The following is a 144179-nucleotide window of genomic DNA, read 5'->3' as shown; positions in this document are numbered from 1 at the left end:
CCTTTAATTTAATAATCTGGTAACACAGTTTTAAATCAATGGGATGGAATGTCTTTATTTAGCTATACATAATTTAAACAAAAATTAAAAAACAAACTTTGTTTCAAAAACCAAATTGAAGCTTCTGAGTTACAGCAACTTTTCATCTCCATCATTTATAAAACCAAATAATTTAAAAGCCAGGAAATGACTAGTTAAGAACATCAAAAATCTTACACTTGCTACATAAAAAGTTATTCTTATCGAGTATAAAAGTAGTGTATATTTCTTCACAACACAACAGCCTTAACTCTCACCCAAAATGAGTACTATTCTTTCATCCGTAATCTCAAAATATAAACACAAAACTAGTTTGTGTTGTTATATCAATATGTTCTAATTAATACTTAGAGTATGCATCAAACATAGGAAGGCTATTGTTATTGCAGTCTGATGAGTGCATAACAGTCAAATATCCTTCCTAAAACGGGAGTCTCCCAGATTCTCACGTCCTACATTTGTGTTGTGAATGTTCCAAAATCTCTCAACAAGCTACATTTATCGTAAGACGGGGCATGGAAAGAACAGCAGATGATTATATGTCAAAGTATTACAGGGAAGATAATGATGTATCACACTTATCCAGCCTTTGCCTAACCTTTCTTTGTTTCTTTTAACTTTCTTGTAAAGAACTGTAGGTGGATGCTTAAATATTTCTAAAGTGACTAAAATGTATTTTTAAAATAAAACAAATAATTCACCACTACCATATTTTGCTTTCTTTGCAGCTTGTTGTCAGTTTGCATTACAAAAAATGCTGATGTTCTAAATTAGCCTTGTATCATTACTCCTTTGTCCTACCCTATTGGTAACTGATGGATTCATTGTAATTCTGAATATTAAATGCAAAGAGATTTTTATGCAACATTAAGGTTGCATAATGAAATATCAGCCACTCAAGAAATGGAAAATTAAAATTCCAGAAACATTAACTTGGTTGCAGAGCACATTTTGAGCTGCAGGCTATATATTTTGCAACAAATAATAGACTGTGGTACACATTTAAAAAGAGGAATAAAAACTACTAAGTATCATATGTGCAACATCACCAAGTTAGAATTGCTGTTTGCGTGTCCTCATTTTCTTGGTAATTTTCACTGTTAAACCTTAAAGTTCATTAATCCAGATTTCAACTTTTCCAAAATTTGGAGAGAGGGGAGTGTTTTCAGTTCTGGGATTTCAGTTCTGGGCCATCCGCAATTTCAATCTGTTAGTATTATTTGTAGTAGGAGTACAGTGGAAGGCTAAGAATTATCTAAAGGAACTAGCACATGAAATTGCAAGCCCATTAACAAGGATTTTTAATGAATCTGTAAACTCAGGGGCTGTACCATATGACTGGAGAATTGCTAACATAGTTCCTATTTTTAAGAAAGGGAAAGTGATCCGGGTAACTACAGGCCTGTTAGTTTGATCTCAGTAGTATGCAAAGTCTTGGAAAAATTTTTGAAAGAGAAAATAGTTAAGGACATCGAGGTCAATGGTAATTGGGATAAAATACAATATGGCTTTACAAAATATGGATCATGCCAGACCTACCTGGTCTCCTTTTTTAAGAAGATAACAGATTTTTTTTTTAGACAAAGGGAATGCAGTAGATCTAATTTATCTAGATTTCTGTAAGGCATTTGATATGGCTCCAAATGGGGAATTATTAGTTAAATTTGGAAAAGATAGGGATTAATATGACCATTGAAAGGTGGATAAAGAACAGGTTAAAGGGGAGACTACAATGGGTCATACTGAATGGTGAACTGTCAAGCTGGAGAGAGGTTACTAGTGGAGTTCCTCAGGCATCGGTCTTGGGACCAATCTTATTTAATGTTTTTATTACTGACCTTGGCACAAAAAGTGGAAACGTGCTAATAAAGTTTGCGGATGACACAAAGTTGGGAGGCATTGCCAATACAGAGAAGGATCGGGATATCATACAGGAAGATCTGGATGACCTTGTAAACTGGAGTAATAGAAATAGGATGAAATTTAGTAGTGGAAAGTGCAAGGTCATGCATTTAGGGACTAATAAGTATTTCTGCTATAAGCTGGGGATGCATCAGTTGGAAGTGACAGAGGAGGAGAAGGGCCTGGGTGTATTGGTTGATCACAAGATGACTATGAGCCGCCAATGTGATGTGGCCATGAAAAAAGCTAATGCAGTCCTTGGATGCATCAGACAAAGTATTTCCAGTAGCGATAGGGAAGTGTTAGTACCGTTATACAAGGTGCTGGTGAAACTTCATCTGGAATACTATGTGCAGTTCTGGTCCCCCATGTTTAAGAAAGATGAATTCAAACTGGAACAGGTGCAGAGAAGGGCTTCTAGGATGATTAATGCAATAAAAAACTTGCCTTATGAGAGGAGACTCAAAGAGCTTGGCTTGTTTAGCCTAACCAAAAGAACGTTGAGGGGAGATATGATTGCTTTCTATAAATACATCAGAGGTATAAATACCCAGGAGGGAGAGGAATTACTTAAGTTCAGCGCCAATGTGGACACAAGAACTAATGGATATAAATTGGCCATCAGGAAGTTTAGACTTGAAATTATAGGAAGATTTCTAACCATCAGAGGAGTGAAGTTCTGGAATAGCCTTCTAAGGAGACCAGTGGGGGCAAAAAACCTAGCTGGCTTCAAAACTGAGCTTGATAAATGTATGGAGGGGATGGTATGATGGGACAGCCTAGTTTGGCAATTGACTGATCTTTGATTACTGGTGGTAGATATGTCAATGGCCTGTGAAGGGATGTTAGATGGGGTGGGTTCTGAGTTATTACAGAGAATTCTTTCTTGGGTGTCTGGCTGGTGATTCTTGCCCACATGATTAGGGTTTAACTGATCATCATATTTGGGGTCGGGAGGGAATTTTCTCCCAAGTCAGATTGGCAAAGGCTCTAGGAGTTTTTCGCCTTCCTCTGTAGTGTGGGGCACAGCTCACTTGCTGGTGGATTCTCTATACCTTAAAGTCTTTAAACCATGATTTGAGGACTTTAATAACTCAGTGATAGGTGTGAGGTTTATTACAGGAGTGGATGGGCGAGGTTCTGTGGCATGCATTGTGCATGAGGTCAGACTAGATGATCACATTGGTCCCTTCTGACCTTAGAGTCTATCCCAAAGCTATTTAAAATTGTAAAGAATAGTATTTACGAAACTACCAGTTATGAAGAATGTGTAACTTAAAACTGAGTTCTCATCAGTTTTAGGCCCTTGCATCAGGATCCACTAGTATCAACCTCTGTGCCCATGCGGGGTCCTATTGACTTTAGTGGAAAACCTTATGGGGCACAAGTTTGACCTACCAAGTCTCAGTTCAGAATTGGGTCTGGGATCCACAAAGGGACTTAGGCATTGCAATGCTGAGTATCACAGCACCTAACTTTTAGGTGCCTTGAAAAAAAAACAACCAACCAGGAATAACACTGTGTGGAATTAGGCAGCATCTGAGCACACCTACTGGATCAAGCTTCACAAGAAACTTGGGCAGAGGAGCACCTGAATTGCTCTGGGGCTTAGGCAGGAAATAGGCACCCAGATGCATAGAATGAGGCAAGCTTAGTTCCAGAAACATATGCACCTAGCAAACTTTTACCCTTAAAACTTAGGCAGAGTGAGTTTAGGCACCTACAGGATTAGGCGGCAGCAAAGCAGGGTTTTGTGGATCACACTGGTACCTAAAAACAGGATTTAGGCTCCTAAATACCTTTATAATTTGTGGTGCCCCAAGTCATTCACAAGTCAAACATCAGATGATTTGCTCACTTTTTCATACTTCATGCAGATGCATTTTCCTCTCTGACTTTCACTAGCAATCTAGGCCCTCTGGCATGTAGGTTTCTCACAAAAGCCTAATGCCTGGTCTATACTGCTGGCAAAATTTGGCGGATGTCGACAAAAGTTGTGCAAGCTACACAGAGTCGCTTGCATAACTCCCGTCGACTTCATAACTTCTGTTTAGTGTGCTGTCTCCACTGCACTGCACCGACGGGAAATGCGTAGCCATTGATGCAGCGCTAAGCTATTTGGGGAGGTGGTTTTATTAGATCGACTTCCAGATCAATTGAGCGTGTCTTCACTGCCGCTCAATCAAACCGGAAAAATCAATCTGATGGCAGTGAATTTGCCGCCGTCAGTGTAGACATAGCCTGAATTTTACTGAGTACAGGGCGGCTGCTGCTGTCACAGTTTCTGAAGGAAATGCTCATTTGACTCCTGTTAGTTTGTGGGATCATGTTGTGGGACTGAGATCTGAAGAGAAAAAGAAATCTCTCTCTCTCCTTCCTTGTTGCAGTCAGCATTCTTTCCTTATCTCTGAAATCAGAGATAGCTGCAGTAATTTTGATTCCTGCCTTGTTTGACACAGTCTCTTTTCTGAATGGGATCTTGTAGCTGCTCAAATAACTGAGATCATCCTGAACATCCAGAAGAAATAAGTTATTCAAGAAAGGTGATTAAATCAAAATCTTCCTTAGCTGAGGGGATGATTTGGGCTTGCAGATCCTTTTCCACCAGCTCGTTTTCTCCAAATATATTGCTATGTTTTGTGATAGTCACTCTGAAACCAGCACCTTTGCTTATTATTTTTCACTTGTTTGGGTGGGGTGCTCGCTATCTGTCTGATGCAGCCATTCACAGGAGGCATGGGAGCACAGGGCCTACAGCCGGGGCAGAGGCCTTGGACCTCCATATGGATGTCTATATCTCCAGCAGGTCCTCAGCACATACAATACAGTAATAAAGCAGGACCTTACTAAACTAAATTTTAAAACCCAACTTTTAAAATACCATGTGGACTTGGTGCCTCACATCTACATACTTACAGTCAATTTCCCAATGATTTTTGTGGTTGCCATTGTTACAGAAATGATTTTTTTTAAAACCCAATTTATGCAGCACAATGATAACAGGCAGTGCAGTGAAACGTTGCTAGGTGATGCAGAGGTGCTACGGACCAACCATATAGCCTGCAGACTTCTTTTTTTTTTAAAGACAAAAACTTCCAACAACTAAGGGCTTGTCTACACGCTAACTGGCACCAAAAATCACTACAACACTTCTTGGATGCACACCTTTTGTTTTGGTGCAAGTCGGCATGTGGACACTTATATTTCGGATTAAAAGTGTTTTATTTTGATAGTTTAAGTCGGTAAGGAATCTGCATAAGAAAACTACAGTAAGACATTTTTATCTAAGATGCAGCTGGTATCAGATGGAGAAGAAACATATTAGCTTTATCTGCATAAAGAAATTGGCCATATTCTGAAACTATTGTTAAGAACTGATTTTGAAAAATCATATTAAAAAAGCAGTAAGTTAGTTACTGCAGCTCTTATGTAAGCAGAGAGTATCGTTTTGGTTTCTTGTGGCAGTGTGCCCTAATGGCACAGGATATCTTAAAGTCTTCTTTAAGACAATCCATACCTTCAAGTCAGTGGCACAGCTATGGGCACCTGCATGGCCCCACAGTATGCCAACATTTTTATGGCTGATCTAGAACAGCGCTTCCTCGAAACTCGTCCCCAAGCACCTTTTCTTGACCTACGCTACATTGATGACATTTTCATCATCTGGACCCACGGGAAAGAGTCTCTCGAAGAATTCCACCAGGATTTCAATAATTTCTACCCTACCATCAACCTCAGCCTGGACCAGTCCACACAAGGAATCCATTTCCTGGACACTACAATACAAATAAAGGGATGGTCACATTGATACCACCCTATACTGAAAACGAACTGACCGCAATACATACCTTCATGCCTCCAGCTTCCACCCTGGACACATTACTCGATCCATTGTCTACAGCCAAGCCCTAAAATACAACTGGATTTGCTCCGATCCCTCAGACAGAGACAAACACCTACAGGATCTCCATAAAACATTCTTAAAACTACAATACCCACCTGGAGAAGTGAAGAAACAAATTGACAGAGCCAGATGGGTACCCAGAAGTCACCTGCTACAGGACAGACCCAATGAAGAAAACAGAACACCACTGGCCATCACCTGCAGCCCCCAGCTAAAATCTCTCCAACACATCATTAAGGATCTACAACCTATCCTAGCAGATGATCCCTCACCGACTCAAGCCGTGGGAAGCAGGCCTATCCTTGCTTACAAACAGCCCTCCAACCTGAAGCAAATACTCACCAGCAACTGTACACCATACAACATGAGCACTAACCTAGGAACCTATCCCTGCAACAAACCCCGTTGCCAACTCTGCCCACACATCGACTCTAGTGACACCATCACAGGTCCTAACCACATCAGCCACACCATAGGGAGCTCATTCACCTGCACATCTACTAATGTAATATATATCATCATGTGCCAGCAATGCCTCTCTGCCATGTACATTGGCCAAACCGGACTGTCACTATGCAAAAGAATAAATGGACACAAATCAGACATAAAAAATGGTAACATCCATAAGCCAGTAGGAGAGCACTTCAATCTCCCAGGACACTCTGTAGCTGACTTGAAAATTGCCATACTTCAAGAAAAAAACTTCTAAAACAGACTTCAGCGAGAAACTGCAGAGCTGGAACTCATATGCAAACTTGACACAACCAGACTGGGTCTGAATAGGGACTTGGAATGGTTCTCTCATTACAAGAAGTAATTGTCACTGTTCACACATTCTCACCTAATCAGCGGTTGTGAATAGGCCTCATCTACTCTAACTGCACTTGCCCTCCCATTGTTGTTTCCTACCCTTGGATGTATATATATATACCTCCCATCTGTGATTTCCATTTCATGCATCTGACGAAGTGGGTTGCAGCCCACGAAAGCTTCTGCCTGCAGGAATTTGTTAGTCTTTAAGGTGCTACAGGACTCTCGTTGTTTTTGCTGTATACAGACTAACATGGCTACCCCTCTGGAACTTAGTCTTCTGCAAGACTAGTTCTTGCAAATGATTTGAGAAAAAGAGCAGTTTCCCTGTGCAAACAGAGTCTAATGTCAATGGCCCAAGCTGCATGAGAAGCATTGCTGAATATGCATGACTCATGCTTTTGCCAGCATACCAACCGCAATACCTAATTTATTGCTTTCTAGACACTCTGGACACCTCAGGCATTAAGGACCAATTCTGCAAGCTGCTGATCACCTCCTGCAATGTGCTGAGCATCCTCAAGTACCAATGGGCAGTTGCAGCTTGCAGCTGTACAAAATAAATGTTATCCTGTTACCACAGTAGATAGTGACCTGGAAGGAGCCATTGTGACCTAGTGTGTGAATAATTCATAAGAGGGGGTCTCTCTTAATGAATGGCTTCAATGGAATCTTATTTTAGTGGACAGAGATTTACTGTTACTAAAAAGTAAACGGATTCTGTTCCTCAAGAAGTGACTGTTGATGTTTTGTCCTTCAAGCTCCCCCATGTTCATTACAACTTTTAAACACATTTTGTCTGACTCATCTCATGCTCCTATTAGTCTTTTCATTCCAAGCTGAGCAATTTGCATACTGTGAGTTAGCTAAATGGAGGCAAAGAAAAAGGGCATGCATTAGCCAGTGCTGATGTACAGCATGGATTTATTATGAAGCAACATCAGATATATTTCATTTACATTAAAACTTAACGGGAACTAACAAGGTCCAGTGGATAGGCCACTGGACTGGGAGGCAGGAAACTTGTGTTCCAGCCCTAGCTCTGCCAAGGACCTGCTGTGTGACCTTAGGCACTTCCATTTCCCTATTCCTTAGTTTCTCTTCCTTTAAAATAGCGATGGTGATACTTACTCTCTTTTGCAGAGCACTTTAAGATCTATGGTTGAAAAGTGCTATAGAAGTACTAGATATTAATGTTAAAAGTCATAATGTGGAGCAGAATTTGCCCTTCTATTTTACAAACTATAAAACCAGTTTAGAATAAAACAGACTTAACTAACTATAATACTAAGTTCTGTCCTTTCGTCTTTTGTTCCTTCACAATTTCAGAGCTAGAGATCATCATTCAGGAAGTAACACACATATTTACAAGTCCAAGGAGCACTGAGGGTTCAGTCTATGTGGATCTCCAAAAAGGAGCATTTTACATCCCTGCATAGGTCCAAATGACAACATGAAGTACAGGGCAGTGGAGAGTCAAGCCCACACTCTTAAAAAGAAAGCTGAGCTTCTCCTTTATGTTTCTGGGTCCCCCTGCCTAATTACCATGGCATTCATCTGTGTATGAAAGTGATGGGTGAGGAGTTTATCACAGCCACAGGCTTTGTGGGCCCCAAAGGCTGGCTTTGGTAAATATTTCTAAATGAGCTCTGCCAGAGCTTATTTTTATCTTTAGAGCTCAAAGATATTATGAGGATAATCTTTGTGGGGTTGGAATGCACCGGATTGCATCTGGTGGCAGGTATTTGCAAACAAATTACTCCAGGATTGATACCTCTGGAATCCCTGAAAGGTCTTTACACATTCCTCTTCACATGACACAAACTGAGCATGTATCACACTAAACACTACACACAGTATATTTTTCCAGAGCTAAGTAGCAACATATCCAACGAAGTCTATTTAACATTAATTTGGTGACCAAATTGTGCAGTTGTAATAATCTTCAGTTCTGAATGCCTGTTAGGTTGACACTGGGGAGCTCTACTTCTGTTTTGTAGCTCCAGCCCTGTGAGAAAGTCCAAAGAGCAAGACAGAGATGAAAAATTTTCTTGTAAGCTATCTTTATTTCCTTCTTCCAGAATGTAAACTGATGGGATGAGCCCTTTTGCTCACAGCCTCTTCATGCGTGTCTTTGCTTTGTGATGTCCCATAATGGCCCATTTAGTTTTGATAGCCTTCTTAATGAGCAGCAGATTCCTGCTGACAGTTTCAGGCAAACATTTTTTACAGTTACAAAGCAAAAACTTAAATATTACCTTATAAACATGTGATAAAGATATTATAAGTGAAATTAATGCATGCAGCATCTTACAAGCATTTCATAAAGTATAAACACTAAACACAATGTTGTAAGTGCAATACCCATTTTAACCATACTAACACACAGATGAAATAGACTGGTTTCCAGCAATGAATTTGTTAGTGCTTGGCTGGGGCCTACAGCCTTGGCAAGAGCTGGCATCTGGTGGTTTACCACCTCACAACCAACTTCAGAGTTTCTCAGAGACATTTCTCTGCAGTGTCCAGGCTTCTCACTGAACACTCGCAGAGGTTAAGTTTCCTGTTCCCTTAAAGAGACAGAACCTAGTAGTTTATTACCTTAACTCAATGGTCCCCAAACTGTGGGCATGCCCCCCTAGGAAGGTGCAGAAGAACATTTGGGGGGTGTGGTGGGGCCAAGGCCAGCCCCTACTGGGGGCAGAGAGGGAGCTCCATCCAGCCCTGCTCTGCTCTGGCCCCCCCTCCCACCACACTCCCTTATCCACCTTACCCTGCCCTTATTCCTTCTTAAACCCCATCCCCAGTTCTGCCCCCAGCTCTGCCTTTAGCTCACATTTCTCTGCTAAATCAATTGTTCAGTAATAGTGTGCAGGCAGATTCCATTAATGGTAAGGGGGGGGAGAGGGCACGACCAGAAAAGTTTGGGCACCACTGGGGTTAACAAACACTCTATTTTAACCAAACGCTGAATTGGTTTATCATAAAAGTAAAACAAGGTCCATTAAACAAAAAGTCATAGGTTTAGGTGATACCAAGCATAAGGAATAAAGACAGAAAGGTTACAAAAAAAAGTGAAAAATAGGCTTTTAAGACTAAAACCTGGATTGAACAAATAGTGTCTCTTGTTCAAAGAAGTGTTTCTCATTGTCTTTTCCAGCATGGCTGACCATGACCAGACGCTGGCTAAGACCTTTCACAGATCTCAAGTGCTTGGTTCCTTTGTCTCCTGGGTTAAAGAATGTCAAAGTTCATTTATCCTGCTTCAAGAGGGAGGAAGGTTTTCTGGGGTTGCAGTCTCCATCCCCTGTCAAGATTGTTAAGTAGTCATCTTTCCCCACTTGCTCTTCTGATGGCTTTGTTCACCTTGCATGTAAATGTGCTTTTCTTTGTCTTTGGTCACACCTTGGTTAGTTTACATCAAAGAGACATTCTGACAGGCAAAATGCCATTCCTTTGTTTGGAACGGTTGTGGCTTAGGCACTGCTTGCCAGATACATTTTAAGAACATATTTCCTGCACATATCTATAAAGTCCTTTGTGGATTTACCATACATACATTACTCAAGAATATTAATGGTCAGTGAGTTATTAATTTTCCAATGACATATTACATGCCAACTTTGGGGTAAACATGACAACTGTGTGTTACGTGTAGTGAGTATGTCAAGCCTAACAAGAGTTGCTGACACAGTAGTGAACCACCAATAGGCTTTTGTGTCACAGTCTCCCACTCCAGTTGACAACCTTAATTCTGCCCCCTTAGATTGGAGTTCTGTCCCATGAAATTGTATTATACCTGCTCACACTCCAATTGTCCTTCATTGTGTTAGGTAGAGCTATAGTGAATGGTGGAGAATTAGTTGCAGCAATTTGCCCGAGCTAACACTGCCAGATGAGGTGTATTTACACCTCAAGGAGTCAGGGATCCCTCATTTCTATACTGATATTATGTAGGTTATCACAGTAGAGGAGCACAATCATCTGTCTATTCTTGCCATGAGGCTTTCTAGCATTCTGGTAGCATACATGACAATGTTCCACAAGGCTCACTCAGGGATAGATGAAGGAAGTGTCCTAGAGAAAATCCTGAGGGCAAGGGTGAAGGGGTAGTAATATAGTAGGGGGTAGTTCGTGTCAAGTAGGTGAAGTGGTCGATGGTAGGTGAGGTGCTCACTAAGCCTGACTTAAACATGACAGTTGTTTTTAATGAAGAGAAGGAGTAATGTAGCAGAAACAGTTACACATTGTCCTATAAAACTTGGAAGTTCAGATACAGGGGCTGCCTTTCTTCCCGATAATCAACAGTGTTGTCCAGAATTCCAAATCCCCTGCACCTCAGCTCCAATCATCTTCCCCTCCTACCTCACATCTGATGACCCTATAGTCCCCTCAATGCTTTAGTCAGCTCAGTCCCCTCCCCCAGTCTTACTATCCCTCCCAATTCAGCTCAACACCCACCCACTGCACCTGCCCTCCAGCCTGAAATCCACTCCCTCCACCCCTCATAAATCAGCTCCACCTCCAGATCCAGCCTCCTACATTACCGTACCCCTTTCAGCTTAGTTCCTTCTCCACACTATCCCATTCCCACTCAATAACCACCCCCACATCCTCCAGCTGCTCTGAACCCCTCCTACAATCACTTCCTCCCATTGTCTCCCAGCCCATCTCTCTCTAATTTTCCCTACACATTCACTTCCCCTTGGCAGCTGTAAAACAGAGCCTCCCCTATGGATTGGGAGAGCCTTTCTTGATACCCCACCACTTACCTTGGATTAGGGGGAGCAGTGGCCTTCCCAAAGACAGAAGATGGTGTGGGCCAGTCTGGCACCCTTAAAAGCCATGGGAGCAAATAGGGGATGACCCACAGGGTCTCCCCAGAAGACTCCAAGATGGAGTCCCATGGAGGGTACCTGGGAGAATGGAGATGAGAAGTGGGACAGAGATAGGCAAGGGGTGGGGTTTTTGAGCTGGAGTGGGGGTGAAATAAGTGATCACAGCTGGGTTAAGGGGGAGGGTCATATCTGAGGTCAAGGATTCTGAGGTGGGGTTTGAGGCACAAGGTGAAGTTTGAGCTGGCATAGGGCTGGGGGAGACAAGTGACATTACAATTGGAGCAATGGAGTTTTGAACTGGCATGGAGGAGGACAAAAGGAGACAGAGCTGAGGGGGCGGCAGTGTGAAGGAGTGGGAGGACTATAACAGCAGCTCCTGCTTCTGCAGAGGCTCTTGTGCCCCTCTCCCTGACCTTGGGGGCATTGGAGGGGGCAGGGATAAAGAGGCAGCTGGATCAGCTTGTGGAACACAGGCAGGAACTCCTCTGCTGCAGCCACTCCCATCACAGTGTTGACATTCCTATGGGCTGCAGGAGCTTGCCACAACCACAGGAGGATCAACACAGCCAAGAATGACTCCAGCTGGAGAGATCATTCCTGTGCTCCATAAGCTGCCCTGGCATCCCTCTAGCCATCCCAGGCTCAGGCAGAGGGGTGATAGGAACTGGGTCAGCCAAAAGGAAGGGGAGAGCCAGGCAACAGGAAGAATCCAGGGAAGGAAGAAAGAGCCCAGAGCTAGAGAATAAGAAGGAGGGTGCAGGAGCAGAGGCTGAAGCACTTCTACCCCTTTCCGGGCTCAGACTCTGACTGTGGATTCTCCCTTACCTCCTTCTTAGCTCTTGCGTTTTGATGCTTGTTCTCGGCAACAGGCTATATAGCTTTATTTCAGGGTGGCTCCACTGATGTCAATTTCACATGGATACTTCCCCTAGCATATTCCACAGACATGTGCAAAAATTATTAGAACATTTTTACTAACAAGGCTTTTTGGGGAGTGCGGTATCCCATGTAAGATTTTGACCAAATGACCCAAAATTTGCATGACTAAACCTTCTCCAGAACTCTATGAGGCACAGCAATTTTCAACTCAACCTGCATATGCATGTGGATTTTACAGCACTTATAAAAGTCATCTGTTAAATAGTAAAGCTAATCTCAACCTTAACTATAGCAGTGCTACTATCCTGCTATAATTACAGTTCAGACCTAAGTGTAAGCAGGTTTCCCCTCCTGCCCTGAAAACTCTGGCTAAGGTGATGATTAAACAGCACATATACTCCACTAGGGTACCTTCACCAGCCATCTTTATTAACTATTTCGTGCCTTATGTTTCATGCACATTTCAATGTAGCAGTAGATAAAAGGGGCCTTCTTCTTAATCCTTGGCTCAGCCTTTTATATTGCTTGCTTCTTTTTCAGTGCTATCCAAATTGTGAGCTAATTACTTCATTAGCTCATCAGAATCCCTGCAAGTGAAAGTGATTCCCCACTAAACTCCCAAATCCAATCAGACTATCTAATTCCTTCATACTCTAACTACACCCAGAGTTACTGTTGTCTCCATCTTACCTTTGACTCATACCAGATATTGTAGGAGTTGTATTGAACTCATACATGTTAGATGCTGTCTTATTTTTTTATATGACAGTAGTGTCTAGATTCTCCATTTGAAACCAGAGCCCTCTTGAACTAGGCACCATACATACACAGAATTAGAGACAGTCCCTGTCTCAAAGAGCTTGCAACTTCAATAGTGGACAGAGAAATAGCAGACTCACTGGATTGTACCCTACCCACAAGACCACACTACTACCCTAATAACGGGTGGTATATGCACTGACCCCAGACTCTTAGAATATCGAGATTAGCTAAGGATGAAATAGTCATCTCAAACCTCAATATTCATGTCCTCATCTGTTTAAGCCAAACTTTTAACAAAACTTTCACATTCTGTGTGTGTGTTGGCCAGATTCTGCCATATTTACTCATGCTGAGTACCACCTTACTTTACAAATAGTCCCATTGAGTTAATGGGTTCTTATGGAATAAGGTATTACTCAACGTGAATAAAGGTGGCAGAATCTGGCCATCTATCATTTGTTCAAGTATTCAGGATCAGCGAGCCGTGGGTGGATCTGTGAATTCACTCATAAGCATGGTTGACAGTTTTACTGCCATCACCGGAGAAATAGGCTTAAAAGACTGCACCATTAAATAAATAGCACAGTAAGGGAATTGTTAGCCTCCTGCTGTCTAGCACTTCATCCAAGGAACAACTCCAGCAACAGCTGCTCTTTCTTCAGGACAATCAACATTATCCTCCTCTAATTTTGCAGAGATAATTGCATACAAGAAGCTAACTCAGGGCCATATGCTACCACTGACTTTTAAGCAGAATTCCCCATTGATTTCAACAGGGACTTAAAGTGAAAAGGTGTAATGATATGATCCTGACTTTCCATAACATAGATTCATAGATATTGAAGGTATAATTGATCATTACAGAATCGTAGAACTATAGGGTTGGAAGAAACCTAGAGAGCTCATCTAGTTCTGCCTCCTGCATTGAAGCAGGACTAAATATACCTAACAGGATGGTCTAACTTGTGTCACAGATCCACAGAATCAGTGCTAAGCCCCAGCTTTAAAACAGTATCTTGGAAGAACCCCTTTAGCGTGCCCAAGGGATCTCATTCTTCCTTCAGGGTAGGCAATGCAGCCTGACCGCCTCTGAGACTGAGCTTCTGGGCTCTCAGCACTTGTTTTACACTGAGAGCTCTGCCCTGCAAGTCCACACTGAGATAGATTCCTGGTCAGAGTCTTGTTCGCTCTTCAGGTACTAATGCACCATAGGAATTATCTGCAGTAACACCCAGCAGCATTTTCAAAACAAAGCAGAGTTTATTAGAAAACTGGAACACAGCACTGGAAGTCCTTAGGCTAGCACAGAGAAATGAAGGTTAAATCATAATCCATTTGGCCAAGCCAGAACAGTCTTCCAGTCAAACTGTAGCAGGTCCCTTCTTTGGCTCTGTCTCTCTCTGACTCCTTAGTCAGTCCCAGGTGGACATGGTGAACAATTGATCACAGCCTCCTTTTTAATAGCCCTTAAAGTATTTTAAGACTGTTCTCAGGTCCTCCCTCAGTCTTCTTCTCTCAACCCTAAACATGCCCAGTTTTTTTAACCTTGCCTCATAGGTCAGGTTTTGTAAACCTTTTATCATTTTTGTTGCTCTCTTCTGGAGGCTGTCCACATACTAACCCAAGATGTGTGCCTAAAACTGGACTCTAGCTCAGGTCTTCACCAGATCCAAGTAGAGCAAGAAAATTACCTCCCATGTCTTACATAGGATACCCCTGGTAATACATCTCAGAATGAGATTTGCCTTTTTTGCAACAACATCATATTGATGGCTCATATTCAATTTATGATCCACCGTAACCCCAGATCTTTTTCTGCAGTACTGCTGCTTACCCAGTTATTCCCTATTTTGTAGTTGTGCATTTGATTTTGCCTTCCTGCATGTAGTACTTTGCATTTGTCTTTATTGAATTTTATCTTGTTGATTTCAGACCAATTCTCCAATTTGTCAAAGTGGTTTGGAATTATAATCCTGTCCTCCAAAGTGCTAGCCTCCTCTCCCAGCTTGGTGTCATCTGCAAATTTTACAAGCATACTCTCCACTCTGTTATCCAAGCTATTAATGAAAGTGAAAATCAGACCCAGGACTGACATGTGTGGGACCTCACTAGATATACGGTCCCAGTCTGATCCCATTGATAATTGCTCTTTGAATATAGTTTTTCAACCAGTTGCGCACCCATCTTGTACTAGTTTCATCTAGACCACATTTTCCTAGTTTGGTTGTGAGAATGGCATATGGGACTGTGTCAAAAGTGTTATTAAAAATCAAGATCTATCACATCTGCTGCTTGCCCCTGCTTCTATCTATTAAGCCAGTAACCCTGTCAAAGAAAGAAATTACAATAATTTGGCACGATTTGTTCTTGAAAAATCCATACTGCTATTTCTTATTACCTATTATTGTTTAGGTGCTTAATAATTGTTTAATAATTTGCTCCAGTATCTTTTCAGGTATCATAGTTAGGCTGACTAGTATATAATTCCCTAGGTCCTCTTTGTTCTCCTTTTTAAAGCTGCAGGACCTGATGATGTCTTTCCAGAATTTGTTAAAAACCTTGGAGCCAAGGGACAGAAATGGCTGGCAGTGCCATTCTTCAATATCCATTCCTCTGGGCTTGTCCCAAGGATCTGGAATGAGGCTATAGCCATCACCATTGCCAAGCTTGGGAAGCCAGCCAGTAATACTCACTGTACTGGGCTGAATCATGCCTCTACATGCTGTACAGGCTTATGGAGAGAATATTACTGGCAGGGATTATACTACTCTAGAAGCAATGTTATCGAATTAAAAAGTAAGTTTTCAGCCAGGCTGCAGCTTCACTGACCAAACATTAGCTTTGGCAACACACATTGAGATGGGATTCAGTAAAAACTAAAACTGGGGTGGCTTTCTTAGCTTTATCTGCTGCCTACAATATCGTATAGAGGAACAGCTTCCTTCTGAAAGCTAGAAAAATTATCCCATGTAATGCAACAATAACATTCTTCCAAGAAGTACTGACCAGCCGTAGGTTTTGTGTTTTCCTTAGTGACCAGGTCAGTAGGCCACACACTCTGAATGATGGCCTATCACAGGGATCGGTCCTATCAACATTCCTGTTTAATAGATTTAAAAATTGTATTAAAGATAAGGTTTTTTTAAAAAATGGTCTGGTACAGAGTTTAAACGGAAAAGTTCCTGGACATCCAGGCATAATGTACAGATTATCAGCGGGTACAGAGTTTGGTTGGGACTCAGGGAGTACAATGAAAGGACAATCTGTGGTATCCTGGATGGGGGGTAATAGGTTTGATGGTTAACAGTACACGCAATCAGTAATTCGGGAACACCACTTATTGCAGGGGTTACATAGGATGCGGTTAATGGGGAGTAGGTATATCCATAATAGTGGATTGTCCCTCATTGAGTCAGTTATGTGGTGTAGATAGTCCTTTAATCTATAAATTCCTCATGGTGGCGCTCTGGCTTACTCATCCCAGTACTGTCTGTGCCCAGTGATGTGCTCGATGTAAATGTCTCTCAACCACCGGATGGTGTCGGACACCATGAGGCACCACATCAACTGGGCGTAGCGCCGACCGACATCGCAGGCCTGCAGCACACACTCATTGCGGGGATCCCAAACGCCCAGGGCTCCAACGCTCAGAGTGTGGGTCTGAACCTCATAGCCCTTTGCTCTCAGGGTGTCGGCCAGGGGGTGTACTTCTCCTTACGAGCTCGGGCTGCGTGAAAGGCCGGGGTCCTGTTTTCTAATAGGACCGTGACATCCACCATCCCTTCCCTGAACCTTCAACCTTCAGCAACCTTCCAGCAACCTTCCCTGAACATCATCACAGACCGTTGTTTATGCTGATGACATTGTTCTGAGACTACACAGGCATGGAATTTACCTACCATGGGACAAATCATAACTAAGAATCTTAAAATAATGGAAAAATATTTCTTATACTGGTGGCTAAAACCAAACCCAATTAAGCCTGTCTTGTTAGCATTTCACCTAAGCAATCAAAAGTCTAGGGCAGAGCTGAATGTGTATTTCTGTGGCCAGCAGATAATACACAATCCAAACCTGAAATATCTTGGTGTGACATTAGACTGAAGCCACAGATGTGACCAGTACTGAAAAATATTCACAACAAAATAACGTTGCATATAAATCTCATCCAGAAATTGGCAGGAATGACCTGCAGAGCTGGTACAGAAACTCTACAGATCTCCTCATTGGCTCTTGTCTACTCTGCAGCAAACTACTGCTCCCTCATCTGGATACCATATCTCCCACACATCACTTGTCGATTCTCAATTTAAAACTGGCATGTGAATTATGTGTACACTAAAATCAATGCCACAACCATGGCTTCCTGTACTGGCACATATCCAATCACCTCAAATTCTTCATAGTATGAGAATTTTTTGGGAGTTCCATCACATTAGAAGAAACATATATTGGAAGATCCTTGATGACCTAATTAATATACTGAGAGTCCAGCTCAAATCCAGAAAACCATTTTGGCTTCCAGAACAAAAACTCAAGGACTCAGGATATCTTAACCCCCGAAGATGGTCAACAAGGTGGAAGGCTGCCAGAATCCCAAATAAACACCTCATCAAGGACTCAACTCAACAACCCAGTGACTTTTCACTCCCACATAAAATACAGTCCACTCTGAATCGCATCCAAGCCTCAGATGGCCGATGTGCCTACTTTCTCCATAAATTGGGCCTATTTGTGACTGTGGAAACTGACTTCAAGCTATGGAACACTTCATCAATCATTGTGCTGGACAATCATATCTCTGCCATCCACTCTGCATCACCTGAAGCAATCAATTGGATTGCCAACCTAGGCTTGGACATCAAATGTTGCTCTTTTTAAAACCATGTGAAACAAGAAGCTAGGTACTATGCTTACCCTTCTCCAGTCCCTACCTCACCCATCCTCTTTGAGTCTCAAAGGAAATTCCTAATGATCCTAAGATTGCTTGAGCTAGTTCCTTAAGTATCCTAGGGTGAATTATGTCAGCCAATTTGAATACATCTAAGTATATCTACATATTTTTAACCTGTTCTTTCCCTCTTCTGGCTTGTGTTCCTTTCCCCTTGTTGTTAATATTAATAGTGTTTAGCATCCAGTCACAATTAACCTTTCAAAGGAAGACTAATGTCTACTTTGCTTCAAACACCTTAGCCTTGTTGGTATGATCAGATATTAGCTCTTCTTCCCTGCTAAATAGTGGATCTACATTTTTCTTCCTCTTTCTCTTGTTCCCAGTGTATTTATAAAACCTCTTCTTATTGCCTTTTATGTCCCTGGCTAGGTGTAATGTATTTTGTGCCTTAGCCTTCCTGATTTTGGCCCTACATGCTTATGCTGTTCTTTTGTACTCAACAATTTGTCCATGTTTCCACTTTTGTAGGTTTCCTTTTTAATCTTTAGGTCATTAGCTCCTGATGCAGCCATATTGGTCTATTGCTATTCTTCCTATCTTTCCTTCTCATCAGGATAATTTCCTGTTGGGGTGGGAAGAGCTTATATATTGTCTCTTTGAGAAACTGACAACTATCGCACACTCCTTTTTCTCTTAGATTTTCTTCCCATGGGACCTTATTTACTATTTCTCAGGGTTTGTTAAAGTCTGCTTTTTTGATGTCCATTGTCCTTGTTCTTCTGCTCTCCTGCCTGCCTTAGAATCACAAAAATCTATCATTTCATGATCACTTTCACCCAAGTTGTCTTCCACCTTCAGATTTGCAACCAATTCCTTCCTGTTAGTCAGAATCAACTCTAAAATGGCTGTCCCCCAGTTATTTCCTCCACCTTCTGAAACAAAAAGTTGTCCCCATTACATTCCAAGAACTTAGTGGACATCTTCTGATTTGCCATATTATTTTCCCAACAGAAGTTCTGATATTTGAAGTCCCCCATTACTATTGGGTCTTATGTTTTGGATAGTTCTCTTATTTGTTCTAGAAATTCCTCAACCACCTCCTCTTCTTGATTTGGTGCTCTGTTGTATTCCCTACCATGACATCACCCCTGTTTTTTCTTTCTCCTTCCCACCCCCATTTATCACCACCCAGAGATTTGCAATTCATCTGCCTCTCACCTCCTCCTAGACCTCAGAACAAGTGTATACTTTCTTGATGTACAATGCACCTCCTCCTTCCTTTTTTCCTGTCTGTGCTTCCTGAACAAGTTATACTTCTCTGTACCAATTATCCCATTGTGAGGCTTATCTTACCAAATCTCTATGATGTCAATTAAGTCATAATTTTGCTTGTGTACTATTTGTATGATCATGTATAGTCTGACTTCCTGCACAATACAAGCCAGAGAATTTCTCCAAGTGGTTTCTGCATTAAGCCCGCAATTTTTGTTTGAATTATAGATTATATAAAAGCCTGGTCCTGCAGTCCTTGATCCAACAAAACTCCCCTCCAGTTCCACTGGAATTATGGAAGTTGAATCCTTCCCCTCATTCCCAATACCCACCCTCCTGGGCGTATTCCACAAGAGTGAAAATGGTCCAGAATGTAATGAGCTATGGAGGAGTGCCAGGAACCCTGGAACACCTACACTCTGCCAATGCACGACATTAAATGCAGCACACTGTGGACACAGCTCTGAAGAGATTTATATCAGTGCAACAACAACAGTCTGAACATACATAATTGGTGTCAGATACATCTGTTTAACTATCCTGATGCATGTTATCCCAGTGGAAATTTCATGTGAAGACCAGCCTCTAGGAACTTGTCTAGATAAGAGTTTTGCTTCTGTGCTCATTCTAGTTAGTTAACATGTTTGCAAATGTGAGTCTACACGTTTGTAGTTTACCCTCGGGCTCTGTCTAGGGTTATGTGGAACCAAGGACTACAAACCCCATGCTAGGGCATGATCAGAGATTGTGGCTCCTATTCCAACCCACAGAATGGAGTAATAGCTGCCCTACACTTCTGTTAGAGGGTAGATTCTGTCCCCCAACTCCCATGTAGTTGACTTACATAACACCCCTTTACTCTAGCACTGTGTGTCTGTGTGGAGGTGAATGTGTTGAATTTCACCTTTAATCTTTCCTAAAGTCACAAGATATCTTAAGTCCTTGCCTGCATGATATCTAATGCTTTTATCATCACTAAACCCCAGTTGGCCTGCAATTTCAACTTTATTAATCCTAATTGGCTGCTTTAGTAAAAGGATTAAGTCCAGAATTGGCTTTTAGCTATTACTTGTTAAAAACACCTGTGACAAACAATCAATTACTGTTGCTCTAGAAACATGGCCCTGGAGATCTAGAGACTACAAGGACTACTGTATCTAATTTTCTTTTATTGTGCTTAAAATTTAGGAAGAATTTAATAAATTAAGTCTGAATTCACAGTTCAAACAGGATTATCTGATATAATCTCCCTGTGTGGAGCAATATCAGGTATTAACAAAAACATCATGCAGTATTAACTTTACCCTGAATATGGAGGGATGTGCAACCAAGATATAGTTTCAGAACATGTCTGCCTTCCACTGCAGCTGAGAGGGTAGAATGTGTGATATGATAATAATATTAATGTTAATATTTAATGCATAGATTCCAAGGCCAGAATGGACCCTTATGATCATCTAGCTGACCTCCTGCATAACAGGCCATAGAGAATTTCACCAAATGATTCCTGCTTCAAGCCCATGACTTCTTTATGAGCTTGAGTAGATCTTTTAGAAAGATATCCTTTCTTGATTTAAGTTCTTTGAATAATGGAGAGTCCAGCACATTCCTAGGTAAGTTGTTCCAGTAATGAATTACACTCACTGTTAAAAAATTTGTACCTTATTTCTAGTCTGCATTTGTCTAGCTTCAGCTTTTAAGGCTTTGAATCTTGTTATGCCTTTGCTAATATCCAACGTTTTCCCCATATAGACACTTATACACCATGGTCAAGTCACTTCAGAGCTTTCTCTTTGTTAAGCAGAAATAGTTGTGCTTCTGTAGTTTCTCATTGTAAGGCAGGTTTTCCAAACCTCAAAATATTCTTGTAGCTCTTTTCGGAACCCTTTCCAATTGTCAACATCCTTTTAAGAGTGTTGAGACCAGAACCGGCACACTGTTCCAATGATGGTTTCCCTAGTTCTGAACACCACCTCTCTACTTCTACTTGATATTCCCCTGTTATACTTCCAAGGATTGCATTTGTTCTTTTAGCCACTGCATGGCACTGTGAGTTCATGTTCAGCTGATCATCCACCATCATTTCTTAAGTCTTTTACTGAATCATTGCTTTCCAAAATACAGTCCCATATCTTGTAGGTGTGATCTATATTCTTGGTCCCTTGATGTACGATCTTGCATCTGGCTGCATTAAAACATGTTCAAATCAGCCCATCTTACCATGCAATCTGGATCATTCCATATAACCAATCTATCTTTATTAAGTTGTCAGCTAATCAGATAGTGGTTATCCATAAAGTCAGTGTAACTACAAATATGATTTTTTTTCGGTAAATAACCAGAGTATGCAGCAGTTTGTAAACATATTTTAGAAGTGTTTTAAAATAAATGTTTGATTAAGTGGTATTTCATAGCAACTTATAGCATATAGCAGTTATACATTCATATAGAATCTATAGACTATTTTAAATAAATGTATGAAAGGCAAGAAATAATTATTCAGTGTAATTCCATTCAGAGAACTTTCAGGCTGGGTCTGTTCTACCATTTTCAGCTGTGTTTGTCAATAGGTATAAGATATAGCTGTCCCAAGCACCAGACAACTGGTGTTGAATTCAGTTGTCTCTGATGTGGACTTGGTCAAGCCAGTTCAACATCTGTTTTATCAAGTCATAGTTAACCTCTCATTGCCAAAAGCAGTTGGAAAGTGTAATGCAGATACAGCCTCAGCTGAGATGAGATACAATTAACCTTAGGAGAACCATAGACTGAACCTATTCTTGTCTGGATTATAAGAACATTAAAATATGATTGTGCACTGTGCCTCTCAGCTGCAGTCAAGCAAGATGTGGAGCAAAGGTGGCTATAAACTTTCTCAGTGACCCACAGACTTTAGAACCGCCATTTGGATTAAACTCTCTTAAAGAAAGGCTAACCATGGTGCCGGTCTCCACCAGCGCAGTGGCAGTGTGGATGGGGATCCCTGATATAATAACCCAAGGGTGAAAATACTCCTCCCACTTGCTATTGCATAGTGCATAAGTCACTGTTTAGATGGTATTCCACAAAACAGAGGCCAAGATGGCTGAAAGATGCTTACTTGTGCAAATCATGCTATCCACCCACACAGCTGCATGGGCTTTTCACAATGACTAGATTCTTTGACTTGTTGACCTCATTCTGATTCTATTGCCAGCACATCTCAGAGGAGGCCATCTTGCAGATGTGATGCCAATTGGTCTGAGCCCAACATTTAGGCTCTGGGATGCATCTGAGGAGAGGAGGAGATCCAGGATCAGTGGAACTCAGACATTTTCAATATTTTAATATCTGATCCAACGACTGAGTCAACAGGTTGAGTCAAAATATCACTGAGCTCAGCAAGCAGTGTTGTGAGAAAATAAAGGGATTCAAGGTCCTACACAGGGGCATGCACAGGGTGGGGGGAAGCAGGGCACGGGGCTCCTCAATAATCATCAGGAGCACAGACATCCTCCAGCCCCAGGGCCATGGGGAGAGAAAGCAAGCTCCCGCCATGGCTGGGGCGGGGGCAGGGAGGCACAGAATATATCCCTCCAAAAGGAGTCAAATTTAAATTCCAGCGCACTCGCCTGGTGCTACATAATAAGGCCTAGAACTATCATAGTCGATACAGTTTAGGACTACCCCTTTTGCAGTGAGCTGGTTCAAATTACTGGGACTTATCGCCTCCACTCAGACTGAGGTGCTTCTGGACAGCATTGAGGATGCAGCACATTGGGAAGCAACAAGGAAGGGGCAAAGGTGACCAGGTCCATGAACCAGGAAGAGCAAGGTGACAAGGACCTGAACTGGGACAAGCCACACACGTTGCCAGGATCTTATAATCTGCTGAGGAAAACCAGGATCCAGAGATGGTGAATGAGCAGCATGGCAGGAGGAAGAAGAGAAATGGAAGACTGAAAGGCTCCTAATAGCAGGCATGTGGCTTTTCATCATAATGTTTCAATGGGAATTAGGTTTGCTCAGAGCAGTTCTAGCGGACATGGAGGGTATAGCTCTGATGGTCACTGGTAGCCTGTCTACACTAGCATTCATGCCTGTGCTACCATTGCTGGAACTGTGCTGGTGGTAGCAACACTGGATTTTTTTTTTAAAGTCTAGTTTAGGCACAACCTGTGTGGCTCATTAATGTGATGTGTTCTTGCCTACATCTTCAGTCTGGGAGAGGGGCTGCTGCATTTTGGGCCAACTGCAAATTTTATGTGTCTCCACTATCAGCCAGCAGCAGAGTGCATTGCAGCAGTCCAGACTGAAATTACGAGAGACATGGATCACCGTGGACAGGTTTTCATTTCAATCGAATGGACACATTCCTGTATTTCAGTATGTGACACTGGGTGGAAAATGAATGACCAGTGATAATACTATTGATATCAATATTGCAAAATTACAATAATTTGTCTAAGATATGCCATGTCAGGTATCCAAAGAAAGGCTATAATTCACTAAGATTGATAAGCACATTTATATGTATGCATTAGTGTTGTATTGAGTTCTAAATATGTATGATACAGCTGTATCCAAACACTTGTGCTGTGTTTCTGGGTGACACCCCAGACAGGATGGCAGCAGCACTAAGCCTGCTTAATGGCCTATCAAGGGAACTCAAAGGGAGAATCATAGAATCATAGGGCTGGAAGGGACCTCGAGAGGTCATCTAGTCCAGTCTCCTGCACTCATGGCAGGACTAAGTAATATCTAGACCATCCCTGACAGGTGTTTGTCTAACCCACTCTTAAAAATCTCCAATGATGGAGATTCTACAACCTCCTTAGGCAATTTATTCCAGTGATTTATTCCAGGTAGTGAGAGAACTCAGGAGCTACACTTTATGAGTCACCAGGGCATGTAAGAACATATGTAGGGACAGGGACTTTTCTATGCCATGTGCTGTGTCACTGTGTTTGGGACAAGCCACATGACAAAGGGACATAAATGGGAGCTGCACTATCCCCCATATTGTCTTCATTCCTGCTTCTTACCTCTGGATCAACTAATCTGCAACTGAAGCTGTGAAAGAAAGGACTGAGACCGATTCAGATACTGGATGTACACTAGAGGGACTGCACAAGCCTACAAATGCCACAATTCTACTGAGAATCTGACATATATGAACTTTACAGTCATTTGTATGTATCTAATGTGACCATTTAATATTTCTCTTATCGTTTGTTTCTTTCCTTTTATAATAAACCTTTAGTTTAGTTAGTAAAGGATTGGCTGGCAGCGTGGTACTTTGGGTAAGATTCAAATTTACATTGATCTGGCAATGTGGCTGATCTTTTGGGGTCAGTCTGCCCTGACCTTGGCATTTTCAAGTGGGCTACCCTAGGCACGGTCGGGTCATACAGTATATAAAAATAAAGTTGCTGTTGAGAAAGTGACTCATAAGCAAGACAGAAAAAGAGTATGACTGGTAATAGGTTTACAGGACTGATCATGATAAGCAGTTTGGGTTAGTGCCCTGAGAAATAACAAGCATTGACATTTTATTGTTGTTTTGCCCCTTTTCTAACATTCATAAAGCAAACATGTCTGTTTTTATGGCTATTCAGTATTAACATGCCTGAATTATTCTTTTTCTTGCTTGGCTTTTTTATAAACGTGAAATGCATTTGATCCAATTAGTATTACCAAAAATATATATATTTTACAATTAAAGGAAAGTGACTCAGCAAGAATGTGCAAACAACCATTCCTTGGCTTTTGCCGCTTCTAAAAAAATATTTAAAGATAAGTATTAATAAAGCATTAATTATACTTGCCAGAGGCAACAGCTGTCATAGTTGTGCTCTATGAGGTGGAAAATCTTCTTGTACCAATTGCTCTTTAACAGCTTCTCCATTCTCTTTGGAAAGGGTGAAACAGCAGCTGAAATGGACACATGTTCTCCCCTCTATCTTGCATTTCATGCTTATTATAAAAAATGTTTGTTCAAGTCACAATATCAGCCTTTACTAACCGTGCATGTTTTCACCTGAAAATATTCAATTCCCCATTATGTGTGAAGACACATGAAAAATGACAATTTAGCTATATTGTCTGCAAATCCTGTCTGTGCCAGTGGTGGTTGGCAAACAAACAATTAAGGTGTTTTCCTCAAATCCTTTGGAATGAGAGATTAAAGGCTTTTTATCAGTCTAAAAGAGATTTACATGGCAACACCCTGCCCCAAGCAAAAGCTCTCCGGCTCATTTTTCCGAAGTTTCAGCTTGTGGGGAAGTAAATTTCTGACTCCTCCCTTGGTTTAGGTGGGCAAAAACATCCTTTTCTCTGAGCCCTCTGGAGGAACTCCTCTGAAGGAAAACACAAAACAAAACAACCCCCTTCTCCCCCCACCAGGAATGTGATTCAAACCCATGTCTCCAGGGGAGACTACTCCAGCATCGTGATTTGGCCGCAACACAGCTTTTGGGTGGTTAATCCGTCCCTTCACATACTGTACTGGTGGGAGCCTTGGACAGCAGTACCTCAGCTCCCCTCCATTCCCCACAAAGTGCAGCAACATAGGCCAAGAAGACAGCTGCTCTAGCTAGCTCCTTCAGCAATCTGCTCTTCATCAAGGAACACATCACACAGAGAACCAAGCAAGAAAGCTGTCATGCACACTGGTGCTCTCCCCCTTTCCTCCAATAGGAAGAGGAGAAATATTGCTCATGTCAGACGTGGGATTTAAGCCCCCCTCGCCAGGGAAGGCTGCAACCTAAACACTGCCTTTTAGCCTGTGCAGTCCCCCTGACCAACATGGTAGCAGCTGCTGCTATTGCAGTGATTCCCCAGAAGTTGAAGAAGGCAGCAGTCACGCTGAGGACAAGCCCTACTCTCGCTTCCACAGTTTAGAGCTTGTTATCTCGTGAAAATATTTTGTGGGGAGGTGGGAGTCTGTTTTACTACGTGAACATGCCGTGGTGTATCCAGCATGTCTTTGCTATAGCAAAATCCTGCCACTAGATCACCCAGAGGAGGCATGCAAACATCCAGAGGGTTTATCCAAGGAGACAGCAGCTGCAACCTCATGAAGATCACTTGCGACATCCTCTAAAGGACAGCCAGAAATACTCAGAGTGTTCCTAGCCATGACAACACCACCTTTCTCTGAGCAATGGCTCTTGGAAAAGCCTCTCCCCATCCCCTGGATGGTATCCAGAAGGTGAGCAGGTATAGGATTCACCGGTACGTGCTGGACTAAACCCCACAATTCCCAGTTGCCACAAATGCCCATCACTGCTGGGCAGGTATCCAGGGTGGACACTATTGATTGATTATTGATTATTTCAATCTGTTTGGAAGCGAGGGTTTTATCTTTCATTGTTACACAGGCCAATCACAGAATCATAGGACTGGAAGGGACCTTGCAAGGTCATCTAATCCAGTCCCCTGCACTTATCGCAGGACCAAGTATTATCTAGAGTGGTGGTTCTCAACCTATTTACCATTGTGGGCCGCATATGCAGCTCTCTATATGTTATGTGGGCCGCATCCACACAATATATATACTACCTGTATGGCCCTGAAGATGTCACATGGAGCACAGCTTTGTGCTGATTGGGCTGCAAGCCACCCATGTGCCATGGATTGAGAACCACTGATCTAGACCATCCCTGACAGGAATTTGTCTAACCTGCTCTTAAAAGTCTCCAATGATGGAGATTCCACAATCTCCCTAGTCAATTATTCCAGTGCTTAATTACCTTGAGAATGAGGACGTTTTTCATAACATCCAACCTAAACCGCCCTTGCTGCAATTTAAGCCCATTGCCTCTTGTCCTATCCTCAGAGGTTAAGGAGAATAATTTTTCTCCCTCCTCCTTGTAACTACTTTTATGTACTTGAAAAGTTATAATTTTCCACCTCAGTCTTCTCTTCTCCAGACTAAACAAACCCAATTTTTTTCAATCTTCCCTCATAGGTTATGTTTTCTACATCTTTAATCATTTTTGTTACTCTTCACTGGACTTTCTCCAATTTGTCCACATCTTTCCTGAAATGTGGTGCCCAGAACTGGATAATACTCCAATTAAGACCTAATCATGCTGGAATAGAGCAGAAGAATTACTTCTCGAGTCTTGCTTTCAACACTCCTGCTAATACATCCCAGAATGACGTTGACTTTTTTTGCAACAGGGTTACACTGTTGACTCATATTTAGCTTTTGATCCACTATAACCCTAGATCCCTTTCTGCAGTACTCTTTCCTAGGGAATCGTTTCCCATTTTGTATGTGTGCAACTGATTGTTCCTTCCTAAGTGGAGTACTTTGCCTTTGAAATTTTTTGTCCTTATTGAAGTATAAGTACTTCTATAAGTACTTTGTCCTTATTGAATTTCATCCTATTTACTTCAGACCATTTCTCCAGTTTGTCTAGATCATTTTAATGCTATCCTCCAATGCACTTGCATCCCCTCCCAGCGTGGTATCATCTGCAAACTTTATAAGTGTAGTCTCTATGCCATTATCTAAATCATTGATGAAGATATTGAATAGAAACAGACCCAGAACTGATCCCTGCGGGACCCCACTCGATATGCACTTCCAACTTGACTGTGAATCACTGATAACTACTCTCTGGGAATGGTTTTCCAACCGTTATACACCCATCTTATCGTAGCTCCATCTAGGTTGTATTTCCCTATAGTTTGTTTATGAGAAGGTCATGCTAGACTGTACCAAAAGCCTTAAAGTCAAGATATACCACATCTACCGCTTCCCCCTATCCACAAGGCTTGTTGCCCTGTCAAAGAAAGCCATGAGATTGGTTTGACATGATTTGTTCCTGTTCCTGACAAATCCATGCTGACTGTTGCTTATCACTTTACTATCTTTTACATGGTTGTAAATTGATTGATATATATGCCAATTCACACCTAATCAGCACGCCTACATCCTATTCACAGATGCAGAACTGGGTCCCAACACGTATACCTGAAATAAGGAGATTTGGGGGTCTCCAGCTTCTCCTGGGAATAATCAGAAAGCAAAAGTTTCCCATCATTGGTCCATGAACCCAGTGCTACTCTACTCCATTGTTTTTACACAGTGATGGACAGGGACGGGTTCTTCTTCCTCTGCTACTGTCAAAACAAAGGCTACAAGCAGCCATTTATGTAGCTTTGACAAGCTATACACAGGATCAGACCTCTCACAGCACCTCCTGGAGAGATTCATAGACGTGTACGCCCACAGGCAGAACGTAAGTCTAGATGCCTCTCTGATGAGGTTCACAGGACATTGTGTAGGATTTCTACAGTATACAGTTATGTTATGGGACTGACTTTTATAAATGCTGTGAGAGCCACACTGGTTATTTGTACAACTTTCCAGTACATGCTGCACAGAGAGCCACTGTCTGATTCCCAGTGACTTAGCAAAATCTGGTGACATTTGGCTGGGAGCGTGTTAGTTCCCCTTCACATATCTGGCAATCACATATATGTGTAACAGAGTCAGCTACCTCCTAAGCAGCCCTTGTGGCCGGGCCCATCTCTGTAGAACCCGGTCTTTGTTTCCCCTCTTCATTGGGTTGTGAAGAACTCATTCAGTCCATATCATTTTAAAATATTCCCCTTCTGGACTGGGATCCAGTTTCTTTTTAGTCCATACACACATTAATACTTCATGATTGCTCTATCCAGCTGGCCACTAGTTCCACAGTTCAGACAGTCTCTCTCCTGGGGTCAGGAGTCCCCAATAGTTTCCCATTTAAACCCCTCATTTTCTCTCTCTCTCTCTCTCTCTCTCTCTCTCTCTCTCAGGCTTCTCTCTTATTAAAGGTCTGATTGGTGGGTCAGGTAGGAGCAATGGAAAGCTGAAGCAGGAGAGACCAGGTGACAAGGAGGGGGTTAAATTAAAAAAAAACAAAAGACACACAGAGTATGGAAACGGAGAGAAAAACTCTCAGATAGGTTCGGTTTGGGATACGGGGGGTCAGCGAGACAGTGATGATTCTAGGGGTTTGCTTAAACAATAAACTTTTTATTCTATAATAAACAATTCTACTTCTATAATAAACAGCTCCACAGCAAGCAATTGCACAGCAAACAGTGATAGCAAAGGGCAGGAGAACTCCGTGCGCGAAAGGACAAAATGTGCCACCCAAGACTTTTGCGTTCGTGATCTTGTTGCCGTAAAACAGTAAGGGGTCGGGATCGTTCGTATGAGGGACTTTACCCTGCCGTATCTAATCACCGGTTAGAGCGAGTGCGCAATAAACACAAGTGATCAGGGTTTCTTCGAAAATAAAACAGGTGACAATTTATTGGTGTCAAACAAGCAAAACCACACTTAGATATACAACTGTGGGGATAAACCCCAGAACCCAAAACCAGGCAACACAACCCTTGGAAACCTTCCCCCAAGTTCATGTACAGCTCACGATTGGATCTTCTCCCAGACCACTGGGTGTTGTTTAGCGATCTGGTCTGCGTCTGCTTCTCCTCCTGGTCCGTAGCTCATCTGCTTCAGCCCCAGGTCCGCAGTCGGCTGCTTCTCTTCCTGGTCTGCAGGCTGTTTTTGCTCTCTAACTGCCAGTTCTCCACTATCAAAGGCACCCTCCCCACACTGCCACTGGAATGGGCAGCAAGCCTTTAGGGCAGTGTTTCTTAACCTGGGGGTTTAGAGGGGTCGCAAGTGCAGATCTGGTATTGGGGGTGGCAAGAAAGGCAATTGCCTGGAGCCACAGGGGCGCCATGAAACTAAGTTACATGCCTCAGCCCCATGGGGGTGGGACTCAGGCTTCAGGGGTACAGTAGTTTGGAAAGGTTAAGAACCACTGCTCTAGGGGCTGAGTGTCCTTATATCAGTTGTGGCCCTTCCAGTCCTGGGCCAATCAGGTGCAAGGATTTTTCCCGCTCTGGATGTTGCACACGGTACTAAATCTCTGCACCCGGCACTACATCTTTGTGCACACTGCACTACAGCTTTTGCACGCCACCCTTCTGGATGGTGCACACGGCACTAATCTGCCAGTGTTCCTGCCTTTTCTGGCTGTCACTGGGCAGATTAGCCCAGTTGGCAACACACCAGCTATTTCTGGTGTCTGTCTCCTATCAGACTCCATGTTGTTTCAAAATGGAGTCAGACCTAGGGGAACTATGAAAACTATACACAAGTACATATTATGCAAGACATTCCTCCCCCAACAATCTCTCCGGATCAACGCATGGCTGCCAGCGTGTGACACTAGGGTGCCCGGTTTTGGAGTTCCCTGAAGGAGTTACAAGACAAACACAACAGAGAACAGTTAATCCATACTCACAAACACTATGTACAAATATACCACGTTGGCCAAATTCAGTTGCCGTTTGCTTTATATCCTGCAGACAGGAGAGAGCCGCTTACAAGTGATCAGTTTGCAGCGAAGCGGGCTGGGGAAGATGCGTCATCCTGCTGAACCGACACGACCAGGACATACGCGGGGTGCCGGGTAGATACAATTCCTCTCTGCTACCTGAGTTTGAACTTTTATAGTTTCCCGCGGTCAGCAGAGGCTAAGGCCCATCAGTTGCTATTTGCTGCATGACCTTTTAAGGTCATGGCTTGGCGTTTAGCCAACCAGGTGCTCATGATTTTCCCGGGCAGGTACTGACCAGCCAACCAGGTGATCACAATTTTCCCAGGCAGTTGCTGACCATGCACCAGCAGGTCAGGTCGCTTCATCCCCTTATAAGGTGGCAGGTACGTGTGGGTCGTGCAGTTCATGCTGCTGAGTCAACCCTCCCTAGGATGCTTCTTTATCCGCTTGGGGGGGGGCGGGGGCAGTGCACGTGGCGCTGCAGATGCCATGATGCAATAGGTAGGCACAATGGAAAGCTGAAGCAGGAGAGACCAGGTGACACGGAGGGGATTAAATTAAAAAAAAACCAAAAGACACACAGAGGAAGAGGGATCAGACAGGAAGAGAAAGTGTGGGACAAGAGACAGCAAGGTCACAGAAACTGAGTTAGGGGCTCTGTCCCATTAGAAGAGGTCACCCAGAAAGTAACAGCGTCATGGGGCAAGGACCTCCCTGCTTTCCTGAGCCCAAATGGCCACCCACTCTGGATAACCTCATGGACTCTGAGCCCAACCTAGAGAATGCCCTGGAGTAATGAGGAAACTGAGGCAGGGACATGTAGTGTTTATTGTTTTGTATGATCTGTACTCTCCTGTCTGTTACATGATTAAGTATGAGACAATAAAGGTGTCAGTCTGTACAATGTGTGTTGACTGCTTTACAACTACTGAGTGCTCCTGAGAGAGTTAAACTGTAAACCAGAAGCTTCACACCTTTGGGGTGGAGTTCTGGGTCGGGGTGTGTTTACATAACTGGGGTTTCTCAAGGATTAGTGCTGGTCCCGGGGCCTAAGGCAGGTGGACTACAAAGGGGTAGCATCAGTCAGTGCCTAGGAAACATGCCAGAGAGGCTAATGGAGGAAACCAGTGCTGCAGGCTGCTGAAGCGCTACAAGGTTCACACACCCCAGGGGATCCAAAGCACAGAAGCTTGGATTCTCTTCACAGTGGTGGGCAGGAAGGGGCACCTGTTAGGATCAGTAACAAATGGATAAATATTTCTTGAGTACTCCACCTCTTAGGAGATTTTTTTGAATGTGGAGTGGGAACCTGTAGTATAATCCAGAGAGGAAAGGAGTCCCTCACTACTTGGTTCAGCCATCTTGAGGTGAAGGTGAGACTGCTGCCCACAAAGCTGGGTCATTCTGACACTGAAGTAAGCTGACAAGCAGCCCATATATGTTTCCTCACCCCTGTAAATGATATAGGCAGCCTGGAAGTACCAGTCAGAGGAAGTCAGAGTAAATTTCTAAAGTGTGTTTATGTCTACACAGCAGTTAAATACCGATGGCTGGCCTGGGTCAGCTGACTCACGTTTGCACGGTCCCTGAACTCAGGCATCTACACAACAGTTTTACAGTCCTGCAGCCAGAGCCCCATGAGCCAGAGTCAACTGATCCATACCAAACTTGAGTATTTAATTGCTGTGTAGACATACTCATAATGTTGAGACACACACTTCAGAAATTTACTGCAGGCGTCCTAGTTCTAAATCCCTCAGTGAGAGAGCAAAGACTCCACGTCTGACTCTAGCCCCTTGTTATTAATAATTTAATTTTCTTAAAACTAAGCTTTTGTTAGGAGTTTTGTTTTTTAACTGCACTGCAACTTCTTTGTGACATTTTGCTTTAAAGCTATCTTCTAGTCAAATCTACTTTCCAATTCTCTAGAAATGTGCTGCAACCATCCTCTTTGTTATAGGTATTTAACTTACTGAATGCTGTCAAAGCTCTTAATTGTTCTTTCTCCTGTAGTACCCAGATACAAAGCAAACTGTGTCATTTGTATTAGAATACCTACTAGGCAATACAGACTGGTACTGTACTATGGTCTTTATGTGGCTGTGAGGAGTCTTCCCTTCAGGCCCAATTCAGCAAGGTACTTAAGCAGAAATAACCTCACTGAAGTTATGACATCCCTTGTTGGGTCAGCTATGGAGACCGAAAGCAGGACCTCTGGATCTGAAAGCATTAGCCTCTAGTGCTTGACCAAAAGGACCAGGTTTGCTAGCTCCATGGCAATAGCAGACATATACGCTCTATACATGGTCTAGGAGAGAAATCTAACTGCTCCCACAAATTGTAAATTACAAACACAAACAGTCCAATTGAACTAGTGACTTTTCTGTATCAGTTCCATACTTCATGTACTCAGGCTTTTAACTTTAGAGGGTGTTGGGTGGGGAGGGGGAGGGGGAGGAAGCTGGGCAGGGGTTGAGGATGGCACAGAGTGAGGAGGAAGGCTAGGGACCTGCGGAAAGGAGAAAGCAGGGGGTGATAAGGAGGGCAGAAATCACTGTCCATGTAGCTCAGCAACCTGTGTTGGTCTTCTCCTCTGCTCTATGGCTCCACCAGAGGAACAACTATGTTGCTCAGTTCCTGTGCAGCTTTCCATGAAGTCTTGCATGGAGGCGAGCTGTCTCTCACTTCCAGCACAGGGGATGGTGCCAGGCTTTGAGACTCCCCAGGACTAAGGTGTGCTGACACAGCAGGGGTTCCCACTGGCACCAAGTAGTGGTATTGGAACCCTCAAATTTGTACAGAGTAACAGGGAACAGCATTCCTCACAACGTGCAGAACTCAGGGGCTACACGTAAATTAGTCCCTCACAGTGACTCATAAGCTTATAAGTGCAGGTAGGGCAGGCATAACTGCAAAGTAAGCTTGGTATAAAACAGAAAAGATACTCAATTCACTGAAAGCTGTTTAAAAACATTCTGCTTCTTACGGCTTGTAGAACAGATGCACTTCCTCACTCACCTTGACATGACACTGATCCGGAAACTTTATAAAATATGTGAGCCCTCACAGCTTGGCAAGCTTCCTTGCTCCACCAAAGGTTAACTGCTTTTCAAGATTTTGCAAAAGATCTTCTTGAACAATCATGATCTTATTTTGTAGCATCCCTCAAACATTCCCCCCCCCTCCTTCCCCCAAGCTAGCTGCAATATTATTATTTTGAAAAGCAAATCTGAGAAATTTGATAATCAGTGCACAACGTTTGGTATTTGAGGCTGGCTTAGGAGCCAGGAACCTACATGCTTTCTCTAAAAGAAATTTAAAAATCGCCCACCCAGCTAAGTACTGCTGAAAGGAGCCAGCAAACAAATTCCAGAGTTGCCTGTTTTCTGCTCCTTCAGATACTCCTATAATTCTCAAATTATTGCAGTGAGATCTTGCCTTAAGGTCTGCCACTTTAGATTTAAAAGACAAGTCTCGGAAGCTTTTCTACACACGGACAGAGAGCCTTTGTACCTGATCTTCCATCCCCCTTCTGCCCCAACTCACCCATCCTTTCAGCACTTCTAGAAAGAGTTAATTGAGGTAACAATCACTTGTCTTTTGGCCTTGATATCTACTGTGTCTGCAGCAACTCTCCCAGATAAATTCATGGAGCATAGGTCCACCAACAGCTATTAGCCAGGATGGTCAGGGATGCAACCCTATGCCCGGGGAGTCCCTAAGCCTCTGACTGCCAGATGCCGGGACTGGACAACAGGAGATGGATCAATTGGATGATTGCCCTATTCTGTTCATTCTCTTTGAAGCATCCGGCACTGGCCACTGTCAGAAGACAGGATACTGGGCTAGATGGACCATTGATCTGACTCAGTATGGCCATTCTTATGTTCAACAGGCTCATCATAGGCACAGTGCCCCCAGCAGCAACCATCTTGTTTTGGGGGTAGGGAGCCTCCATTCTCTTGTTTGTCAGCTATCTGTACAGCTCCCAGTAAACAAATCTTTGCTGACATTCCAGCGATTTTGGAGTACCTGGTCCTTTACTGCAGGGGTTAGTCAGGGGCTGGGTTGCAGAAAGAAAAGGACATTATCATTACTCTAGAGCTCAAGGGATCTGCACCTGCATGCTGCACTGTGCCCCCTACCATCCCCACTGAAGGACTTATTAAACATCTGCTGGGTTTGATGGGGGAACCCAGGCCCACCCACTCTCTGGGTTACAGGCCAGGGACGCTGTGTATAAGGTGGCTGGTTCCCATTGCTCCCAACTCCCCACTGTTTCCCTGGCCTGTTACCTACCATGCTCCTCTTGCATGTCATTCCTTAGTTCACATCTTGTGTTTCTCTCCTCCAGAGGGTCTCATTTCCTGGACAACTTCTCACTGGTCCATGGCTGACAGCCCCTATTCTCAGTGGCTCCTCAGCTTTTCTGTCACTCCCCAGGCTGTATTTCAAATCACCCTTATGATTTCCCTCTCTAAGGGATGAGTTCCCCACCGCCCTTCCTTCCTTCCTTCCTTCAGGCAGGAGTCACCCAGCTCTCCTCCTGGAAGCTGAACTGGTAACCTGAGCCAGCTGTAACACTTTAGTCACCTTCCCCTTCAGCTGGCCCCCTTTCCCCAACTAGCCCTAGAGGACTCAGCAAGATCCCAGCCTTCTACCACTACTACCTACCTAGTAGCATATATACTGTTTCCCTTCCTAAAGCTCATACTAGTTGGCTGGGGGAGAGAGGGGAAGCTTGCCCCACCCACTCTGCGTGGCGCCTGGTCCCGAGCCCTTAAAGGGACAGTAATAGGATTCCTCCCAAACACTTATTCAGATGACCATTTCCTCTCTCCCAATATCATCTTGGTCTTTGCATGTCAGACCTCCCAAAATCATAAAGGGGCCGTGCCACTTGACAGGGTGGGCTGACGCCTAAGCATTATTACCCTTAAGGAGGCAGATCATCCCATCACAAGCTCCCAAAGAGAAATCCTTGCAGGGTCCAATCCCAATTGTATCTGCTGAATTAGTCATCGTTGGTACTATAACTATGGTTGTATCCCCAAGTCCGGGTCTGAGAGCAGGCAAATTGCAGAATTCCACCCCAGAAGAAGTAAATGCCCAACGCCTGACACCTGTGTGTGTTTAGGGGTAACTACTCCCAACTGGAGACCACAAGAAGGGACACCAGGGACAGCCTACCCAGGAGCTGTGTCAGAAGCACCCCCAAAAGGGACATGGCGCCCTCGCTCATCTTACCTGCCAAATGAGACAGCTAGCCACAGAAGTGAGTACACACTGCACTCTCTTGCAGGATGGCATTGGCACAAGGGGTGCAAAGTAGCTTAAAGAAGTACTGAATCTCTCTACCTTCTTGGTGGAATGGGGGTCAAATCACCCCATACTCAGGTCAGCGCTTTCATGACAGTACTGTGGAGCTATAAAAATAACTGGTCTCTCAGTATATAAATGTGACATTCCCCAGTATGCCTATGGGCTAACTTTTGTGGCAAAACCATTGTATATTGTCATCTGCAAATTAAAACCAATTTTCAACTACTGTTTTAATCAAGTGAATGGGGAAAATTTGAATATGACAAAATTAAATACATTTTGGGGGAGAGACAATTGGTGGGTTCAGCTAAAATGCAAATATTTCAGCATTAACACTAATGAATATTGTTTAAATGTTCTATGTATGATGTAATTGATCATACGTTAAACATAACCTTTCCTTGTATTGCAGTATCTTCATAAAATGTTTGGCAGACACATTTTAAAGTACAAGCCTGTGCTGCAAAATTAGCTAGGTGAAAATTTCTGTTCACTTAAAAAAAAGTGTGAATGTGTTCCCCATTTAAGACAGTTGTAAGAGACTGCTAACGGGCCAAGCCTAAAACAAAGCCTAATAGAGTCTGCTTAGAAACTAGAACCCTCAGATGGGCAGAGGGTATGAATGAGTATTGTGACTAGGGGTCGGAGAAAGAACACAGAAAACTGAAAAAGACAGAGAGGAAGAGGCAGCCTGAAGGAGCAGTTGAAAGCACAGTGGCTGACTCTGGAAGAAACCTGGGAAGAAGTTTCTGGGTCAGGGTGAAAAGAGTGTTCTTGATGCTGTGAGCGAATGAAGCTGTTTCCTGCTGTGTTCAGAGACAGAGGACTTTGTACAGTCTTTGTAAATAAACAAAACTGTATCAAAGAAATACTTAACTACCACCAATTTCTACTCCCAACTGGAACACCTACACGACTAACCACTTCGGGCAACAATTACATGCTGTGTCTTGCCCAGTCAGATTCATCCCCTATGATCAGAATAGAATAAATGTTTCCAAGAAATAAAATCAGGAAATGCCAATATATTGTCAGAACAGTGTTTTTCTAGTCTGTATGGGAATGGATTTATGTACATTGTAATACAGGTGTGTCAGAGGCATGGAAAACACCCAACATGCACTTTATCTCTTAGTGGTAGACTAAAGTATAAGTAGGCAAATTAACTGGATAGGCAAAATGGGGAGAGGTTAGCAGGAGTTGTAGGGGCCATGCAGTGAGCTGGCATACAATAATGGTCAGGTTCTCTGAATGAAAATGAGGGTAGGATTGTCCTGAGGGAATGGAATCTCCTGCTTGGCCATAGGCTGAGAATTTGCAGTTACTGGAAACAGCTAAATGACATTTGACTCCTAGATTCAGAACACTGAGACCCTATCTACACTTACCTCCAAGATTCGGCGGCAGTCAACGGGAGTTACGCAAGCTAAGCAAAAAACATGCGTAACGCCCGTCGACTTCTCTGCTCCTCTTCTGCACACCGTCTTCACTGCACTGTGCCAACGGGAACCGCATTCCCGTCGATGCAGCGCTACGCCACTTGTGAAGGTTGTTGTAGTACGTCGATTTCTGGATCAACTGAGCGGGTCTTCCCTGACCGCTCAGTCGAGCCAGAGAAATTGATTTGATGCCATCGTCAGTGTAGCCGTAGCCTGAATTAAAAAAAATCTGTTTTTAATTCGTCGGTAAAAATTTTCAAAAGCACTACCGAAAGCTGGTAGAGCAAAAGGAGTCAAAACAAAGGGAGAAGGTTGTTTGGTTTCAAATCTTTATGGTTGTTTAGGGATAGTCTGCAACTATAATATGTACACATGCCACCTCTAAAGGCTTGGGGGTGGGTGGGTTGTGGTACTCAGATGCTCCTTAGTGTTTTTTGCTCACAGAGCCCTTGTTAAGGGTATACAAACCCCACACTGGGCCCAAATGACTTAAAAGTCAATAATGAGCCCTGATAGCCCTGCCCTCTGGGCCTGCCGAGCATGCTCCAACTGGAGGCATGTGTTAAAAGGTGTTCAGAAGCCTGGAGAAGGGGTGTGAGACAGGTTGCAGGAGAAAAGAATCCTTCTTTGGCAAGCCATACAACAGGTCGAGCCTGAGAGGGGATTACAGAGTGGGTAAGGCCCACAGGCAGGGCCTTCTCAAACCACCATTCCCTTTGACAACCAGGGCCCTGCTCATTCGGACTTTTCGTGAAGCTGTTGAGCTCACGGACTACAGGGACCATTCCCCAAACTGAAGGAGCACATAGGAAATAGCCCCGGGCAGTGGACTTAGACTCCCCAGGGAAAAATCTGCTAGTGTTACATCCCACAGGGCTCTGGGCTGAGACCTGGTGGAAAGGGAGGGCCCAGGTTCCTTTACCCCCTGGGAAAAGGCCCAGATGAAAGGGGAGGCACAAACACGCTTGACCTGGGGTCAGGAACCAGGCATCACTACCACCCTCTGAGAGAGGGGCAGAGAGTGGAGGTCAGGTGTGCTAGCCACTAGGCAACCCTACCCTCTGAGCACCCTATCACACCGTGGAATGTTTTTTTCCATCATCAAAATGAAAGATGGAAAAGACTTACTAGGGCATGCTGTCCTTCCCTGCCAGGGTGGGACTGTTCCTTAGAGGACATTCCTCCACACAGCATAGGAGGTTGGTGGCCTTGAAGGGATGGTCAGGCGACAGCCACCCACTGCTGAACATGCCAGAGGTGGGCAGCCACTCCTTGTCCTTTCCATTGTTATTACTAGCAGCCATTATTTGCAGTTAGTTTGAAGTTTGGGTGTGGGTGTAAGGAAGTAGATAGTGGTGTCCCTGCCCTCACACTTCCCAAATATCACTGGTGAGGGAGGAGACAATAGAGACAAATTCACTCCCCAGGCCCTGGCCCCTTTTCGCTGTTCCATGATCAAGTCCATTAAGGACAGGAAGCTGCCAGTCAACTTTAAACACACTGAGGCGTGCCCTTCATTCAGCAAGTCATTGCTTGACAAGAATAGCCTTGCCAAGGATTGCCCACTGCTTAAACTTCCATTCTTGGGGAAGGTTATGGAAACGCCAACTCCAGCAGAATCTCACTCCTTCTCTTTTCTTCTACATAAGTTCCCGTCCGCAGATTTTCAGACCTGGACATGGCTGTGGCAGCGGCAGGAGTCCAGCTGGTATTGTTGGCTAATACTCTTGAGGCAATGGACAAAGATCTGTCTATCTACCTAGAACATTTTCCATGGGATGTGGTGGCATAACTAAGGTGACAAATTGCAATGAAATTAAAAATATGTGAAATTTAGGCTTACTATCATGCTGGGATGAAAAGAAGTCACTAGTGGTGGAATCTAAGAGTATGACATAGTCTCCCCATGGAAGCTCTGAGACATTTTAAGCTGACTAGACAGAGCCTGAGAAAATATACTCAAGGGAATAATCCTGCGCTGGCAGGAAGGGGTAGTTTAGATGAGCTAATATGCCTTTTCTATCTCTAACTTCTTTGTGTCATTCACAAAATATTATACGGGATCCCACCAATAGTGAACCTAGTTCATAAAGGTAATCACCTCTTAAATAACCCAACTGAAAGGATTTAAAATAATTTAACAAAAGCAAAAATAAATTTGTGGAACTCGTACGACATTTGCCACCATTGCATTGATCACTCTGCTTGTGTGTTCGCCATCCCATTCCCCCACCCTGTATCTATCTTGTTTATTTAGATTGTAAACTCTTTGGGATAGGGACTGTCTCTCATATGTCTGTAGAATGTCTGTCACAATGGGACCCAATTCTCAGCTGGCCTTGTGCACTATCATAGTAAACATGATAAATAATAATATCAAAACAATGGGAGACTGTCATGAAAAAGAAACTCAGAGCAAACAGGAAATTGTGTATGTCACTCCCACCATGGTTCCTATAAAAAGCAGTTATGGACTGACATAGTTCAGTGTTTTACATAAACTTTATTGTGCTGTGTATAAAATTGCATACAATCAATCCAAAGGCAAATTTCAGAGGCACGTAATGTGTTTAGTCTGTGGGGGTCTGACCTTTTTCTTCCCCAGCTACTGGGATAATTACTGTGATCTATGTTATGCTTATGTTATGTTAGGTAACTAACAATGTCAGGGTCTTTTGGGAATTGTGTTCCTACTGGAACTGGTGAAGCCTTTGGAAAAATTCCTTACTACCTTCTGAAATTAGCAGGAGACACACTGGGCTTCTGTGGAAATTCAACAACGTTCCTGTGTCACTTCAGAAGATGGAGAATATCTGATAATTTTCTCCTCAGGCAAAATGAACTACTGGTATCAGAGAACATCTTCATTCACTAGAAGATTTCTTATGTGTTTTTTATTTTTTGTCCTACTTTCAGCACTTCCGGTCATTGTAAGAATAGCAATAGAGGGTGCTCCGGTGGACGGCTCTTACATGTCTGAAGACAATCTAGACTGGCAAGACAAAACTCCTGAGGTAGCTGTGAATTCTTTAATGAAATACAACATAATGATTCCTGATGGTGAAATATTAGTAGTCTGGCAGTAGAAATGTTATTGCTTAAAGAGGTACACAGACATTGTGCCTGATTTTCTACTCTCATACACCAGTGTTAAACCAATGTCAATGGAGTTACATAAGGTATGTTCGGGTTTTCCTGGACACAGCCTTTTTGAGCTTCTTTTCTCTGTGTGGGTGGATTTTTCAGATAACAGGCAATGTCTGGGGTTTTTGCAGAGCAGACAAGCTGCAGCTCAGAAGGAGCCCTGATTGGTCCCTCCCCTGCATCTGGGGCTGACTGCTCCATTCCCCTGCAAACCACAGCTGCCAAATCTCACCAGATGAGGCCCCAGCTCCCAGCCCTGCAGAGGGAGTTCTGCAGGGAGGTGCTGATTGATGGCTGTTGCTGTGTCCTGGGCTTACACCAGCTGCCACCATGACAGAAAACGACACTGCCCCCCACTTCCAGTGAGTACCCCCACCACAGGTACCCCCTCCAGCATCTCTTCCCTCTGGTTCCCTCCCCCTCCAGCAGTGTCCTCTTTTTGGGAACCTGAAATGTGGTAACTCTAAATTATATCAGTTTTTCATTGATGTAGTTCCATTGACAATCATGCTCACTGTTTGACAGGGCTCCCTTTGCACATTCAGCTACCTCAGTATCTCCAGATAAAGTTATCCATGGTACCTACTGTAGTTAAACACAAGAATGTTTGTTCTGAATTACATTATTGCTCATTTAAACCCACAATTCCATTTTACACAAGTTTTTTACAGTTTAAAATTAGGCAGTGTAAAAAACCACTAAAAACAAAGGAGTCTTCATTTTCAGACTTTAAAAAATAAAAGGAATCAGGGCTTTCCTTGATTTTGGATAGTCCGTAAAAATCCTGAGATAGTACCTGAAAGACAGTAAATGAGAGTAAAACTGTATGTATGCCAGAAAACTGCATTTATTGCGTTAATCCTAATCTTTCTTCATTCTGAGATCTCCCCAAAATGCCTCACTCTGTAACCATTTTCAGTAACTCAACAAGAGAGTTCTTTTAAAAGATTTACACCAAAGTAACATTAAATGTAAAAACTTATTATAATGTTAAAGTTGTGACTTAAATCTGAATTCATGCAGTATCTTCTGTAGCTTTAAGGGCCAAATCCCACTCTTATTCACACCAGTGTAAATCCAAAGTAAATTCCTAGAATTTGATTCACATTTACACTACAGCCCCTTTACACTGCTCTGCAGTCAAAAGGGGCTTTTAACATGGATGAAGATGTAATGTAGCTTACAGCCAATTTAAGTCGCTTTACATTGCCAGAGCTATGTAAAGGGGGTTAGTGTAAATGACAATCAGGCCCATTGACTTTTTTTGAGTTACAGTTTACTACTGTCCTTATTTCGCCCCAAAATGTCCAGGTATGGATCATGAATGGTAGCTAAGAACTGCTCCTGGACTAACACACTCTCCTTGACTGCTGCCTCATGGAAGTTCTGGAGGCTTGCAGGAATGCTCAGCAATAGAAGCTGTTACCTTTGCTGATAGAACACTTTCTTTCATGACAGTGTTGGCTATATAATCCACATTAATGGAGTCTGATTTTCAGAGGATGGATGGTGAACGCTTTCCAAAAATCAGGCCCCATTAAGGTTCTTCAAAAATCAAGGTACCCAAAACCACAAGTCACTTTTTAAAATGTAGGCTCTAGAAAATGGAATGAGGGACTCAACAGAAAACTCACTGGCTAAACACCACCACATCATGCTTTTTTCTGATGTCCCCACATTAAATGATCTTTACATGGAATAATGAGGCATTTCTGTTTCAATATACAGCATAATATAACAGAATTTCAACTTTATCTTAAATTCCACCCCCATCTCTGGGATTATGCAAGTGTAGGCAAACATGAAGCAATCTTGGTTTTGATACCTGTGATGGTGATAAGCACGTGGCCCAATGAAGCACAGAGTAAAAAGTGCAAATGAAAAGGCTGGTAAGGACCAGGTTGCTATGGCATAGCCAAGCCATTCCACTATCTCACCAAAGAAATTAGCTCCAGATACATATGTGAACAGTCCCCCTGCATTCAAAAAAAGTCACAAGTGTGTATAAGAAGAGTGAAAACTAATTACCTTCATTTCAAGTCAACAACAAAACATAGCAAAGTGTGGGACTATAAACCACACTTTTCACATTTAGAAAGCTTGATTTTCCTTCCACTGAACCCATTTAAATCAACAGAAGCCAACAGAATTATACCACAGTAAAACTGGAATAAGTGAGATGAGCAATAAATCCAGAGACTTCAAACCACTTTACAAACATTAATTCTCACAGCTAGAGACAGGCCTGAAACAATTCCAAAGATCAAACTTGGTGGAATAGGGCCTGTGTTATGAAGGTGGTCAGACTAAATGATTGAACGGTCCCTTCTGGCCTTAAATATCTATGAATCTATGAACTTTGGGGAGCTCAAATTCTAGATCTATATTTTGGAGCTACAGTCCATTGCTACTCACCAAACCCATGTTAGGGGGAGTTACTAACTGAGGCAGAAAGAAGTTACCACGAGCAACAAGCCAACAGAGGAAGTCAGAGTCAAGATCAGAATTAGAACCAGAAAGCTCCTAGATCCCCCATCCTGAGTTCAGACCACTTTTCTCGCAAGGACAAGATACTCCCACATCACTGCTATGGTATCATTGTCAAACCTGCTCATTAATCTCTCTCCAAAGGGGACAGAAGACTGGAGCAGGAGAGGAGCTGATGAGCAGGTTTGGCAATGGCCAAAAATATAGATCCAGAATATTGGTCAGGGCAATGTTTACACATGACAGTCCATAGATGCATCAGGGGAACATGCCACAGACAGGGAAGCATGACACAGAACTCTTCAGCTCTTTCTCCCTGTGGTAGGGCATTTTGACAGCCCACTCAGGAAGGAGTTAAAAGAGCCTCTGGGCACAATCAGCACCTGTGAGGCTTGAGCGCTGCTCAGTGCAGGGTGGCACTCTGAAAGAGCAGGAGTGCAACTCAGAGCATCCTGGGCTCTGGAAGCAGGGGCTGCTGACCAAGGAAATAGCTTGAGAATTTTGGCTGCAGAGGGCCTCTCAGAAAGGGAGAATGTCAGTGCTTTTATATTTTCTTTCTTTTCCTCTTCGGCTTCCTGAAGGCTTAGGATACTGCTTTTTGTGGGCTGTGGAAGCATACTGGCTTTTTGTTTGGACTACTTTAAATCCCTCTGCAATGGGGCTGATGCCTTGGACAGCACAGCTGGAGGGCTGAGCCCTGAGACAGAAGCAGCAGACCCCGCTCCTCAAGGTGTAGTGAGAGAGGTACAGCAGTGGAGAATGTGGGCATTCGCTTCCCAACCCTGATATAAGGGTACATTAGAGGGAGATTGGAAGCCTATGCATATGCGAGACAAAGAATCCAAGCAGTACGGATCCAGAGCAATGGTTCAAGTGGCTGACAGAGCACCCGCTACCGCAGTCCACCCAGAAACAGGAGTTCCAGCAGCAACTCTGGCAATCGGCCACTCAACAACAGTTACTGACAACCCAGCAACAGTAGCTGCTGTGCGAGATGGTGACCCAGCTGAAAGACCTGCAACAAAACCTGCTACAACAGCTACTGTTGGGGCTGCAGGTAGCCAGGACAGCAAGGGATCCAGAGGCCAGTGATGTGAGACTGGGGCCAGTTCTCCCATCAGTACCTGTGAAGTTGACTGAGATGGGGCCTGAAGGTGACCCTGAGTCTTTCTTGACTGCTTTTGAGCAGGAGGCTGTGACCTCCCAATGGCCTCCAGAGCCTGGGACCCCACATGGGGGGGAAAAGAGTATACTTTACCGGGGCCCAGAGGCCCTGGGAGGCCCAGCCCAGGCTGCAACCCCCATTACCATGAGGAAAAAATGTTCATGGCTCATGAGATTGTATGTATGGGATGAAGGATTGTGGCATGTGTGTGGGAGGGGGCCCATGTTACAAGTTTGTACTGAGCCCAAAAAGTTATGCTTGGGCCCTGTCCAGAGCACTTGACCCTTGTGCTCGCCCCTGCCCGACTGACACAGCCTGCTGAAGGCTTGATCCTGTGGCTGCTTGGGATTACACATGGGTTAAATCCTCCATTTTGGACTTTATATCAGCAAAGAGACGCACCACCAGCACCACTTCTGTATGCAAACATGTCCACAAGGAGTACAGCCGCAGGTGGTGGCCCGAAAACGGAAGGACCACTGCCAGTAGTGGTTAGGGTCAGAGGAGAGGACAGGAACCTGAGCGGTCAAGTTAGTACTTGTCGAGCAGTTCACGCAAATACTCCTCACTGGGGTCTGGGAGTGGGTACTGAGGCATCAGCAAGGTCATTAACAGAGGTGGTGCAGTTGATGGAAAATGTTGTGGCTGCTGTGGAAACCCCAGAGACATGTGGAAGGGGGCAGCCTGGGGCTTAGAAGCTGACCCAGCCTGATGTGAAGCCTGGTCAGGAGAGGCTTGTCTTTAGTCTCTCGGCAGTTAGGACAGCCACCCTGACTGTGAGTCACTGTGACAGGCCAGGAAGGGCCCAGACAAAAATCTAACCAGGACAGTTGATTCCCAGCCCCGCTAATGAGGGCGGTTATTATGGACTTTAATGCCAGACACCTACAACAGGCAGGGTCATCGTTGAACAAGAGGATGGGCTCAGACCACAACGTGGTGATCTTTTTCTCATGTGGGCAACTGGGACACATCTGAAGAGAATGCCTCCTGATGGAGTGCGAGCATGTCCAGATGTGGATAACAGAAAGCGGAGCAAGGAAGAAAGGGATTGCCAAAATAACAGTCCTCAGATGGATTAATAGGACAAAAGTGCAAGGTCTGCTGGACTCCATGTAGCCTGCTGGCTGCGGTAGCAGGGGCCGCAGTGTGATAATCTTCCTCCAGTGCATTCACGGAGATGTGAAGGCCTTCCCCAGCAGATGACTATGGTTAAATGGGGGTCAGCATTTGTGGATATCCTCCTGGTACCTCCTTCCTCAACATTGGCTGACCCTGTCATTATTGGTCAGAACTGGTGGTATTTTGGGGAAATTATCCACAAGGTAGGAAAACCAGAGACTGTGGCCACTGGCCCAGTCCTGGTGCCTGGGGCAAATCCTGTCCAGGTTAGAAGAATCAGAGAACCCTGCTGAGGGCAGTTCAAGATCTATGGGTCCCCCATCCAGCTTGCAGACAGGAGAGGAAACCTGCTAATCAGTGAGGTGCAGACATTATTGGTATGTCCCATTCCTTGGACAAAGAGCCAAGTGGGGCACTGCGCCTTGGACTGGCTGGCTACTCTAGGTGCCTAGTAACAATTTCACCTCATTACAGCCCCTCTGATGGACCTGATAAAAGATGGGAATCCAAAGAAGATCCACTGGGACGATTGTGAGAAAGTCTTTCACATCTTGAAAGACTGGCTGTGCCATGGGCCTGTCCTCTTCAACCCCGATTTTTCAAAAGAGTTTGTTTTACAGACAGATGCCTCTGATGCAAGCCTTGAGGCGATATCTTCACAAGAGGTGGATGGCAAGGAGCAGCCAGTCTTATCTAAGCTGAAAGCTGTTCCTCAAGGAGAAGGCCTACCCCATGAGTGAAAAGGAAGCACTGGCAGGTAAATGAGCCATAGGAGCCCTTAGGTACTATTTCCTGGGCAATACTTTCTCCCTTGTTACAGATCACACCCCGCTCCAGTGAATAAATACGATGAAGGAAACAAACTCACATATTATGCTATGGTTAAGGCCCTACTTGAATTGCAGGATGATTGGCAAAGAATTGCAGCTAAGTTGTGGACAAGCCATGGAAAATTGCAGAAAAGTAATAACTGACCTTATTATTTGTGGTAGTAAAGTCCATTATTACTTTTCTGTGATTTTCCGCTGTCGGCCGCCTGGTGGTCCCACTCTCAGCCCCAGGGCAGCTGGGGCTCCCACTGTCAGCCACACACTTGGCGGGACTCCCACTGTCAAAATTGTAGTGGAAGCCTAATACTGCAGAATCTGCAATTTCTGCATTATCGCAAGTTAAGTAGGACCTTAACTATGGTACTTGTCTCTCCAACCCTATAATTTTAGAGTACAACATTGTGCAGGAAAAAGAAACACAGCAATGCTGACTTCTTTTTGTGGGATGTGGGAGAGTCAGGCTTGGATGATGGGATCCTGGGCTTCATCTTGAGGAGGAAGGTATGTGGTGGGACAGATCTCCCACCCCAATCATGAAGGAGTTAAAGTGCTCATCTGGGCACAATCAGACTTGACACAGTGTACCTTGTGAGACTTGTCAAGCCTGGAAATGGGCAAGTCCTTAAAAGGGAGGATCCCTGCTTAGTGCAGGGCAGAAATCTGAAAGACCAGGACTGCAACTCAGAATTCATGGCCCCCAGAAGCAAAGTTTACTGACCAAGGCTTGAGAGTTTTGGCAGCCCACGCTCAGAAAGGAGAAGAACCGGTACATTTCTCTTTGGCTTCCTGAGGGTCTAGGACACTGCTTTTTATGGGCTGTGGAAGCATAGTGACTTTTTGTTTGTACTACTTTAACTCCCCTGCAAGGAGGCAGATGCTCTGAACTCCAAGACAGGAGCAGTGCGTGCCCTCTCCCCAAGGGGGCGCTAGATAGTATAGCTTGCGCCACTTCCTATCCCGCATCTAGGCACCTCCCTACACCTCCATAACCCTCAAAGCCTCAGCAGTGCAATGTTCACATAGCAAGTGTTTTTCAGAGCTCAGAGGGTAGGAGTGGCCTGCTGAACTCTGTCCCTCTCATCTGCAAAATTCAAGAGAAAGATTACCATGCCTCTGCAATTAATTCATGCTGTAGGAGGAAGCATCTGGGCCATGTATCCAGGAGAAACTAATGACTCCAAATTACTTTAAGAGCTTTGTTTTGATGTATATTTTACTTTTGCCAAGACCCGCCTCCCACTATTTATCCAACTGTGCTACTCTTTTTTGGGTGGGGAGAAGGGGGCATAAGGGGAATGTACCTTGTGGAATCTTGTAAGTGAGGTCTCCAGGTTTCCTTAGCTGGCGTAGCAGGATATCGCTGTGAATATTGATTCCCATGCCAAACAAAAACAACAGAACACCTACAGAATGAAAATGAGAAATTAAGTGGCACAATAGCTCCTGGTCTGTCTAATTATAGAATCATAGACCATGTCTACACCACCACTTAGGTGTGCAAAACTTACATTGTGCAAGGGTGTGAAAAAAACACCCCCTCAGGTGACATAAGTGGCAGTGTGGACAGTGCTTCTCCCACCAACATGGCTAGTGCTGCTCGTTGAGGTGGTTTTATTATGTTGAGGGGAGAGCTCTCTCCTGTCGGCATAGAGCAGCTACACAAGCAATCTTACAGCAGCACAGCTGCATCGGTACAGCAATGTCTCTGTAAACTCGCTAGTGTAGACATGGCCATAGAAATGTAGGGCTGGACGGAACCTCAAGGGGTCATCAAGTCTAGCCCTCTGTACTGAGCCTGGACTAAGTGTCAGGTCAGCCAGGCAACAGCCATGGTTGGAGCAGGAACAGGTACAGCCTGGGGTAGGCTGGAGTAGGAGCAGTCTGGCAGAAGTGCCATGCAGCTCGAAGTATCCCCAATAAGCTAGTGACACTGAGCAGATTGGAGTGGCTACTTTCATTGGGAGCCTATATACCTGCCTTCGGGTCACCTGGTTAAAGTCTTGCTTGTGGACTGGCTGGAGCCTTAGTACTCACAGGGTATTACTTCAGATGACTCATCAGGCTCAGAATACTCATCTCACTAAGTAAACCTAGGCCATCCCTGACAGGTGTTTTTCCAACCTTTTTAGAAATCCTTCAATGTTGGAGATTCCACATCCTCCCTTGGAAGCCCACTGCTGGTCGTAAATACCCTTAGAAAGTTTTTCCTACTATGTAATCTAAATCTCCCTTGCTGCAGAATAAGCCCATTACTTCTTGTCCCTCCTTCAGTTGATGTGGAGAACAATTGATCACCACCTTCTTTAAAACAGCCCTTACCATATTTGAACTCTTTTATCAAGTCCTCCCTTAGTCTTCTTTTCTGAAGATTAAACATGCCTTGTTTCTAAACATTCCCTCAGAGGTTATCTAAACCTTTTAACATTTTTGTTCTCTAGCAGAAGTCTCACAAGTGCCAAGCAGAGTGGGACAATTACATCCCATGTCTTACATAGGACATTCCCTGTTAATACACCACAGAATATTAGCCTTTTTCACGGCTGCATCACATTCAATTTGTGCTCTTCTATAAGCCCCAGATTCTCTTCTGCAGTACTACTACCTACCCAGTTATTCCCCATTTTGTAGTTGTGCATTTGATTTTTCCTTTCTAAATGCATTACTTTGCACTTATCTTTATTAAAATTCATCTTATCAATTTCAGACCAATTTATCCAATATGTCAAGGTCATTTTGAATTCTAATCTTGTCCTCCAAGTGCTTACAACCCCTCCCAGCTTGGTGCCATCTGCAAATTTTATAAGCACACTTTTCACTGACATTAAATAGTACCAGACTCAGGACTGACCCCCTGTAGGGCTTCACTAGATACGCCCTCCTAATTTGACAGTCAGCTATTGATAATTACTCTTTGCATATGGTTTTTCAGCCATTTGTATGCCCAATTTACAGTGATTTCATCTACACCACGCTTCCCTAATTTGCTTGTCAGAATGTCATGTGGAACTGTGTCCAAAGCTTTACTAAAATCAAGATATATCACATCTTCCCCCTATCCAATAGGCCAGTAACCCTGTCAAAGAAGGAAATTAGGTAGGTTTGGCATGATTTGTTCTTGACAAATCCATGCTGGTTATTCTTTATAACCCTATTATCTTCTAGGTGCTCACAAATTGTTTAATAATTTGTTCCAGTATCTTTCCAAGTATCGAAGTTAGGCTAACTAGTCAATAATTCCCTAGGTCCTCTTTGTTTCCCTTTTAAGATAGGTATTATGTTTACCCTGCTTCAGTCCTCTGGGATCTTGCCTTGCTCCATGAGTTCTCAAAGATAATTGCTAAGGGTTCTCAGATTGCATCAGCTACTTCCTTAAGTAACTTAGGGTGAATTTCATCAGCTCCTGCAGACATGAGTGGTCCCAACAGATGCTGCTCACAAAGTTTCAGGAAGCTTCCAGTGCAGGTGCCTTGATTGCTATACATGGGGTCATGCAAAAATTGATTCCAGGGCTAAAGAATAAATAGCACTGGGACCAGTGGGGGAGAAGGTAGTAAAACTTTCCCTGTGAACACTGCATTGAAAAGCGCTAACCATGTATGTTTAAAAATCATAACCCAACAGTGCTCTCAAACTAATCTATGTCTGTTACCACTTTAATGTTTGCAGTGTTGTTAGAGCCATGTTGGTCCCAGGATATTAGAGAGACAAGGCGAATCTTTTATTAGACCAACTTTTGTTGGTGAAAGAGACAAGCTTTTAACCTAAACAGAGCTCTTCTTCAAGTAGCTCAAAAGCTTGTCTCTCTCGCCAACAGAAGTTGGTCCAATAAAAGATATTACATCACCCACTGTGACAGAATATTTACACCCTACATTGTAATATGTAATTACATATTACATAATTATTACTAATGTAATAATCTTGGTACAAAATATGCTTTATGAGATATCATTTGAAAACTAATAACTCACTGGTCAATAATATCATGATGAAACGTGTGTAGTAAAATTATGAATTTTTATGATTCAATGATTGTTGTGAATTGTCTGGGTAACTCCATTTAAGGTAGCATACTGTTGTATATAGATCCCTTTAAAAGGGCAACAGACCTAATATATCTGGACTGTCCAGGAGAGGGACATGTTTTCTGGGGGAAGTCTGTGACTGGGAGTGTGTTGTTGGGGTCATCCTGCAAATAGTAACCAAAGCTGCTGGAAGCCAGTGTGGCTAGTACGTTGCTGACAGGCTGCAGGGGGTCAGGGTGGCTGGACCAGGGCTGTGGCTATACACAGGCACTTAGGTGCAACCTGCATGCTGTCTGGCTGTTTGTAAGGAGCCCAGGTAGGAGCTAAAGCAGCAAAGCATTATAAGGCAAACCAGGTCGCAGGGCAGGGGTGACACTGCCCCACACTGGTCTGGACTGTGTGTCACACCCTGCTTGTGTGTCTACCATTTTAATGCTAATTTTATAGTTGCCATTATTGTGACTAATATTAAACAACTCTGTTCAAGAATATTGGGGGAATTTACTGGGAGGAAAAATAGTGCAACTTAAGAATGGAAGGCCAAATTCAACCCTGATGTAACTCTACTGATTATCAAATTTATACAAGAGATTATTTTAGTGCCCAATATTCTTAACTTTGAATTCCCTGGATTTGTCAGTTTAATTCAAAGTTGTGCAATACAATACTTTTAAAAAAAATACATATATATATATATTTTGGACCCAATTCCCCTCTCACACCTTTGTAAATCAGGAATAATACCAATGAAATTTTACTTGGGTAGAGAGCAGAATGAGACCCAGGAAGTATAAGAAGTGTTGATACAATAGAGCTTATCAGCTCTTCCACATACATCAGACTCTCTTATATCAACACATCTATTACACTTTTAAAGTATTTATTATTAATGCAGTAGTAGTGACAGTTTCATTAGAGTCAATGTGCATTTAGCTTTTCTTAAAAACATATGGCAATAACTTTTTAAACTGATAATTGTAGCTTTCGAGAATTCCAGTCTCTTATTATTAAATATTTATATTTTGGTTTGAGTCCCATCATGCTAGGGGCTGCACAAACAGAGATTTGTATAGCACAAGCTCCCTATCCTGAAGAGCTTACACTATAAAACTAGTTATCCTCAAAGGCAGGTGGAAGAGTGGAGGGATACAATCAACACGTTTGTTACTTGTGTCCATGTCAATTTGCTTTTATACAACAAGTTTAGCAATTGCTTACATAAATAATACTTCCTTTCCCCACCTGCCCTTCAGCCTTGCCAATACACCTTGGTGAATGCCTTATAGGCATTGTGGCAGAGGTGGGCTTGGAGAAGGGATGACTAGCTGTAATATTTCCCAACCTTTTTGGCTCAAGGGCCACAGATATCATTTTTACAACCCTGAAGGGCCACTAGTCTTCACCAGCAGCCCTGAGGATGCTGCCTCCCTGCTCGCTGATCCTGTCTCCCTGCCTGCAGCAGGGAAACCACACACATCCTGTGTGCTCCACCTGGGTCCCTAGGCAGTGGATCCCTTCTGCAGTCAGGGGAAGGGGAGATCAGTGCTCCCCTCCCTCTGGGTCCAGCAGAGACCCCAGCGCCTGTGGGTCCAGGCAAAGCGCTTTGCCATGCTCCCTGATACAGCCAGGGGGAGGGGAATGCTGATCTCCTGTCCCCTTGGCTGCAGCAAGGAGCCTGCACAGGTCTTTTAGCCCCACAGCAATGTGCTCTGCCTGGGTCCTTAGACAATGGCTCACTTCTGCAGCCAGCGGGAGGGGAGTGGTGGGCCACTTTGAAAGCCCTCGCAGGCCACATTTGGCTCACGGGTTGGGTACCATTAATTTAACAAACATGGGTCAAAGCCAGAACCTCAAAACTAGTTTCCTCCCCCTACTCCTCTGCCACACACACTCTTTTGGGGGAGGAGGGAACTGAGGTGATGGAGAGGTCACATTCAAGGACCCTGATCCAAACTAGTCACTATTATTTTAGTCCCAGTGCAGAACCAAACCCCCAGAGGATAATATCTGGCGCCACATCAGATGGGGCCAGAAATATCATAAGACAACCTGGGTTTTGTGATATTTCCTTCAAACCAGGAAGAAGCATGCCCTTCACTTCCTAGTGATGCCCTTGCATATGTCCCTAAGCAGACCGTCATACTGATTCTTTCCACCTTTGGGTGACCCTAGCCGCTCTCCCCCTCTCAGTGTCCGAGCAGATTGGGGGTGAACAGGAGTGACCAAAACCTCTCATTCTGTGTCCACAAAGTCAGGACACAGAAAAAGCTGTCCAAAGCTACCCCTTTCCAGACAAGGTGGAGAGGGGAGGGGCAGCCCCCCAACAGCCATGAGAAGGGGAGAGAACTCTCCTATTGCTCCCAACAGCCCAGAGTGAAGTGCATAAACTGAGCCCTCACATCCTTCTTATCTGGCAGAAGGGAGTGGGAGAGGGCAGAGCCCTCAGCAGCTCAAAATACCTAAAGTCCCAACCTCTCCAGGCAGCAGATGTTTCTGTTTTCACCCAACTAGTCAAATCCCTGATCAACTGCTGCTATATGCCACTGCTAGCATTCTGCAATAGAGCCTTATCTTGTGTGTGCATCAGAAGCAAGCATTGTTGCAGCCCATGAAAATACTTGGGGAAACATTTACTAATGTTTGCATTGACTGAAACATTGGCTGTGTTGTTCATTTTGGACCTGATTCTGATTGCAATGGGATTTGAGGGCATTTGGCACCTCACAGGAATCACTCAGCACACTGAGTCCACAATGAATAACAGGGTATTAATTCAGTACAAATGTTTAGATCTGAATGTCTTCCCATGCACTGCCGGCTGTTACAGAATCCAACAGCGCGTGTGAGAGTGCAGTGTGAATACAACACTGAAGTAGGACTCAGGAGACCTCAGTTCTCTTCCTAACGTAACCAGGCTATATATTTGTCGCTTGAGTCAGGGGGTGTCTCATGAAGTGAGCTCAGCTAATCTCAATAATAAGGTCTCTTCATGACCTAAATGCAAAGTGTGGTCAACAATAGGCTTTGACCTAGCCTGACTTCTTAGATTATGGTAGAAGGAAGATCGATTGATCCTTTCTTCCATCCTCTCTCCCTACCATGGTGGCTTCTCCCAGAAACTGCCATTTGATTTGATAGAAACAGCCATCCCTTTTTATTTGGTCTGCAGGGCCCCGATTGGCTGCTGCCTGCTTCATCCCATCTAGCTGCTAGAGGACCAAGTCTTACTGGTTCCATCAGCAGCTGTCCCAGGAAAGCCTTTCTCGGCAATTCCAGTGGTCCAAAACTCACTGCCCTTCTCTTGTTAAAGGGCCACTTCCTAGGAACAAGGCAACATGATCTCCAGCAACAGACAGCTAATACCTGTTACACCCTGTCACAACGCTGTAGCAGTTTAAGTCCAAAAAGAGGACAAGGCGCAACAGGGAAGCAGAATGGATTTGTTTGAAGTCTCTGTGCCGGGAACAGAACTAGGGACTCAGCTGGAAGTACCAAGAAACATTCAGAAGGGTGTTGTAGTTACTGAGATTGCTCAATAGGTTTCTTGAAGCCATAAGGAATGCTTCCATTATGGGCAAACTGTTCTGTATATCCCACACATCGTGAGCCTGAGAGCTGAGCCAATCAGAGCTCCAGGCGGAAATTCTACAATTATAGGAGCTACTCAGAACCCTAGGCTGAAGATGACCCAGGGTGGTTATGTCTGCATAGCTGCCAAATTTTATTCCATGCATGTCATTTTATGAAAATTCTGAGCTAATATTCTAAAGTTAAAAGTAAAGAAGTAAAATCCTTAGAGATGGCATGGGTACTACTAAAAAAAAAAAGTCTCAGAAGACATGTGTACAGCTAAACAAAAAGGGAACCAAGAAGGCAATGAGTTAACCACATGGCTAAATGGCAAGATTTGAGACACTATTCAAGCCAAACAGGAATCCTTCAAAATCTGGAAATCTGACTCTAGTGAAGCCAATAAACAGGGGTATAAAGTACAGCAGACATTAAGTTGGAGGGAAATTAGAAGGGTCAAAATGGATTTTGAAGAGCTAATAGCTGAAGGTGTGAAAACAAACAATACAAAATTCTTCATATACATCAGTAGTATGAACCCCATGAAAAAATCTGTGCATTACCAGAAGTTAAAGGGAGAAGTTAAGGTTGAAAAGGACATTGCTGATAAGCTAAATGATTTCTTTGCATCAGTCTTCAACAGCGAAAACATTGACCACAGACCTGCTCTTTTCTGGTAATAAATATGAGATGCTGCTAAAGAGTTAGACATCAAAAGAGGAGGTGCTGGAGCAAACAGAAAATTTAAAAAGCAATAAGTCACCAAGCCCATATGGTGTACACCTAAGAGTTCTGAAGGAGCTCAGATATGAAACGGTTGAGCTGCTAACAAAAGCATTCCATCTCTCATTATAAACAGACACTGTCCACAGGACTGGACCATAGCAAATGGTGTGCCTATATTTTAAAAAGGCTTTAGGGATGACAAGGGGAATTATAGACCATTAGCCTTACATCTACACCTGGCAAATTGGTTGAAGTGATCATTAAAAGCAGAATAACAGCACACCTGGAGATCATGACATGATAGCATCTAGCTAGCATAGTTTCTACAAAGGAAAATCATGACTCACTAAACTCTTAGTATTCTTTGAATACAAACTGAAGCAGTGAATAAAAGACAACTACCTGACAATGTATTTAAGTTTCCAAAGGCTTTGGACAAGATCCCGCAGAAGAGACTACTTAAAAAGCCAAGTCATGGGATAAGAGGCAAGCATTATCATGGATCAAACACTAGCTAGAAAACAAATCAAAGAGTAATATTAAATGGTCATTTTTCATCATGGCTAAAATCTAACAAGGTTCTGTATTAAGTCCTGTGTTGGTTAATACTTTTGTTAGTGATTTGATTTGATAGTGATTAGGTAACAGAGTCTGCATATGACAAAAATTATTTACATTAGTCAGGACCAGAGAGTACAGTGAGGAACTCCAAAGAGATCTGACCAACCTAGGTGAATGAGCAACATGATGGCAGAGGAAATTCAATGATAATAAATGCAAAATAATGCACATTGCAGGGAAAAAATTAAATTATTCATACACCGTACAGGGTTCTAAATTAACGCCATCAACTCAGGACAGGGACCTGGGCATCACTGTTGTCAGTTCAGTGAAGACCTCTGCTCAATGTGCAGCTGCGGTCAAAAAGCAAACAAAATGTTAAGGTGTATAAAGAATGGGATGGTGAATGATATGGAGAACATTATAATGCCATTATATAAATCAATGATTTGGCATCATCTGGAATGCTGTGTGCAGAAATGGTCACCCCATCTCAAAAAGGATATTGCTGAACTAAAAGGGGCTCAGAAAAGGGCAAAGAGATTATTAAGAGCCTGCAAAAACTCCTGTATCAAGAAACATTTAAGATTGGGATTGTTTGTGGGTGAGAGGATTTAGGGTCTGACAGGGCTGTGCATCTGAGAGGGTTAGCTGGAGGGTAGGGAGGACTATCTGTCTGTCTGTGAGAAGCTGGGGAAGCCTGGCACCAGAACTGGTGCCTTCTCCATGGAGTCTGCTGCCTGCTCCTCCTCTCGCAGCTTCTTCCCCGGCTATAGTCCAGCAGGAGCAACAGAGCATGTGGCAGATTATGTACCACATAAACCCCTGCTGGCTGCTGGATACAATTACAGACATTACTGTCGTTCATCTGAATAAACCACATCTGAGCGGGCCTGCAGGAACATGTACAGGGCTGCCAAATGCATGAGTGTCATGTGAGATACATTATAGTTGGCAAGTCTATGTTGGCTGTCAGGGCTGGATGTCTCTAACATCTTGGCAACAAACAGAATCTTCCTGTCTGACACACAATTTTAGGAGAGACAATCCTCTATTAATGGAGTGCTAGAAAAATCCACTTCTGTTTGGCTGACAAGCTGAAAGTATTTGATTCTGGACTGAGAGCCTCTGCAGCTTCATTCCAGGTCCAATGAATCCAGGTGACATGTGCTACTATTTAGACCACACTATACAGGCTGAGAAAATAATCTCTGAAGATGATCAGGAGCAAAACAGTACTGTTTATTTGTTTGTGCCAAAATAGAGTGTAGATGTTGTGCTAAAACCTTGCATTTTTAATAGCAGCAAGTTTGTGAAAGTCTGTATGGAAGGACACACATAGATTTACTAGCCAATAGGTTTTGTTTACAAGTTATTTAATATTTTAAATACTGTTTACACTGTTTTTCTTTGTTTGCATTAAATAGAAATATTTGTTTATCCCACAGACTGTGGGGTACTCTCTTTCTCTGAAGGTGACTGGAAGTTGTTACTCACACCAAAATTTACGGTTTTTACTTTGTGTAATGCCTTCTGAAAAGACAGAACTCTAGCCTTGCTTTAGAAAAGAGTTAAGCTGAGGTGCAAGAAAGGGGAGTGTAGTAATAATCGTATATAATTCACCCCACCTCGCCCTATGCTGGCTCTGCTGCTGACTTGTGGTGTGATCCCAGGTAAGTCTCTTCACCTCTCTGCCTCCCCTCCCTGCCCTGTCTATTTAGACTGAAAGCAGGAGCAATCTCTTACTAGGTTTGCTCAGACTGTCTAGCACAGTGGGACTCTGGCTTCATTTGAAGCTTCCAGGCACTAGTGCGATTCAAATAATAAGTCATGAGATCTTTCTGCAGAACATAGATCCCCAGCATGTTGCAGAATATATAGGACTCTAGTTATAAGTAAGGCATTTTATGTAAGGCAAGGTTCCCCAACCATTACCATTCCATTTATCATCATTTCTGTATTCACATTTTTAAAAATCTTCCTTTGAGCTCAGGACAACATGGGTAACATCAGCTGGCTTCCCCTACTCAATAATTCACTCTCAGTGAATTTCCGGCGCCAAATTCAGCCTGCACGCTATGTCACTGAAGTCAAACCTGCTTATATCAGGACAAAATTTGCTCTTTAGTTTTCGCATGTGCCTCATGTGAGGAAGGAGATAGGTCTCTGAGGCCTTGTTTACGCAGAGTATTTGCCCTGACTCCAGCCATCCATGATCAGCCTTCAGTGTAGCTGCACGAGTGCAAGCCCCTCATGTGGGCAAGGAAAGCCACAATTTGCACCAGCGGAGCTTGTGGCTTTGGCTCGTCTGCAGCAGTGCAGCTCCAGTGGTGAATGGCCACCGATTGCTGGAATTAGAGTGAATTCCCCATGTAGACAAGGCCTGAGAAGCTCATTTGGAATTTGCAACTCCTTAGACCTGATCTGATCTGAGTCTGTGTTTGAACCGCTAACAGCTGGTGCTTCCAAAGGTGGCTGCCCGGCAAAAAGCTAATCTATGTAACTCCTTTATTTTCATTGTAAAAATTATTCTCTTTAGGCTTTACATCTGGGCCAGAAAGGCAGGTTTTGTGCTGATCTCCATCACCTCTGATTTGACTCACAGGCTCAGTGAAGGTTAGAACACAATGCAAAATGCTTACAAACTGCTTGGAGAGTAGATACTGGAAATCCTGTGTCTGCAATTACCTGATGTAAATCTGAAGTCAGTGAACCAATCTTTTGGGTATTCAGCGCAGTAAATCATGTAGTACCCTTGAAGGAAACCATTATAGATACAGAATAACATGCCAAAGAAAAGTATCTGCAGTGGGAAAGGTCTGCTTCTCGTGAAGAATGAGTAAATAAACGTCCTAAGGTAGATAAAAAACACAGTCAAACCAGAAGTAAACACCATGTATCAACACATTATACATAAATAAATCTTGGTAAAATTCTTGGTTTAAAAAACCCAAACATTTTCAGCTTATGTGGGCTGACACTACCCAAACATAATTCTTTAACTAATTTTTTTTTAACTATGTCTTTATTTAGGAAGTTTATAACAGGTTTACAGATCCTAGCCATGTAAATATCGGTGACAATACAATGATCATTACAACAGTGAGCTTTTGTTTAGAGAAACTTTATACAATGATATTATCAATGGCTCTCTTTATTTAAAAGGGTGCTACCAATTTGCAGTCTGAACATCTTTACACTTACCCATGACATCTACTAACAGTTTCTGTTAGGGAGAAACTCTGTCTCAAGAGCTGACGCTAATCAGAGAGCAAGGCAGAGACAAATTTCCCTGTTGTTCACATAGCTCTTTCTACCCAGAACCTTGTAAAACTAAAAAACTACCAAAAACATGTCTTCCAAGACTAAAAACTTGCTCATAAACTATGAAAAATTACATGGGAGATTGTAACAGCAGCACCTGCCACAGTAGTATTATCTTCCAGTAGAAAGGACCAGCTTATGATAGTTATATACCCTCATTATTACCCATCTGGTTAGCTCAGTCCACAACATTGCAACCTCTGAGGTCTGATCTAGGCATATCTACAAAGTCTTCCTCAAAAGCTAAGCATCTATATATATATATATATATATACAGTACTGCAAAGTGCTGCTAAAAAAGAAAGCACCCCAAGACCACTTCTCAAGGTCTTATACCTACAACAGAAAGGTTTCTTTTGAACACCCACAGAAACATCTGCATGTGAAATCAGTTTATTCCAGTCATTGGTCCGGGCTTCAAGACTGCCCTAAAAATGTAGTGTCTGTGCCTTGACATAATTCTTGTGCAGACTATTTATTTGTGGGGAGAAATCTTTGTGCTAGAATATAAATAATATTTACAGCCTTGGAAAGATTCCTGGTCTCATTGGGTTTTTTGCAACATTCATGTAATTAAAACCTTTCACTCATGCCTTAAAGACTGATTTGTTTACTAAGGACAATTTACTTGTGCTGTTATGAATTACTGTGAACCTCTACATCTGTGAAGAGAAAAATTTGTTCTCTGTGTATTCACTTGTGTCCTCTCTCATTTGTTTATTTTTTTCTTTAAGCTATGTATTGTATATGGGAGTTGGGGTGATTAATGCCACTTTACCATTTGTTTTAAAACTTTACTGAGGGATTAGGTTAACTAATTCACTCTGTTAAGCCACACACTCACAAACCACTGGTTACAATTTTATGGGCTATAACACACTTTTATTTGCTTTTATGGAAGTTACCAAAATTAATCAGTGTTTTTAAGAGCCTGTCTTCACTGCACCATTATAACAAAAATGACCACAATAGGGTTTTCCCAAATGTTTAAGACATATATATTTGTAATCAAATAGAAGAAAGTAACAGGATTTCCACTGTTATTGAATTTATACAGAGGAGAAAGCTAATATTATCGAGGGATCCAATCCTTCCATTGTTAAAGATGAAGCTAGCTAGAAATAAGACCAATTTTCAGCTAACCCATCACCCCTTCAACTTCACTAGAAATAAATCATTCCAGTCAGGATTTATCTGGAATGTTTGTAGCATATCACATGTGGAGATTAAGATATGAGAAATGGACAAGTCACTAAAATGTATAGAGACTTTTATGGTCACTTTTCAAAGATATTGCTAACAATTTCTTGATTTGTCATATCTGCAAAATAGATTCTTGGAAAAGCTTCAAACTTCATTTCTCAAAGAGTCCCTAATACAGAAAATAGAGGTATGTATAAGAATCAGAGAGGATTTCGAAAGTTGTGATAATAAGTACTCAAAACTAAAGACATAACCACTTTTTTAAAACCACACATATAATATACGTCTTTTAAACTGTATTATACAGCTCTTTGGGACTGAGAGCACCTTTGTGTTATGTGTTTGTACAGTGCTTTATACAAAGGAACCCTTAGGTACTACCACAGTGCAATACACTTCTAAATATACTTGTGTATCTTTTTTTAAGTATATTTAATGCAGATTTCAGTTTGATATATTACATGCATCAGTTTGCTGCAGGGTTTGTAAAGAGCATGTTAGGACACGCACATTTTGCAAAGTGTGCAAGGCTTAGATGCAGATGGCCATGACTGGGGTGGGGAGGAGGACCCTAAATGCCTGGCAGGGAACAACACTGAGGTGGATCCAATCTGAAAGAAGTGGGAGAAGGAAAAAACTTTGGAACAAGGGATCCATTATGGGGAACAGGAGGAAGGAAGCCATACAGTGAGGTGGGAGGTTGTTGGGGATGAAATTGGGTCCACATTTTTCCATCATTTGCAAATTCTGCTGGAGCCCGACTTGGCCTGCAAGATCTTCAGGAACTATCGTCACTGAGCAATGCTTAAACACTAAAAGCTAGAATGTGCCTTCCGGCATAATGCCACCTAAACCTGAGCAAGAGGCAGTGTGAAGGGACACCGCCCTCCAGGAAGAATCAGGAGACACCCAACTGTGGCACAATGCTTTTCATGGCTTCACTGTTGACTTGTGTGCTCACTGGAGTTTGTGCACGCTTTGAAAACCTAGCCCTAAATGCTTTTCCACAGTCACATAAAAAGTCTTTTACAGAGCCATAAATAGTACCCAGTGTTCATCTCAATCAATCCAATGTCTTAACCACAAGAATATCCTTTCTACCCACCTCTCCGGCCAGCATACTTTTTGGGAAACAAAAACCATTTAATATTTCAGTTGTTTTTTGACAAAGCACAGTAGAGCAAACCTCACAATAACATAAACTTTACTCCACAGTCTGCGTTCAAATCAGAGCATGGGTACAGCACAGATATAATGGAAACTGAACGAATCAGTCAGGTAACAATGTCTAAACGGAAATAATTTGAACACAGTACACAGCCAACTCTCACAATTTGATTACAAATCTCATTATATTTGATGTTCTTCTTGAAGCCCCTGATCCTCACATAAGCTCTTGGCTCCAGAATGCCCGCTTTCATTTATTTGTTTAGCAGTAGCATTACGAAGAGCCCCAGTCACAAACCAGGACCCCATTGTGCTAGGCATTGTACAAACAATAAAAAAAATAGAGTTTCTAGTCTTCCTGGTTGTGGAAAAAACATTGAAAACATGAATCACGTGAACTCTAAAAGCTCAGGAACCAGAAGGCAGATAAAAGAAATCAACTTTAAAACAAAACCTCGTGAATTTTAAGCACTCTCATTATTTTGGGGACTTGATTTATGGTTTGTAAATGCTTGCGGTTGGCAATACTGAGTAAATACAACTGTGCCAATCTAGTGTAATCAAACACTGTGTAAGCAGTAGGATAAATAACTATTCGACTGGAAACTCAAACGGTTTATGACTTTGCAGTGAGGCAGAGTGGCCTCTCACTGAGCCTGACAGGGATGGAACACTACACTCCCCTTGGTGGCTGAAGCCAAGATGGCCCCAACCCCCATGCCGGAAGCAGAGGGGGCAAGACAGGCAGTACAAGGGCCGGGCCCTTCAGCTCAATGAGGCTGGAGCCAGGGAAGGAGGCAGACATCTCTAGCCCGCTGCAGGACTCCGGCCCCAATGCTAAGCCACATAGCGCTCTGCCCACAGAGGAGGCTGAGTGCGAAGAGGAGCTGCAGGGACTGCCATCTACCCCGAGGAGACTGAGGATGTGTGGCTAACAGAGCCACGGCAACTGAGGGCAGTAGAAAACAGCCCAGGGTGGCCAGATATTAGTTTGGTTGTGCTGTTGCAAAATAAGTCAGCATATTTCAGTGGGATCCCTGCTGGCCCAGTGGCAGAACCACCAGCAACTGTTAGGTCCCTGGGCTGGGACCCGGTGGAGTCAGGTGGGCCTGGATCTCCCTATGCCCCTGCTGTCAATCTCACCCCTGAGGTGGCAGCCTATTCACCTCTAGACTGGATGGCCTGTGCCATGTTTGTGGTCTGCTAGGCTAGGCTAAAGACTGCTCCTTGCTCTGCCCTGTCCAGAGGGCCAGAGCTGTAGACTGTGTTGGATGTCTGCCACAGCCAGGAGGTGAGTCCAAAAGGCTGCCTCTTCCTTGGCCCCACCCAGAGGGCCAGGGTCTATAGCCTACTAATTAACGGTGGTTTTGCTGCCTCACGCAGAAAGGCAGAGTAGCCTCCCTCCAAGCCTGACAGGGAGGGACCACTACTGACTATTAGAGGCCTCAGTCCTCCAGCGGGATCAGCAGGAGCAACAGAAACTTCATTTAAGTGTTTATATTTATTTGAGCTAATCTTAAGTCTCAGGGCCTTTTTGGCAATATTTTTTAAAAAATGGAAAACATGTGAGCCAAAAAGAGGTCAACAATATGCCAACATACAGAGAAAAACTCTGTAAGCATGGCATCAATAGCCGCTTAGAATGAATTATTCTAAAAGAAGGATGCCACCATGCCAATATTACAGTCCTCCATACTGCCAAGTTAACAACTTACAGTGCAGAGAAGGAAACAGCATATGCAGTGAGGAAAACAACTTGGCAGTCCATCAAAGGCAAAATAAATCAGTCCCCAGACCAAGAGACCAGGGATCCTGCCAGAACAACAATGACCTGATGGACTGCTAGAGGCAGAACAAATCTGTTTGCAGTACAAAAGACCTGGAAAACCACTGAAAGAGAAACTTGCTGTTTCCCACTAAAAGGATTCCATGTAAACTGCCTTAGAATACTTAGTTCCTTAGAAAATGATTGGGCAGAAGTCTAGGTGGCTCTGCAGATTGGTGACGGGATACAGAATATTTAACCTTTAGGTTATCAGACACAAGTCAGTAGTAACTTTAAGTTGTTACAGACTGTATAGGTGCCCTCTGTGAAATAAATTAGTCATCTAGTTCCTAGTGGACAGGTTGAAATAATACTACTTCCCTACCTCACAAGGCTGCTGGCAGGATAAATAAATTAAAGATTGCGAGGAGCTCAGATACAATCGTATTGTGTTCCATATAAGAGTCTAAGATAGATAGGTGTCCACAACATACAAGTCATTGTAACTGACACTATACACAGCTATATCATACCTCAGCACACAAAACAGTTCATGACAGGAGGTGAAGAGGAATCCTGTATTCAGCTGAAATTTAAGGGGAATTTAGATAGGCAGAATATAATAGTCAAACTGGAGGTTTTCCAGGATGCCCAAGACCTATGTGAAGTGAATTGTGATTGCAGGCCAGTTCCTAGCAGATGGATTGAAGGCATAAATTGTACAAAACCAAAATGCTGGTATGATGTACCACCGAGTACTGGCTCAGTTCAACCCTTGGGTATCCACACTACAAAAAGCACCACTATTTAATGGCACCCTTGGAGACAGTCTCAACAGAGGTGCCCAGGACATAGAAAATGGACATAGAAAATGATACTCGCACCCCAGGTCTCTAAAGTGCTCCTCCCATTAAGGATTGGGGGCACATTGAATGGTGAGGAATGAGAAGTATGATGTAAACTTTTACTGGTGCTACCTACGTTGTACCTGCTCTGTGATTAAATAGAAGAATTACAATTTCAGGGCCATCCCTAGCACTTCTCATATGCACTAACAATTTAAAAAAAAAAAAGAATGAATGAATTAAATGACATCCCTGTAACCCAGGGACCTCTTTGTGCCAACGGGCAGACATGCCAGGGTACATAGGATTATAGGGATCCCCTGTGTCTAGTATCTGCATACTAGTCTGACAAAGTTGTCAGAGACAAGTTGGGTCAGGTAAAGGGAGATTACTTACTGTAACGGATGGTTCTTCGAGAGGTGTGGTCCCTATCTGGATTTCCATATGTAGGTGCACATGTGCGCCATTTGGCGGAGCCGAAACTGTTTGAAGTAGTCTCCGTTGACCCATGTGCCATGTGTTGTCCACATGGTGCGTCCAAGGTCTTGTACGGCTGCGCGAGTTGATGCCCCCTCAGTTCCCTTTTACCAATAGGCTTTGAGCCCGTAGCAGAGGGCTTGGGGGGCGGGAATGGAATCCAGATAGGGACTTCTCCTCGAAGAACCATCAGTTACAGTAAGTAAGCTCCCTTTCTTCTGTGAGTGCAGGTCCCTATGTGGATTCTATACGTGAGTAGCATAGAGAGCAGTATTCAGTTTGGAGGTGGGAGTGAGGTGTCAGGAGGTTTAAGAGTTTGTAGGACTGCACGGCTGACTGCCGCATCTTCAGTGGCCAACTGGGATATGCCATAATGAGTGGCGAATGTGTGGATGGAGCACCACGATGTTGCCTTACAGATGTCCTGCTATGGGATGTCTGCGAGCAGTGCCAATGATATGGCCTGAGCTCTGGTAGAGTGTGCCGAAATGCCACATGGTGGAGGGAATTGTGAAAGAGCATAGTCCTCCATGATGCAGTGGGCAATCCATTTGGAGATGCATTGGGACGAGAGGGTGCGGCCTCTGCAGTGGTCTGCTATAGTGAGAAAGAGTCTGGGCGATGTTTGGAAAGCATGCATGCATTCAAGGTAAAAGGCTAGTGTGTGGTGGACATCAAGGGAATGTAGGGTACGTGCCCTGGCCGAGGTGTGTGGTTTCGGGTAAAAGGTTGGGAGATGGATGACCTGATTGAGATGGAACAGTGAGGCTACCGTAGGGAGAAGCTTGCAGTGGAGCCATAGGGAGACTTTATCCTTATGAAACACCGTGAAGGATGGTTCTGCCATCATGGCTGCTAGTTTGCTGAACATTCAGGTGGAGGTGATGGTCACTAAGAAGATTACTTTCCTGGTTAGGTGGGTGTGTGAGCAAGTGACAAGAAGCTAAAAGGGTGGCTTGATAAGGGCTGAGAGGATGAGGCTGAGATCCCATGTAGGGATAGGTCTTTTAACCACGGGAAAGGTTTTAAGGAGATTGCAAAAGAATCAAGCTCTGGTTGGATGGCTGAAGAGAAAGAAACCCTCCAGAGGTGGGAGGAATGCACAGATGGCTATCAGAGGAGTGGGTGAGGCCTGAAAGGTGAAGGTTGAACCAATAGTCGATGATGGTTGATATGGACACTATGTCTGTGGAGTGGTGGTTGTGTGATGCCCATTCCACAAAGCATCACAATTTGGCTTGATAGCATGCCCTGGTCATGGGGTGTAGGCTTTGGATAAGTACGTCCCATACTGGCATAGAGCACACACTGTCTATTTGCGAGCTCAATCCAAATACCAGGCCATGAGGTGAAGAGGGTCCAAGTTGGCGTGGTGGATTTGGCCCTGTTGTTGCGTGAGGAGGTTCAGGAGGAGGGGAAGGCAGATTGGTGAGCAGACTGACAGGTGAAGGAGAACTGTGAACCAGTATTGACAGGTCCAGAAGAGGGCTATGAGTATGAGAGCTGCCTGGTCTCGCCTCACTTTGCAGAGTATTTGTGGGAGAAGCGGACGGGGAAGGAAGACGTATCATAGCGAAGGAGGACAGCATCCCCTTGCGAGTCTTGTTTTAGGACCCCTCTGGAGAAGAAGAGGGAAAGTTTGTGGTTGGCGGGTGTCGCAAAGAGATCCCATTGCGGTATGCCCCACTGATGGAATATGGTGTGGAGAGTGGGATCGTGCAATTTCCACTCATGGTTGCAGTGGAAGGAGTGGCTGAGGGTGTCTGCCAGATTGTTGTCTGTTCCCGGTAGACGTGTTGCGTGGAGTATGACACAGTGCCATAGGCACCAGTGCCACAGCCATAATGCTTCTTGACAGAGGATGGATGATCTGGCACCATCCTGTTTATATATACGACTGCCATCATGTTGTCTGAGAGAATTTGTACGTGTCTGGACTGAACAAAGGGAAGAAGCACTTGACAGGCACTCTGGACCCCACGTAGTTCCAAGATGCTGATGTGCATCCATGCGTCTCTGGGGGACCAGAGGCCTTGCACCATATGGCCCTGTATGTGGGCACCTCAGCCTACGAGGGAAGCATCCATGGTGAGATTGGTGTGGGGAGTAAGGGGGTTGAAGGGAATGATTGCCATGACCTTGGCCGGGTTGCACACCCAAAAGAGGTAACTGAGTACTGGAGGAGGAAGGAGGACCCATTTGTTGAGGCGGTCCTTTTGTGGGTCATACACCAAGTGAAGTCAAAGTTGAAGGCATCTCATATGAGGGTATACGTGTGATGTGACAGAAGTGCATGCTGCCACGTGACGCAGGAGTGATAGGCAATGACAGAGGCGTGTGTGAGGGCATCGTCGTGGCCATGTAATCAAGGAGATGAATGTGGTAAAACAGTCCTTTAGAAGGAATGCCCTTCCTGCAAGTATACTCCTATAAAGGTGAGATTTTTGGTTGGTAAAAGAGTGGACTTTGCCTTGTTGATGCACATTCCCAGACTGGTTAGGAGTTCCCACAGTATGTGGTTAGTGATGAGATGGTGGTCACGGGATGATGCCTCTAAGAGCCAGTAGTCCAGGTAAGAAAAAATGGAGTGGTCCAAGTGTCTCACATATACTGCCATCACAGCGGAGACCTTTGTGAACACTCGAGGGGCAGTGGCAATCCCAAAGGGGAATATACATGGAATTGATAATAGGAGTGTCCCACCATGAAGTGAACAAATTTGTGGTGGGCGAGGCGGATATCCACATGGAAGTATGCATTCTTCATCTTAGGAGCCGCGAACTATGATCCAGGGGGAAGGAAAGGAATTATTTGGGGAAAGATAGTCATTTGAAAGCAAAATTTGAGGATGAATCGGTTTAGCGCCCACAGATCCAAGATGGAGCAAAGATCTCCTTTTTTCGACATGAGAAAATAGGGAGAGTAAAAACCATGGCACTGATAATGACGTGGGACCAATTCTATAGTTCCTTTCTTGAAGAGGATGAGTGCTTCCCCTTGTAGGAGGTCCAGTTTTGCTGAGTTGGCCTGAAGAGGGTGGCGAGAGGGAAAAGTGTGGAATTCTATCAGATAGCCCTTATGTATGATGTCCAACACCCATCGATTGATGGTAATCTTGCCCGAATTGTGAGCAAAGCGAGCAAGACAGCCCCTGAAAACGACTGGGGAAACTGGAGGAGTGGTAGGAGAAGTTTCGTGGGTCTCTATATAGAAATCAAAAGGGATACTTTGAGAGTCGTTGTTGGGAGGTAGACACCGTAGAGGTGGATGTGGCAGAGAATCTTGGCTGTTGAGACCGCTGACGTCAGCACGGCTGGCCCTGTTAGCGTGGCAGGTAGGATTGATAGGTGGGCTGGGTGGGGTATCATAGGCGGAAGGATGGTCTCTTCCGGTATGGGTGGGGTTTTGTACGGTTCAGAATGGATGTCCCTTTACAGTCTGAGCAAAATGCTAATCAATAGATTGTGAGTCCTGCAGGACAAAAAAAAAAAAAAAAACCCACCCAAAAAACAGCAGGAGTAACCTGTTTCCAAGTACAGACAATGAGCTTTTGAAACTGGGGTTCAGAGGGATCCCCAGCTATCCTTCTCCGAGGAAGTAAACTGACAGTGGGTTTGCTTAATGAAAAACAGATCTCATCCATGCTTGGTTGAAAACCCTGGGAAGAGCTTTGGGTGAGATAAACTTCTTTAGACAGGAGGAAAACTTTTTCGTTAAATTTGGGCCATAGAAAGCTTTTGTTTTTCTTTTCTATGTAACCCTTTGTTTCCCATATTTCTGTTTCCTACCATATGAGTCCCTATACTTTGTTAAATGAACTTATATTTGTTTTCTCTGTAAACAAATCTAAGTGCTGTGTGTCAAGTGAAGCTGTGCTCTGAAGTGTAACTAGTAAGTTGCGGTGTTTTATTCCTTTGGGAACAGCGAGACTGGTGTTTCTGTGAATGTCCAGTGGAGTGGGCTGGACACTACAGAAGATACTTTGAGGACTCAGGGGTTGGAATGTGCCTATCGCTAACCAGTAAAGAGAGAGAGAAAGGCCTGGGTAGGTCTGGAGGGAAATGTTTGTGTTGCCCGTGGCCAGTGGCATCAGGGAGTTGATCCCAGGCAGGCACAAACAAGGCCCATTCATTATAAGGGCAGGTAGTAGTGCGGTGCTTCACAACCCCGGATACCCGCAGGGAATATCACAGTCCCTTACCTATTTCCACTGATTCTAACCCAGTTGATTTTATCTTCGTTAGCCAACATGTTGATGTGGGAGGTGGGGGAGGATCCAAGGTGGACTCCTTTGATACTATGTTGAACTCTGACACAAGGGGTTTTCTTAAATCCTAGCGCCCTAGTAAATCCTGCGATTTGTGTGGCCATGGTCAGAGCACGTGGAGTGAAAGGGTGTGCATAGATGGACTGAAAAATCTCTAGTAGTGGAGCATGGGAATCAGGAATTCCATATACAGAACTCTCCAACTTCCTAGTGCAGACTTTTATTTTTCTCACTGCAACAGGCCATCTTTAGATAGGCCAGTCCCTTTCTTATCAAAGAAAAGTACAACAGCATTTTACAGAGATGGCCCAACGCACTCCAGTTTACAGTAGTGACATGGCAGCCCTTGGGGCTAGTACTGTGGAAGACGGTCATTTTTGTAAAGCAGGGGCATGAGTCAGCATCAATGACTGTTAAAGGTTTGAGTGGCACAGGACACCATGGATGTATTCTGCTAGATAAGGCCCTAAGCAAACTGATATAGGACTGTTCCCTAACCAAGGAATGGATGTCTCCATCCACTTATATGACCAGAAAGGATCAAAGACCATGTGTGTGTGTGTGTGGGGGGGGGGAGAATGGCATTTATCTATAGTACTTATATGGCCCCCCTTATCATAGTATCTGAATGTCTCATAATCTTTATATATTTTCCCCTACTATTATTCGGTGAAGTAGGGAAGCAGTATTATCCCCCTTTTATAAATGGGGAACTGTGGCATGGACGGACTAAATAACATGCCCATGTTCACAAATAAAGTCTGGTGGAGCAGGGAATTGAATCCAGGACTCCTGAATGCCAGGCTAGTGCCCTAACCACCAGATCATCCTTCCAGGGACAGGGCTAGTTCTAAGCACAGGTGAAGGTGGCTACACATGGTGCCTCCTGCCTGTGGAATAACCTTAGTGGGCAGATTTCTTAGGCTGGGATGGTGGCAAAGCAAGCTGCAGTGTTTTGTAATCAGGAAGAATGAAAGAGCAAGAGCAGTAGGAGTCTCCTGGGGGGAAGGATAAGCAGCGGAAGCCCCCTAGTTTAGGAGAGAAGTGTGGTGACTGAAGAAGCTGTTGCCTCTGCATATGAGAATCTCACATTTGCAAGACTGCCATGAGGATCATGGAAGATGGGAAACGGCAGCAGCTCTGCAGCATACTCCAGCCCTTCTCCTAGCTTAACAGAAGACCCTCCACGTCTAAACCAAACAATGGAGTTCCATAAGCATTCAGATAGTGGCATGGGGCCAAGAAAGTCATTTCAGGGACTGGGCAGACCATCTGCTCTACACACCTCGCTTCCTTTGGAAGGGGAATCAAATCCATCGTCAACTGCAGCACAAGTTAATGCTGGTCAGAGCATTGAGACACGCAAAGCAGCTGTGCTTCTAAGTTTGAAGGGACCTCTCAATCAATATGGATGGACTTCAGTTTCATTGCTGAGATTGGAGCTCCTCAATACAGCCAAATCCAAATATTCAAAAATCATGAGACTTTTAAAAATAATAAAATTGGGGTTATTTTTATTTGCCTTCTGGCTTTGTTCCCCGTTTCATGCTTTTCTCTACAAGCATGAGGGCTAGAAATTCACTGTTTAAAAAAAACAAAAGCTGAGATTTCCATGCAATCACATGATTCCAGCAGCTGGGGCTTTAAGGGAAAAACAAACAAACTACCCCATCAGATATTGCAAGGCACTCAATAAATCCACAAAAGTTGTCAACACACTGCTTTTGGACTAATTTCCACAGATCTCCGTCTTAAGTAGCCCTGTGCCCTTGCTCTGGATTGCAAGGCCCACATTATCAAAATGGAATAGTATCATAGACTCATAGAGTTGGAAGGGATCTCAGGAGGTCATCTAGTCCAACCCCCTGCTCAAAGCAGGACTAACTGCAGCTAAATAATCCTAGCAAGGGTTTTGTCAAGCCTCAGCTTAAAAACCTCTAAAGATGGATATTCCACCACCTCTCTAGGTAACCCATTCCAGTGCTTCACCACCCTCCTACTGAAAAACTTTTTCCTAATGTCCAACCTAGATCTCCCGCACTGCAATTTGAGACCATTGCTCCTTGTTCTGTCATCTGCCACCACTGAGAACAGACTAGCTCCATCCTCCCTGGAACCCCCTTTCAGGTAGTTAAGGGCTGCTATCAAATCTCCCCTCATTCTTCTCTTCTGCAGACTAAACAAGCCTAGTTCCCTCAGCCTCTCCTCATAAGTCCTGTGCTCCAGCACCCTAATCATTTTTGTTGCCCTCCACTGGACTCTCTCCAACTTGTCTTTTTGTAGTGGGGGGCCCAAAACTGGACACAATACTCCAAATGCGACCTCACCAATGCCAAAGAGAGGGGAATAATCACTTTCTGCGATCTGCTGGCAATGCTCCTACTAATGCAGCCCAATATGCTATTAGCCTTCTTGGCAACTAGGACACACTGCTGACTCATATCCAGCTTCTTATCCACTGTAACCCCCAGGTCCTTTTCTGCAGAACTGCTGCCTAGCTCATCGGTCCCCAGTTTGTAGCTGTGTATGGGATTCTTCCATCCAAAGTGCAGGACTCTGCACTTGTCCTTGTTGAACCTCATCAGATTTCTTTTGGCCCAATCCTCCAGTTTGTTTAGGTCCTTCTGTATTCTATCTCTACCTTCCAGGGTATCTACCACTCCCCCTAGCTTAGTGTCATCTGCAAACTTGCTGAGGGTGCAATCTACCCCATCCTTTAGATCATTAATGAAGTTGTTCAACAAAACCGGCCCCAGCACCGACCCCTGGGGCACTCCGCTTGTGACCGGCTGCCAGCTAGACATGGAGCCATTGATCACTACTCGTTGAGCCCTATGCTCTAGCCAGTTCTCTATCCATTTTATAGTCCATTCATCCAACCCATATGTCTTTAACTTGCTGATAAGAATACTGTGAGAGACCATATCAAAAGCTTTGCTCAAGTCAAGGTATATCACATCCACCGCTTTCCCCACATTCACAGAGCCGGTCACCTCTTCATAGAAAGCAATCAGGTTGGTCACGCATGACTTTCCCTTGGTGAATCCATGTTGACTGTTCCTGATCATCTTCCTCTCTTCCAAGTGCCTTAAAATGGATTCCTTGAGGACCTGCTCTATGATTTTTCCAGGGATTGAGGTGAGGCTGACCGGTCTGTAGTTCCCTGGATCCTCTTTCCTCCCTTTCTTGAAGATGGGCACTATATTTGCTTTTTTCCAGTCCTCAGGGACCTCCCCAGTTGCCACAAGCTTTCAAAGATAATAGCCAATGGCTCTGAAATCACATCAGCCAACTCCCTCAGCACCCTCGGGGGCGTAGTACAGTGGAGACACTGCTCAAACAACTTCATGGTGTGTTACAAGCAACTTTTCCTGTTCAGCAGGTTAACTTTTATGGGAAGGGAAATCTGGGCTTTAACACTTATTTGTTCCCAGTATTCTCTATTATTGACTTTGGGCTTTCTGTTCCACTCATTGCTGTAGTATATGAGCACTACTATAATGATAGATTACAACCCCCTTAAGGAAGCCATTGTGATCAAAAGTAAGTTGCGATATAAAAATATATGCAGTCTTAAAGCTGTAAGTTTAGCTTGAATTTTATCTAGCCTATCCAACAATGAATAAATTGACTACAAGCAGCCATATGTCATTGTGTTAATTCCTTTATGAACCACAGTGATGAAAGCCAAGTTTCCAGCAATTTTGACAGAGAGTAAGGATGCAAAGGAAGTGCTGAATATTTCCAAAAATAACAGTGAAAGCTCAGAAGTATTGAAAAGATTGATCAGGCAATAGCATACAAATCACCATCTTTAATATCCAGTGAAAGGTGGTACTCTTTGTGTGTTGCCAATTACTTTTTTTAAAAATCCTCCACCCCTCAGGAATGTGGTGTTGGAAATGTGACTGGGAAGATCTACACTGGTAAACTGACCTGCCCAAATTAGGGGAATACATGCCACACAATCTGGGAAAAAGCCCAACTGTGTAGAACAAACAGATGTTTAATTTTAGAAAAGTGCAAAAAGTTTATTACAAAGGGGACTTGCACAACACATAGGGTAGCTACATTGACTTAAATCTCCTAATATACAAATGGAGTTTTAGCATCTCTAACCTTTTGCAACACATGTGAACAGAGGTTTCCCCTCCCCAGATTCCCTGTTACCTCCAGAATGCAATGCAGTTCCTCTAGCCCCAGAATTAAGCAACGGTGCAACTAGAACACTTTCTGAATTCATTGCTGTAGAACTGGGGGCACCCAGATTGCATACCCCTTGCAAGAGACTTACCAGGAGTCCTTCTAAGGAATGGAGGGAGCAAGCAGGCCTATAGTACATAACAGTATTATAACTTACTCCTTATACTGTTCCCAGGCAATGGAGGTCAGCCAGGTTGTCCTTGTACTCTGCTCCCAGGTTCTATCTGAACTGAGCCAAAGGCAGGTCCTGCTCTGTGCAAGTGGTGAAATCCTGGCTCTATTGACTTGCAAAACTCCCATTGATTTCAAGTATCTTACCTAAGGAGTTACTTCCCTCAGGAGGTCTGCTGGATCCCTGTGAAGTAAGGTTGTGAAGGGTGACACTAACTAGCAAGGTTGCATAAGTTGAACAACAGAATCTGCCCTTAGCATCTTTTATAGGTTTAGAGGGATATGAATTCAAATCCATGTTGTGATTTTATTAAGATTCCTATATTGCATGGTCAAATTCATCCTGGTATAATTCCACAAGGCCAAATTCTGCTCTCTCTACATCTGAACAACCCAATTAAGACTTTGCTTCAGTTTAACAGCAAAATTTTGCCTTATGGAGTTATATGAGGGATGAATTTGACCTAACCTGTTTTCCTTTATGTGTGGTATGGACGACTAACCTGTCATCACTTAATTATCTTTATCAGCCCAAGGTAACTTGAAATTTATTTAGTCAGCAGCAACAGCTTTCCCTTTTGAAGTAGTGAACAATAAATCATGTGTCTTGCTTTTCATCTCTTATTTTCCAACAAAATAGATTTTAAGGAGAAAATTGTTAAAAGCCAATCAGTTTTCATAAATAATTTAGTCCAGTTCACCTAAAGAGTACATATGCTGCCAATCAATTCTAGAACAATTAAGTGTCAAATGCATGATGAAGTGGGTTGCAGCCCACGAAAGCTTATGCCCGCAGAAATTTGTTAGTCTTTAAGGTGCTACAGGACTCTCGTTGTTTTTGCAGCATACAGAGTAACGCAGCTACCCCTCTGGAACAGTTGTATAGTAATTGCTGGTGAGGGGGAGAAGCTTGTGTATGCTGTTCAGATCTTTAACTGCAAGCAATTTACGCACTACATAAGCTCTATAGGAAGGTTTGGGGCACAATCTGGTGGTGTCTGCTCATGGGATGACAAGTTAACATTTCCAAGGTATGATTTAAAAAACACCCCACACACCCCTGGATTGCATGCCATCCTGCATTTCTCTTTTAATGCACATCCGCACCACTGGAACTGTGTAAACTTATCAAGTGCCTGTAGTAACTTGATGTTTTAGGCCCAATCTTGCAAACTTCTATGGAAGTAGGATAGAAATTTGGCAGGAACAGGTCCTTTATTATTTTGTTGGATCCATAGCTTGATCAGTTATTCCTAACACTAAGTTTGAATCAACTCTCCTTTCATAATTACATGTAAATCCTTTCTCTTCCAGCACTGCTCAAAATGCGTTTGCACAAGCCTGTTGTCACTGTAACTTGACGCATGGGAAGGAAAACAATACCGAAGAACTTATAAGGCAGTTATATAAAACATCGGTACACCTGGAATCCTCTTGCCATTGTCTAAAAAGACTGAAAGACATAGAAGGGGTTCAGAAATGGGTGACAAAATGAGCATAGGCCTAGAGAGACTTCCATATGAAAAAAGACTGAAAATGCTGAGACAGTTTAATTTAGAAAGGAGACTATTAAGAAGGGGCATAATGAAGGCATTGAAAATAAATGGCAGTGAGAAAATATTTGGTACTACTATTCCCCTGCTTTCTTGTAACACAACAAGGGAATGTTCATTGAAACTGAAGGCTGCAAGCTTAATACAAAGAAAAAACAACATTTTTGGCACAATATACACCTAGTCCATGGAACGCATTTCTACGAGATATCATTGAAACCACGAGTTTAGCATTATTGAAAAAATGGATTAGATGGTTCATTATGGAGGCAACAATGTTATTGGAGAAATTTTTTTTCCTATAAACGTTACAATGGGTTTGTTTAAATCAATAGTGGATTGGATCTGTTCTTGCAATATAATCTCTGCATATCTTATGTGATCTTGCCAAGTGGGTCCTCTATGCTAACAGCTATGGGCAAATCTCCCTTCCTCATTTCCCCCATCAGGCAGGTAACTTGCACCAACACACACATTAGCTAGTTCACTAGCTTTCAAATTTTCAACCATTACCAATTTCCAGGTTGGATTCTGTTTTAAAGAGATACCAAGCATTTTCACCAGTATGTTAGAAACAAAGTTGTGATGTCCTTTCACTACCAACCTCTGCTTCCACATGAAATCAGATGTACCTGAGTCCACTAAGAGACTACAAGACATATCCAAAGTGTCTAGAGGTGAGAGTTTGCCTGCTGCCCCTTGTATTCCCAAGAGATCAACTGCACAGCTGTTCTGCTCTGTAGATCTAGCTACCCAATTTTCCCTCTGAACCTGAGACACAGACTGTTCAATTTATTAAAAAAGTCATCATGGAGACATACATGCTCCAACAACACTGTCTCCCCAATATGCTGGCCAAGCACAGCCACTTAGTTACAGGGTTGTTGAAACTTTCCAATAATTTTCATTCCATAAGAAACCTTCTCCAAGTTATCCACACTGTATCCTTTTAAAGCAAGGCCATACACATTTGAAAAACTCTGGCACTTAGAAACTGAACCAAGTCTCTCAACATATAAACTGTTGCTTGCTACAGGCAGTGATTCATCCTGAGCTAATTCAATCAATTCACTTCCCCAGAATCCACACCCTTCTGTAACAGTAAACTGCTTGCAAAAGCTACCATAATAAGGTTTTATTCCTTCAGGAGCATTTTTAAGCAATAATGCCTTTTCCATAGAATTCTGTCCTTTCCCTCCTCTGTTAGGAGTTGCGCTAAGAAAACATCTTCCTGAGCTACAACAGTCTGTTTCTGGGTTTCAGTTAAGTCCAGAACGAATTCTGTGAGACAATTGACACATTTTCAATCAGCATATGCAGAGAGGCACATTCTGTCTGCTCCTCAGACAGAAGATTGGAGACAAACTCTCCGTCAGCAGATAAATTTCTATTCTTGACATTCACACAGTTTGAGATTTCTTCCCCCTTGTCCCAGCCCAAATGGCTGATCACAGGCAAACATTTGGAGATTGGGGTAGCTCCCTCCATGGGCAAATTATCATCCCTAACAAACACAGGCTTAGGACCACTTCCTTCCTGGGTTTTAGCTGAGTCCAGAACCACCTCTGGTACAACTGACAAATCCTCAATCAGCATAAATTTAGAGGTACTTTCTGTCTGCTCCACAGGCAAAACACTGGAGACAAACTCTCCCTCAGCAGATAAACTGCTTTTCTCTACAGACAAGCTGCTATTTTCCACAATCCCAAGGCTAGAGACACTCTTTTCCTTGTCACAGTATACCTGGCTAAACACAGAAAACTCTTTAGAGTCATGCACACACACACCCTTCACTAATTTCCCTGTGTATTACAGGTAACAGTGAAGCTTCACATTCATACTTTCTCTGGGACTGGGTTATGACATTAACCTGTTTACATATATTTACCATATCACTATTAAACCTACCAAAATTGTTATAAATTGGACAGATTCTCTCCCAATCTTTGCTGTTGAGAAGAGCTGGACTCCCAGGCAATGGCAGACTCTTTTTCGCTTTCAGGGTCTGGAATTGGATTCTGACCGCTTCCATCTGCCTCTGATGAGCCCTTTCCTCAGCAGCCATCCATCTCCCATCAGCTTCTTTTTCCAGATGGGCCAGAGCTTCCTTCGCTTGCATTCAAAGCTTTGACATTTCTCTCTCATGCTGAAGATGCTGGCTATCTTTTGGGCTTGCCGTCTGATTGTTTCCTATGGATCGTGGAGCACTCATTGTGACTAACTTGGACCTTTAACCCGCTCAGTAACAAATTTTAATTTTGGAATCGCGGGGGAATTCTGATCCAAACACCAAACGTTCTGGTTCTGTAGATCCTGCCAACTATGCCACTATGACCCGTCTGTGCCCAGGGTAGCCCATCTGAAAATGCCAAGATCAGCACAGGTTGCAAAAAGGAGAGCAGATTATTCCAAACTGGTGGCTAATACTGCAGTTAGATTCCCCAGCCAGTTACAAACAGTGCATCTGATTCTCCACACTGGTATCAAGAAGCTAAAACAAAAAAATTACACAGCCCCCCTTCATTACATTTCAGTCTCTGGCTCCCAGTCAGCAACTAGGTTCAGTAAAGAGATAAGTTATTTAAAACTCTAGTGTCTTTACCAAAATGTTCTCCTGACCCAAAAGGGTCAGCCACATTACCAGATCAATATACATTTAGATCTTACCCAAAATACCACACTGCCAGTCAATCCTTTAGTAACTAAAACAAAAAGTTTATTATAAAAGGAAAGAAACAAATGAGAAGACATATTAAATGGTCAAAGCAATCAGATACATACAAGAAACATTAAAGTCCATATATATCAGTTTCTCAGCAGAATAGGTGAGTTTGCAGTCTTGTACAATTCCTCTGCTGTACATCCAGTACCTGGATGGGTCTCAGTCCTTCTTTCACAGCTTCAGTTGCAGATGATTTGATCCAGAGGTAGGAAGCAGGAATGAATGAACTAAGACAAGATGGGGATGGTGCAGCTGCCTTTTATGTCCCTTAGCTATGTGGCTTGCCCCAAACACAGTCATGCAGCACATGGCATGGAAAAGCCTCAGAATCCCCTGTCCCTAGGCATGTTCTTACATGCCCTAGTGACTCATAAGGTGTAGCCCATGAGTTCTCTCACTACCTTTGTATTCTCTTGATGGGTCATGAAGCAGGCTTAGTGCTGCTGCCATCCTGTCTGGGGCTGTCACCCAGAAATACAGCATAAATTGAACTACAAACATGCCATACATATTTAGAACTTATAATAAAAATTGACACATACATATAAATGTGCTGATCAATCTTAGCAAATTATAACCTTTTCAACGGTACCTGATATGGCATAACTTGTACAGATTATTATAATTTTGCAATATTGATATCGATAACATTATAAATGGCCACCCCTAATCCAGACAGTGTCACACTCCCACTGGAATCAATATGGTTCTGTGCAGCCCATGCACACTACACATTGCAGGATTGGATCTTAAAATTCTACAATGGGAATATCATTGACACGCTTCCAAGGAGTACCCAGGATTGTGGAGCACCTTGTTACCACCTGCCTTAGTGTGAGGAAGCTGTGTCTGTCCCTGCTTCCTTATTCCACCAGCTATAGGCAACATAAGGACTCCCCTCTCAGCCTTTGCAGGTTCCACTCTCCCTCTGCAGGCTAATAATAGATACACCCCATCCCCTGGGGCCTCTGAGAGTCCCCCTGGAATGTCCAGCCCCTTTTCCACTGGACATTTGCAGTTGTTACAAATTCACTGCTCCCAAAGAAATAGTAACCCCCCAGGTTCCCAGTTACACCTCTGATCACTGCTCCACTTAACACACAGCTCTTAGATATGTTTGTAGTAAAAATAAGCAAAAATGTAATTAACAAAGAGGATAGATTCGAACAATAACAAGTAGAAGTATTGGTAACAAATTGTTACATATAAATAAAAACCTAACATGCACTCTAAAACCTAGATTTACTTAACTAGTTATTGTCATGTCTTATAGGACAAAACTCCCCAAAATCCTTCCACCATATTACAGCAGGCTTGGCTATGATCTTCTGTACATGAGACAAGTCACGCTTCAGCTTGCCTCTTCAATGGAAAGGATTCATGGTGTCCCCCTGCACCTTCAGTTATACCCCCATTCCATTCTCTGAACTGGTAAACAATACACCCTCTGTTGTTTTTTCCTGAATGCTCCTTTCTGGTCAATTTCACAATTTCCTGATTAGCATTTGGCTCAGTCTACACATAGGCCTCCCTTGTGAAATAGACAATACACACAAGCAGCCAGAGAAAGATAAGCATCACTTCCCACCTGCTGGACAGAAGCATTTTTATCACCTTCTAGTGATCTGCCTTAGCTCACATACCTTAAGGATGTCATTGTCACTACTGACCCATAAGTCCTTAAACAGTATCTGAATGTACATTTTGCAATGATTGCAGTGGGCCACTGGCTCTCGGTAGAGACCTCACATGCTACCCTTTAGTGAATTATGTATATACCTGACCCAGAGGAGTCCAATAAAACTCTAAGCACCCTCTGTGCCCTCTGCCAGTCGTCACCAAGATGCCCCTGGGTCACAATCATGCTTCTTTTGTCTGGAAGACCAACGCCCCCTTTCATATTTGCTACCTCCTCCTCTTTTGTGAGTACAATATATCTTGCACTTGCAGGAGAACGGACTCCCTGTCTTTGCTATCTTTAACTTTGTGATACTTGATTACTGGAGCGCATTACAGGTGACACTGGCAACACCACCCATTTTTAAGGTTGTCTGATACTTCCCATAAAACAGCCCCATCTTCAGTTGCTTAAAACTTTGCCAAACTTTAACCATTGAAAAATTTCAGCCAAATTGGTTCAGCTGCTTCCAAGACCATGGCTAGGGAAAAATATGTTTTGCCTGTGCTAAAAGATTCTTTTGACCTTTTCTCGGGAAGCTCTAGGGCCCCCGTGTGTTTGGAGCAGGGACTCCGAATTTGGCAAGGATGCAGCCTCTATGACAGGCATGTGACTTTTAGTGTTCTTATGAAAATCCACCCAAAGTTGGTCAACTTATAAGCCTTGGGGAGTGTGGGGGACAACACATCACAGGGCACACATGCTCAGTAGAGATTTGCTAGAGCTTTGGAGCTAAGATTCCATCCATACTGAGCATGTGGCAGCCCAGGGCTAAGCAGGACTTTTCCTGCAGTTGCATGTCTGCGATGCTGTGGGCTGGGTCAGTGTTGGGCAGAGGAACTGAGAGCAGGGAAACTGTGCCTCTATTGCTTTCAGTGTCACCCTGCTGATGGGCCCAGGAAACATGGAAGAGGAAGCAGCCAGATTCAAATGCGTAAGGGACAAGAACTGGACCTGGGACAAAGAGCAGCTTGATACATAGAGCCAGGGAGGGCGGGGGGGCAAAGAGTCTGAGACAAGGATCTGTGGAAAAGGAGGACAAACACTGAGAATGGACAAAGAGCCCAAGGAGGGAGACTTGGACTGGAAGCCAGTGAGGATGGGGAACATGCACAGAGCTGACTAGAGGACAGCGTCGTGAAGAGAAATAAAATGAGGACCCTGGAGGCGAGCACTGGGAATAGGCAAGAAGACTCTTTGGAACAGAGAGTCCAGAGGGATGGCACTAGGACTTGTTGGGCCAGCAAACTGAGATGAGATACCTGAGGAGTGGAGACTAGGACTGGCTAGGTGAGAAGATTGGAAGAACCAGGGTTGGGGAAGACAGAACGGACAGAGACAGGTTAGAGGGGATGAAGCAGACAGGGTCAAACTTGAAAGGAATGGGCAGAGGAGTCTGTGCCCACAGCGCACACTCCCCTTCAGACCCTGGATTGGATCCCAAGATTTGAATCTCATCGTTCCTCTGCTGTCAGCAAATACCTGTGGAAAAAAGTATAAGGACCATGTAATTAAAGACTATAATACATATTTTTATTATTTGTGTAGATCTGCACTCACTATAGGCACAGTCCCTTGTGGGTGGATGTGGCATAGAAACTCTTTCCTATCTGGTGGCCCCTGTTGATGGTTGCTTCAGTCCAGCAGTGGGTCTGCCTCCTCTCGTGACTCAAGTTGCCTCCAATTGGATCACATTTTAGTTCCAACCCTTCTGGGTAACAAAGTCCAACAAATAAGAGTCCCATGTTCTTACAAAAGGTCTTCAGCCCCAACTCTGGGCCCTGTGGTCCTCATCACGTCTCTTGGGTTTTCAGTTGTCCTTATCCCATTCTCCAAGGCCTCACAACACCTTCCCTGGTAGTCAGTAGGGGAACCAAAGCCTTCTCATTACAATGGATTACACAGCTCAGGGACCCTATAACCAGCAGCCAGTGTCTGCTCTGTCAGACTGCTTGATACTGCCTCCAAGGCCTGCTTCCTACTGTAGCTTTTCTACAGGCCTTCTCTCCACAACCTCTCTAGGACTTCTTTCAGAGCTAGGGCTCATAGGGATGTCCCATGGAATCCCTCAACAAAAATCCCCAAAAAGTAAAAACTTAAACTTCTGCCCTCCTCAGGCTTCCTCCTTGCCCTTCAGCAGCCTGTTTCTCACCAATCCCCCCACTCTCTACTACCACAAGAGTCACTGCAGAGTTCTTCACTCTCTCCCTGCAGCCCCTCAAACTTCAGTCCAGTCTCCCTTAGGTAATACTATCATTCCCTCTGGGACTTCACTACCGCCAGGTTCCTCCTGGCTCAGAACAAACCACCTCTACTCCAGGCTGTCTCCTAGTTCAAAACCCTGATTCTAGCTCCATGTCTGCCTCACATGCTTCTCTCTGCCTTTAGCCCAGGAAAAGAGAGCCCAACTACCACGTGTGTTGCTCATTCTGGGGGCATAGCCCATGGTGCTTTCGCTGCAGTAAGCTGAGCCGATCTATGATTTTTTCTCAGTGAATTGTGGAAGAACTTTTCTGTCCTTCTGGCACAAAGGGTGGGGGGGGGGGAGGAGAAGAGGGAACTGTGGGATGACATTAGAGGACTATCAGTATTCAAATGGTTTAGCCTGCATGCTCACCACAAAATGGAGGGGGAGGAAGGTTACCAGTCCATGTGAAAGCCTCATTCAGGCTTTAACCTATACTCCAGGATGGTCTAGCAAGCCTGGGTTGAAAGCGCCACTAAACTCGAGTCAGAGGTTTTTGTATGTGGGATGGGAAAGGAGTTAGAGGCCTTTACCCAAGAGCCCAAATGATTTCTGCAGTGAAGACAATACCACTGATACCACAATGTTTCATGCCTGCTCTTGCTACCTCCTATTTGCTGTATCTAAAATACAGCCATGCAGGTAAACTATTACGAGACCATTGCTTTATGTAAGTAGCAGTACATCAAAGGCATAGTCAGCTGGTAAACTCAAGTGTATATTTCAACAATATATCCCACGCTATTCTTCTCCAAAAATAACCGCTTGATATTTATGGAGACAGATCACTTTGTTCCTATTGCTAAAAACGTGTCTGCCAAAAACATGAAAAATGTGTCTCAGTAACTTAGTGAGACACAGTGCTATGAACTTCAAAAAACTAGTTGCTCCACTGGAGCAGAGAGTTCAAAGAATTCACGGGGGATCAAAGTGAGAACAGCACAAAAGGGCTCACCTCTACATTAAAAATTACTTTTGATAAGTGACCCACATGAGGCCATGTAATTACCCATGGAGAACAAGACATTAAACTTCCCTGCCCAAATTCAAATCTTAGTCAGATTGTACCCATGTTGATTTATGCTGTACCTTACAAGTATTGAGAAAGCCCTTGGAGGGAGTGGGTTGAAGTGGAACTCTGCTTGACGGAGGATCTGATGGTCCTTAAAATCCTCTAATTATGCTTCTTCCACTTTGTCCTACTTCCCCTCTCCCTTACTTGGTCTCCTTCATCCCTAACCTCCCACTCTTGCTCCTTTTCCTTTGCCCCCGTTTCTTTGCCTCTTACTCTTCTTAGTTCTTCTTACCTCATGGTTCTTCCCATCTTAACATTAGTCTCTCTTCCCTCCCTAGTAGATCATTGCATTTTGAACCTCTTCTCCTCTGCAAAGCAGAGCAGTGCCTCTGCAAAGATTCAAGTCCCTGTTGCGATGTATGGGGCGGGGGGGGCTGCCTTCAGCTTCAGCAGCTGCAGCACTCCTCCCTGCTACCGCCCTCTTTTCAGCAGTGGAGTGCAAACTCAGGAGCCACAATCAGCAATCTTTGTGGTCATAATTTCAGAGCTGGGAATAGAATGTACTGGTCCACAGTTCTATGTTTTAACAATAAAGGAATCCTTCCACCAGTAATATCAGCTACACTGGTTTAAGTCTGGAGTGACTCCATTTGGAGTCACAGGTGCAACTCCAGATTTAATGCATTATAGCTGAGGTCAAAATGTGGTCTAGTGCAATTAGGCCAGGGGTGAATTTTACCCAAATAATCCACCTTGCAGATATAATTTCTCTTTTTTTAATCAACTGTGCCACTTCTGCCTGAACTCAGCAAAAATATGTCCAGCCCCATGAAGATCTTGGGAATTTGTTCTGCTGTAAAATTAATTTGTTTAGAAGACTAATACATTTTAAAACAGCATAATTTTGAGTTTTGATGATACAAGTTTAAATACACAAAATATTGCAACTCTAGCCTCATGATTTGTAAATGAACCCTCAGCCCAATCCTGGGCAAAAGTGCTGAGTTCTTGGGATCTCTACTGCCATAGAAACACCTGCAAATCCTTGAGAGGAGCTGAAAGCATTTCTTCCTCAAGCTGGTGTCAGCAGTGATAATCTCCACATTTTGCACATAGACTTGCACATAATCCTGATTTGAGCGGCCTGGATCAACTCTGGGTCTGGACAATAGAATATGCTTTTTCCTCACTGGAACAAATTTCCTACTATGACAACTGAGGTCTAGCCACCCGAAGAGAAGAATAGAAGATTTATATCCCAAAAATGAGCAGCTGAACCAACTGCTTTTATAGTGTATAACTGTACTATAAAAATGTATTGAGTAAGGTCTTTTCTGAAAGCTTGTAATGTTCTGAACTTGATCGTCATGATGATGTGGGGAAACAGACTGGTTATGAATCTATGCATTTCTGTATATAGAAAACTGTTCTTACAACCTATACTACAACTTCAGCTACACCTCATAGCAGGGAGGGGCACCTTCCAAGCCAGATATTTACACAAAATCAGCTCCAAGTAACCCTCCATTGTCCAGCCCAGGAAAAGACAATGATGGAGCATTAGAGTTAATGGAAAGACATTGAGACATCCCAGCTATCAAGTCAAGAGGGAATTTTCCCCATTCTGAATAACCACAAGCTACCATATCAGAGTGGTGTGGGGTGACCTTTTAAAAAGTCAGCTGGAAACCGACATTTTCATCCAGAAACTCAGGGACAATCTCTCAGAAGGTAGCTGTCAGTGGGAAATGCTGGATTCTTCCCACCCCCTCACCCCACTAGGCAGAAGATATGGTGGGAAACTGTTCAAAGGCAATAGGTAACTTGTGTTCGAAAAGGGACTTTACCTAATATGGAAGTATAAAGCCTGAGATTGTGTCTTTGTTTATTTTCTGTGTAACTGGTATATGTTTGCTCTCCTTCACTATTTCATCTTTGAATCTGTTTTTTTTTCTTTTAAATAAACTCTTTGTTTATTTTGATTCGAAGAAGGTATCATTTGCAAACCTTGTGAAGAAGTATGTGGATCAAAGTGAACTGATAACTGGGGCCGAGGGGCTGATTTCATGCCTTGGGGGGTGATGAAACAAAGGGGAACAGTCCGAGTGCCTGGTACTTAAGATCTTGAGGGTAATGGATTTGGGGACTAGAAGAGCTATTGGTGTAACCCTGCAAAAACTAAACTAGGGTATCTGGAAGCCAGAGTGAGAACTTGTGCTTTCCAGGGAATTGAATCATAGCTGCACAGAATAAAGGCCTCCAGGGTTATAGAGCAAGTGGTGACAGGACCTCTTACTGGTCTGGGTGATCCCCAAATTGCCACTTTGGTGTAGTCATTGCAGATGTTGCACCACAATATCAGTGAACTGAGGTTCATGCTCCATATCCTTGCCGAACAGACCCTAACTAATTCAAAAGTGAGGGAGCAAAGTACCAGCTTACGGTTTGTTATTATTATTCCTTTTTATTTTGGGTAAAGGAAATAGAACCGAGGAAAGTATAAGCTGAATAAAGCAGCAGAAAAGGCAGGCTGAGCACAGAAAAGTATGCTAAGTTCACCAAGCACCTGTTAGAAGAACTGTGTGCACAGCGAGGTCTGTCAGCAGCTGATCAGAAGAAATCAGAGCTGTTGGCCTTGCTGCACTCATATGTTATGGGGAAGGATGGGGCTCCTGCTCCAAACTGGGCAGCTATCAGGGGTCTCTTTTTCTCCTACAGGGAGACCAAGAGATGGTTCCCCAGACAAACTGGCAGCGGTTGCAATAATGAGGGAGGCCCAAAGCTGTGGAGTCTGGAGTGGGAAAAGTTGCTTGTGGAGGACAGACGGATGGAACTGAGGCCTGGTGTCAGAGTGAGGAGGCAGAGCTGGAGCAACAGAAGCTGGTTGACTGGGCAAGCTTGAATGGAAGGCAGAGATGAATGGAAGACGAGGGTCAAATCATGCCCATGGGACTAGGAGGAAGGAAATAAGAAGGTACCGATCAGGCGCTAGCAGACAAACAGATGTGGGTACAATGGACCCCATTACTCTCCCAGTAGCCTGAGTCATTACAGACAGTAACAGTTGTTCTGGGATGCTGATGATGATAATGTGGGAAGTTATTTTTCTTCCTGTGTTATTTTCTGTAATGCTGTAACAGGGTTAAACCACCAGGGTTCAACTAAAGGCCACGACGGCCAGATCCAATGATCAAAGGGGCGAACTCACTGTCTACCCCCATCAAGGAACCTGAGTCAGTGCTGAATGTGCCTGCAGCTTAGCTAAAATGTGCTACAGCCCAGAATCTGCTAGGGGTGTGGTGAATCACTGGCACAGCAAGGAAATGCTGTGGACCAGAACTCTGCTGGAAGCAAAAGGATGCTCTACTGGTACAGCAAAAGGATGCTGTGGGCCAGAACACCGAGCAGGGAAACCAGGCAGGTCCCTAAGGTGATGTGTGTCAGAGCTCCCTTGGAATGAGGACTGTGTGGGAAAAGTACTGAAAAATTCATGTTATCCTGTAAAGGATGGGAAAAGCCCAGAGAAGTGGGGGAAGTGTAGATGTCAAGGAGGGGGAAAGGTGCCCTTTAATCTATGGGTTTATAGTTAGCATTTCAGATATAATTAAACATATTGAGTGGCTGGTGAACAAAGCAGATGATGCTATGTCCAGTGGAAAGGGAGAAGAGGCGACACTTACTGTCATAGTTCAGGGCTCCAGCCAGGCACCTATTTTCAGGCTTCCAGCTCTCCAGCTGTTGCCTTTTTGGGTGGAAATCTGCATCTTTCTCCTTTTTGACCAGTGTATTCCCAGGCTGCACAGTTCCCTGCCTTCACTGTGTTATTCCCAGCACAGACAGGGTGCCCAAGGGCACCTGCTTGCTTTCTCTTAAGAGACAGTTAACAGGTATAATTGCTATAGTTATAGGGTACCACAAAGCACTTCCTATGCAAACCTTCTTTATTCTTAAGGTACAAATCTTTAAAGAGAAAATATATTAAAAACAATAAAAGAACCTACACATACATGCTAATAAATTTACCACAGTTCACCCTAACATGGATTCTGGCAGGAGCTGCCCATCAACTCCCCACCCAAGGTGATTCCTTGTGGTTACAAGTTCATCACTGCTCTAGCTCAGAACAAGTCCTGTCTTAGGGGGTCTCAGTAGATCCAGTCTTACCAACTCTTCCCAAAAGATTGGGACCCTCTGTGGACCATTTGCTGGATCAGGAAGAAGGCCATGAGCCAGTTTAAAATCAGGCTATTTATCCAAAAACCCTATCTGTCTGTTGGTCCATGGAGAATCCAGTTGGAACTAGCATATATTCACTTTTCCAGGGAGTTGTATCTCTGAAGATGTTACAGCCTGAGTGAATTTGCATAATAACCCCTTGCTGTTCTGTTTACGCTTCTCATGGAAATACACACAATTCCACAATAACATATACACAATCACATTTTTAATACAATGGATCCCAAATATTTTGACCTAATTTAATAAGGCGTAACTTAATTCAATAAAGTTCATTCAGGATACTGCAGGAAATTGTCAGTCTGTCACACTTATGTCCTGGCCAGTGGCCAAAACTCCAGCATCAAACTCACGTGATGTCTGACAATAAGGTCCCAGACACCTCAGTGGAAGAACAGAAGGTTTAAACTCCAAAAATTAGTAGTTGAAACAACAGATTGCATACTGTATTTTTGTACTGCAAAAGTGTTTTGAGTAAGGTCTTTTCTGAAAGCTAGTAACTTGATGGGCATTATGATGTATGCATACAGACTGTAGTTATGAATCTATGCATTTGTGTATATAGAAAACTATGATCATGCTGTGTACTATAACTTCAACTACACCTCATAGCAAGGAGGGGCACCTTCCAAGCCAGTTGTTTACGTGAAACTGGCTCCAGGTAACCATCCATTGTCCAGCCCAGGAAAAGACAATGATGGAGCATTAGAGTTACACCTACAAAATGTCACACCTATCTGATGTATAATAGTCGATGTTCATCTCCCTCTGCCTCTTGGGAATGAACTGTCCCCTATGCCCATCTCAGAGGCATCTGTTTGAAGTATAAATTCCTTTTCAGAATCTGAGCTATATAACATCATGTGTCAACAGAGGAGGTCTTGGAAGGCTCACTCACTTGCAGGTGTCTATATAATGCATCTTGAGGCAGTGTTTGTAGTTAAGTCATTTAGCAGTGCTGCTATGATGGCAAAGTAAGGCCACACTGAGGGCATGGGAAGTCCATATCTATGATGTTTGATGATGCAGGTCTGTGGCGCCTTTCACATGCAGCCTAGAGACAATTTTGTTGATTCCACTCAAACTTGTCACCTGCTGATTTTGTCAGATACTGCCCATGAGTCCTGTTCTGAGCCATTTGCTCAGGTTCTTTGAGATTGATGCCAGACTTCTCTTCAGGTTATCTTTGAAGTGCTTATATGAACGACCCTTCTTCCTTTTGCCCTTCCTCAGCTCCCCATACAAGATCTGTTTTGGGAGATGGTTGTCTTCCATTCTGATGACATGTCCAGTCCACCTAAGTTGTGCTCTCAGTAGCATTTCCTCAATGATGGTTGTGTTTACTCTCTCAAGGACCTTAATATTGGTCACTCTGTCCTGCCAGTGAATGCTCATTATTGAACAAAGGCAGCACATGTGAAATTGCTCAAGCTGCTTAATATGCCATCTATAAAGAGTCCATGTCTCAGATCCATACAGCAGAAGTGTTAGAACCACTGCATTGTAGATCTTCACTTTGGTGAAGAGATGAATGTTGTGTTGGTTAAGGACTTTTATTCAGTGTCAGCCAAGGGCCTGTGTAGCAAGGCGCTGTGGCTTTCCTTGGAGCCTGGGCCTGAGGAAGGGTTGCAATGCCCCTGCTGGACAGAACAAGGCTGCAGGCCAAACAACCCAGGAGAAAAGGGGCGGAGCCAGGACAGGAAAGGTCAGTACAAAAGGCAGACCCAGCAGTTCAGTAAGGGGGAAGCTGCTGCTGAAGGCAGATGTGTCTTCCCAGAGGCTGTGGTCTAGGCCTGACCCAGGCCCTGCAGCTGTTTGGAGCAACCGCCCTACTCACCAGAGCCTGCAAAGCCTGCCCAGATTGCTGGGCCCGAGTGCCTGGAGAGGGCCACCGAACTCTAGTAACTAGAGAGAGCTGCTGAGCCCTAGTGACTGGGATGAGCCACCCAAGACTACTGGGTGGGAAAAACCCCCTGAGGCTGGCCATGACCTGGAGGAGCTGCATGACGTTGGGGACTCCCTGGAGCGGACTGAACCCTGTGGACTGGAGGAACCCCTGGGACCTGGAGGAGCTGTCCTACACTGATGACACAGAGGAGTTTCTGGACCTGCCGCTAATTGATGGTGAGGGACTTGTGGGTCTGCTGCTCGCCATGTACCCCAGCGACCCGCAGAGAGACTACTACCTGCAGGTACCCGAGGACAGGATAGGAGGAAGTGGCCCAGGGACAGCTGACTAGCAAGTGGCGGAGGCCTGGTTTACACTGGTGGCTTAATTTGAATTAAAGTCCCTTAATTTGAATTAGTTACTCCCACATCTACACTTGCGCATTGTTAATTCGAATTAAGGAGCCTTTAAAATCGAATTAATAAAACCACCTCTGCAAGTGGATTAGTGCCTGAAGCACATCAGTTAATTCGCATTAGTGTGAGTGTGGATGCAATGGGACTTAATTTGAATTAATTGGCCTCCAGACTGTATCCCATGATGCCCCATTTCAGTACCCTCCCCCAAAGCAGCCCTGGGAAGATTTAAATCTTCAGTTCCTGCAGTGAATGGGTTTAAAATCCAAGCTGCGATCACCCCCCCACACATAAACAAGCCCTTTGCAGTTTGTCTCTTTAAGGGTTTGAAAGATTTCACCACCCCCTCCCCGAGTGGTGAATGTGTTTTAAAATCCAGCAATCAGAGGAAATTCTTTGCTACATTGTTTCAGTGGCCAATCATGGAAATTGATACTTTAAGAGTTTATTCAGGGTGCTACATGTGGATACATTATATCATGCTTTCCACCAGTGAAATGGAAATATTTGTATCACTGTATTAATATACTAACTGACTCTGTTGTTATTTATCTTACATTCTACAGACACCTATAGAATCAAAATCAAAGGCAAGCAATATACAGGGAGTGGTGGGGGGAGCATAAAAAGCAAACACCATACAGTTCTAAAGTAATCCAGGATAAGATGCAATGTATTTGTCACAGTCAAAATGAGAGCATAGTTCAGCTGGCTCCATGTGCCTGCAGCAACGGCAATCGGGGGAGTAAAAAAACAGCATGAAAATCCTTTTCCTGTTTGTTTGGGGCTGGGGGAAGAGGGTGGGGAAAGCAGCGCTGCATCCTGGGATGATGACACTCGTCACAACAGCCTCTACGGTTAGTTGCACTGTGGGATAGCTTCCCACATTGCACTGCTTTCTAATTTGAATTAAAGCTGGCCAGTGTGGACGTAAGAAACCAGCACAAATACTGTAGTGTGGACAGTCTGCAGTGTTTTCTATAAATCGCTTTCTGTAATTCAAATTAAGCTAATTTGAATTAGTGCTGCAGTGTAGACATAGCCTGAGTCAGGGGCTAAATCCCGTCAGCCTGTTACGGTTGTATCCCCGCTGACTCAGTGGCAAACAGCTTTGCCACTGATAGGGCCCTGGGCTAGGACGCAGGGGAGTCGGGTGGGCCTGTGTCCCCGTCCCCCCTTCCCTAACCACCCCAGAAGGGAGTGCTACCCTCTGTGTTTGAGAGACACAGGATCCCAAGCTCTGCCTGCCTGCAAGGCTGGGGGCTCCAGACTGTTTTACTAACCCCGCCTGTGGGAAGGCTGGGGGCTATTGACTGCCCAATCAGCCCTGCCTGGCTTGTGGGCCAGGGACTGCAAACTGCTTGCCTGCCCCGCCTGCCTGAGGGCTGGGGGCACCAGACTGCTTGCTATCCCTCTCCGCTGGGGGCCAGGGCTAAAGACTTGTAAATGGGCACTGTTTATTCCCCTAAAGGAAGGCACTGTGGCCTTCCTCGGAGCCTGGGCCTCAGGAAGGGTTGTGATGTCCTGGCTGGACCATGCCACCAGCCTACACCTGGCTAACTTTACTGATTCTGGAGGCAGTTTCCTTATCCAGGGAACCATCACTCAAGATGATGCTGCCCAAATATTTGAACTGATCCACATTTCTCAGCCTTGGACGAAGATGGCTGGTGCAGGGGCATTGGAATGAGGTACTAGTTGGAACAAAACCTCTGTCTTACCGAGACTGATGGTGAGGTCAAAGAGCTTGGATGCTTCAGAAAACCTGTCAATGATGAGCCAAAGGTCATCATGTCTATGGACCATCAAAGTGCAGTCATCTGCAAAAAGTGACTCAGTGAGAAGTCTCTCCAGCATCTTGTTCTTAGCATTGAGTCTTTGAATATCAAAGAGGAGGCATCGAGCTGGTACTGGATGTATATCCCCTGATCCAAGTCCCTTCTGGGGTTGAGGACACAGGCAAATGGTTGAGGACACAGGCAAAGAACAAAATTGAACAGCACTGGAGCAAGTATGCAGCCTTGCTTCACTCCATTCATGATTTAGAATGCGTCAGAAGAATCATTATTGGAGAGCATCATCAGTATCCCTTCATTAAATCTAGGGTTGTAATACAGTGCTTCTCCCAATTGTTCTAGCTCATCCATCTGCAGCATGGGATAGACATCAAATTTTGAAATTGCATTCTCCTTCCTAAGGTCTATGCAAAAACCCAGGGACCAATCTGGCTTTGGAACTAAGACAATAGGACTTCTCCAGTTTCTTCATGATTCTTCTATAATCCCACACTCCAAGGCTGCTTTGAATTCCTTTTTCACTGCTCCTCAGTTTCCTTGGTATTTGTTACAGAGCTTCTCATGTTATTTCAGGAGGGTCCATAGTGATTCTGTATTGGGCCAGGTGCATCTTCTCAGATCACGTAAAGAACACATTTGCAAGCATTTCCACCAGTTGATGGGCCTGCTTCCCTTGTTTCAGCTTTGGTTCTCCCGTGGAGGCTGGGTAGTTGTCAGGGAAGTTGTTGACTTGGGGTGTGAGCTCCAGGTCCTTGGGGTAAGGCATGATGAAAAGGCCTTTCTTTTTATCAGCAAATTTATATGATAAACCTGTTCTGTCTTTCCTCCTGGTTGAAGGACCAAATAGTCAATGACTCCTACTCTTTTCACTACTTCATAATGCCCTTGCCACTTGGCCATTAGCTTAGATTCAGAGCGTGGAAGAATCAATAAAATCCTATCACCCAGAAGGAAGGCATGCAGATTTGCCCCATTGTTATAATACTGCTGCTGCAGCTCTTGTGCTTTCTGGAGGTTTTCACAGGTAAATGCTGTCATGGTCTCTTGCCTCTCTCATGGTTTTAGACAGACTGAATGACATTTTTAGTTTTCAAGGTTTGTTTCTCCCATGTTTCTCATAAGCAGTCTAGTATATCTCTGGGCTGCCTCCTGTATAATAGTTCGGAAGAAGAGAACCCCTTTGAGGTCTCAGGTACTTCCCAAACAGCAAACAGTGATGCTGTGAGTAGTTGATCCCAATGTCGAGGGTCTTGAGTGATAAACTTTTGGAGCATTTTCTTCAAGATCTGATTAAACCGCTAAAGCGATCCCTCGGTCTGAGGGTGGTATGCAGATATTCAAAGGGTGTTCATCTTCAAAAAGTTGTAGACTTCCCATATCATACGGGAAGTGAAATTAATTCCCTGGTCTATTGAAATCTCTTTGGAGATTCCAACTAACACAAAGACTCAATAATTCACTGAGTATTTTGGCACATGTAGATCGCAATGGTATAGCTTCTGAATGTGTGATGTAGTCTACAATGAGTAAGATGTATTGGTACCCAGTCATACTCTTCTATAGGGATCCCATCATGTTGATACTTACCCCCTTCAAAGGGCACCTTAGCCAAGGGAAGGGGTACCAGAGAAGCTTGTGGGGTGCCTTTAGAGGCCACTACTTGGTTTTATTGAACAATGGACCACATTCCAGTGGGACAGGGGGCTAACCTTTTTTGGCTGAAGACTAGCTGGAGCAGCTAGGAGAGCAATAAACTACCAATACAAGGGGAGGGTGCTAAGGAGGTAAATGCAGTACAAAACTCAAGATGTCATGAACACATGGAACTGATGTGGCAAAGAATGTGAAGAGAAGAAAATTTTCAATTGCTTATATCCCAGTGCTAGGAGTCTGGGTAACAACTAACAGAAATTAGCAATTCTCATTGATGAGGGGAAAAATTATACAACTGGCATTACTAAAACCTGGTGGGACAATTCACATGACTGGTTATAATATGCTTAAGAAGAGGAGAATGGTTAAAAGAGGAGGAAGGCTGGCATACTATATTAAAGACATCCTACTTGTTTTAGAGTTATCAGTAACACAGAATTACAGACTCTTGAATACATAAGGATTAATATGCTAACTAACAAAGCCCTGTTTAGGGTGTGGTGGGGGTCTGTTACAAGCCACTGAATCAAACCAGAGAACAGGAGTTACTCTTTACGGACAAGTACTTAATGTATTGACAGAAACAGTGCTGTTATGGGGGAATTCAATTTGGGAAACATTCTGGAGAACTCATGCAGCTAGTCATAAAACATCATTCCAGTTATTAAAAATTACAGATAATTTTCTAGCACAGAAAGTACTGCACCCAATACAAGGTAACTCTATTTTGATCCTCATTAGGACCGATAAAGAATTAAGCACTGGACTGGATGTTGATGGTTGCATAGGAATCTGTGATCATAATCGGATTACATTCAATATGGGCAAACAGAGGACAGTCCCAACAAGTAATATATAAACTTGGTGCTGCAAGAGGGTTAATCTCTCGAAGAAGAGGAAAATTATGAGTGAAATCGATTGGAAGAAAAAAATTAGACAGAAAAATGTGAATGAAAATTGGGAGTTCTTAAAGAAGAATTTATTAGATGAACAAAAGCCATGCTTCCACAGTCAAGAAGGAAAGTGGAGGCAGCAATAAGAAATAATTTTTATATATCTCAGGGGTGACCATACTGTGGCTCATGAGTCTTTACAGTTAAAGTGTGGCTCGGAGACCCCTATGCCCGCCCCTCCCCCCGCATTTTCCATCTACCAGACTGGGGTGGGGAGCTCGGAGCTTCTGCCCTGTAGCAGGATGGTGGGGCTAGAGGATTCTGCCCAGCAGGGAAGAGAGTCTCAGGGGTCAGTAACTTTAGCCACCACTGATATATATGATGTATGAAAAAAGGGGAAATAGAGAGCAATCAATATAAATTAGAAGTTAAAAAGTATAGAAAGTTGATAAGGGAAGTTAAAAATATTAGGGAAAAATCCATGGCCGGCAAGGCTTACGACAATAGAAAGGAGTTTTTAAAGAATATTAGGAACTAAGGAAATCCTAGCAATGGTATACTATAGGGGTATAGACACATTACTAGATGGAATTGGTAGACTTGTTAATAATGATGCAAAAAGCGTTCAATACATATTTCTGTTCTGTATTTGCAAAGAAATAGGATGCTGTTATTTGTATCACATGAGGCTGATGAATTACTTTCCAGCCCATTAGAAGCCCTAATAACTTGTACCCAATAATCTTAAAAGAGTGAGCTAGTAAGATCTCTGGCCCATCAATGTTAATTTTAAATAAATTTTGGAATACCAGAGAAATTTCAGAAGACTGGAAGAGTACTAATGTTGTGCAATATTCAAAAAGTGCAAGCAGTATGCCCTAGGTAACTAGGCAGGTTAGCTTGACATCAGTCCTGGACAAAACAATGGAAAGGCTGATAAAGGATTCAATTGCTAAAGAATACAAATACAATTAATTCCAATCAACATGGTTTCATGGAAAACAGATCTTGTCAAACAAACTTGATTTCTTTCTTTGACTGCATTTCTAGTTTGGTTGATAAAAGTCAAGAATTTGCAGCCTTGCTGCAGTCTCCTTTGGCTGAAGGTAGATATTCTCAAATAAGCCCGTAGTTTAGGAGTACTCTTGGATTTCTTGCTGACACTAAGCTCTCACATGGCAGAAAGTATAACTTGCGGCTGCTGCTATCTCCGACTGGCTAGGAGACTCCATTCCATCCTAGAAGACAATAACTTCACCTCAGTTATTCATGCCTTCATCACCTTTTGGCTGTACTACAGCAATGTGACATACTTGGACATGAAGTCTTCAGCATTTAGGAAAGACCAACTAGTACAGAGCAATGCAAGATACCGCCCCAACAACAGAGGCTATCGTGAACACATCATACCTGTCCTCCACTCCTTACAGTGGCTTCCTATAAGGATTTTGAATCAAGTTCAAGGTCTCAGTCCTTATTTTCAAGGTGCACAATGGCCTAGACCTAGGATATCTAAAAAATGTCCTAAACTCCAGGAACAGAGACTGTGGCCAACAACTCCACTCCTCAGCCACAATGAAACTCTCTGCAATACAGTAAAGCTTGTCTGTGCAGTAGATAAGAATTTTCTCTGGGGTCAATCAGACTTCCTCAGGAACTAAGGACCATCACAAACTTCATTATCTGCTGCTTCAACTGCAAGCACATTTCTTTGACCTTGCCTTCTCTAATAAACACAAAGCAATATGTGTATTCGAATAACAAAAAAACCCCAACACCCTAAAACCTTGCCCAAACAACATACTCCACTGGACATATTTCTATCCCTGGGAGAGGATGAAAGAAAATGCACCATACGACAGATGCATAGTCACATTGCTTAATCATAATGCACTACTGGAAGGTGCTCAGATATCACGCTCATCACTGCAATATAAGGACCTCTATAGAACAGAATAGATATAATATACTTAGTACCACACAACATTCTGATTAAAAAGTTAGCACTATACAATACCAATAAATCACACTTTAAATGGATTACAGAATAACTAATTGGCAGGATTCAAACAGTAGTTAGTTGAGAATCATCATTGAATGTGGGTGTTTCTAGTGGGTTCTGAAGGGATAAGAACTAGGACCAACGCTATTCAACATTTTCATTAATGACTGGAAGTAAATATAAAATCACTGCTGATGAAATTTGTAGATGACACAGAGTAGTGCAGTGGTAATTACTGAAGAGGACAGAGCAGTCCACATTCAAACAAAATATGTTTTAGTACATATAGCAACAAGGAATGCAGGCCATAACTAACGAATGGTAGGGAGGGGACTCTGTCCTAGAAAGCAGTGACTCTTAAAAGGATTTAGGGGTCATAGCATCATAGAACTGTAAGGGTAGAAGGGACCTCAAGAGACCATATAGTCTATCTCCCCACATAGAGCCAGGACTAAGTATACCCAGCTCATCCCTGACAGGTGTTTTCCAACCTGTTCTTACAAATATCCAATGATGGGGATTCCACAACCTCTCTTGGAAACCTATTTCAGAGTTTAACTTTCCATATAATTAGAAAGCTTTTCCTAATATCTAACCTAAGTCTCCCTTGCTTCAGATTAAGTCCATTACTTCTTGTCCTACTTCAGTGGATACAGAGAAGAACTGATAACCATACTCTTTGTACCAGCCCTTGGTTAACATATTTTAAGAATGTTATCAAATCTCCACTCAGTCTTCTTTCTCCAAGATTAAACATATCCAGTTAAAAACAAAAACAAAACCCTTTCCTCATTGGCCAGGTTTTCTAAGCCCTTTATGATTTTTGTAGATGTTTTCTGGACACTCAGTTTGTCCACATCTTTCCTAAAGTGTGGTGCCCAGAATTGGACACAGTACTCCTGTTGAGGCCTCACTAGTGCCATGCAGAGAGGGACAATTACCTCCCTTGTCTTACACACAACATTCCTGTTAACACTCCTTTTTCATTACTGCATCATATTGTTGGCTCATATTTAATTTGTGATCTGCTATAACCCCCAGATACTTTTCTGAAGTACTATTGAGTAGCCAGTTATTGCCCATTTTGTAGTTGTCCATTTGCTTTTTCCTTCCTGAATGTATTTCTTTGCACTTGTCTTTACTAAATGACATCTTGTTAATTTCAAACCAATTCTCCTACTTGTCAAGGTAATTTTAAATTCTAATCCTGTCCTCCAAAGTCCTTACAATCCCTCCAAGTTTGGCATCATCAACACATTTTACAAGCATAGTCTCCACTCCATTATCCAAGTCATTAATGAAGCGGACAAGCAGCTGAACATGAGCTCCCAATGCAATGCTATGGTAAAAAGGGGAGAATGTGATCCTTCGATACGAATAGGAAGGTGATTTTACCTTTGTTTATGGTATTGAGACTGATACTAGAATACTGCACCCAATTCTGGTGTCCACATTTTTAAAAGGATGTTGAAAAATCTGGAAAAGGCACAGAAAAGAACCACAAATTATTCTTGAGCTGGAGAAAATGCCAGACAATGAGAGATCTAAAGAGATCAATTTGTTTAGTTTATTAGAAAAGAAGATTGAGACATGTCTAGATTATGGTATGTAAGTACACATGGGTAATAAAGGGCTTTTTATCTAGCAGAGAAATGCTGAACAAGAACCAATGGCTGGAAGTTAAAGACAGACTAAATCAAATTAGAAATTATGTTCAAATTTTTAACAGTGAGGGTGATCAACCAATGGAACAATCTATTAAGGGAAGTGGTTCAGTCTCCATCGCTTGATATCTTCAAATCAAGAGTGGATGCCATTCTAGAAGATACATGTTAGGCAAACACGGGTTATTGGTATCACTATACAGAGCAATTATATGAGTTTTGAAGAAATTTGAGTCCTCTTTCTAGATACATTTGGATAAAAAAAAGTTGAGATGTCAAAGAATGCCAAACCTCCAGACTACCTAACCTCTTCCCTTCTCTCCCCACCCCGGTCTCCTCTTTCCCTGATTCATGTAGGTCTTCTATATTATTCCTGTTAACCCTCCTTAATGTTATCTCTATGTTGTGTTGTCTGGTCCTGCAACTTTGAGTTATATAACTGCATAATTGCTTAATTCTATTCGAGATCCTGTGAAGCACATGGTATTTGGTATAATGACTGGGCCATGGGTGGCCTACCTAATGGTCAGGGCAGGAGGCTTGCTTAATGGCTGGAACAGAGGTAGCCAGGCCTAGCAGCCAAGTCAGGAGCCAAGAGCCAGAAGTCAGGAATTGGAATCAGTATCAGCCAGAGCGGGGCCAGGGACCAGGAGACAGGGCCAGGGCCAGGGCCAGGGCCAGGAACAAGAAGCAGAAGCAGGTGCAAGAGCTAGGAACAAGAAGGGTGCTAGGAGCAGAAACATAGCTACTAGCATGGAATGCTATCAAACAGCCAGAAAGCCATGCCTGCTCTAGGGTTTAAGACTGTGACTGAGGGTATTTTCAGCCAATCAAGAAGCCAGGTTCATTAGCTGAGTCAGCTGAGGGCAATGAGCAGGGTCTGGGTTCAGCTGTGGATCCCTGACACTTAGAAAAAATATACAAATTGTAAGTTATTTACCTTGTACTTTTCATTGTTTGGTTCTTTATGAAAATCAGTAAAAAAATCAAAAAAGAGTAGTTACCAGGTTTGATACAAGAGGAACTGGATGAAATTCTGTGATAAAATACAGGAGGTCAGACACAGACTAGATGATCTAAATTATCCCCTCTCTGCCAGAAAATGTCTGAATCTATTACACCCTTTAACTGGCCCTTATGCTCCCACATCTTTATCAGAATTTCCCCCTCCATGTGGATGTTTGGAGCAGTAGATGGTGGTGTCAGGATTACAGACCATAAACACCTCCTTAGGGAGAGGCAGACAGCACTAAATTAAGCAGCAATTCTATGTAGAAATTAATGAAGACAATTTTCTCTATGCAAAACTGGGCCTTTTAATACAAATCCTTAGGAATATAGGTGTCATCAGTGATCACCACTAACAACAAAAATTGCTCAATTAAATAAAATTTTTATTATAATAGCAATGTTTTGCTTATTTTACAATTTCAGAGTCAAAGGAACAAGGGCAATGGGATTACATCAACTAAGTACATATCATTTCATTAATGGTGAACTATGCATCTTATTACACTTACAGTTAAGTCTAATCACAGAAAGATTAAAAAATTTGACCTGCTATTCCCATCCGAGATTTCTGTGTAAGATAGAAAGTAAGTTGAAAGAAAACAAGATGTACTTGTATTTCATGGATGCCTCTCAAAGTAATGGCGTTGTGTATCTGAAAGTACCATTCACTGCACTCTCTGTAGCTCTTTGCCATGTAACTTGAAAATAGCATTAATATTTAAAATTTTTCAAATATTGATTAGTTCAGTAAAAGTCAAACATTATTTGTATAAACAGTAGAATGTATTCAAGAAAAGATGTTGTCATTACAGGTACAAAGTTGTTGAAATAACATAATACTGGAAACCATTTTGTATGTTTCCACAAACTTCAAAAAAATGAGGACATCCATGATGGAATTTGGAATTAAAAAGGAATCAAGGTGGAGATATTCCAGCCACAGTTCTATAGATTGCATTAAAGTGTACCAAGCAACGCTGCTACTATATGAGTTTCACAGCAATAGTACAGACTGTAGCTTGTTCAACTAAAGGTAGAGGATGGTATTCTTTTAAGTAGTTAGTGAGCACTGTAGTGGTGCTCTCGGTTTTCTATGTTTTAAAAGCCATCAGAAACCACGCAGAGCATCAGTATGCATTAAGCTATTGTATATGGCCTGTATATAGTTAATACAGATGATTATGTGGGAGCCACCTGCACCCTAGTAGCGTCTTCATATTATTTTTGTTGTGTAACAAGAAAAAGTCAACACTAAACATAACAAATGTTTTATATGTATAACTCAAACAATTTTGGGTAACTTAGCCATTTTCCCTGTTTTTAATTCATCTAACAACAAAACAAAGTTTCTATAGACTTCTTCATTTGTAATTATCATAATTTGTTAAAACATTACAGCTGGATTTGCAACAAATTGGCTAAATACTGCTTTTTGTTGATTTTACGTGCATATTATATGTTTACTAACAAAGAAAGCACATAATTAAAATGAGGGTAATAAATTTGTCAGACCAGAAATAAAGATTCATTTCTGGGAGTGGCATATCCTCATCTCTGCATAATGAAATAACAGTCACAGGGACATGTTACTTGGGGTAACCCAATTCTTATTTTGTCAAGTATAACCAGTCAAAACCCAGCTCCTATTCAAACTCCATGTACAAAATGAAAGGGAGGGAAAGATCACATCTCACAACATAGTGCTCAAGAACAAACCTAGGGAGAGACATGTCCCAGCTCCTTCAGAACCGCATGATAGTCACAGGGATGTTTCAGTGGAGGTGACCCACGACACATTTTGTCACATGCAGCCAGGCACAAGGCCTGCTCTTTAATGCACCATTTACAATGCGGAAGTGGTAGAAGTTAGGGACCTCGCATTTTACAGCGCATTGCACAGGAGCAAAACTTCAGTGGAACATGCCACAGGCTGATGGTCCCGGGGATGCGTCACTGGTGACCACCTGAGGCTCATTTTGTCGCAGCAGCCAGCCAGTCACAACCGTACCCAGCTCCTGACTGGACTATTTAAATTCATCCAGAATTAACGAGCAACGTGATTAGAAACATGCGTTTCTGACCCCGCTCCCGGTCCACTGATGAAATGTCTAAGAAGTGAACGCGAGCCTTTAAAATCACTTTGGCCTTTGGAATAAGGAACCCCTCGTCAGGAAGCGGGAATAAGGCGCAGACTCCAGCTGGGTGGTCATCCGACCCCATCCTCCTGCCTGAGCCACCCGGCAGGAGGTCACCCGCCGGTCGGAGGAGCAGGAGGCTCCAAGGTAGAAACCCAGAACCCAGCACCTTCCACTAGGACAGGAGCCACCGTCTGCACCGCCAGCCCCTCCCGCAGGGCCCCTAGCGAGCCCGCGCTGCCTCAGCGAACCCTCCCCTGCAAGCTCGCGCCCCCAGCGACCCAGCCGCGCGCCCCCCCCCCCCAGCGAGCTCGCGCTGCCTCAGCGAACCCGCGCCCTCCCAGCGAGCTCGCGCCCCCCGCCTGCAAAGCCGGTCCGGTCGGGTCCCCCACCCCCGCAGTCTGTGCCCTAGTGGCGGGCGGGCTCGCGTTACCTGTGGAAGTAGTGCCCGCAGAACATGCCGCAGAGCAGCCGGCAGCCCAGGGGCTCCAGGCGGGGCGGGCTGCGCAGCGCCAGCAGCAGCGCGGGCACCAAGAAGGCGGGCAGCTCCTGCAGGAACCAGGCGCAGCGGGCGGGCACCCTGGCCCGGGGCTTGCCCGACTTCCCTTCGTGCTTCCCGTACCTAGAGGGGGCATGGAGGTTGAGGCAGAGCAGCAGGAGCCCCAGCGCGCCCAGGAGGGAGCTGAGGGCGAGCACCAGGCTCGGGGAGCACTGCATGCTAGGGATGGGGGCAGGGCCGCCTGAGCCCCGGCCACCGCCAGCCCCTGCATTAATAGAGCAGCGGTCACCCCGCCCAGCCGCCTCAGCTGGGGCTGACTAGCCTGCGGGGCCCCTCCTAGAGGAGCTGGGGCAAGGAAGGGAGGGGCAGCCCTAGCCCTCCAACTGCAGGCGGGCTAAAGTGCTCCGCCACGAGCGGGAACTGAAATATGCGTCCCTCACCGGCGCCCTCCGAGCCATCTGACCCCTCTCTGAACTCATCTGTGTCTCTGTGTAGTGCTTGCTGCGCAGCCCCTGGAAGTCAGCGGGGAAGATTCCCATTGATTTCAGTGGGCTTTGGATCAGGCTCTCTACGGTCAGCATCTTTTCTTTTCCCCCAGGCAATCTTTGGCCCAAAACCCCGTAACCACCGGAGATGAGAAACTGGGAAAGTCTATAAAGGTGTCAGGAGCTCAGTCAGAATATTTAGTGCTGTGCTTCATGCAAGGGTTCATACTAAAATGTCTGTTGTTCTACAGCAAAAAAGGACAGAGAAATAGGAATTTCAAACCAGAAAACATCACTTCACAGAGCCGTTCGCAGCACAGGACCAACCTGCTCTTCAACAGAATGGTTTTAGAAGATGAACTGAGAAGAGGCCGAGAAAAGGCAAAAGCTCATCCACCAATTGAAAGGCAAGTACTGGACCTAAGTGGATGAAGTGAGAAGAAGGATGGTTTGGGGATAGAGCCCAGAACAGGAGGTCTGTGGTCTGTTCCTAGCTCCTTCACATATTACTTGTGTAACTGTGAGCCAGTGACTTAACCTCTGTCCATTGGGATAATGATGCTTTATTCCCTGCCTCAAAGGGCTGTTGTAAGGATTAATTGTAGATCTTTGGGTGAAAGATGCTATAGTGCCAAATGTGTACTATATCATTTGTGATCCAGATAAAGAGAATCCTCCCTATGGTACTTATATGGTCCACATTACCTCAGTATATTACCAACTCCTAATCTTTAGTGTGTTTATCCTTACAACACCCCTGTGAGGTAGGGAAGCATTTGTAAGACTTGAGACTTTTCAGCTAACAAGTTGTACTTTAAAACTTATGTAAATGGCTAATCCTCAAGGACAATGGCCCATGCAAACATCCGATGACCCAGGAAGCCAGATGTCCTCTTGTAATTCTAATTTCGATAGGAACACCACATTTGCTTTTTGGGTTTCTGTCTGTCTGCCACCTATCTGTAAAGATTCCACCCCTCCCTTCTCCCCCCCCCTACCCCCCCTCCCACCAAGTGTAACCTTAGCAGTCTGGATGTAAGTGGAGTGGTCTGGTGGTCTTGTCAGACAAGAGAAAAGATAGAAAAAGGCAAATCTGAACCATAATTGAAGACATTCCAAACCCAGAACAGTGTTTTAAGGGTTAAACTGAAAAAGTGTAACTCTTCTGCATGTCACATTATTGCTATCATGCAACAAGAGGAATACACCTATTTAGAATGGAAAACAACTAAGCATTTTCATACATATACTCCTCTCAGTACAGAGGAAATAAGGGGCTTATTAAAGAATCTCCCAGATATAAAGCCCAAAGACCCAAACTTAATATTTTACATCTTAAGAATCTCCGTATCCTGACTAAGCCAAATGCCCCAGGCAATGCAGCAGGTAACCAGGAACTGATAGTGAAATGTGTGTAAACCAAAACAAGCCTGCTGCCTGGCAGAAAGTGGTTAAAGAAAAACCGGGGGGGGGGGATTAACCCTATAAAAGCTGGAGGAAATTGAACAGTTAAAGGTTGTAAAAATTATTATAGGAAAATAAATTATTGATTTCTTTGCAGCCAGTCTGAAGAAAGAATGGGCCCTTCTCCTAAAGGAATGGTCTGTAAATAAACCTGACTGAAATTATTTAAATATGGATGATTTAGGTTAAATCATTAACTGAAAAAAGAGGTTTCCATTGGAACTTAACTGCCTCCAAATGCATAGAAGGGAATGTAATTTGTGTACAAAGATGTAATTCTAAGCAATAATTTGACGTTGTTGTGTTGTATTATGTTTTATATTTTGTCTTGTTACTGGTTGTGTTTGGTATTGAAGGTACTGCATTAAGCAGAAAGGAATCAGAAAGCACTGTAAATCAATGAAATCCTGATATTAGATGCTTTTGTAGTATTGTACCAATTAGAGAATGTGATTTTTAAATTCCAAGTGCCTAAATGCACTAGTAGCCTTGTTACAAAATTCTAATCAGAGGAGCGCCAAAGCCAACACTTTCTAGTTGCAACAGGAACTGTTGGCACAGGTATTTCCTGAATCTCTGTTTTGTTTTCCTAGCTCCCTACTCCCAATCTCAGCAGATTTTTGTTATTGTTTGCCTTTATAACAAGCAATCACTAAACTGCTTATCTGATCTTAACTCTTTCCTTTAAGTTTGCTGTGAGAATGGGGGTTTGCCCATCCCCACTCAACTCCTTGAAGATCATGTTACAGCAAGCAATCTGTCTTCCTCCTTGCCCTTGCTCTGTGGCTGCAGCAGCTTTTAGTAAAAAGCAGCCCTCTGATGCTCTTTTAAGCTATAGTCATTCCTCATGCTGTGGCGGCCTTAACTGTAGGCAAACTAAGTATGAAAGGCTCTTCCTTTCAGCCCTAATGCTCTGTCAACTTAAATACAACCAGTTAAAAGATACGTTTTCCTGTAAAACCTGTACTGCTTGAAATGAATTTAACTGTTTTACAAAAGTGTTTGTACATCCTAATTTGCAAAACCAGCTGCACTGCCAAACTAAATGGGCACAGAGTCATGGTTATTGTGCCTCAGAGTCTCAAATTAGGTATTGGCAAGAATTGCCCACCAGCAATCTATGGAGGTAAAGTCTGGAAGGTAAGCCCCTTACCAAAATTGGCCGCAGAATCTTTGGGGTTACCCTGGATTCTGAGTCAGTGGGCTGGAAAAGAAAGAAAACTATTGGATATCAGGGGCTGTAGTACATATAACTCCACAAATGGGTCTGCCTATCCATACCTTCCTCCATAGAACCATGCAGCAGGACTACCACAGTGGGAACATGTATTTGGAATAAAATAGAAAATGCCACAAGAGGTCTGTACATTGGACAGTGTGTCTGTGTTACATCATGGAAGAATGGGAGTACTAGAAATTGTAGGAAAATGAAAATGCAATGTAAGTGTTCTGTATACCACAAATCCAAGGGTACAGTACAACTCTCACTGCCAGCTTAACACAATTTGCAGTAAACCTTGGGTTAAATTGGTCTAAAATAGCTAATCACTTGTTACAGAAAGCAAAAGTAATCCAGTTTCTGCAGCAAACAAAGCAAGATGCTGAAAGCAGAATTAGAATTGCTAAAGCAGAACAAAAAGCTTACTGCATATCATGGGTATAATTTTTTTGAAATAGTCCCCCACCTCTTCAGGGATAATGTCTATTATACTACACTCATTGTTAATTGTTTTAGCTTCAAGTTGTATTTGTTTAAGTAAGCATATATGCTGTGTGCTGTTGGATAAGAAATATATGCTAAATTAAAAGCCACAAGTCCATAGTGTAAGCCCAGCAGACCCCTACTCTGTAATATTGTAATACCTTGCATACCATGCCCGTGCAACTCACTCCGTGACTCACACGAGCAAAGGGGGGATGTCATTGTGATTTGATTTCATCGTGATTTTTATTTGATTTTTGATTTTCGATTTGATTTTTTTAAATTTGATTTCATCGTGATTTGATTTTTATTTTATGTTGAGTAATATGATTTTTTGGCAATTTGATTTTTGCATCATAATTTGATTTGACCATGATTGGGTTGCCCTGAATTTTGGGTTACCCTGAATTTTCCTGTTTTTCCTGAATTCCCAATTTTTTCTTTTTTGCCCGAATTTTTTCTTTTTCCTGAATTTGTCATATTTGCCTAGTGTCCCTTTGTGAACTTCACCCCCTCCGTGGGGACCCTTGGTGAACAGGCAAATGGATTACATCCAAATGCCTAAATGTTGTAACTTTGAATATGTGTTAGTCATCATTGATATGTTTTCAGTATAGGTAAAAGTATATCCTTGTAAGCAAGCAGATGCAGTAACTGTTGCCAAGAAATTATTAAAAGAATATATACCTAAGTTTGGATTACCTCTCATCCTGGACAGCAATAAAGGGACCCACTTCACAGAATAAGTCATTCAAAACCTATGTGCAGAAACCAGCTTGAAGTAGCCAAATTACTTATCCATGGTTCTCACATATATTAGAAATACTGTCAACAGAAAACATGGACTATCTCCACATTAGATCCTTATGGCCAGATCCATGAGATCACCACCAGACTTACAAGAATTGGATCTGTACTTGACTAATGATGTGATAACTTACAATAGTTTAGTATTAATGAAGTGTGTTAAGTCTATCTACTCACAGGTTCAAGAAGACCTTCCAGCACCTGCAACAGAACTGTACCACTCTCTCCAACATGGAGATTGGGGTTTCTGTAGAAGTCCACCAACAACAAAATGCATTGCAACCTCGGTGGAAAGGACCCTATTTAGTGCTGCTAACCACTAATACTGCTGGGTGATGTCAAAGATACCCTAACTGGATTCATGCTTCACATTGTAAGCAGACTCCACCGCCAAAAGAAGAAAACAACCTAGAAATCCAGCAACTAATGGACATTTCTGTTTTGCTGTGAAAGTTCAAAACCCTCCAAGGAGACCTTACATTCTAACTGCCTTGACTGCCTGTTAATCTCGTTTGATGTAATGTAACCTGGACATTTGCAAAAGTTTTAAGATTGTGCCTTGTAAAAATGTTTGATCATATCCTATCCTAGTCTCTCCTCGAAGACCAGGCCTGTAGTTTTGGGTATTATTGTCCAAGCAGACAACCGCTTTCCTTGCCTCCCCATAGCATGCCCAGTGGATAAGGCACCGGACCAACCTGGAGCCAGGGCCTCCTGGACCCATGCCCCACTGGTCAGTGTGCAGGAAGGGTAGGTGCCTGGACCTCTCTTTAGATGAGAGTGAGGGTGTGTGGAAAAGTATACTCTAAAGCAGGACAAGTACTGGAAACTGAACTACAGAAAATGGATTCGTGACACAGGCAAACCTAAGTGTGTTTAGCAAAATTTTTGTTTCAATTCTGTTGTAACTCTCCCCACTAGTAACTGGTAAAGGATGCCACAACTGCTTATGCCCTGTCGAATCAGTCTCTTACGTTGTACTGGAAGTACAAAATGGGGGATTGTGGTATCATAGAATTGATTAATAGAATGCCTGAACTAAAGTTGTGAGCTGAAACTAAAATAAAAGCCTGAAGTTGAACAATTAGCAGGAGGCCCCAAATGAAACTAAGATAACATGCTAAAATCCCACAGAATGTCTCTGAACCACCATTCTACCTGTTAATTGTCTGTCATGGGCCTTAGGCCTTTCTATTCTGTGAACAGACCTCTCCTGTTCTGATAAGTATCGGTACATGCCCCCCTGTCTACCCGGCCCCATAGGAACTTACTCCATACAAATTAGCATTTTAACATGTATGTTTTGACCACCCTAATTCTTTACAATGGCTACATGAACAGCTAAAGTTACTAGTGCACCAATATACTGTCCGCACTCACGCAGTAAAAAGACAAAAGTGAGGCATCCTAGGTGACATTGGGGGAATATTTGGAAGCTCAAATTCCATGATAAACTCACTTAATGCCAATGCGGATAGATCTTACAACGCCTGGGTTAAAAGCCAAACTACTCAGGCCTTAAAGTATACCAATGCTGGCTCATTATACTCTTTCACTGCTATTAACGCAGCCATGGATGGATTCTATACAGCAATTAAAAAATCCTCCAATATCATAATTAATATGACTATATCCCAATCTAAGGGACGAGCTTGTGATATGCTAGCTCATGATTTGTTCAATATGTTAAAAGAAGATATGGTTTCCGCCCTCCCCCACCGGCTCTTCCTCTGCCCTTGCAAACTTGGCAAATATATCTGCTCAGTTAATTGTTGCCTCCCCTCTACCCCCTGAAACCTCTTCCACCCCCTCTTTTAATTTTCTTCTCACCTACCCTTTCATTATCCCCACCCATGTTTTTCCTTCCTCTTTTTATTTTAAATCTATGGGCTATGTGTCTAACAACACTGTCTATCAAATAGGACTTTCTGGCTTTATGTCTCCCTCCCCCAGCGGCGGCATGCTCATAACAACTTCGGACTGTTGTACAGAAACTGCCGACTATATCATTTGCTCTTGTTCTACTCTCCCCCCTTTGAATACGTCTTCTTCTGTGGTTGTTACTATCCTTCCTCTCCTGGATGCTGAGACTGCTGTTCAAGTGTCGGCCACGCAGCGGTGTTTTATCACCACTGCATCATGTTACAACTATGGCTCACTGCAGTGTCCAGCCAACTCCTCCATGTGTCTACAGATTACAGACTCCTTCACTCTGGGTGACATTCATTTAGCCGGCCACATCTTCACTGGAATGACAACACTTCTTTGGTGGCATGGCAATCTATGTCCAGACAATACCCCTGTCTGACAGGCAAAGGAGCTGCTGGCTAAAGTGGTCCTTGCTGCTGCCTCTGTGTCTGCCACTGTTCATGAAAACACTGCTAAAGGCCATGTAAGGTCCAACTCTCCACCCAAATTGTAACCCGCTTGGAAGATTCAACTTCTGGCCCGTCCTACAGCCTCATCACCTGGTGGACTATCTTGCATATAGCTGCTGCTGCTGTGTCTCTTTTTGTCCTGTTTTCTTCTGTGTGTTTGTGCTGTTACTTTAAGCATATGATTAACAACTTTACTATTCTTGCCTCCACCCCTCATTTTCCCCCCTTCATAACACCTCCCCCGTATAATTCTAAAGTAGATCATGAATATCAAAGTATTTAAATAATTGATCATATCTCACTTATGAGTTCAATTTGTCAAACAGGAGGGAACTGTAAGGCTTGAGACTTTTCAGCTAACAAGTTGTACATTAAAACTTATGTAAATGGCTAATCCTCAAGGACAATGGCCCATGCAAACATCCGATGACCCAGGAAGCCAGATGTCCTCTTGTAATTCTAATTTCGATAAGAACACCACATTTGCTTTTTGTGTTTCTGTCTGTCTGCCATCTATCTGTAAAGATTCTCCCCCCTTCTCCCTCCACCCTACTCCCCACCACCGAGTGTAACCTTAGCAGTCTGGATGTAGGTGGAGAGATTAAAAGTGTCTCTGTATGTATTTAACGACCATTATCACGATTGTTCTCTGTAGATGGGACAATGTCTGTATTTGTAAATGAATAGATAAAGAATTTAAAATGTATTATATAATCAATAAGAAAGGGTGTATAATTTATCACTGTAACATCAGAAAGCTGAAGCTGATTTAGCAGACTTCCTGGTATCATGAATAAATCTCTCTCTTCAGTGTTGTCTGTGCGTCTTGATTCTTGGGGAAAGAATCCTTTCGTGCTTTACACATTGTGATCCCCATTTTACAGATAGGAACTGAGAGCCTAAATGACTTGCTCAAAGTCGCACAGGAAGTCTGTGATAAAGCAGGAGTTTCATCCCATTTCTCCTAAATCCTTGGCTAGTGACCTAAACACTGAGTACCTCTTCCTCCTTTCTGAGTACCACCTCTTCTCTTCAGTATCAGGACATGGAATGTGACAAGAGGGTTGAGGAAGTGTTATCAGAATGCTTTGGGCTCCCTCTATATAAATAATTATTTAATAAGATAAAGTGCCAGTAGATGTGGCTCAAGAATATGTACCATAATTCCTGGGTTTTGTAGGACCAATATTGTGCACTGCAAATGGCTTCCGCTAGCAGCTTTTTAACTCTAGTCTAAACAGGAAGAGTGCATAGTAAGGTATTTCTACTTCTAGTAGTGTGTAAGAACTAATGACATCAGTGAAAAGAGATTTAACAGCAGCAAAAATAAATTTATGGCGCTACGAAGATAGCTGCCCTAGGGGCCAGAGCAAATTATCTTTATAATTATTATGGCATCCCCTGACATGTCCATTCCTCCTCAGACCACAACTTCAAGATTCCCTTACACAGGAGGTTGGAAGTAGGGGCAATGCAAGTCCATTCAGCTACCCCTACACCACTTGGGGGAAGCGTCTTACCTCAGGGGCTGCACAGAGACTGTACCAGCCACACGTACCAAGAAAATGATGTAGAGATGGATGTAGATGCTGTGCAGTCTGTGGTACCACATTATCCTTAGTAGTTTCACTTGCATAGTGAATAAGAGGAGCAATAGGACTGAGATATCATAGTATTGTATAAGTGAGGATATTCAGAAGGATGGGTGGTTGCTCTTCGCTATCTCTCTGAACCTTAAATACCTTTGTAAATCTAGCACTTAATCTATCAATGCTTGTCCCATTAATATCTAATGTCCAGTCCACAGGCAAAGACTACAAGGGTCGCTAAGTTTATGAAGACATAGCAGCTTGGAAGGAGCCAATTTCATCAATTGGAACATGTTAGTTAGGTGTTCGTTTTAAATTACTGATTAATTGAGATGTCAGATAACTCTGTTCAATCAGTTCATTAAACATAGATAAATCAGCACAAACAGGGAGGTTCATAAATTACCAATCTGGAGAACAGCATTGCATCAGTTTCAATCCATTCTCCTAATATTTATATTTCCCTTGTTTACAAGACAGAAATTTAGGCAAACTCCACTCTACTATTACAGACCTTGCTCACTTTACTTATCTAGTTTCATACCCATTTTTCTGGGTACAAAGACATCTGTACGAACTGTCCCTAGTATTCTGTACCAGCTGTACCTAGCCCACTGTTCATATTTGGCAAGCCTCAACTGAACATACATCTTATTTCTGACAGATTCTGCATATACAAGGAACAGAGGTTATGTAAAGTTTACCTACTAGTAAATTCTACTATAAAGCTTAGCGTGTGTACAAGGCATTGTGGGCATAGAGTTCATAGCTATACACCTTAGCATAAGTACAGAACCTTCTAGAAATATATGTTGACTAACAATATCAACCAGGGTTGTGTTTCTGCAATACTTGACATGTAAGGTCTGTTGTAAGAGGACATGTGATTTGGGTTTGTCATGCACCATAGTACAGAAAAAAATTCAACTAGGAGTATGAAGCAGCAGCAATGTGAATATGGAGAAGCCTGCTACAAAAACTATGCAAATCCAGATGACTTTTGATTCATAACACTTTCAGAACCGTTTGAACTTGAGCCCTCCAGTTGCTTAAACATGCTCCCCTAGAACACCACCTGAGCTGTGGTCACCCTGGGATTCTAGTTTAACCACTTTGGGAACAACATGGTAGTAAAGTAAGGAACACAGCCAAAGAGTTTCTTAGCCATTGGCACTTTACCCTTAACGCTCTCAAGAGCTACCGAGCTTTGAAAATGATAGAAGTCATGAAATGCACCTTCCCCAAACTTCTGTAAGTCTGTGGTTTGTCAAAGTTTCATCCTGCCCTCTCTCTCCTGCAAATCCTTCTTACATGTGGTGATGGTTGGCCCCCTACACAGAGCAACACCCTGCTTTTAAAAAGGGCCTCCACTTCTATGCCATCTGCCAATAGTGTAGTCAATGGTAAATCCAGGTAACTGGAGTTTAGTCACTTCTCATTTGGGGAATTAGGCATTTACCCACTTCTTATTTAAGAAATAAAGCTTTTATTCATTCTACTCTCTTATGATAAACAAATCTTGGGTGCACAACCACCACAACTGATGTGCAAGTGATCTAGACTGGTTATGCTCAGCAACGTCTCAGTTGCAAAAATGGTGGCCTGTAAAAATCTGCCATGAATCAGTGATATTCATGTATGGCTTGACAGAGTACAGCTGCCAATCATTAAAAACATATGACATTTATTTTTTTACAACTCTACATAATTTGTTTTTAATTTGTAGAAAAGAAAGCATCAGCAACCAAACATTGTTTTATTTTGGGGGAAGAAATGAAATGTTTCCTCAACAACTTTGAGTTTGGTTTCTGAAACCGAACATATTGTACCTTGTCTTCATTTATTATAATTATTATTATTATTATTATTATTATTATTAATAATTATACTTAAATTAACCCTTCCTTTACTGACACTACCGATCCTTAGTGCCTACCATGCCACTGCCTGGCCTGGAACACAAAAAAGGTTAGTTTACCCATTTCTTTTTTTACCACTACATCACTGTCATGTGCTCGACCTGGGAAACTCCAGATCTACCAGTCATTCTTGCCCCCTTCTTGTGGGCTTGTCAAAGAGTAAAGTCATTGGTAGTGCACCCCGTCATGGTTGGGTGCATTGTGTCAGGCTCTCTTCCTTTGGCTCCATCTGCTGACAGCTGCTCCAAGTCTGCAGTGGTCTGTTTCTTTTCATGACTCTGCCCTCCAGCCGGATCACATATGGTCCCACCACTTTCAGGGTAAACCGAGTCCTATATACCTATCACCCAGCAGCTTCAAACCAAGATTTCAGCTAAACTATAGACTTAAATCCTTTCCAGCCCTTATCTCCAGGGTCTCCGCACCACCTTTGTCAGTGGGGCAGTAGGGGAATCCAGGCAGTCCTCCTACTCTGAGTTCTGGCCCAGGAACCCTGTAATAAGCAGCTATTCAGACTCTCTGCTTCCTCTCTGGATCACTTGCTACCACAACCTACCTCTAGACCTTTCCACCAGCTCCTTCCTGGGCACACTTCTCCACAGATTCCAAAAGGAAAAAATCACATAGTTCTGGGGAACAAAAGTCCATGTAAGAATCCAGTAGTGAGGCTCCGGTGTCTAGCAGTGTCTGGTCATCTTCCAGCCCCAACAAGGCCTTCCTTCAGGCAGTCCTGGCTCCTGCAATAGGCCTTGGCCCCAGCAAAGCCTTCTTTCAAGGGGCTAGCAGAAGATGCCCCCTCCTCCTTCTGATCAGCCCCCAGTGAGCTGGACTTTCCCCTTTTAACCCCTGCCTCCAGGCTTGATATTGTCAAGCTGTCTGGAGTGGCTCATGAGTGAGTGCCAACCCCAGGGCAGACTGCGCAAGGATAGGGCACAGACCCCAAACTGGTTGCGTGTTCTATAATTAAATTTCACCAACCAAGTAACAAGTGCTAATTCCTCAAGCACTATAACAGCCTTAACATGGAGTTCCAGACAGTCTCCTTGGCTTTCCAGTCTATCTTGTCCCCTAGCAAGCTTGTCTTTGTGATAGATTGTCTCTTACACCAAAAATCACAAAAATATTCAGGTCTCCCAATCCCAGTCACTTACCTCAGGTCAATTGTACTCAGATCTCAAACCAAAAACAATGCTTGTAGCCAATTCAGTAACAAATTAACTAAAGATTTATTAACTAGGAAAAAGAAATGCGAGTTATTTACAAGACTAAAGTAGGTAAACATACACACACAAATGAGATACAGTCTTAGGTTCCAAAAGGTGCTGGTTGCTGCTATAATATACAAGCTTTATATGTCCTTCAGGGTTAACCCAAGCTAAACAGCTGGGGACTGCAGGTCAATTGTACCTCAGATCTCACACCAAAGACAATGCATATAACCAATCCCATAGTAAACTAACTAAGGATTTATTAACTAGGAAAAAGAAATGAGAGAGTTATTGACAGGATAAAGCAGGCAACACATATACACATGAGTTACAGTTTACAGTTCCGAAAGGTGACAGACTTGTAGTAGTCTGTCAGCACTGAATGTCTTTTAAAGCTAACCCAGGCTGACCCTGGGGATCTCTGCTTTTGTTTCCTAGCTCCAGCCCTGTGAGAGGTCAAACAAAAAAGAGATAAATAATTTTCATGCCAGTTATCTTTATTTCCTTTTTCCAGAATTCAAGCTGATGGGACAAGCTTCCTTTCAGGTGACAGGCACATTTGTACTCACCTTTACAGGTGTGAGAAGGCCATTAGCCCACTCTTTGTATCATGATGCTTCTCAATGGCCCACTTAGTTTTGATAGTCTTTCCTGATGGACAAGGGAACCACTCCTCCAGCCTGAGTTCACAAATACACAGCAGGCATTTTTAGTTATAAAGCAAAATTTACATATTTATCTTATAGCATGGGATACAGACATTACACATAAGTTTAATGCATGCAGCAACTTACATACATTTTATAGAGTCTCAATACTAAGCACATCTTTAGATGTCTAACACCTGACTTGTGCAATATTAACATACAGGTGAGCTGGTCTGGTTTCCATCTACCGTATGTCAGTGCTCATCTGAACCGTGGCAACAGCTGGTACCTAGTTCACCAACGTCACACTTATAACATGGGATACAGATATTATAAGTAGGATAAATACATACATCATCATACAAGCTTCCATAAAGTCTAGATACATTCTTATAACTAATACCTCTTTTAACAGCGCTAAGGTAAGCCAGACTGATTTCCGGCTATGGATTTGTCAGTGTGTTCAGAAAGGCCTGGGGCCTTGGCATAAACTGGCACTGGGTACTTCCAGCATCACAGATATCGCAGGGGAAGAAGGGTGGGCTGACTTGAGCCCACAGTACCCCATTAATCCCTTCTCACAGGGTTTGTGCACTCAGTCACGGGAGAGAGAATAATTGCCTGGAGGTAGGCCAGTAGTTAAGAAACAAGTCAATAGCCTAGAGTAGATTGCAGTCTTGATAGCTCACAGTGGTGAGTCAACAATGGGTCTGTAGGAAGGCGCAGTGGCCTTCCTCTGAGCCTGGGCCCGCGGAAGGGCCGCAAGCACCCAATCAGGCCCTAGCAAGGCCGACCGCCCAGTCTGCCTGGCAACTGGACAGCTGGGCTCCGATAGGTCCAGCCGGGCGTCCAACCCAGCAGAAGGGGGGAGGAGCCTCCGGGAGGACGGCAGCCATAAAAAGCCGGCCCCACAGCTCAGAAGGAGGAAGGCGGCCGACGGAGGCAGACGCACTGCCTCGCCGGCTACAGGGAAGGGCTGAGCCACACCCGGCCTCCGCCTCAGGTAAGCTTCTCCCGGCCTTGAAGCCCGAGGAGCGACGCCGGCAAGCCACCTCGAAGGCCTGGGTTGGGCCCCCGGGCCCCCTGGACTGGCCGAGGCCTACAGGCCCGAAGTCCTGGACCCAGCTGCAGGCCCGCAGCGGCTGGGACGATCCCCCTGTACTGGAGAGCTGGGAGTTCCGCCCAGAAGCCGGTTCGGACTTGGAGGAGCTGCCAGACGCCCAACCCCTGGAGGCAGGCCCCGACGTGGAGGAGTTGCCGGAGGCTGAACCCTACCCCCAGCCCTACGATCTGGAGGAGCTGCCCCTCGCCAAGGAGCTTCCCAATCTACCCCCCGTGGACGCAGAAGGACTGACTGGCCTACCCCGTGCGGTATACCCCGATGACCCAGAGGAACCGACGGACACAGGTACCAGGGAACCCGGGGAGGAAGGAGCCCAGGGACAGCCGGAGGCGTGGCTGTACTAGGGGTAACGCCCAGTCGGCGTGTTGTGGCCGGAGCCCCGCCGACTGAGTGGCAACACCCGTGCCACTGCTAGGGCCCTGGACTGGGACGCAGTGGAGTTGGGTGGGCCTGCGTCCCCCTCCCCTCCCCCCTGATCCTTGCCAACCCCCAAAAGGGAAATCGCCTCTACCGCCCGCTGAACTCGAGCTCACTGCTCCTTGCTCGCCCGCCCTGCCTGAGGGCCGGGGCGAAAGACTCCTTGCTCGCCCGCCCTGCCTGAGGGCCGGGGCGAAAGGCTCCTTGCTCGCCCGCCCTGCCTGAGGGCCGGGGCGAAAGGCTCCTTGCTCGCCCGCCCTGCCTGAGGGCCGGGGCGAAAGGCTCCTTGCTCGCCCGCCCTGCCTGAGGGCCGGGGCGAAAGGCTCCTTGCTCGCCCGCCCTGCCTGAGGGCCGGGGCGAAAGGCTCCTTGCTCGCCCGCCCTGCCTGAGGGCCGGGGCGAAAGGCTCCTTGCTCGCCCACCCTGCCTGAGGGCCGGGGCGAAAGGCTCCTTGCTCGCCCGCCCTGCCTGAGGGCCGGGGCGAAAGACTGTAAAACTAACATTCCCCTGTCGAGTAGGAAGGCGCAGTGGCCTTCCTCTGAGCCTGGGCCCGCGGAAGGGCCACCAGGACTGGACCGGGCAGGAGCCCGTCCTACACGGTCAAACACCTTTCCCTGCAGAGCAGCTGTCTGCAATGCAGCATATCAGGCTTTGTCTACACAACAAAGTTTGGCTGACAAACTTTGTCAGCTTACAGCTACTAACTTTTGTATGTTACTAGAGTGCATGCACACTTGGCTGCTTGCGTCAGTGTTGCATGGCCTAAACATGAGTGACTGTGTCAAAAGAAGATGCCCACCAAGGGTAGGTATCCCACTGTGCCCACACTGCTGTCTGGCACAATGCCTTGTAAGACATTTTTGAAGTGCTTTATTGGATGCCAGCAATTCATGCAGGGATTTCTAGTCACTAGGGGTCAACTTCCCACAGTTCCACTCTCTCCATCCCATGATGTTTATTCCATCCCATAATTTTTGTGTCTCTTTAAATAATCAATTCCACCAAGTGCCTCTTTTTGGTCTCTGCCATCTGTCCAGCAGAAGCTTAAACCCATCACTGCTTGGCAGAATTCTAATGTCCATTGCAAATACAGGATGCGCAGTTCTCCTATATCCGTGGAACTTCAACGACTACCACTACAACCAGTGGGGCAAGGATGAAGATGAGAAGACTGAGAAGGAGGAATGGATGCTGCAGACAGAAAATAAAAATATCAGGTTGTTGCAGACGTTCACTGAACAACTCCCCACAGTGGATAAGCGCTTCTGTACCTGAGCAATGAGCACTGAATAATGGGATTGCATTGTAATGCAAATATGAGATGACGAGTAGTGGCTGCAGAACTTTTGGATGTGAAAGGCCACATTCCTGGATCTATGTTCCAAGCTTGCCACAGCCCTTCCAGAGCAGAGACACTAGAATGAGAGTAGCATTGACAATGGAAAAGCGAGTGGTGATTGTGCTTTGAAAGTTTGCAATGCTGGATTGATATCAATTAGTGGACAATCAGTTCTGAGTTGGAAAATATACAGTGGGGGCTCTTGTCATAGAAGCATGTAAGGCCAGGACTGTTGCATGTGTTTTTGGTAGACTTAAAGCTTGATGGCAATGCCCAATGAGTAGGTTGGCAAGCATTCTTATGATTATTGCTGCATGTTGTGTATTACATATTATTTGTGAAGCAAAGGGGGAAAGGGTACCAGCAAGATAGATGGGTGAAGTGGACCAATTGGCTGCTGATTTTGAGCAGCCAGAGACAAGCACTATTAGAAAAGCCAACTATGGAGCTAAGCAACTGAGGCAGTCCTTGAAAGATCATTTTAACAGTCAGCCACCAGTGTTGTGTGATGTTTTTGTGCACTTGTGTGATTTTGTGTGTTTACACATTAAATATGGATGCATTATTGAATCCAGTTATGAATTTTGCAGGGGAGTGGTGCTTTATCATGTGTCATGTCTGCTTTGGGCAAACTAATCAATAACATCTTTAAAACACCGCCTGGCTTTAGCTATGATCAGCTCAGATAAAGTATGTTACACATTGCACCAACTAGTGGCTGAACAGTATAATACAGTTTGACATTCCATTACATCTCCCTCCTTTAAGTTTTACATTCCTACTATTTACAGTTTTTTTAAATGTACACTCGCATGCTATCTTAACAGACTGATATGTACTGAACTTTAAAGTGTCTCTGAATCATACTGGTTTTCTAATTACATAACCTGAACACATAAGAACTTGATTATATGACTGTCTGTTAGTTGTAACAACTGGCTTTGATTGGTTTGAAATCTTGGAGTCGTTTTCTTTTTGTTCTGCATCCACCATCTGCAGAGTTTGCTCTGTTTATTTTTTCGGCAGCACAAACTGTAAATGTTGATGGTTTCTGTTGAACTCTCCACTGTCAGTCTTGATCATATATGATCTGGGCACTGAATTCTTTTTCTTTATGAAAGCTGGAGTTCTCTATCCTTTCTTTCCATCCACTGTGGCATAAATATGGTCACCAGATTCTAGAACCGGCAGTTTTCTAACTAGTGACATCTCTTGTAAAAGTGTTCAGAAGCTCTTTTTGCCTTTTTATCTAATTTGGCTACTCTCTTCATGTAGAAGATAGGTTCTTTTCCAAAGTGGGAACAGCATTTCTGCCTTGTTTTCCCATCAGGAGTTGTGCTGGACTACAACAGTAGCTGTTGTCAGTATTAATCTGGAACTCAGAAGAACAAGGAATGGATTTTACTGCTGTAGGATTTTCTTGGCTGTCTGTACAGCTCTCTCAGGCTCTCCATTCATTTGTGGATAATGTGGGATGCTAGTAATGTGATCAAAATAATATTTCATTTGGCATGACTTAAATTCTGTTGCAGTGAATTGTGGTCCATTGTCCATCATTAGTTGTTCTAGAATACCAAAATGAGCCAAAGTGCACTTCACTTTCTCAGTAACATTGTGCAATGTTATGTCTTTCAAGTACATTATTTCTATATACCTGGAAAAACAGTCCATTATGACCAGGTAATGATGTCCTCTGAATCTGGATAAATCATCAGCTAATCTCTTCCAAGGTCTGTCAGGTAAAGGTGTTGTTATTAAAGGTTCTTTACATTTTGTTGGTTTGTTAGTTTTGCAGTGTTCACATGCAGATCTTTTATTCTTTATGTTCTTGCTGATGCCTGGCCACCACACTATGTGGTTGGCCTATTCACGGCATTTAGTTAGTCCCTGATGTGCTTCCTGGTCCGTTTCTTTCCTCACCCCATCTGGATCAGGCGTTCAGCAGGGGTAGAGGGGGCACCTCCCTAGGACACCCCAGCAGAGGATGCTAATAAAAACAGAGATATGTACATCGTTAGATTAACAGTCACAGTGGCGACAAGTATCCAAACTCTCTTACATTTTTCCAATAAAGATGTTTAGTGAAAAATGCAAAGTGGCAGTTTAGCTTTGGAATAGCTTATTACAACACCATGGCACAGCTCAAGTCATGATAAATATGGAGGGGGTCTCTTGCTGTGTGGTTTAGATTCTAGATACCCCTGTGTATGAATATAGGGAAAGTGCAGTGAATGTTGCTGATATTTTCACAGGCTGTGGTGGTTTTGGCTGACGTCTCATTCCTGAGGGTGACAAAGGCCCAGAGAATGCAGCTGCTACCGGTATCCTGAAGCCACTATGGCCTGTGTGCTGCTAGCCTGTCTATTGCAATGGTGCCAGCAAAACTCAAGGCGAAAGAGAATGGGAATGTCTCTTATTTGTTGGGGAAGAAACAAGGCCACCATCCCTAGAAATGTTTGCAAGGGGACTAAAAAGTAGCTCCTTGAAAGTTTCATTGACATTGTTCAAGACAATAAAAAGGACAACTCTGCACAAATAAACAAAGTGCCTGGTGAGAGTTCTGCCTCCCATGCTAAACACAACAAGCCAAACAAAGAAAAAATGAACTCCGCCTTTACCTTTTTTTTTTTTTTTTTTTTTTTCCTCTCTCTGTCCCAGCACAGGACAGTGATCTGTTGTGGACTGTGTAATTCAGACTGCTACACTAAACTTTTTGAATACATTTCCTAATATGTAGTGCTTGAGAAGAGGCAACTATATTCCAAATAATTAATTCTAATTGTATTTCCAGTATGGTATTTAAAAATAAACTGATGAATCAAAAGTCAATTCCTTTGTTCTCTAAATGTGTGGATGGCTGTCATTTTTGAATAGGGGAACAGGAGCGACTCCAGAGGGTGTATTGCAGCATGGAGGAGCAGATCCTTGGAGCTCCAGAGCCATCCTCTAATATCCATTTTCATGCTGGGCCCCTGACCCTCCGATAAAAGGAACCCCAAAAATCTCTGATGTCAGCAGGCAAAGATTTGTCTACTGGGAGCTCTGCGAGTAGATGAAAAACAAGAAGAATGGAGGCTGCTCACACCATGAACAAGATGGCTGCTGATGAGGACACTGTGTCTATGATGACCCTGCAGGTTCAAGTTGCTGTAGACACAGTTGATAGACATCAAGACCACAATGGCCACAATACATCTGGCTGTTAGCTCGATTAACTCCTCTATCAAACTCTGACAGGATGAATGAATGAAGCAGAAGGAAGAATATTAACGGTAGAAGATCATGTACAAAGGCTCTCTGCCCAGGTGCAGAGAAGCCTCACAGACTTATCTTCTCTTAAATCTAAAGTGGCTGACCTCAAGGCAAGTCTTGCTTCAATAAATTGAGAATTGTAGGAATACCTGAAGGAGCAGAGAAACAAAACCCCATAGAATGTGTTTCCCAACTCTTTCAGAAGTGCTCAGCCTGCTGGTAAATTTGATTTAGAGAGAGCACATAGGTCCCTGGCTCCTGAGCCCGCCTCAAATGCCAGATTTCTTAGATTTATGGTCAAATAAAAAAAGTTGCGGCTAGCTCATGGAAAAAAAAGAACTTAACAAGGGATGCCATAAAATAAGATAATGATTTTTCAGGATTTTGCAAAAGATGTGGTTGAACACAGATCAGCCTTTGAGGAGCAAGGGAACCTGCCAAGCAGCAAGGGCTCAAATATTTTATAAAGTTTCCAGCTTAGTTTCATGTCAGGGTTGGTAAAGAAATGCATCTTTTCTAAAAGCCACAAGAAGCAGGATGGTTTCTTTAGCCTGCAGTGGATTGAGTACCTGCTCTCTTTTATACCAAGTTTATATCTGCCCTTCCTGCATTTATGAGCTTATCCAGTTACTGTGACTAATTTACCTTGTGATTTGGGTTATCTTTTCTGCTCTGAGCTTATACTTATTAACTTTTGGAACATATAGATCAATTATCTTCAAATGGATGAATGTGAAGCACCTCAGCAGAGGAGTTAAGGGAATACCTCATCCCAAGCTGATCTCATAGGGGTGAACTGACTGTGGAAAAGATTTATTTAAATAGTGTATTAGCAATATAAAGTGCTTTTGCTCTTGTATTTACACTGGGACTTAACGAAACATTTGACAACATCCCTAAATGAACAGATCAATATGAACCATTTGTTTGTGATTATACAAGATCTGCATGTTAGCTTGGCACCAACATACACCAAAGAGATCACCAAGGTGCAGCGCAGCTCTCTCTTGTGCTATAGAAATTTGAGGACTCCAACGCCACTTTTTAAAATTTATGCCAGTGTGAGACCCTCCTGTGTCACCACACTTTACCTCTGTGGGTCCTCATAGCTCAGCAGCTTGGCATCCCACGTGATGGAAGAGTGATGCAAGAAGTCATGAGAAGCTGCACAGGAGCTGAGCAATATAGTTGTACCCTCTATGGACCAAGAGAGCAATGAAGACCAACATGTGTTGCTAAGCTACAGTGGTCACTGATTTCTCTTTTCTTATCACCCCCTACTTCCTCCCTTTCCCACTGCCCCTCCTTCCTCTGTGCATGTCTGAGGCAGTAGCTCCCCTCTCACAAGCACTGACTCTGTGTATAACAAAAGAAAACTCTTAATAAAAGAGAAAGGGAACCAAGAACTAGTCTAGGAAAAACCACAACCGCATTCAAAAGCATGCAGCCATAAGCAAAACCTGACCCCACAGTGCATTGGGCAGCATCCTTTGCCTCTTAGATGTGCCCAGGGGTGATGTTAAATTTCCCAGATTACAGGGGAGGACGGGCTCAAGCTGGTTCTGTTTTGTATTGTTAAGAGGAACCCCTAGATACTGAACCGGGCCTTTGTTGCTGCCAACCCCACCTGGCAGAAGGGTTACATCATTTTTTCAGTTTGCCAAATCACACATCAGAGTACTGGTAATACAGCTTGGTGACATTGCATGCTGTGGGGATTACTTTCCCAGGGTCACAAACTTCCTCCCCCTTTTAGTTTACAAGCAAATATTCAGCTTCCCTTTCCCCTGTTAAATAAGCATACAGCTAGCAGGGGAGAAATCTAACTGTTCCCAGTGCGGCGCGAAAGTCCAATGAATGAATGTCCCTTTAACTCATCACTCTTCTTTCCCTTCACTCCACCCCACTCACAGTCGGCTGTCTTTGGTTAGTGAAGACCCAGAGTTCAGAGGTGTGTCCACCTCCCAAAAGGGGGGGAGGCATCAAGTAATGTCTCTGTGGTCACTGGGTGCCTCTTCAACTAGCTGTTTGCTGCTTCTTCTTCTGCTTTTCTCTTCTGCTGGCCATGTGCTGTCACTATTAGACTCTTGCTGCCACTTCTTCAGTGCCATGTTCCAAGGTTTCACCACTTAACCCAGATCTTTAGTGATTTCAGTTCTTAGTGATTTCACTGACTAGCAGGCACCCTCACTGCCAGTACAGCCTCTGCAATGTCTTTCTTTTCACTACTGTCCTGACACCAGGTCTAAGGTGTAGCTACATGACCAGCTTATCAGGGAGTCAGCTCTGGTAATCACTGAACAAAAACAATGACTCTCAGTTGACTCTAATTAGCTCTGTCTTTAAACAAGAAACAGGGAAAGATCACATCATCCCCAAGACTCTTTGAACACACCCATTGCCCCCATCCTTCCACCCCCACAACTTTGTCAGCCATACCCCCTGCTTAGCAAATAAGGTTCAGTTTAGGGTGACCCCCTCAATCAGGGCAAGCTAAGTACAGTGCTATTGCCCTTTACTCATACACTAAGGATAACATTTCATTACCCTTACACACAATACTAAAGTGATTTATAGCCCAACACTAGCCAAAAATGATTATTTTGGCAAAGGAGATCCATCATGCTGTATGCCTAGGCAGAGTAGGCGTATCTATGCAAAGACAGTCTGTTCCTAAAGTCTTTTCCCCCACCTCATCACTAGATGTCAGGGAAGAGCTCATTCAGACCCTGTTTACAATTACAAATTACTGGATAAAGCAAAGGCATATCCTCAACATACCAGGTTAAGAAATATTATGTTTGTGGAGTATGTACTCCCTTTCTGTCTCCTTACAATGTAGTTACTACTTTCGATATGGGAAAAATAGGATGCCTGTTAAAAATAATAATAATAATTGTTTGGATTGCGGGTCTCCCTGGCCTGCCCCCTCTGGAACTTACGATTGGTTTAGTTTTGTTTATCGTGGTAAATGTTTGTTTGATAATCATTGCTTTTTCATTGTGATCTACTATGCTTGGTAATAAGTTACATTTGTATATGTTTGTTATGTGTTCTTATATTTTTGTTTTAACTTGTCTTTTTGTTCTCTTCTCTCCCCCTGTTTGGTGATCTCTCTATTCCCTGGAAATCTGGCAGGTGGCAAGCATCTGACAAGGTAATCCAAAATCTGTGGAGTAAGTGTCTGAGACATTTCAGCTATTGACTCTCCACTTCATAGGTTTCTATGTGGGGAGTAGAATGGGAATAAAGCAAACAACACAAACATTCTATCACCTTTATTTGTAAGACAACACACCCAAAAATAATTCTTAACAAAGCCAAGTGGTCCTGAATGTTCATTTTATTTCCTGGAATGTAAAGGGTCTCAACACTCCAATAAAAGGGGAAAAAAGGGTACTCATTAGTAAAGAAAGCTAGGGCTTTTGCAGGAGACACACTTGACAACAGATGAGACTGCTAAATTAGAACGTGACTGGGTGGGAAAAGCAGTGTCCTGTTGTTTCTCTGCCAATCCAGAGAATAGTCATCCTTTCCCTTAAAGCACTGTCAGTAACAGTCTCTGAGTCAATTTCAGATGTATTAGGGCAGATTTTTAATCCTTAAAGTCACTATACATGGATCTGGACTAATCATTGCTAAATTATTTGGAGATGAATGTGGAGAGCTCCATCTCCCTACTATGATTGCAGGAGCTTTTAATGAGGTGGTTGATCCTTTTGTGGATAAATCTCAGCCTCAACCAAAAATAGAATGGCTCTGGAGTTGCACATTAAAGATGTGGGACTATGTGATATCTAGCAGTTTATACATCCAATGGGTAGAGACTATTCATATTTTTCTCTAGTACATGGGTCTTACTCCCATATAGATTTCCTTTTGCTCTCCAGTGCCTTCGTTAATTCTGTAATTGATGCCTCCATGAATCCAGTTGCTGTCTCTGATCATGCCCCTATAACTTTTCAAATAGCAACAGTCTCAGGTGAGAAACAGCCAAGTAGATGGAGATTTAATTCTTCACTTTTGTTAGATCTGCATTTCAAAATTTTTATTGCAAAAGAAATGGACCTGTTCCTGGAAAAAGAAAAGAACCCTCAATATCATCTAGTGGGCATCTGGGAGACACTCAAGGCCTATTTGAGGGGTAGAATGATAAGTTTTGCATCTGCCAGAAAGAGGGAACATGGAGAAAATATGATAGCCTTTGAGAAAAAATTAAGAGATTGTTGTGTTTTATGCCAGAGCCCCATCTCAAGATTTGCTGCAATCCCTGATTAACTGTAGATGTGAATTCAATAAGCTATGCATGATGCAGGCTGAATTTGCTCTATTTCAACTTAGGGAGGACTTCTAGGAATTGGCTGAAAAAGCTGGCAAGTTGCTAAGATACCACCTAAGATCAAAGATCTCTGCATATAGAATCATGGCCAGCTATGATAAATATGGTAAATTATATACATCAGCTAAAACCATTATTCATGAGTACTTTAATTTCTGTAAAGACCTGCACATATTGGATATGACCCCCTCCACAAATGCTTTGGATCAACTTTTCAAAAATATTACTGCAAAATTTGCAGCCCAGCATAAAAACCTTGATGAGCCCCTAACGGAAGATGAGTGAATTGAGTCAATTAAGAATATGAACGTGGGGAAAGGCCCTGGGCCAGGTGGCTTCCGAGCCAAATTTTATAACCACTTTCTTGACCTTCTGTCTGACAAGATGCTTAAATTGTTTGAGTCACGCTAGAGAGCACTCTTCTCCCGAAGTTGAGGGAAGCCCTAGCACCAGTTATTCCTTTAAACCAGGAAGAGGTACTGCATTATTGTCCAGCTAGAGGCCAATTTCAATTATTAATAGTGATGTCAAAATATTGGCAGAAGTTCTGGCAATGAGATTGGAATGAGTTTTGGATTTTATTGTACACGTAAATCAAGTTGGGTTTGTCAGAGGCTGTCATGGTCCCATAAATTATTGATATAATACGATGTGAAAGCGGATGGACCCTGAACCACAAGCTGCATTAGCCTTAGATGCAGAAAAGGCTTTTGATAGAGCGGGCCAGAGGTATATGTTTTACAGCCTACAACAATTTGGATTTGGTTCCATATTTAGTTCCTGGATCTATCAATTATATTCTCACCCAACTTCTCGCATCACAACCAGCATGACCTTGGATAACTTCAGCTTCTTCAGGAACGATGACACAGTGATGCTCACTGTCTCCATTACTTTTTGTTTTGGCTCTTGAGCCCCTGGCAGTAGTTATACAGGTTCATCCAGCTATCCAAGCATACAATTCGGTTCCATGGAATATAAATTGGTGTAATATGCAGATGATACCCTTTTGTATATATTCAAAACAGAAATCCATATTCCAGCTCTCCTATGCCTAATTCAAAAATTTGGAGTAATATCTGGCTACAAAATAAATGGGAAAAAATTGGAACTGTTGAAAATCTCCCATGTTGCGATGTTGCATTTTCTCAATGGAATTTCCATAGGCAAACTGTAATTAAGTACCTACCTATAAAAGTGCCAAGAAACATTAACAAACTAGTGAAGATACATTTAAATCCTGTATTCTTTCAAATAACTAATGAAACAAAGGTCACATCCTCTCTCCCAGAGCCTATGGGGAAGGGTTAATACAATAAAAATGAATATTTTAACTAGGCTACTCTATAGTCTAAGTGGCCAAACTATATATATCCCTCCATCTTATTTTAGAAAATTTAATAACATTATTATAGACTTTCTGTAGTACTCTGGTCAAGGCCCATGACTATCACTTAAAAATTCCACCTCCTTATAGCCAAGGTGTGTGTTTGGTAGAGAGGAGTGCAGCTCCCAGACCCTAACAAATTACTATTATGCTTTTATCATGTCACAAATGTCAAACAGGGTTCAACATACTGATACCCTTATACTCACATGGATGGAAGTTAAACATTAATGCATCAAGGAATAATGCATTTATTTGAGCTCCCCTTACTTACTTGTGCTCCCCTTCAGCACCGGGCTTATCTGTGTTCGGCTCGCAGGGTGGCTTGATTCCACTGGCATTTCAAAGAACTCAAGGGATGCTGCATGGTTTTCATCCCCTTCCACTTCCCCAGTCCTCCTCACTGTGCACTGCAGGTGTTTCCACACCCAGCACCCATGAAGCATCTAGAATTACATTCACCAAGGTGGGCAATCAGGAAAAGGCATTCCCAAAACACTCTGGGATTGCTAAAGGAGAGAGGGCTGCTTCTGTGACACCTGGGCAGTGGAGTTCAAAATTGTGACCAGACCAGCCACACACATAGATAATGCAGTGTCTACATTAGCGTTACACTGACTGAAATAGGTCTATGCCCTACATCTAAAAAAGCCCTATATTATAAAGAAAAAAGAAAAATATCAGTGTGTTTCTGACACAGACATATTTACACAATACAGACCTACAGATACACAATATTTATTTGCTAAATTGCCATAAGGGATGAAGACTGGCAGAATGTAGCTTAAAAAGGACACACTCACTCTCTTAATGTGATTATTGTTGCTCTGATCCACTTGGAGCGGACACGGTATAGGCACCTAACTCCAGCAGAGGGGTTCACCGTTGAGAATCCTGAATGGAGGGAGGCACCTCCCTCGGCCTGGAGTTAGGCATTTAGCTTTGAGAAACTGCAAAAGCAACAATGGTGATGTAAAAGTTTCCAAAATGTGCATACCAGCTCATTTGCATGCCAAGTCCCACCCTCTCCATCTCCATCCCTTTGTAAAATCTGAGATTCACTACTGATTTATTATTACTATTCACTGAGTGCCATAAGTGCACTTAGTGCTATGCAGACAAACATGAAGACATGCCTCCTGCCTCCAGAACTCACTTAGACAAATACAACGCAAGTGCCAAAAGTTCAGAAAAAATAGAAAGAGACAGCAGAGAGGGAGTAACACTGAAAAAACATAGTGAAAGGTGGGATTTTGAGGAGAAGTGGGAGCATGGGAAGAGGTAGAAATATCTGGGCAATAGAGCTCTTAGGCTTTTTACTTTGTTCACAAATAAGGTTTTGCAGCAAAAAATTAATTATTTAACATAATTTTTTAAGGTAGTTCCTGGCTATGAACTAAAAAGAAAAGTGTAGGAAGAGTGTTAATATTTTGTTACATTTATTTTCCCTCTCAAAGAACATGAAACCACTTACATGGTTTAAATAGGGAGTTACTGCTCTGTAATCACTGGAATAACACCTGTGCAAAACTCCTGTGAGATCAGAGTCAGACCCAAGGATTCCTGACCCTCAATATCCAGTTTGATCTTATCTAATTTCATTTTATCATATTTTGATCCCAAGCATGTAGTTCCTTCAGCAACCATAGGACGAAGATTTTATGTTGCTAAATATATTTAAGAAAAAAAAAACATTTTATATCCCTTGCATTAAAACAAACCTACACTGGATGTTACTGAGATATTTGATAGGTGAGGTATTATTTTTTATTGGGCCAGCTGATGTTGGTGAGAGAGACAAGCTTTCGAGCGACACACTGCTCTTCTTCAGACCTGGTAAAGGTACTCTGAGCATCATAGCAAAAGAGCTCTGTGTGTTTTGAAAGTTTGTCTCTCTCACCAACAGAAGTTGGTCCAATAAAAGATATTACTTCACCCACCTTGTCTCTCTCATATCCAGGGACTGACATGACTACAATTACACTGCTGTATACTGAATGTTACAAGATGATAAGGCAACAGGATCAAATCAATGGCTAGTTCAATTATATTGAACCAAATTATATTGAACCAATACTAGGCTCATTCATTTGTGAATAAGACTCTGTGATCCCAGCACCTAAACAGGGCTCCCAGGGGCAGTACAACAAAAATCCAAACCCAAACTAAACACTCATTCAAGAGGAGAGAGAATGGGAATGGGAAATATCTTCTCCTCCTTCTCCTAAATAAAGATATTTATTTATTTATGGTGCATTTCAAATGCTGTCCAAAGTTCATTTACTTTTTTTTAAAAAGATACTTCGTGCAAGAAGAAAAAAAATCAGAAGGAGAAATGAGAATATAGTTGCTATTCTATAATACTGCTGCAAACAGAATGGATACTTATGCTGATTATTGCTGAGAGTTTAAAAGTTTCATCTGTTTAAAGTCAATATGTAAAGACATATGACAAGGTTTTTTGTTTGTCTGGGATGCTTCCCAGTTTTTCTGAAGGCTGATTTTTTTTTATAGACAAGGTAGATAATAGGAGACTTTTTATTATTATTTTTGGATCCACGTGCAAGTTGTAATACACAAACTTTCAGGCCAGGAAAATTGCTTCTTATTCATATCAGAAGGGTTGGCTTATTATACACAATGATTTATTAGTGAAATTCCTACAAGGGAGGAGGACTGGGAAAGTCACGCCAAGGTTTCAAAGCTGTGGTCTGATGTAAACAGCTTGTCATAATATATTTTAAAAAATAAGACATGCAAATCACAAAAAAAATATATAGAGAGAGGAAGGGACAAATGCATTCCCTTGGCTGTGAAGTTACTGAATGTTTGGGGCTAGAGAATAGATTAGTGGACATTTCCTTAGATTTCAATTCTACAAATAAATCATTATGGATCCCAGTCTGCAAACACATCTATGCTTGTGAATAACTTTGGAGCCATTCCAGTCTATTAATAAAGTACATATTACAAGCTTTTAAAGAGTTATATACTCTTCAGCGGATGGAATTGGCATGGTTCTTTTGTTTTCTTTCCACAGTAACAATTTTTGGGCCCAATCCTGCACATTTACTTCAATGGAACTGCTGATGTGAGTAAGGCCACATCTACACTTTCATGCTTATAGCGGCATAGCTGTACCGATACAGCTGTGCCACTGTAAGAGTGCTTGGGTAGCAGCATTATGCTGATGAGAGAGATCTCTCCCATCATCATAATAAAACCAGCTCAACGAGTGGTGGTAGCAATATGGGCAGGAGAGTGTCTCCCGTGGACTTAGCCCTGTGCACGTGAGCATTTATGCTGGCAAAACTTCTATCACTCAGGGAGGTATTTTTTTCACACCCGAGCGACAAAAGTTTTGCTGACATAAGTTCTAATGTAGACATAGCCTAAAGAGTAGTCAGATGAAATAGGGCTTTCAGAATCAGGTCCTTAAACATGTCTCTGTCAGTTTTTTCTTTTCAAAATATTCAAAGCAATGACACCTTGTTTAGTACCAATCAAATGCCAGTTTTAGTTTTAAAGGGGAGACAGCAGGGAGCGACGGGTGGGAGGGAGAGAGAGGAGCGAGTGAGGGGGGAGGCAGGGCCTCAGGGAAGGGGGCAGAGCAGGGGTGTCCGATTTTCAGAAACTGGAAAGTTGGCAACTCTAGCGCCACCACTGCAGCAGCACAGCGGTAGCACTTCTGTGTAGATAACTACCTATGCCAATGGGAGGGATTCTTCCATCGGCATAGGTAATCCACCTCCCTGAGAGGTGGAATCTATGTCAACAGAAGAATTCTTCCATCAACCTAGCACTATCTACATTGGAGTTCGGTTGAAACAGCTACATCTCTAAGGGGTATGGATTTTTCACATGCCTGAGAGATATAGCTATACCAGTGTAAATTCCTAGTGTAGACCAGACCTTAGTGAACATCCAGTGAAAAGTATGGTTAAGTGATTTGCCCAGCATCACATAGAAACATCTCTGGCACAGGCAGGGATAGAATCCAATTCTCCAGGGCAGCATCCTTTCTCTTCTTGCAATCCTCTGCCTCCTTCACTAGAAACATTATGACTTCTGCAACAAATGAAGCAGTAGTCCTACAGATAGTCTCCAGATTCATCCCCAGAGCAGGCCTACCCAGCTCACTGAATGAGGATGGCAGGGAGACGGTCCTGTGGAAAAAATAGCATGTGATCCTGTAATTAAAGACTGTATAATAATGTAGCCATACAATATGGCTTTATTAAAGTTGTACAGGCTCTCTCAATTCTGGTATGGTCCTAATTTTTGAGTGTTTGATTTTGAAATCTTAATCTTAAGTAGTTTTTGTGTGTAATTTCCTAGGCTTCTAAAAAGCAAATTGAAGAAACAAGATATTTCATCATATGCCATCATATTGACACCCACACAGGTCATCAGCATGGTTGGAACCTTTAGATCCACTGCACTGAACTCTGACACTTCAGCTACTAGCGTAATTGATAGTAGTAGGTGTCATCCTCTATGTTAACCAGCACTAAGGTGGGGGACTGGGACACTGACAGTGGCTTTTGCAAATATTTGCTGACACCAGAGGAATGATGAGACTCAGGAATCCTAGGTTCCTTTCCAAGCTCTTAAGGGGAGTGTGCTCTAGGGACTAAGACTTCAGCCCATTCCCTGCAAGCTTGACCCCTTCTGCCCCAGTCCCAGTCCTGTATCTTCCCTCACGCTGGCATCTCGTCCCAGTAATCACAGCACAAATCCAGAAAGCACCAAGCCTGCTGCTGTGGGACTAAAATCTCCATTACAGTGCATGGCCTCTACTGTAGGTATTGATTCTTAATGGTAGCTAGATATGTCTGTCAAAAGCCTCAACTTCACCCAGGTACTTAAGCATGTGCCTAACTTTAAGCATGTTGCAGTATCACTACCAGTATTGTTAACTCCAAGGTTAATACATTAGAGCAAGAGAAAGCTAAAGGAAATGTAGGTCCACTACTTAGCAGGCAGGAGAGCTAATAATGTATGACATCAATAAGTCTGTGATGTTTAATGTCTACTTTGCAACAGTCTTCCTTTAAAAAAAGTTAATTGTGACCAGATGCTTAAATTAATATTAACAACAAGAGGGAAGGAACTAGCTGCGGGCCCGGGAGGAGCTTGCTCTTCCCACCGCCCCCCCTGCTGTGGCCCCAGGAGGAGATCACTTTTCCCTCCCCTCCGCCCCTCCCTACCGCTGTGGGCCTGGGACCAGAGGAGTTCTATGCTTCTAATGATTATTGGGGGGGGGGGGGCCTGTGCCCCTTCTTGCTTCCCCCTGTGCATGCCCCTGGGAAGGATGTATCTAGTGAGATCCCTCAGAGGTCTGTCCAGAGTCCAGGGCTATTCAATATTTTCATTAATATCTTGGATAATGGAGTGGAGAGTATTCTGATAAAATCTGCAGATGACACTGAGCTGGAAAGGGTTGCAAGCACTGTAGCGGACAGGATTAGAATTCAAAACAACCTTGACACATTGGAGAATTGGTCTGAAATCAACAAGATGAAATTCAATAAAGATAAGTGCTAAGGCCTACACTTAGGAAGGAAAAAAATCAAAGGCACAAAAATAAAGCAGGGAATAACTGACCATGCAGTAGTACTGCTGAAAAACATCTGGGGGCTATAGTGCATCACAAATTGAATGAAAGTCAACAATGATTCAGTTGTGAAAAAGGCTAATATTCCAGGGTGTATTAACAGGAGTGTTGTATGTAAGACACGAGAGGTAATTATCCTGCTCTACTCAGCACTAGTGAGGCCTGAGCTGGCATATTGTATCCAGTTTTGGATGCCACACTTAAAGAAAGATGTGGACAAATTGGAGAGAGTCCAGAGGAGAGCAACAAAAATGATATAAGATTTAGAAAACTACACTGGGGTTCAGGTCAGCTTAACTACTGCGCTCAAAGCTATGAATTTTTCGTACCCCTGAGCAACGTAGCTATTCTGATCTAAATGTTAAGTATAGATCAGGCCTCATGAAGGTAACACTGCCTTGTTTACATTTGGTTCATGTTTTCCAGGTTTACTTTGTAAATAAAAGGTCTAGAAAAAATTGATTAAATGAATGACTAGATTTTGGTGCACAGTTCTGAAGCAAGTGACGGATTCTAATTTAGCAGCCAGGGAATCCACAGGGTATTGGCAATGACAGTAGAACACATTATGTTTTTTAAAAGGTATGCCAGATAACATTTTATTAAATAAAGTAGAACAAAGTCTTTGAAGAAGGCTAACAGAGAAGGAAGACTGCCTGGTTAAAGTATGAGTCTGAATTTGGCTTTGATGAAACTAGAGAATTCTAGCATTCACAAAGAATATTAAGAGAGATCTTTAAAACTAACAATTTAGAGCCAGACAAAAACAGAATTGTGGTTTCAGTTAATAATTGGACCAAAATATATTTGGTCTGCTAAAGGACTTGCTGCAGTTGAAAATTATTTGAATTTTTTCCTTAAAGTTAGGGCATTTCATTCATCTAAAAAAGAAAGTCTTTACCAAATTAGTTTTCCAGTGCTCTCCTCTTGTCCAAGCATATGGAGAGGGGGCAAATTTAACTATAAACTCTTTGGCACCATTGGAGTCCAAGCATTCTCTCCACAAATATGAAGGCCTGGCATAGCTGTGAAGTAGCAGTAGGCAGTGTGGAATGAAGAAGCTGGAGAAACACAGTCTATGTTACTTGGTCTGTTGGAAGCTGATTTTTCTTTTGTATAACATTCATGTGTACCTCTAATTTTCTCCTAGTGTATTTTCTTGGCTTGACAGTTAATTTTTATTTTGGCTCACTTTCTATATTAGCACTCATCTGATAACACCACATGTTTCGGTGTCTTGAGCTCTAAAAACCTGGATGAAGAAGTACTATTTACCAACTTCCACTGCCTATCTCTCCAGGCAGTATAACAAGCAGCGGAAGGATCTTTAATTAATTAATCTATCATGTAATGTGAGATGGAAACAGAGTTCTGTCAGGCAGTTTGAGGAAAAAGTCTAATTCTCCTTGAGGGTGAACAGAGATCCACATACCCTGACATTATCTATATACAGGAACTCAAACAAAGCAGTGCAGATTTGTGTTATTACTATTAGAGGTCTAGGGCATAGGATCCGAAGTTGCAGTTTTGTACCCAGGTACATGTCAGTCTGTGATTTCATGAACTTAAGTGCTTTGCTGGATAAGGACAGAGTGCTCAGCATTTTCCTGGACCAAGCCCTAAATGCAGAGTTAATACTATCAGGTGGTATGGGTACTGCTTCTACAGGGCTCTTTACTTACTTCTCAGTTTACTCCAAATACTGTACTTTTTCTACATAAATGTCTGGAGATTTCTCACTTCAGTCGACAACATATCTGTTTTACAGATTTCTACCTCTCTGAGCTTGCTAAATGCTCTGCTCTCAGGGCCTGATCTAAAACCCACTGAGGTCACTTGGAAAGACTTCCATGGACTTCAGCAGGCTTGGATCAAGCCCCTAAGTCAGTTAACAAGTAAATGTATCATAGCCATTGGCCATCCTTTTGTGTTACATTTAATCAGCAATACTCAAGGCCATTGGCTCTCATGCATTTTTTTCACTCTCCTTTTTAGACCTGACCGGTGTCCTACTTATGCATTTTGAAAACTAGACAGTAGAAGTTTGGCAGGAGGAATGACGGTTCGGTGGTTAGTCTGGGATTCAGGAGAGCTAGATTTAATTCCCAGCTCTTCCACGAGTGACCTGTGTGACTTTGGGCAAGTCACTCAGGTTCTCTGTGTCTCAGTTCCCAATCTGTACAATAGGGACTATGGTACTTCCTTAACTCACATGATTGTCAGGAGGATAACTGCATTAAGGATTGTGAGGTGCTCAAATACTACAGTAACAGGGGCCATATAAACGCCTATGACAGAAAGTACTTAAGAAAGCAAATTAGTAAACTAACAATGTATATTACCACCTTTTTCTGAGCTTTTCACCAACAATTGTGGCTCTTAGCATAGTATGGGTAATATGTTCTGTGCACAGAACAAGAAACAGAAACTCATTGTACAAATAATGAAATAATTAAAATTTTCCTAATTTGGGAGGCTGAAACATTCCTGAGGTGACCTTAAATAATATGGGCCATGCTTCTTTTATAGCTTGTGGGGTATTTTGTTTGTGCTTTTGAAATATAAGACTTTGATATATATGTTTTTTAATCCCATGCTATTATTTTAAAATGATTTGTTATTGTACTTGGTTATATTTTATACTGTACTACACTGTTCCTTTATTTCAACATTTACTTGTCTTCTTGTAGGACCCGAGCTGAATGCATAACTTGACAGTTGGCTTTCTCAAGTATAATCCACAGAACGAGCTGCTGGAACCATTATTGCACTGTAAGTTTGAAATCTATATATCTAGTAGTTAGGATATTAAAACCCTTTCTTGAGATCCTGAGTGCTTCTTATTAAGGTACTGGCTTTGGCTAAGAAATATGCCAAATGGGCTCCAATTAAGTACTCTGAATATCATGAACACTGTGGCATAAAACTTGTATGTAGTTTAATACATTATTGATGATTAGTTTCTATATACAGATGAGCTAACTAAAAAATGTTTACTTTCCCAGAAAAAGGTTGTTTCTGCAAACCAGGAAAAAGGTGCATTAGTAGGATGATCGCACACTCTTCAGCGCAGGATTTGACTTCTTTCCTGTCTGTATAGCACCTAGGTCTATGTTGGCAATATTAAAGGCAGGGCTGGTAGCAATGCCCATTATTAAGGTTGCCCAACACTTCCCATTATAAGACCCAGTTTCTAGTTTCTTCTGGCTTTGCCAGATTTTAACCGTTTGGGCTGAAATTTTCCACACTGGATATCTATCTCAGGCTGATTTATTTATTTGTTGTGTGAAAATTTAAGCCAAAACAGTCCAGCCATTTACAAGAACAAGGCAAGGGAAAAATACATTGCTTTGCCCATGTTAAAAAAATTGGGCAACCTTTTCTTTGAAAAGCTTTAACACCCCCATGCTTTGAAGCAGGGACTTGAAATTTGTTGGTTGGGGGGGCTGACCTTTGTATCAGGAATGTGCCTTTGGTTTCACCCATGAAAATGCACCCAAATTTGGCCAAGTTATAAACCTTTGAAATATCTGTTTGTACATGCTCAGTAAAGATTTCTTAAAATTTAGCAGCTAAAATCTACGAAAGTTCCATCCTTAAAGAACTTGCTTGAACTGGGGGATAAGCAGGACTTACATTGCAACAACACATGCTGGGCCACACTGAGGCTGGACACTGAAACTATTAGCAGAAAGCCTGTCTCTTCTGTGCTCTCAATAACCTTCTCTCTTCCCTCATCTCCTATCCTCCTTCCCCAGCTGCCACCCATGTCTCCCCCTTTGCTTTATCCTCCGGTTCTCCTCCGTTCCTGACTCTTGCCTCCCTGTTACTGCCACTCTCCCCCTCTTGTTCATATACCCCCATCTTCTGCCCCCCTCTGCTTCTGACCCTGCCTCCCTCAGTTCTTTGGGACAATCGCCATAGTAACCCCAGAAGAAATGTTTGCTAATCTCATGAGTGAGTCTCAGCAGATGACAAAAAGGACCAAGGATTAGAGGAAGGAGTATATTCTACAGGACAGGAATGAGAGAGAGGATAGGGAACATTTTGAGAAGTTGTCAAGGCAGCTATGATGTGAATGAGCAAAGAACGGGACATGTACCAAAAGATACGGGACATGATGCAGAAGCAAACAAACAAATTTGCTGGAGAACACTGTACCCACCCCTGTGTTCCTGCTCAGCCCCTCAACATAGCCCCACGTTGCCCTCAAAATAGAGGTTATTGTATCACTCAGACAGGGACAGTCTTATCCTTCTCATCTGGGCCTCTCTCTGGTACAAATGAGATTAAAATATCGTTTTAAATCTCCTGTTTTTACACAAGGTCTCTCTGAACTCCCAATTCCTCATCCAAGCAGCTGACTTACAGGGTGGTCTGCAAGCTCTGCAGTTTCTTTTCTAACTGGTTTATCAGCTCCTAAGTCTCGCAGCAGCTTTTCTCTGTTAGCAAGTTCCATGTTAGCCAAAGCTTCCTTGTCCTTTTCTATTTCCTAGGAAACTTTACGGTGCATGGTGATCAAGCAGCTGGTCACCTCTTCAGCCCATTTTACCAGACTAAATGGTGTTTCCTTTGCAAAAAAGTGAGGCTGAATGCAGATTAAGATGAACAAGTGGAACTTTATGAAACCTTGTGCACTATTTTGTGTATACAGCTGCCCTGCTTGTTGCTTCCGGGCTCCAGCCCAACTTCTCACATTTCCTGTTTTCCTGGTGTCCTATCAATAACATTACCTTCAGGGAACATGGGCCCTCTGACTCCAGTTCCACTGATCATGATACATATTCCCTATTTTACAAATATTTTAATATAAACATTGAAAACAAATAATTGATGCCATATCATTTATTTATCATACCTGTGATGGGATATTCTTATGTGCCAAAAATGCTAACAAGAAGTCTGCACCAGAAGAAACAGCCTTGGGTAACAGTCCCTTTGCTGTTTTCACAGCTGATTCCACTTTACCATTACTCTGTGGAAATGCCGGAGAGGTGGTGTGATAATTAAACGCCTATTTGTATGCAAATTCCTTGAATTCTTTTGCGGCAAATTGGGGACCATTACTGGTGAACATCTGGAATGCCATATCTTGCAAATTAGGCCTTCCGTTTGCCAATCACTGACTTGCCTCTTGTATCAGGCAAGGCACTGACCTCCCAGAAGTTTGAATAGCAGTCCATTGTAATCATGTATTGCTTTTAATTGAAGGTAAATAAGACTGTTTCCACCTTTTTCCATGGTTGGGTGGGCAGCTTATGTGGTTACAGAGTCTTTCTGCTGGTGGTTATAACATGGCTAGCAAGCGTCACACCCTTCTATCAAGGAGTGGAGCAGCTTATCCATTTCTGGCCAATGAAGACACTCTCGAGCCTGTCTAAGACAGCTGTCAATGCCCAGGTGTGAGGCATGTACTTTTTGTCTGACATCATTATGTAATGAGGCCAGGACAATAGGTCTTGAAATATGATTCCATCCTACACACTCAGCTCATCTTTAATTTGAAAACATGGTTCTGCTCCTACTGGTAATTGGCTTTTGTGTTCTGGCCACTCTGCTAGTATCGCTCTCCTGACTTCCTTTAGTTAGATGTCCTTTTCTGTAGCCTTTTTGATTTCCATCAGCTTTTCTGTTAAAACTGGGAAGGAGTGGGAGAATTCAATGTCATGGTTCCCTTCCCTCAGCTCTCTGATGCTGGGTATATATGCCCAGCCCAGGGTGTCAACACCAGTAATTGTCCTGGCCATTATCGGATCTCTACCTGGTAGCACTGGGGTTGCATAAACAGTCCCTGCAGACCCTTTGGAAGCTCTAAGAAGTGGCTTTGCTATGACTGTCTCTAGGGGTTTGTGGTCTGATTGCACTGTTATCAGGTGGCCTTACGTGTACTGATAGATTCGCTCCACTCGAAGTACCACAGCCAGAAGTTCCTTTTCTATCTGGGTGTACCCCTCTCTGAGAGGGCTCTGCTGGCATAAGCAACTGGCTGCTCCTACAAAAGAGCTACACTCAGTCCTTTCTCCGACGCATCACACTGGCTCTCCTGGTTGGTAGTACTTCAGGACCAGGGCATCCATTATCCTTTGTTTCAACATATCAGATGTTTGGTGTTGGGAACCCGCCTAGTCCCCCCAACCTCCTCCCTTGTGAACTGACATATGGATTCCTCTACTACAGCCAGGTATGGACAGAACTTGGACAGAAAATTTATCAGTTCCTGAGGAGTTATATCACTTCCACATCCACTGGAGCTGGAATGTCTCTGACTGCTTTGATCTTCTTGAGATCTGCTTTCGGTCTTTCTGTTGTGATCAGATGTCCAATATATGGCACCTCACGTTGTTTGAGTTGCATTTTTTCTGGATTAAGTTTTACATCCCTGCATTGTTCTAGAAAAATCTTTTAATTTTATGTCATTGTCTTGTCCAGCTTCTGTATCATTATTCCCTTCACCTACAATAAGGATATCATCTGCAATTATTTTCACCCCAGGCTGTCCTTCCAGCACTTGGGTGAGCCTTCTCTGGAACACTGTAGTGCTGGGCTTATGCCAATCACCTGTAGCGACCAAGTGCTGCAGACTATGCTGTCCCAAATTAGGGAGTCTTTCAATTCCCCAAAATTGCATGTAGCAGCCAATGTGCATAAGGCTGTAAAATAGGGGTCTATCCCCTCCCTCCTTTGAACTGATTTCACTTACCTTCTGTTGTTGTCCTCCTGCATGGCCAGATCTGTGTACAGCTCAAAATCCTCCTTCCAGCCAGTCCCTCTCGGGGGTCAGTCTGTGTCTGCAAAATCCATGGCTCCCAGGGGGGGCTCCAGAGTGGGTTCCATGGCTCATGCTGCCAGCTGCTGCACTACAGAAAACTCACAGCTCAGATGCTGCCACTGTGTTTCATTAGCAAAGAGTGTAGCCGAATGCAGGTTAAGCTGAACAAGTGGAACTTTATTAAACTCTGGGCACTGCTCAGTGCATGTGGTTGCCTTGTTTCCAGCCCAACTCCTCACATTTCCTGTTTTCCTGGTGTCTTGTCAATAACAGTCCCTTCAAGGAACATGGGAACTCTTGGTCCCTCCAGTTCTACTGATCAAGATGCCAAAGGGGCATTTTGTAGCTGGGTTTCTAGATTTTCTTTTCAGACATTTTTTAACTCCTGATCCAGCACAGGTTTTGTTTTGAGATTTGATCTCTGCGTTCAGGTCATCTCTCATTACTGCCTGAGAAGCTGTCAGCCGCTAATTTTTTCTTAGCCTGTTTTTGCTGCTGCTTGGCTGGTCTTGATTTCTGAAACAATTCAGCTATTTTCCCATCTATTTTCATGCACAGAAATACCAGATCACTTTCTGTCTTTGGAAACTTTATCCCACTCTGCTATCAGCCTTGCCCCTTTGCTCAGCAGGACCAGTTTTGTGACTTTGCAGTGAACCAGTTTCCCACTGGAAGCAAAATAAGTCACACAGACTCAAGGTATTTTTCCATAGTCTATTTGTATTCACAAAATGTACAATTGAGCCACTACATTTTGATTATACAAGTACCTATTATAATTCCATTTTACTGCAGGAATAGCGATCAGGTTCAGTCTCTTTTGACAACAGAACTCAAACCTGTGGATAACAACACACAAGATAAATATGCAAATTTGGACAGTTGTGGATGCCCATACCCTGAGTTGCTCCAGTCTGAAATAAAGATACCACACTGTAGTAAAGACCTAAAAAGACCTTCAAGTTTATAAGAGGACAATTTGAGGGTTTAACTATGACTCCTTAATCTAAACTCCATCTTATCATTAGATCAATACATCAAATACTATGCAAACAAAAAAATAAGTGTCAAACACACAGATTTCTTCCGTACCAAAAAGATGCACAGGGCACAAATCTTATTCATTTAAAACATGCACCATTGATTTGGCATTAATGTCACCACACCGTCCTGAGATGAACAAGCAGCAAGCGCCCAGATCTTTGAGTAGGCTGGTATCTTTCTCCTTGTTGTTATCTTACTGTTGCAATTAGTAAAAGCAGACCTACGAGCATCAACCTTCAGGGCCGAGATCTTCACCTCCCCTCTGGTATAGCTCTCTCCCTCAAGGTCTGGCTGAACAAACTGAAGAGTTTGGTGCCTTTTCTTCTTTATACTTGAGTGTGGAATTGGTCCCCACCTTGGAGATGGGTATGCTCCAAGGGTTCATGATCTTTTTTTCCTTTGTTTACCTGCTAGTCCCAAACTAGCTGGAGTCAGTGGGCAGCTGCTCCATCCTTCCGGCAGAAAAACAAAAAGCCCCTGACTACTATTGTTTAAAAAGAGCAGCGACAGAAGTATGGGTTACATTTTTCCGTACTGGACCACTGCCATCCTCAACAGTCCTAAATAATGTTTGCCAATCACGTTAGGTCCTACTGTGTCAGCGAATACTCTAAATGTGGTAATGCTAACGAATCCACTATTTGTGCCCATTTTGTGCAATAAGTATGGTGCAGGAGAGGCTATGCACATAATCTTGAAATTTCAGTGGTTTGTCTCTGTTCCCTGTGAAGCAAATTCCCAGGTTCAACTTCCTGTGTTACATCTGATTCTGTATCTGCTTCTTTTACTTGAAATTTTATAGAATCAGACTCTTCACCAGGTATATAAGGAAAAGTAGCATCTTGATTGTACAAAGGGAGCTCTATTGATACATTTGGCAATTTATCTTCTTTCTTATGGTATAGTGTCAGTTGAGTTCATTAATGCTGTGTTTTGAGCATCTGGTTGCTATGTATCAACTGCATATGAAAAAACAGAATCATCCGGTATAAATTTTGATGCTTCAGGATTCAATCCAAAAGTTGTTTCAGCTTTCTCTGATCCAAAGAGATTATCTCCTTGAGAGTTAAACCAGCTCACTCCCAGTAATTTACTTTCAGAACCACTGTCATGTTGAAGCTCATCTTTTCCTGTAGTCAAAATAAAACCACATGGCCTCAATAAATCACAACATAGTGTTCTTTCAGGTGCAATACTATCTTCTGGTTTCACAATGTAAACAGGAAGGTCATCCTGCAGTTGTCAGATCACAGCATATATCTGGGGTTCCCATCTGACTACTAATTTGTGTTTCCCTCTTAAATTGAGATTGCGAATTAGGACCCTGTCACCCTCAGATATGCATGAAAGCCTAACTTTTGTATCCCATCTCCTCTTGTTAGCTTTCTGACTTTTCTACAGTTCTTTTCTTACCAATTCATAAGCATGATTCAGTTTTCTCTTAAGATTCTTCATGTACTATTCAGTTATTTCAGATTTGCCTTATGTTTTGGAATTCAGCTATAAGTCAATTGGCAATAATGCCGGTCTGCCCAACATCAAGAAATACAGAGACTCTCCAGTTCTGTCATTTCTGGTGCAACTGTGAGCATGAGCCAATGTTCTGACATACTTCTTCCGCTGAGTTTTTTTTTTCAATCCTGTAAGGTCCCTGCCATGCTCAACAGTGTTTTATTGAATTTCTCAATGGGGTTTCCTCATGGGTGATGAGGAGCAGTTCTTGATTTTACCCCTCCTCAAGTGCATATCTCAGCTATCAACTCCAATTCAGAGTTTGCTCCTTGATCACTGTGTATCCTTTTTGGAAAACCAGAATGAAAATGGAAATTTTCCTCTAATGTAGTAGCAACATTTTTGGCTATTTGGTCTTTAGTAGGATATGCTTGGGCATACTCTGTAAAATAATCAGCCACCACCAAAAGGTTCTTTGTATCATGGTCATCAGGTTCTGTTACTAAGTAATCTATGCATATTAGCTCCAATGGTGAATAAACCTTAATATTCATTAAAAGCACTGCCTTCTCGGCTTGTGCTGTACTTCTGATACACCTTTCACAGGTTCTGCACTTATGGTTGACATCAACTGCCATTCTAGTCCAACAGCAGTGGTCTCTGGGTAATCTAAAGTTTGCTCTATGCCCACATGTCCAACTTCATCAGGGATACGTTGTCCCGCAATACTGATAATATGGGAGTACTAACTGATTAATGACATCTTCTCTCCAGCTCAGTCTTTGATAGAGTAGCCCTTCATCTAAGTGAAGCTGATTCCATTTTGTTAGTAGCGAACGAACCTCAGAAGATTCCTGTCCCTCTTCTCCCCTACTAAGCCTTTTACCTTCTTCCATCAACTGAATTATTCTTGCCACTCACTTATCTTTCTTCTATATCTTTCTCCAATCTCCAGCAAGAAGTCCAGGTAGATGTGAGTTTCCTGGCCATAGTTTTGGGCACTTGTACTCATCTGGCACAGCACTATCATCACATGACAGCAATTCAGTCATTGAAGGTCTATCTTTTCTAGTATCTTCTCCACACGTCTGCACCATACTATGTATTGCTTGTTTTTGACACATAGAAATACAGGTAACTACTGACAGTTGTTTCCAATCCTCAGACATGAATTTGGCTCTGGAAAATATTTCTGAAACTCACTCGTGAAGCTTTAATCCACTCTTATTTTCAGTGTCAGAGTCATGCAGTTTATGTGATTAACCATCTGCATTCCCTTCAGTTTGCCTGACTTCCGTTTTCTGCATCTTAGACTCATAGACTTTAAGGTCAAAAAGAACCATTATGATCATCTAGCCTGACCTCCTGCAAAACACAGGCCATAGAACCTCATCTACCCACTCCTGTAATAGACTCCTTGTCCTCAAATCATGGTTTAAAGACTTCAAGGTACAGAGAATCCATCACCAAGTGACCCGTGCCCCATGCTGCAGAGGAAGGTGAAAACCCTTTTTCTAGTATGATTTTGAGTTGTTCTTCTCTTGGTAACATTCTTACACTTTCAGTAACTTCCTTTACTTCACCTAGAGATAGTGTCACTTGCTTTCCCCCTGCAACACTTACAGTCCTCTTTGCAATTCTCTTCTCTGTCCTCTTCAGAGCACTGTGCACAGCTGGTGGATTCTGATCAGAGCATATCTATGTAAAGACCATCTATTTCTTGTCCATTCCCCAACTTACTTTGGGAATTGGACTTAGGCAATAATATATCCCAAATAAGGAACTTCTTGACTTCCAGCTCCTATTACCTGGAGTACTTCCTCCATTGGATGCAATTCTATATATTCCAAATGCTCTTTGTAAAATTCTTGAGTTATGCAGCTTACCTGGAAACCTGTATCTGTTAAGCATTTGCATGCCACTTCCTCAATGAACATTGGGATGTGACATGATTCGCCCACCAGTTCACTTGGCATGTCCTTCCATTTAGTTGTCTTGTTGGTGGCTCCTCAAAGCTTAGCTCCAATTTACAATTTCCAACTGGCTGCTGAGATTTTGGAGCTTTGTTCAGTTATGGTCGTTCCCTTCTAGGAACTAACTTCTTTTGTACTAACTCAGCACTGAGTGGCTCCGTGCACATAGTATTAGAATGATCCTCCTTACCACAATTGTAACAAAAGAACCATGGGTTGTTTGCAGTACATTCCACAGCAGCTGAGGGTGTTTTCTGAAATTTCAGAAGGCTCTCTCAAGTTAAGCAATATGGTTTTCCATCTTCCTTGACTCTCCTGCAGCAGAACTCAAGCTGCATTCAGCCTCTCTGATATGGCTTGAGCTGCTAGGCTTCGATGGTGATTTTTCTAGCTGCTTAAGTCTTCTTTGCTCTTTCACTTCTTTCTCTTCAAATTGACAGATTTTGTACAGCAGTTGAGAGTGTGATATCTTGAAAATAGCAATCATATCCAAATGGTCTCTCAGATGTAGCTGTGTAATCAGGGACTCATCCCAATATCCAGGATTAAATTGCTTTATTGGCTGCACATTAGGGTTTTCCGGCATCCATGTTTCTGCTCCATTACCTTTCTCCAACAGCTGTTGAATCTTGCCGAATACTTAAAGGGTTTTTCCATGGACTTCTGAAAGGTCTCTAGGAATTGTGCATACAATTCATCACCTCTGGAAACAGAGCCATACTTCTTTTCCAGCTCTGTCAAACATTCTTCTGCAGTGGCAGATTTCCCTGCATTGAACGCTTCATTCAAGGCTGGAGATTACAAGCTTTCTCTTAACTTCCTTTTTCTTCCCTTGGAAGATAATTTGGGATCATTTAGTAGATGCTGTATTTGCAATTTCCATGCATCAAAATCTACCTCTGCATTGGGTTGTGCTGAACGGACTGAGAAACACTTCAGTTCCTAGGATGTATGATGGTAGATGGGTACCCTCTATAGATTTTACTACATGGTCTACAAGTACTTTATGTACCCTCTCTGTAATAGTGAATGTGGGAGAAGAATATGTTTGAATGTCAGGGGAGGAGAATGTATACCTCTAAAATAGGTAAGTGCAGCATTATTTGGCTGGTTAGTTGCACTACCCTCTGGAATCATTCCTGCTGTTAAATAATCGTCATCATTTGGATACCTGATATCAGGAGTATTATGGGTTTTTTTTTTCAATCTAATGGGAATCACATTCCATTTACTATTCAATTTAACTTGTTCATGTTATTTTCTTAACATTTGAGCTGTTCACTTCTTACTATATTTGCAAATTGCAATATCTTGCATAGTACCATGTAGTTTAGTCTGGTTATGGCCCCTTATTCTCTCAAAGTATGAGTCAATTCCTCATCTGTAAAAGTAAGGTGAATCCCACTCAATCTAACTGAATGGTCTGGCTAAAGCTTGCAAAAAGTTCCATGGCCACAACAATATGCAAATTAAATTACTTCTGAGCAACCCTAGGGAAAGTAAATTAACCATTTACAATCTTCAACCACAGGTTGGCGCTGTCCTTGTTCAGGTGCCACAATTTTTTAAAACTTATGTAACTCATTAAATTTTGATTACACAAGTACCTATTATAATTCCATTTTATTGCAGGAGTAGTGAACAGGTTCAGTCTCTTTTGACAGCAGAATTCCCACCTGTGGATAACAACACACAAGATAAATATGCATATTTGGACAGTTGTGGATGCCCGTACCCTGAGTCGCCCTTACCCTGAGAAATAAAAACACCACACTGTAGTAAAGCTGCTCAGACTAAAAAGACCTTTAAGTTCATAAGAAGACAATTTGAGGGTTTAACTACGACTCCTTAATCTAAACACAATCTTATCATTAGATCAATACATCAAATACTGTGCAAACAAAAATAATAGTGTCAAACATACAGATTTCTTCCATACCAAAAAGGTGCATAGGGCACAAATCCTATTCATTTAAAACATGCACCATTGATTTGACATTAATGTCACCACACTGTCCTTAAATGAACAAGCAGCAAGCACTCAGTTCTTTGAATAAGTAAGTATCCTTCTCCTTGTGGTTATATTCTTGCTACAATTAGTAAAAGCAGACCTGCGAGCATCAGCCCTCAGGGCAGAGATCTTCACCTCTCCTCTAGTCTGGCTGTCTCCCTCTGGCTCTGGCTGAATTAAGAGTTTGGGGCCTTTTTTCCTTTATAATTGGGAGTGGAATTGGCCCCCACCTTGGAGGTGCCCTCCTGAGTGTGTTCAAATGGTTCATGACCATTTTTTCCCCTTTGTTTATCTGGAATCCCAGACCTGCAGGAGTCAGTGGACAGCTGCTCCACTCATCTGGCAACAAAACAACACAAACCAGACTAGTGCTGTTAAAAAGAACAGCCACAAAAGCATGGGTTACCTACACAAGCGCTTCAGAGCTGGCGAAAACAAGAGCAAACTGCACAGAGGTAATTCCTCTGGCAGAAACTTCAACTAAACTCCCCATTACCTTTAGGTGGAAAGCCACTTTCTAGCCTTTGGTCTCTCTGTCCTGCCCTCAGTACAGTGTCTATCCCTATGTCCTACCTATCCCCCTACCTGGGAAATTCCTTAGTTCAAAGTCAAATAGTGTGACAACATGGTATCCTCACTACTAGGCATGGAATAGCTCAGATGAGCTCTGGGGAATGGTCCTTCTTTCATTTCTATTGCATTGCAACACAAAAGAATGCCTGAGACAGGGGCATCTGTAACTAGGGTGCAATGGAGCTGCAAGTCTTGAACTAGACAAAACAGAGGGCTTAATTCACATAATCCCCTTCATGACTGTCACAGTACAATTCCTACAGCCAGCTGATGTGATGTCCATTCGTCAAAGCCCTGGGCCCAGTTGTGCCATCCTTACGCTGGGGGTAGCCTACTCCCTGAGTGATCCCATGGATTTCTGAATCAGACCCTCTGTGTTTCAGGCTTTCTATGGAGAGTTTTATATCAAGTACTTATACCTCAATAATTCGTAGCATGGATTCCATTTCCACCTTTCCCATAACATAATACAGAAGTCCTGTTTGCCTTTAAAGAGTTGCCTTCATGGGGGAAAAAAAGGTACTTTTATAAAAAAAATCACGAGTTGCCTTACTTAAATAAACCAGACAAAAGTATGATTTTTGCACTAAAATGTGAGTTTCTTGCTGCTGTATGGGGAAAACACTTGCTGTTATGTACATTTTTTTAAAGTGCTATGCTTACGCAATATCAGTTTTCCCTGTATTGCGGGCGGGACATTGTTGTTTTGTACATTTGCTGGTTTTTTTAAAATGGGTTTTGTCTTTCCGCAAAGATCATTTCTCTCTCATAAAGATCAGAATTGTTTCTGTTGGAATGCTTTGCCTTGGGGCTCTGTGTGAGGAGAGAGTTTT

The 144179-nt window shown here is 43.2% G+C and overlaps 1 protein-coding gene across 1 annotated transcript; it reads right to left on the bottom strand.

The window, feature by feature from the left end:
• Positions 1-41218: 41218 nt before the first annotated feature.
• On the bottom strand, positions 41219-100070 carry SRD5A2 (steroid 5 alpha-reductase 2). Its single transcript, XM_067555275.1, has 5 exons — positions 99787-100070; positions 57713-57876; positions 47444-47545; positions 42364-42514; positions 41219-41334 (listed from the first exon to the last, which is right to left on the bottom strand). Exons 1-5 carry the CDS (start codon positions 100068-100070, stop codon positions 41268-41270), a joined length of 768 nt encoding a protein of 255 aa, XP_067411376.1. The 3' UTR covers positions 41219-41267.
• Between the last annotated feature and the right edge of the window lie 44109 nt (positions 100071-144179).

This window comes from Emydura macquarii, unplaced genomic scaffold, assembly GCF_026122565.2.
Source record: "Emydura macquarii macquarii isolate MOO-44397 ecotype Brisbane River unplaced genomic scaffold, CSIRO-AGI_Emac_v2 contig_1597, whole genome shotgun sequence".
NCBI classification, from domain to species: domain Eukaryota; kingdom Metazoa; phylum Chordata; order Testudines; family Chelidae; genus Emydura; species Emydura macquarii.
The sequence above is the reverse complement of the archived record's forward strand: the minus strand, read 5'-3'. Positions and strand labels throughout refer to the sequence as shown.

What these genes read in the sequence shown, in the direction of transcription:
- SRD5A2 (XM_067555275.1), bottom strand. Translation starts at nt 100,070, where the DNA reads ATGCAGTGCTCCCCGAGCCTGGTGCTCGCCCTCAGCTCCCTCCTGGGC. An exon ending in TGCGGGCACTACTTCCACAG is followed by an intron (nt 57,877 to 99,786) that starts GTAACGCGAGCC and finishes TATCTACCTTAG; the next exon opens with GACGTTTATTTACTCATTCT. An exon ending in TGACTTCAGATTTACATCAG is followed by an intron (nt 47,546 to 57,712) that starts GTAATTGCAGAC and finishes TTCATTCTGTAG; the next exon opens with GTGTTCTGTTGTTTTTGTTT.